The sequence below is a fragment of the Hirundo rustica genome, chromosome 14 (genome assembly GCF_015227805.2).
Source record: "Hirundo rustica isolate bHirRus1 chromosome 14, bHirRus1.pri.v3, whole genome shotgun sequence".
NCBI lineage: Eukaryota > Metazoa > Chordata > Aves > Passeriformes > Hirundinidae > Hirundo > Hirundo rustica.
The window spans coordinates 7,604,975-7,749,153 of record NC_053463.1 but is presented as its reverse complement, the minus strand read 5'-3'; the positions used below and the strand labels follow the sequence as shown (position 1 = coordinate 7,749,153).

The following is a 144,179-nucleotide window of genomic DNA, read 5'->3' as shown; positions in this document are numbered from 1 at the left end:
TCTGAGCAAGAATGTGAAGCCTGGGTGCTGCTCCAAACCCAAATCTGAAGTCCCTGCTGCCTGCCCATCGCTGCTTGACTATTTCAGTCTGTGATGGATGACTTGCCACTGCTTGGAGTCTTACAGAGGAGATTAGATACCTCTCCAAAATGAGAGGTTTTAATCTGGTTTCTGGAAGAAATCCTGCACTGGGAGGTATCAAACACAGATTTAACAACCCTAATAATTCTTTCTGGCCTTAAAAAAAATAAATCTAATCTGTAATCTGGGAGTGTTCAGCATATGTTATCCAGAACTGAGATTACAACCATGCTGCTCCTTCACAATCACATAAACCTACATAAAAATCTCACAAAGGAAAAGAGATGATAAATATGAAATGCTTAATAACTACTGGCTAGCTGGTCAACAGATGGCCACTCCAAACTACAGTGCATCTGGAGCTCACGTTTTCCAGAAATCCAGACAAACCTTGACTAAGCAGCCAGCAGACATCTGCATGGCGTGCCCAGTGCCTCGGGCGGCCCCACAGCTCCACCCCTGAGCACCCACTGGTGCTCACTTACAACTCTTTCTCTCCACGATTTGGGGCAATGCACACTCCTACCCAACATCCCAAGGACACAATGACCTTGGTTTGAAGATGACATCACTTTTTCAGAGATCAGATATTCCCTACTGCCTTCTCACAAAAGAGGAGCTGTGCAAGCCTGTGGCTCACGGGAGCTTTATCTACTGAAAAGTTACTAGCTCCAGCTAAAGACAAATTAAAAAAAAAAAAAAAAAAAAAAAAAAAAAAAAAAGAGTACATTTGATTGCCTGGACTTGTATTTCCCTGAAGTCAGCTTTGGACAGACATAGTGGTACAATAAGAAGGACTTCTGACAAGAACGTGGAATGACAGGACTAAGGGGGAATGGCTTCACACTGAGAGAGGGCAGGGTTAGATTAGACATGAGAAAGAAATTCTTTACTCTGAGGGTGGTGAGTCCCTGGCACCTCAACCAGCCTGGTGGTTGCCCAGAGAAGCTGTGGCTGACCCATTCCTGGAAGAGTTCAAGACCAGATTGGATGGGGCTTGGAGCAACCTGGGATAGTGGAAGGTGTCCCTGGCCATGGAGGGGGTGGAACGAGATGATTTTTAAGGTCCCTTACAAACCAAACTATTCTGTGATTCTACAAACTGGATCAAAAAGTTCCTCTTGGAGCCAGCCAAACTCAGTAAAGTCTTCCTTATCTGGGAATAAGGAGGTCTTCAAATTTTTGAGCTGAATCTGATCATCCGATGTGGGGTGACATTAGGTGCCTCAATATCTACACCAACACAAAATCCCATTTCTTTCCTCCAACCGTTTCGTTCACGCAATTGCACCCATTGCCAGCCCAGGTCCAACAGCTTTAACCCACTACCAGAAATCTAATTTTGCATTGCAGGGAGGCTCTGGGCAGCAGATGAGTCGCATTGTGCCTTCCCTGACCCCTACTGAACAGGGAGAAGGCTCAGAGATGCTGATTGCTTGTTGTTTCCCAGCTCTGATTTTGAACTAGCAAAGTGTAGCCCTGTTACTGAATGTTTAATTACGTTAGTGCTTTTACAGCCATAGATACTGCATTTATCTATCTAGATTTAAAAGGCTTAACATTACATGGAGGAGGAAGAAAGGCAGAAGACCACATCAAAGGGACTGCAAGGGCTTTGTTTCACATTAATTAGCAGGAGACTAATGCCAAACGTGCAAACAACACTGGAGAAATTCACTGTGGAGATACAGGGCCTCACAAGGTGTTACAGCACAAACACTGAACGCTTCCCTCCTTTGGGGTGACATCTCTCTTTCACAGCAGGCAATGGCAGCTTTGGGGCTCAGCAGTGTAACCAGAGGACACAAATCTGCTGGGAGCACCCAGCAGGGCAGGAGACCAGCAACCGCATCCCTCTATTCTCCAAGGGTTGAAGCAGCTTCAAAACACTCCTCAGGGCTTCCTACTCAGCTCAATAATCAAGGATGAGTGTGGCTTCCAAATGTGCTAAAAGCCTGAAAACCCCATTGAGTTCAGCCAAGCTCTGAGGTTCAGCACCTTTGGGATGAGAGAAAAAGCCACCAAAACATGATGTATTTTAAAGCAGGCCTTACACGTATCATTTTGCTCAGAACAAACCCTGTCCTCTAATGTGCACAATCATCTCTTCTAGAGAACACGAGCATTTATAAACAGTCTTAAAAATGGGCCTTTGATCTGGTTCCCAGTTATTTGAGATTCACCCCAGAGAGCAGTAAAATGCAAGAACTAGTGGGAGAAGGCAGATTTTACATTTTACCAAGTTTAACAGAGCAGAGAGAGCCATATGCATTTTAAACATCCTTTACACCTGTTCTGTTAAAATACAATCATATGTTTTAGATTAGAAAAGGTCCAAAGTACTTCTAGACAGTTGGGTTGTCTCTGCATATTTCAGAGCCCCTCTGTTCTCCATCATTCACCTCCAACCCTCAGCAATACAAAACACCAAGGGAAAGGAGAAAGATGTATTATGTATAAGTCCAGGCTGCTTAACAAAATCTGCTTCACTAACAAAATTGCACACACAACTGCTTTTGCAAGACCAGAGACCCAGGGAGGGTATTAGCTCTTCATTTACATTCAGCCCTAATCTAACATGTCATGCAAATGGCACAGGAGGGAAAATGAAACCAAAAAACCTCCCAGCCCCTCTCTTACCCCTGAACTACCAGACCATCTGTAGTTTCAAAGAAATTCTAGCAAGCACAGCTCAACATCTGCACCTCATTAAGACCTAATTTGAAACAATTGCTCTTCCCTATCTCTCTTGTTTTTTCTGGGTAGAACAGCTTTGATGTCACTCAGTTGACAATAACACATAAGAAATAGGCATTAAAAAATATCAACTAGAAGGTAGGAATTGGTTCACATGAACAACAGGTATCAGTGTTCAGCAAAAAGAAACCAGAGCCCTGCGCTCTCACGCCTCCCCCAGCCACTACTACTGTACAGGGCAGGCAGATGCTGCCTCACTTCTTCATTACTCTCCTGTTACTAGCAATCAGCACTCACTCAAAGGGCACAGCCTCTTCCAGCCTGGGACTGGGAACCGCGGATTCCCTCTTATCCCTGGGTCAGCGTTATCATAACTTGTTTTGCAAATATTTGTGACAATTGCAAATTTGATTTGATATAAGCAAGAAATGGCAAAACAAAGTGTGAGCCCAGGTGATTCATCTCTTGCAGATATAAACTTCATATTTTCTCATATCTCAGGTATGATTTTGGATGCCTTTGGAAGACCCGTGTTTTTCTCATGACATGTTAAAGGAAAGGCAATTTAATCAAAATGGATTAGTTTCAAGTTCAATACAGTAGATGCCTGCAGTTTTAATCAAAGGGGCAATGGCTTTCCACTTTTTTCACCTACAGAAGAATATGAACACGTTATGAAAAATCATCCATCAGCTTCCAAATAAACCACGTAGTTGAAAAGCTGACATTCTCCCCATGTGTTTAATCCTATGTGACTCATACCCTTATTCTTACAATGAAATTATTATTACTGGAAAACTTCTCTTTGCTAAGTCAGTCTCTGTAGGTGCCACACATGAGTTGAAAGCTGATGAAGTCAAAGGAGGCCTTTGGTGTTCAAGCTAAGTCAGCTGGTGACCAAATGGCACATGTAGCCTTTAAATGCAGATTTTATAAAACAAAGCAGTTGCTGGCCTCTGCAAAACTTTGCCCAAGCACAGGCTTCCTTAGCTAAGCCAGAGGTGGCTGAAAGTGTATTTAGCATATGGGAATTTTCTGGTTTGTTTTCATCAGAACATGAATAAGAAGGACCAATCCTTTTATAAGTGTGGAAGGAAAAAATAGAACTAAACAGAACTAAACAGAAAAGCCTCAAGGCTCAGATGATCTAGAACAGATCTGCAAGGAAGGACGTGCCCCCCTCCAGCCAGAAACATGGGGTGGCAGCACAGCAGCAGCACAAGATACAACCCAGTTTGTGTTCAGCTCTAATGTTATCCGCACCAAAGTCCTGGCTTCCCACCAGCAAGCAACCACTCTGCATTTCATATTGGAAAACCACTGCAATGAGGGGCTGGATGGGGAGGCACCAATACACACCTGGGCATGCCAGTGCCCAGAAGTGCTGCTGCTCTCCATGGTCTGTGGGGGAGGGCATAAAATCCACCTGGTCACAGCCAAGGGCTCAGATTTGTCAGAAATTGGGGAACACCCATTTCATCCCTGCTGCTCCCCGCTGCAAGAGCCCCTGTTCCACCCTGACTCTCACAGCATCAAACAAGGAATTGACCCTCTTGCTCTGCGGGCAAATCCATAAGGAAAAGCGAGGACACTTCCCTCACAAAAGAGAAGGGAGGAAAGGGGGCACCCAGCACAGGGTCCCCCCACAAAGGGCTGAGGTCTTTGACTCTGCAGCTTCTGTAACCTCAACCTGTACAACATCCTTCAGTGGCAAAGGAGTGGGATGTGTCCTGCGCTTGCCCTAGCTGGATTTGGCATACACCCAAAAATTTTAAGACCAGAAGAAAAGCAATTTATGGAGATAAGATTTACAAGTAATTGGAAGATCTTCCACCAGTTTGACAGGCAGGAGACCAGGTCAAAACCAGATGTGAGTTGCCAGTAAAGTTCTAGCAGCCTCTCATCCTTGTGCAGAGAGGTTTTTCCCAGAATTTTACTCTAATGTACACAAACTTGAAGAGAAAAAAACCCCAGTAACAGTGCTTTGGATTAAACCCATCCCAATCAGTTTAAGGCAGTTTTAAGTTGCACATTGTGCCGGAAAACATGATTTCCCAAGTTGTAGGTTATAAATATTTACAATTTCTGCAGTAATAAAATGTGAACAAAAAAAAAGAAAATGCGTACAGGAACATCAGGAACAATGTTTAACGCCAGGCACAAGTCCTTGGACTTGCAGTAGTTTCAGTTTCTTCCCTGTGGATGTTTCAACACATTATTTAATCTGCTGCTACCATTGTGAGAGGGGTTTTAACCAGCACTGTCCTTAGAAGAGGCTCTGCTGCTCACTCCTAGCTCCAGCCTCATCCAACCCTGTGCTGGCCCATTGCCAACGTGACTGCAGGGTGAGCCAGAACAGAGCCACAAGAGAGATGACTGTGGTCACATTGAGAGAACAAACTGGGGTTGAATCCCCTCATAGTTCATGCCAACAAAAGGGAAGAGATGGTAGAGGGACAAGAGCCAGCACAGGGTCAAAAACACTATCCGCAGTGTGAGTAGATCTGGTTCATGTTGCCTGGGGAAACGTGTTACAGAGAGGTTTCGTGATGCATCTAAATAGATGTAGGAGCAGATTTCTCCAAGAACAGCCCTTTTCCAGGTCATGGGACCTGGGCAGAGGTCAATGCAGAGACCCCCAACACCAAGCTCACTGCCATGGGCAGCAGCTTATTGTTCATCAATTTGCTGCAATGTGAACCCAGACTGGAGGCTCTCCCTTGCACTCAGGGCTGAGGTGCCTTCATGCATGACCTCATACATCTGTACACATGCATTTGCATGTGTAAACACATCTACAGAAAAATAAACAGATAAAACTTGAATCTGGCGGAAGCCTCTGAGATGGTTTCCTTGGAAGGATTCTTACACACCAAATCTGAACAGGATGCTCCTCCTTGTCTTTCCTCTTCATAAAGACCTGGAACACACAAGGCTCTAAGAGACCACGTGTGGTTTAAAATAGAGCATTGTTCAACTGTAGCCAAGATCAGAACTGAGACCCAGCAATCCAACCACCACCACATGCCTGGAAGCAGCCAGGGCTGCGCCTGCCCAAAGCTGGGGAGCAGCATTTGCTGAGCCATCTGGTTTGTCCCCACCTTGAACAAGCACAGAGTAAAAACTGACACCAGAGGCTCCTACTACCTCAATGTCCCATACAAAATTTATCAATGAGAACTGCCAGCTTCCAGGAAAGCTGCAGCGTTTCATGAGAGCAAGGACATTTTTGGTTTACATAACTGGATGGACTTCTGAAACCCCTGTAAACTAAAAGAGGCAACTCAGCCTAGAAGTATCTCCTAATTAAAAGCACTAGTAAACCAAGTCTCACAGATGGAAATAAAATAGCCTGAAGAACCAGCAGCTGCTGAAGGAAAGACAATAAACACCAAACACCCACACACACCTTCATCCTCCTTGCTTGCTGCTCAGCATCTGCTTTTATCTTTTTTCCAACCCTTTTAGGAAAGGGCAAGGATGGATCATTTTAGGACTCCTGTTACTAGGAGGTATTTTTCCAATCACTCTAAGTGCACAAGGGAAGCTTTTTCTGACCACATTTTGTCCTCCCATGACATGGGAACAGCAAACATTCCCCCCCATGTCTCTGTACTGCTCAGGGCACCAAGCTCTCCAAAGGCCACGGGCACCTGAAAAAGGGTCTGAAAATGTCTTGGGCTGACCCAGCTACACACCACAGCCAGGCATAAAGAAAAAGGTGAGTCCATGTCCTCCTTATGAGCTGCACCCAGCCATCATATTACAAATTGTGGTAGTTACTCTTTTTATTAAAATACTTCTTCAGTCGTTTAATAACACTTCTCATTCTCCTGTAGAAAGTGGAGGAGGGACACTGGGAATCACATCTCCATAAGACTGGTAGCCTCACACTTGTCCCAGTGAATTTGGAAATGAGACACTGCATTCTATCTTCAATGGTTCTAATTCTCATCTTTTAAAAAACAGCAAAGCCACCATGAAGGATGCTATAATTAGGAATATATCAAATACTAGAGGAGCTTCCACACAGATACCAGGCAGCAAAAAAACAGGCTTTTATCAGGAACACATTTCCATGGTCCTGGAAATCCAGAGGTTTTCCTGATTTTTATGAGCCCTCCATATTCCAAGACAACTCTTGTAGTCCAAGAGTAAGAGCTACTCTTTTCGGAAACTGTAAGTTACACCCTTTGAGAACACTGTGTGCTACTGGATTTACCCTTTAGATTTTTGGACAATTTACTCTCAAACACAAAGCCTGCTGGAAGCCATGCTGAGCCATGCAGCTGGTCTCCCAAGAAGCAGAGTGCCATGAGGGGCAGAGATACCAGGGACATCAATTGCCTCCTGTCACCCACCTACACTGAGTTAAAAATAATAACAATAAAAGTCCAAATATCTCATCAGCCCTCTGACTTGTCCTCAGGCTTGAAAAGATATGCCAGCAGCAGGCATCATCCTCCAAGGAAAGCCAGTCTCTCAGCTTAAGAGCTCAGATGTGAGCTGTAAACCACTGCCATTAATTCTCCCCCGAAGCCATTTGCTCTCCTGTCTCCATCTCACTCTGCAGAGCTCAGCCACTCTCCAGGTCAATGTGTCCTAAAGGCCACCTCCTGTGTGCAAGAGGAATCCCTCTGCTTGAAATTACATCTGCTATTTCAGCACAAATCTTTATCATAGCTCAAAACGTCATATTGCGCAGAGATTGTAACATTTATGAAACCCACACGCTTTTTTGTTTTCTTTGCTTTATGTTCTTTGAACACGCAAACCCACAACATTTTGTGGAATCACCCCTTCCCAACAACTTCCTTCTGTTCAAGAATTTCCTTGCTATTCCCCCACATCACCTGGGAAATTTGCTCATCCCTGATATTTTTTTCAGCAATTTCATGATGTTCCAGGGGAATTTCTGGCAGCAAAAAAGCATCAGCTCTAATGGCTTGCCAGTTATTCACTATCCTGAATCCAAAACTACTCCAGCCTTTCGTTCAGCATTACAGCTGGCAGGGCTGCATTTCTCACACCTTCTTCCCATACTTCACAGGATGTGTTATTGCACTGCTCTGACAGAACAGAAACGGCACTTTATGGCCACCCACAGCACCGATCATTCAACATCGCATCGACTGTTCTACACCAAAAACACTGAGGTTGCGATGATGTCTTAAGGTTTTAGCTTTCATATTTTTCAAATCCCATGCTGTATTGGTGCATGGCTCTGAACTCCATATGGGGTGCTGGCTACTCTTCACATTTTGGTCAGACAGGGCAGTTCCTCTGGGCCTGAGGATCGGGGACACTCTGCTGCCTCAGGTCCCAAAAAGTATAAACAAAAGTGAATTGGAGGGGAGTGAATTGGGGGAATATGACTTCAATACCTGGAGCTGTGGCTGGAGGATTAACGCCTGATATGTAAATGGGTCAAAATTATGAAACACTGAAAACTCATGATCATCGTCCAGCTTGGGTGTAGCCTCTGGGAAGTTCCTGACTGCCCAAGGTGTATCTATTGAAGGCCTTTAATAAATACCCACTTTATTCTCTTAACCTTGCCTAGCCTCTGTTCTAGGTAGCCACTCCAAGGTATCAGCAAAGAAAAATCACTACAGACTCAGGATATTCAGCCACTTGAGTGAAGAACTGGTGGTACAAGCAGCAGCATAAATGCAGCAGTGATTGTGGAGGGGAGGTCTCTGCAGAATGGAAACTGCCTGTTCAAAGGTCTGTTTTTCATAAGCACCTCTGCTGAAGCAATGGAAAGATAATAGCCTGTGCCCTGCAAACACAAACATTGTGAACATCACCTGCGTCTCATGACTCATAAGAAATTGTTCATTCAACAAAGCCAAGAAAACAAAGCGTTAATTACATCTGTGGAAGTCTCGTTATTAAAATCCCTCATCAATGTTGCCAAGGCACGAGATGGAGATGGAATCACAGAATGGTTTGGGTTGGAAAGGACCCTTAAAGGTCATCCAGTCCAACCCCCTGCCATGGACAGGGACATCTTCCACTAGATCAAGTTGTTCAGAGCCCAGTCCGAGCAGGCCTTGAATATTTCCAGGGTTGGGCCACTCACTGCCTCAAATGTGGTCTCTAAACACAGACCTGTAGGGTTTTTAGCTACATGGGTTTATCCTTTCTGGCCAAGCCACTTTGGTGAGGGAGCCACGCTCAGCTCAGCAGCTCAGGCTGGGTTTGGCATCTGCTGTTTCTTTCAGCAGACTTTGGCTGCCACCAATGCAGTAATTAGTCTGTCCTGGTAATGACAAGTACAAAATGCAGTATATTTAAGCTGACTGAGCTGGCCAAAAAGAGCCCCGCAGGGACCCTCTTGGGAACCTGAGCTCTTCTGGTCGCCCAAAATGATTTTACAACACCCAATCTGATTAAAGAGATGTAAATGCAGCCTGACTCCACTGCTTGTGGCTCCCAAGCAACCCAGAGTCTCTGTGACTGATGGCACCAGCGCCACTGCCCACATGTCAGAATTCAGCACATATTACACCAAAATGTTTTTAATGGCAAGTATCCAGTTAAGTAAGGGAAGTGTTTCGTGGTCCTTAATACAGCCCAAGACTTTGCCACCAGCAATGAGTGGGACATTTGCCCCCTTTTAAGTTCTGCCAAATGCCAGGGTTTCAGCCTGCCATGACAATCTAATTCAGTCCCAATCACCACCAGGCAGAGAGACTGGGGTGTAATTCCATTTTTGGTTGGTTTGGAAAGAGTTCACAATCAAATAAAAATCCCTCTTTCTTAACATTAGAAGAACTACTGCAGGGACAAGCAGCAACAACAGCTGAGTACCCACGTCAAACCATACACCACAATTGTGATCAGCAGAATGAATGGTAAAAATCTCAGCTTCTCTTTAATTTTCTTTTTTTTTTTTTTTTTTTTTTACCAATTAGGTTGATTAAAAACAGAAGGACACAATGACTAATTCCCAAAAAAAAAGGTTGGGCCAAAGTGACTTTGGCAGGAAAAAAAAACTGTTGGGGACGCAAAGACTTCAGCTCTGCAGCACTTGCACTTATCAAGTTGTAAACTGCCATTTCAGATCTGGACAAAACCACAACTGTCTAATTCAAAAAATTTTGCGTGCTCAAATATTCAAAGGATTTTAGAAACAGTTTGATCTCTAATGATCAAACTATTAAATTTTAAGTGCCTCAACAAAAGAAATTTCTTTAGGAAAGCACAGCAGCAATAACACCATCTGAACCCACACACTTTAAAATTGCTTTTTAAATCAACAAGGCAAAAGACGTGAATCCAAACAGATCTTAAAGTATTAAACTCAGTCCTGTACTTATCCATGAACTAGAACACAAAAAGCTTTTCTGTATTTCTTTTTTCCAAGTTGTAGATGTGGTTCCTCTCTTTCTCTGTATGTAAAATGAGAGCCCAGCCACAGGTTTTTATTGCAGCCCTCCCTCTGAAGACATCATGGAATCCTCAGTGACAGTGTGAGTTCAGAGAACAGTATCCACTTGTGGTTTTTTTACTGATTAAAAAAAAAAAAAGAGAGAGCTACAGCACTGAGAGAACTTTCTTTTTACATGGCTTTGTCTTCAATCTTCAACTACTCTTGTGCATGAAGAAATTTTTTTTCTATTTCCCTGTTTGTTTAAAGACAACTCTCAACTCTGGATTAAGAAGAAAAAAGTCCAGTGTGGACAGTCCATTCAGAGTCCAAGTGCCTTAAATTTAATTTTTTACCCTTACTAATCATGTTAATTTGGCAGGACTTTTCACTATTTTCATGAAAAGAGCTTTCTTGTACAATTCTTCAGATTTAGTTACATGAGTCACTCCCAGCTTCAGTGTCAATAAATGAACGTATACTGATCAAACACACGTCTCGAGGCCAGGCATGAGGGACTTTGCTCTTAATCAAGTATTAATACATTTTCTGTGTTAACACAAAGTACTGGTGCAACCAGTTCCTCCTTTCTGATGTCTCCATTTCCAACAGGGTACAGAAATAGCAACTTTTTTAAGTATGTGAGTCCAAGCAATGCATGTGAATGTAATTGCTGGGGCATTTTATGTGTTGCAAGGCTGCATTGCAAGATGATTGATTTCTTATGGCTGAAACTGTCATGTTCAGGCAACATTAAACTCTGAGTTATGGTATTTAATCTGCAATGTGTCACAAGATATAGATTAAAGAGGACAACTGCATGTTCATTTCCAATGCTCCAAGAACTCAACAGAAATACACCAAAGGCAACAAATTAGGGAATCCGTGTGTCTCCTTCCCTTTCCTGGCTACAAAATACCACTAAACATGTAACTCATTCTGTTTGAGGAGTCAGAGGAGATGAAATACATAAGTCACTATGGGAATTTATTACTCAAAAGCAAAAAGGGGAGGGATAACATTTTCCTCTCAGACCCCCACAGAAGCCTGGGGCTGTGATACAGCTCTGGCTCCATGTGCTGAACTCCCAGGGAGCATGAAATATCAACCAAAGTCAGATGAACAGGTTTGAAATACCAAATTATCTTCTTAGCCATCAAATAAGCTCCCCAGTGAAAGCACTGTCCAGTACACCACAGGAAACCAGTTTCTACCCCAGCCTAAACCAGGGATTAGAGCCACCAGAGCTGTGTTTTATGGTCTGTTTCCAAGACCAGCTTTGGTTCACAGCATTTGGTAACATAATATGAGGAGTTTTTTGAGGGAACCACTACTTTCCTCAGACTTCTAGGCTGCATATGAACCTGAAAGACCAGATTAACACGTCAAGTAGTTTGTACAAACCAAAAACACTGAGAAGTTTTCTGAAACTAAAACCAGAAACAAGCCAGGATTTGGGGATACACTACCAAGCCCCAGCGCTGGGTTGATGTACGGTGCAGGAAGAGACTGGTAAAACAAAGATCTGCATAATTGGCTTTACCAATGGCTGGCTGTGCTCTGCATCTCTGTCAGTCCCCATCACAGCCGAAGAAATGGCTTAATTAAAATGCTCTGATTTCACTTAAATGAAGTATACACCTCTCTTCTCAGGTTACCAATTTAAAGCATGAGGCTAAAATGCCTCATAAAAACACTGCAAAGTCTAGAAGTGCCAAAATCTGTCAGGAATGAGGGAAAGCAATTATCCATCAGTTTATTTAAACTTGTTCACTGAAAATATTTAAGCAGGAATTTCACACAGAGATAAGCCACTAAGTAAGGCAGGAGGTTATGGTAAAGGCACGAGGTATTACATGTGTGCAGGCACAGGTTACAGCAGAGAGCATTAGGACTAGATGGCATTTCTGATTTAATCATTCCAATTGAAAATAGCTTTATTAAACAAATTTTGCAAAGGACTAAAGTTTTCCAAGCACTGTCAAAACCCAAAGGCAGTTCTCCTTGAAAAATTTTAAGTGACGTTAAGTCAGAGTTATGAGCACCAGAAAATAAGAGAACACAAAACAGGTTTTAGAAAATCCATTGGTTGAAGGAGGGGAAACAGTCATGGCAAAACTTATTCACAATTATTTTTATTTAAAAAGCAGAATACTTCTGAACATATGGGCATCTGTAATTCCAACTGGGAGAAGGGAAAACCTCTGGGCTAGATGGTCCACACATAATGAAATACGATCCCTTCCTTAAAGGCCTGACAATCAGGGCTAAATCCAGAGAGACAAGCAGGCCAGAAAAACTCAAAATAACTCACTCCCAGCCAAGATTTTGAAATATGGAGAAGAACAGAGAATATTAGGATAATTAACACATATTACATTAAGTAAAGACGAAGTTAAAGATTCTTATTAAAGAAAGACAGTATCACAACAAAGTCATCAAAGCATTTAGGAAAGAAACTAGTGTCTTAAAATAACAATCCTTAATTCCTCCTCAAATTTTATCTTTGTAATTAATATTTTGCAATTTCCTTCTGAAACAGCAGGCAGGAACCAGTCATTCCCCACAGCTCCCCTTCCCTCCCTCATTTTTCTTCTTTTTTGAGAAAAATGTGGTGGGAAAAAACTGCTTCTAAGGAAAGCAGACCAATGCTTTCACATGCACTTCTCTCCAGTTATTCCCCTTCTCCCAACATTACAATGTAATTTCCTCTCCAAGGTATTCTTTATCACTGCAGATTAAAGGCACATTTTGTGGCTGTTTGATTTGGCCTCTGCTCAGATAAACAAGTAAACTTCAGGAACGCAGAAGTCGACAATCAAGATCAGTTGAGTTGACAGCAGCCAGATAAAAAGATGCAGGTCAGGGTCTGGTTTGTCTCATTTTCTTACACATCCTCTTATCCTGCTACAGACAGGTCTCTGTGAGGAATTATTGCTCACTTACACAAAACTACCATGAAGGAACTTAGGAAGGAAGGAACTTCTACCAAGAAGTTCACACCACAGGTAGTGATGATCTTACTGTCTCCTTCTGCCTTCCTCACACGCTCTAAAGAAAAGGCAAAGCAGTGCATGTGCTGCCTTCCCTGCTCTGAAATGACAGAAGGTGTAGAGGGAAAGATTTTAGAGAGCCAACACTGCCTTACAAATGAAAAATAGACATGTTGAATTACTCAGGCATTTTTATTTAGACGAAAGACACCACTCATGCACACAGAAGCAAATCCAGAGTGCAGCCCCACCACGCTGCACTGAGCTAAACCTGGATGCTTTATGCCAGCCCTCACCTCCCAAACTACCCAGCTCGGTATGAGCTCAGCCTGCACAGGGCAGGGTTTGGGAAGAAGAAACAAACTCATCCCCCATGCCCTTCCCAGGCCTCGAGCCCCTCACACAAGGGCTGATCCTGATGCAGGGTGCACCTGTGTCCTGTGCCTTGACTCTCCCATCACTTCCACAGTCACCCAGATCAACCTCCACTACCTGCTGTATCACATTAAACCAGACACCCGGACACGTCACAAGTCAAAATTTCAAAAAACAGCTGTAAAACCACCCCAGAGCAACCCTACAACACAGAGCTGGGGCAGCCAAGATCAGCAGCATTCATTTTGTCTTGGATAAATTTGCTTCTTTTTAGTCCAAAATAGGGCCAAGGAGACACACAGTTTGTTTCAACCCAGCTATTTACCATAAATAACAAGCTGCTAAAAGCTCAAAGTTCTGCAAATTTGATCAGCTCTTGAGGATTAAACTTCCTGCATCTCCAAAGACAAGTATGGCAAAATGCCCATTCAGGAAGTTTGCCAAAAGGTATTTTAGGGCCATTTCCTAAATTTGTTCATTCATAGCTTTGTTATTTCTTTTGGCTTTTGAGTTTGGGGTTGTTTGGTTTTTTTTAAATTAACCATTCAAGAAAGAGGGCTAGCAAACTCCCTTAATTTTAGGCTAAAAACTCCCAAAAAAATAACTGAAGTTCCTATAGCAAGAAGTTCAAAAGAGGCATTTATTGTGTTCTGCAATGGGAGATTCATTGATGGTTAAAGATGATGTTCAGTTCAGCAGAGCTAAGGAAACACAATATTCATAAAAGAAAACAGAGCCAAGCTAAGAAAACAAAGCCTATGAATTTACACCTGTTGTCATAAATAGTTTAACTGAGGTAGTTTAAGCATAGAAAGTGGAAAAGAGTTTTTTAAGAGGAAACAAGAAATCTTGATTCTTAGTGGATTTACAGAGTCTCTTGCCTGGTTGGGCTGTATCAGAAGGAGAAGATGAAAAATTCAGGAAAGCAGAAAGAAACAGAGCTCTAAGAAATAAAGATCTTGTTTTTACTATGGGATTATTTCACTGAAAGAGTGGGCCAAAGGTAATAGAAGAGCAGTTTAGAAGCAAGACTTTTCAGACCAAAAGGAGTTTATAGTTTTCCCTGCTGGACCATGAAATATTTATGTGAAGTGTAGGGTTGAGCTCTCAGCTCGTGGCAGATCTTTACAACTCCAAAAGGGAGGTTTTGCAGGAAGCTGCCCACCAGCCTTTTGGAAACCCCAGCACACAGGGCAGCTCCTGGCTCTCTGCAGATGTGCTGCTGGTAGATTCAGCAAACTGGGGGACTTGGTGTTAAAGTACACTCAAGGACAATGCGACTCCTTCAGCCTGACCACGAACATTAATGTTTAGTAATTGTACTTTCAAGGCACTTCAAACACACCAGTGTTGCCCATATCGGTGCAGGATGCCATAATAAACTCAAATCCCACAGCTCTTCCCACCATCCACCCACAAGTGTGCATTAGGGAGGAAACACAAGGGAGCAAAATAAACCCCCGTGGTCCCAGTCCCCAGAGCATCTGCCCTGCTGCAGCTCACCTTGGGGAAAGAGAGAAAGCTGGATGAGCCACAACAAATCCCGGGACAACCAAAGTGCTTCACTCATTCATGCAGCTGTTGCCAGAGAAAAGACCAGAAGAGAGCTGGGGTTACAGGGTTCTTGAGAAAGAAACTGTCTGCTTGAAGGAACAGAATCCAGCCAGGAAGAAAAGACAATTATAGGAGCATTTGGATCTTTTAAATAACTTCCATGGATGGTACCTTGAACTGAAGTCAGGGAAGGATGAGTCATTGTGTTTTAATACCTCCATTAGCCCGTCCAAATGGATGTACTGGAAACCTAGAGCTGAGTTTCACCGTCCAGTAAATCTGAACATGCATTTGTTTGGTAAAAGAGCACATTTCATTTCACTTCACAAGTTAAAAAAAAAAAAAAAAAAAATCACTTCTTTTGAAACCAGAAAATAATAAAGTGAACAAGAAATACACAAGCAGCATGACGCTCATTTATTCTTTTATATAGCCCAGAAGGAATGTAATTTGAAATGTGAACTTTGGCAACTCATCACACAGTCTTTCAGACTGAAGAATTTTCAAAGAAGAAACTAAAATGAGCAAGACATTTAACATTGAGAAGTGCCTATCACAAACAACAGAACTATCAAACATGAGGAAATTTCCCTTAAATGCACCAAGCTCAACTAATCTCTGGCACAACTCTCCCAAATTTGAGACAGGCAAATCTGGCCTGCTGTTCTGAATATATCCTTGGAATAGTATTTATCACATCTTAAAATCAGCAGATTTATACAGAGGAGGATTTTTAATGAAAATACTTGAAGACTGTAAGTGAGGGAGCAATTTAAACTTGTTGGATAGGTCAGTTAGACAAAACTTGCACAGGAGTTAATGTGACTGCTGTGGTCAGCACTCCTCTGTTGGATAACACAGAGGATTTGTAGTAAATATCTACAAGTGGGACCTACTTCTGAGCCCACTTTTGCTGACACAACAACTTGTTGTACACAAATAGAGGTCTCAGATCAATGATTTTCACCTGGGATAACTGGGGTCATCCTAAGCAAATGCTCCCTGAACCAGGAGAACACCACGAGCATCCCAAGCCAGAGCTCCTCCAAACAGGATAAAATGTGGCAAACCATGGCATAAATCTGTTTTATGCTACCACTGATGGAGGAACAGAGGGTTTTCCATCGGGTACTTTGAAGGAACCAGCAAACCCATTCACTGCTCCCACTTAAAATTAATAGGCAACCTTGTCCTCCCTTATCTAGGCAGCAATTATTTCCTAATACAGGCAGGGAAGTCATGCCAATTTTGCCCTCTGGGCCTCACAAAGCACACAGCCTAATTCACATTATCCGGGAGCAGCCAGGCCAAAAATATTTTAGAGGCAGAGATATTCTTATATCTGCTCTCATTAAGCAATTTCCTGTGGTATTTACTGCATGGCTACAGTCTGCCAGCATGCCTGGCAGCCAGACCCCTCCCAACCCCACAAGTTTTTAAAGGTGTATTATTATTATTGGGGTTTTAGTGACTAACAGTGATGCCCAAACAGCTGAGAAGTCTGGACAAGAAAGCACAACCTGACTATTGCCTGAATTATTCCTGCTGCTAACTCTGCAGAAGTCTAATGGAAAGTTACACTCATCTGCCCCACTGGGAGGAAAAAAAAAAAAATTACTTAAAATCCCCAATAAAAGTAATCTGCTAGAAAACAATAAGTATGAGTGTCAGACTTATGTCAAGCAAAAAAGCTCCTATTTCTGCTCGCCAAATGTACTAATCCCAACTAAGCTTTCTGGACTCCTGCAATCACCAACTCAATTTATTTCACACCTTATCCATCATTTCTCTGCAAATTTTGGATACAACCATACCCTTGCTTGTTGGCTGGGGTGGTAATATTTGACTTCAACACCACCCTCTGAAAAAATAAGAAAAAAGAGGCAGGAATGAGCTGAAACCTTCATATTTTACAAGTTTCTGACATTTTAGGTTCTTATTTCTGTTAAAAATTAGGGGTTTTTTGCTTTGCTATGGTAAGCTGTAGACATGGACATCTAGTGAGGACTAAATTTCTCCTGCAATTAAACAAAGCAACTGAGAGGGTTAATTAAATATTGCAGTGCTCAAATTGCCAAGCATGCATTGATTGTCAGGGAAGAAACAAAGAGATTTCCCAAGATATGCAGAAGTCGGGTTGAATTAAATTTAAGTCAGGCTGGACTTGGTGACAAGCTCTGCAAGGGGATTGAATTCATAAATGCCTCATGAAAATGGGAAAATTTGAGCTGAGCTTGCAAGATAGCTCCAGTGGACTGGTTTTTACCACTACAAATTATCATAATTTTCTCCAATTTCTCCACAAAATATCTATTTTCTTTCTCTCTTACAGACCAACATCATCACTGTAGCCAGTGTGGTTATACACTCCAGTTTGCTGCCAGAAGTGGTACAGAGGATACCTTTCAGATAAGGGCTTATTTTTTTATATCCTAAGAGAAAAAAAACAAAAGCATTTTCTTCACATTAAGTGGTCTTAAAGATGGGATTTGAACTGCTCTGGAAGCATTTATATAATTGAATGATAATTTGCTTAATTTAGGCTTGTGGTCTCTTGTGTGCCGTGTCCAGTGCACAAATCAGGCATTTTGTACAATTCAATTAGAGATATAGTCAGGAACCTTTTAATCTCATATTAAGTTTCATAATTGATTCCTGCTGTCAGCATTCAGTTTCTGGATTTGGTGAGTCCCCTCAAATCATATGCAAAGTCTAATGGTGACTTATTTCAGATGTTTATGAGTTTTAAAAAAAAAGATATAATTAAGTGTAATATATAGGTTAAGGCAGATTCTAAGGACCAGATCATAATTACAAAAGTGGACCTAAGTCTCTCCATGTGGGCAGAGTGGGAATACTCAACAGAGCAGCAGCAATTTGTACTTGTGACAATTTGAACTTCTGCTTCTTTCCTTGAAATTTTGGCTCTGAGTTTTCCTTGGAAAAAGAATGTATACACACTATTGAGCTACAAGGCAAAATAGTACAGTATAATTGCTCCTCTCCTACTAGAAAACAGAATATTTGTATTTTTAGAAACTGTAAAAAACACATGGTAGTACATCTGCTAAACAAACATGTTAAAACTCTTGCCTAAATTAATGGAAAATGTCATGCTCTGCTGATAGAGCATCACAGGCAACAAGCTCCTTTAGAAACTAAAACCAGGTGTTACCATGCCAAATTTCAGGAAGACTAAGCCTTTCCCATATTCATTTACAGAATGTGAGTGAATCACAAGAGTATTTTTCCAGAGAATCCCCATTTCCCCTGTTCTTTGGTGTGCTCAGCTAGCACGGAAGAGTTCACTTCCCACAGAAGCTTGTTCCTTTCCAAAACCATCTGAACATCAGAGACTGTGTTAATCAAAATGTTTTTATACAATTAGAATAGCTTCAACAACCAAAGGCAAGGCCAGGGTTTTGAATTACCTACCAATACTTCCATAGACTTTGCTGATGTGTAGGTTTTTACAGAAATCTTACCTTCCTATAAAAAAAAAACTTTTTAGAAAAAAATACTATTTTTAAGTGATTAAAATGTCTTAAATGTATACCAAAACATGTGACTAGCTTTGTACTACCAAAGCTCCCCAGGACTATTCTCCTAGTCTTCATGTTACAGATTGAGCAGAGCAGATCCAACTTTGCTCAGAATTATACCTAGAATCAATATTATTGAGATTGGAAAAGTCCTCTAAGATCATAGAGTCCAGCCATTAACCCAGCGCCGCCAGATCCACCACTAAACCGTGTCCCCATGTGCCACATCTATGTCCTTTGAACACCTCCAGAGATGGGGACTCCACCTGGGCATGACAGTGAAGAAATATTTCCTGGTATCCAACCTGAACCTCTCCTGGACAACTCGAGGCCCTTTCCTCTCATCTGGCTCCAGCACCTCGATGTGTCTTTTGCAGTGAGGAGCCCAAAAATGAACACAGGATTTAAGGTACGGCCTAATCTGCAAAAAATTCACAGGTCTTGAGGGAGTCCTGTTGGGTTAATGCTTCTTTAAATCAGCAATATTGCATTAAATCAAACCCCAGCAGCCTCCAGGATCAATATCCTGTCCCACCTTGGCCAAGGCACTCCAGCCCACCTGTATCAGTTGCCATCTTTCCACAAGCTGAACACCTGGAGACATTCCTCTCTTGCTTATTCCCTCATCCTGATCTCTTCCAAGAATGCAAACTTCTGATGAATAACGTTCATCATTTGTAAAAAGTGGTGACCATTACACCCTGCCCTACCCCAGTGACACAAGGCACTGACCTCCTCTCTGCAAACAGACCAGGAAACCCAGATAGAGCTGTGGGGAAAACGGGCAGAGACACAGAACGTGGGGTTTGACAAAAGCAGAGACTTCCATACAGCAAGTGTCCACTTCAAAGCCCAAATTTAGCGTAATGGCTGGTACTCCCTTCTCCCATTTGTTTTGTTTTAATGATTCATGCATGCAGTTTCATGAAGTAGCATCCAGTTTTTCCCTGAAGGCTCTTTTAAAAATAAGCCAGCAAGAAGGAAACCTCTGAACAGCTACCTAAAGTGAACCCCAGAGTCAGCACAAGCGCCAGACTAAGTTTTTCCCTTATATACTGGGGTGGGACCATAAAAGACAAAAGCTTTCCACCTTCCACACCATGTGTTGTGTGTTTAAAAGAAAAAAATGTAGTCTATGTTTTCCACACATTAAATTCATAATCAGACCACATGAAACAATTCTAAATGTTCCTTCAGCCTAAACACACTTAAACAATGCTTTTCACAAGAGAATTAAATGGCTGTGGCTTATCACAATATAAAACCCAGTAGCTGTTGGTGGGGGTCCACAGACCTGCAACAGTTTGTGATATGTAAAAAAGAAAGGAAAAAAAGCCCCTCCAGCATGGGGGGCTGAACAGCAAGCACAACTGCAAACCTAATGGGCGACCTTGTGTTCTCCCACAGGCATTTGAGGATGTCCAAACACAAATGATGGATTTTACAAGGCAGACTGCTAAATGTCACATCCTTCGACAGCAAGGCTTAGCCTGACAAACCAATATCCCGACCCAGGGAGGCACGGGGTGGGGCTGGCTGGAGGAGCCCCATCCACTGTGGATTTATTGGTTTGCGTTGCTCAATAGCACTGAGAGAGTAGTGGATTGAAAGCAGCACTATCACCCCTCTGCCAAGGCTGCCACAGCTGCAGATGGGAGCTGGACCCAGGTTTGGGCTCCCAAATCAAGGGGGATGTTGATCAAACCCTTCTGTGCTGGAGCCTGGACATGAGCCCTTCATCAACCCCTTCCTGCCAACTCTCCTACAAGTCAAAGTTCTCTTAGGAAGAAACAACTGCAGTGCAAAAAGTAAACCAAGATTTTCCCAGTGCTGACAAACTATTCTGCAGTTTTGTTGGCAGACTCATTCCGGGCTCCTCAAAGGCGCCTGCCCTGTAGCCAGCCTGCGGCCGGTGCCCTTGCGGAGGGGCGGGCCTGCTCCGAGATTTTATTGCCATAAAGTGATTGTTCATTTTTGAAGAGTTTTTTTGTCACTCTAATTACAACTACCAGGGCTTTAACCAAACCAATCAAAGAATATTTAACAGCACTTTGGGGATGCTCTTCGCTCTGCCCAAGCGTGACAATCTGGATGGTGTAGCTGCTAGCACAACAGCTCACACTGCTGCAATCTCACTCAGGATGGCCTCCTGTGCCTCATCTGGGAGAACTTCTTCTAAATATTGACTTTGTCAAGCCAGAACAGGATTATTTCTATGCCTGTATGTCTTGATATGAACAACCTACCCAGTCGTTCATAGCAGCAAGACTTTAGAAGCTTCTCCTCTTCCACAGAGTTTCACTGACATGCATGAAGAAGAGATACTTAGAGCCTATTTAGGGGGTTTGATTCCATTTCACAGTTATAGATCTCAAAAATAAAAAGTGGTTCAAGTCCCAATCCCCCAAGACCACCCCAAGAATGAGAAACCAAGTTAGGTCCTTTCTGCAGGGTGGGAAAATCCTGCTAATGGTACATGAGCCCAGAAAAAGAAAAATAAATTTTTAAAAAATATATCTTCCACTTAATATATTTCACCTATTCTTAAGAATACGATTCTTTAAAAATTTTAAAAAAGTACTCAAATATACCTGCTTTCATTTTAAATTATGTGAAATAGGTCTTGCATCACAGGGCCGAATTCAGCAAGTCACCCGAAGATGTGAAAGTCACATTGCTATGTTTCCTCAAAAAAAAGTGACACAAAGAATACTTTTTCCAAAATACATATAGAATAGAATATAGAATTGTAAGAGGCAGAACCAAAAGCATGTATTTTGTGCAACTCATTGATTTCTAAGTCTTGCAATCACAACAGCACAACTTTCTCCACGGTTCACCAACTTCTCACAACTAGAACACAGAGGGACCGAGACTGAGCACCAGAATTCACTACGCTTTAAAATCCATTTTTCACTTAGTCCCATTTGTAGCACCATTATTTCTTTCTAGATGCTAAGCTAAAACTGAGCTTTTGGAAACAGATTTTAACATTTCAAATTTGATATACATAGTGAGAAACACAGGAGAAGCCAGCCAGGAGAAAGGCCAGGGCAGCAGGAGGTGCCCAGCAGCCGGTGCTGGAGGGAGGCAGCCCAACACTGCAGCACGCACCTTCCAAATGAGACCCAGATGGATTTCCTTCCCTGATCTCCACCCAGGCCGAGAGGATGGGCCAAACTGTCAGAGAACAAGTACACTTAAACATCTTGTTCTTACACACAATTACACTGCGAACTAAAATGTGCATGCCTAGGACAGACAGGAGTGAAACACCCACACGTGCGTCTGGCAGATCTCATTATCCTCTTCTGCCGTTTATGGCAGAAAGGAATTTGTCAAGTGCTTTCTATATTGCCATGTCACACAATCAAAAATGTCAGGAACTATAACTCACACTTTTGTTTTTTAATCTGCTTCAGTAACAGTCAGGTGAGTTACAAGCCCTCAGGGCACTACATTTCCAGGCTGTGGATAATAATGGTCCTTAATTGAGGTTTCTGGGTGTTACATACATATCACCAAATGTGCAAGAACTGCTAAAAAAAACAAAATAACAATGCATACCTTGCCTCTCCCAAAACACACACCTACACTCTACAGAAAAATGCCAGAGCTTTGAGATGATTCACTTCAATTACCGATCTAACCGAAAGCTTCAACAACAGTTAAAATTATTCTATTGTCTTTTTATTCAGGTTCAGAAACACCCCAGTGAGCTCTGAGTGGTTCTGCATTTGCACATTCAGACACAGCAGCCCAGCCCATCAAACCAAAGACAAAGAAGTTTGCAGAGAAATCATCCTATGGGACTTACTTGTATTTTCCCTTTATTCCTTCCCACTGCCCCTCTACAGCTGAGATTTAAGTACCCCATGAGTGATCTTGGGATATCCCCCGAGCTCTCTAACCTCAAATACCATGAACAGGTTTTGCTGAGCACTCCCATGATAATGTATCACACAGTCAAGGAAAAAATGTGTCTGGAAAATTTCTCACTGGAAGTGAACCATGCACAGGCGTGGATGTGCTCTGCAAATGGGAGCCAGTTGGTACCATACTGCAAATATGTTCAGTGCTCGTCATAAAAGAGGGTCATTCCAGAGGAGACAGACCTGTGATTGCATCCATGTTTTACAGCTGATCTGGATATTCTCCTACCAAGAAAAAGATACTGGTCGGGAAACATCTTCCTCTGCTAAAGTTTATGAATGTTGTGACAAGAGAAAAAAAGCCAAAAACAATGATACAACCAAAATTTTTATATTATTCAAAAGAAGATACTAATAATTACCTGAAACTGGAAGTAAATCTTGCAATCAAGTCAAAACAAAGCCTAACAACTGATTCAGAAGAATCACTGTCGATTTGAAAATGTAATTTCTTCTCTGGCTTGAGACAGAACTCCAGGGGGGGATGGAGGTGGGACGGACATACAGATAAAAGTCACTGCAGCCTGACAGAAACTCAGGTAACTGCTGATTGAGCGCAGCATACCAAGAGGTCTCACCCTAAATGAAGACCTCAGTGTGGTGTCTGCTGCTTGCAAAGAAAGCAAAGACTCCCAAAGTGCTTGGTCTTGCCCCAGACCCCAAGCACAAGGTATTCACACACCAAGTGGGAGAATTTTGAGATGCATATTCACTGATTATCCACTTCAAACATGTTTTTGCAAGACAGGCTAACCCAACTTAAGCATCACATTTCTGGTGTAGATGATGATGATACTGAGGTTCAGAACAGCCTAATCGGCATCACTTCTCAAGGCCATCAAATAAAACCTGAAGAACAGCCACACAAATCACAATCAAACACTTTTGACAAGGAACAGATTTTTAGATGTTGATCTAAATAAAGACCTGATCTTTCCATTCACATGGATGCCTGCTAATTGCACTGCCAAAAAAGCTATAAACCCATTAATGAGCAGCCAACGACACAGACTAGAAATAAAATCTTCCTATTTTTAAAATTATTGTCTTCTAAAACAAATCACAGAGATAACTGCATTAAAAAAAAAACAAAAAAACACCCAAGCCTGACCAGAGATTATATATATATATTAAAAAAAGCTGATTTTTAAAATCCTGTTGGCTTTTCCATGTATAACTCAATTATCATGGAGACCTGTATGAAAACCACATCCTGATGTTTGTTGACTGCAAGAGCATAAAAACACTCATGCAGATCCCAAGGTGCTCTGCCCTGCAGAGCTGTCTGTCATTTATTTCCTAAGTGCATGGCACAGCACAGGTTAGAGGGTTTTAAGACATCTGATTTACTTCAAGGGTACCTTGAGGAGTCAACTTAGCATGAAAACACATCCACATTCTGAAGTAACATCTGCTATTGATTCAGTCTGAAAATTCACAACTAATCACCATAAACAGTTACTTAAACAATCTGCTCTTCAGTAAAAATTACTCAAAAGGAGTGATGCCTTTTCATGCATAAAATAATCTTGTTACTCAGCTCTTAATTACAGAAATATAGGGAGAAAAAGGACTTTGGTTGGAGAATTATGCTGACGCCAACAATACCATCAGGGTAAAGTTCCTCAAGTAGAGTCGTCACTTAACACTGGGAAAATTTCAGTTCTGGTGGGCATGTTCAAGGCATCCCAGGGTGCCATGGTGAGACTTCCCCAGCTCCTTTTCCAATTCACCCGGGGAGGAGAAGGAGGCATTTGAAGGCTACATAAGTCACTTGCTTTTCAAATTTGCAACTGACCACTGCAGGACAGGGAGGAACATTTACGGCAGTGAAACCCTCCTGGTGATCAAAGGCACTTTCGTGCATTTAAAACATCTCCACCTGCTTTGCAGCTGAACGTGTGAAGCTTTCTAAAGGGACTCGGGAGTGAGGACAGGAGTTCTGCCGTGTTGAGCCAGTTTTCAGTCCCACACTCGTGTCTCCAGCAGCACCGTGCTCTGCCACTGCTCACACGTGTGCAAGGGACAGAGAAGCACGTCTGACCTTCAGGGAAAAACCCCACACTATCATCCCGTTCGTCAGGAAATTCTGCGTTTTGTCCCAACATTCCAAGGCATTTCCACCCATTTAATTTCCAAAGTTTCCTTCTAGCTCTGCACTTCCTAAGAAAAAAATGAGCAGGGGGCTGGGGAAATAAGAGCTGTGATAATGTGAACAGGGATGTTTTCAGGCTGGAACTATTCAGGCCATTTAGAGCTTTCCAAACAACCCCAAAACTTTTCCAGCCTGATTTTCCTCATGGTTAAGCAACAGACACACACATTAATTAAAGCACTCATTTAACTCAGGACAGAATTAGTTGAAGGCCTTCTGGTGTTCAGAGGAGAAAGAAAACTGGAAACCATCCTAAGCAGAGGAATTAGTCAGTCACTGGATTTCTCACTACCTGTTGCTCCCTGGCAATAACTGCTCATAAACAGTCTGAGACTTTCACATCTCGGCTCAATCCTGCAGTCCCCATAACAAGGCTGGGTGATTGCTTTTCCCTTCAGCCTCAGCGCTTCAGGAGATTGCCATGTGCACAGAGATCAGCAAACTCCTCCTGGCCACAGAGCTTGTGGTGCCCTCCTAGAGCCCAGCATGAGCACAGCTCAGCCAGAGCTGGGGACTTGGTTATGCAGAGATTTAAGACCATTTGGTCTCTTCCCCCCTCCCCAGTTACAAATACCAATATATATCAGTTCCTATAACAGTCCAGTCTGAAATATTTGGGACTAATTCATAGTGAGACACAGTACACCTGGATGCCTACCCCTTGCATTTACAGGGTATTACATAAAAAAGAAAAGAGGGCGGTTCAGAAGCAAGACCTACTTGCTGAGCTTATCTCACTATTGAGATAAACTTCTTATGCACCTACCCAGGTGTGGATTCTCTCCCATTTTTGAAATAGCCTGACCCAAGCAGCACCCTCTTGAGAGGAAAAAAAACATTTTTTTTTTTAAATATGACTACACACCTATATATGGCCACACATGTGCATTATACATTATACACACCCCATTCAAAGGCAGTTCTGTGCAAGGAGTCATAAGTGAGGAAGTAACTGTGCTTTAAAAGCAGAGAAATCAGTGCAGGATAAGAAGTGTTGTAACAGAGAAGGTATTTACAGCAGAAGTGCTCAGGATGTCTACAAACATCAGTGTGAAATCTCAGTCTGGCACAATTGTTTATGTTCAAGTGCACAATAAACAACTGGTTTTACAATTTTTAGGTATGTGAAAACACATTAATACGTCTGCCAGAAAGATCCCAGGGACAGCCATAAACACTGCAGACACGATAAACTCAATTAGTTCAGTAAACAAGTCACTGATATATTCACTTAGAAAGCCTTCAGTGGCGCGTTATCAGGTTTTGAGTCACGTATCCCACATTAACAAACAAAGATGTTCTTGCACGTAAAGATTCACACCCTCCTCTTTAATCCCACAGCTACCCAGCGCTCCTCTGCAGCAAATCCCATACTCTTGGGACAACTTAATAACTGAGCCTGTGGAGCAGAGACAGCTCAGTGAGCTGAACTTCATAGAAACATTCATTTAAATCGTTATTTCCGATCCGTGCCCCCAGCAGGAGTCCTGCCTTTGGCTCTCCGTGGCAGGCTGCCCCTCAGGCTGCCGGCTGTGGGTGAGCAGCCACGGCTGCTGTGCCCACAGCCCCACGGGCCAGGGCATTGTTCAGCTCCACCGAACCTGCTGAAGGGTGGGAAAGACCCCATCGTGCCCAGCTCCACTGTCTGCTCCGGCTGCTTCCAAGAGTTACACTCCAGGCACTGCTGCCACATTGAAGATGCACCACAGTTTGTTATTGCTGCTTTCAGTGATCACAATAAAACTGTGGGAGCTTTGATAAATACGCTCTAATTCTGTCAAGTTTTCATTCACCTCAATGATTTTAATCTTTAAAAAAAAAAAAAAATAATTAAAAAATACCAACACTGCTGCTGAATTTCTCAGCAGAGCATCCTCTCTGGAGACCAGAGCAGGGGCTGCATGAGAGTCTTTGAGAGGTTGCTGGTGCTGGTGGTGGAGGAGGTTGGGCATCCCTGCTCCAGTGAAACAGAACCCACATGAGCAGAGCCAAAGCACACGCTGTCCAAGCCACAACTCAGCGCCAGTGCAAAAATCTCTCCTCTTTTGTAAAAATCAGAAGGGAATTTTTATTAGGCCTAAACTACCTGTGTGAAATCCAGTCATCAGGAAGCAGAATTTTAATCCTCTCCTCCCAGCAAGTGTAATAGCTGATGTTTTCCTTGGCAGTCAGGTCTATTTCAGAAGTACATTAGGAAAACCACAGCTGGATAGAGGTGAAAAAGTGCATTTTCAGCGCAGATCCTCTGCTGTAAGGAGGAAGTTTGTTTTATCAAAACAGAAAAAACTTAGTCCATCTTTCACTTTTCAAGAAATTAACAGCTTGATACAACAACAATTTTAGATTTAGTCATCCAGTAATAATTGATTCACAAGTAGCCTTGGAAATTCAGACCTGGGAAGGCAAATGTTCTCCTGCCCCCAAAACACAGGTCCCATCACACAGGAACCACCACACACTGACACTCGGTGCATCTCAGATTCCCAGATCCTGATTGACTCACCCAGTTAATTAATTCTAGCTAAAGCAAGCATGAGTCTTCACAGCTGAAGTCAACATTAAATTCAGGTCCAAGTATCCCAGCAGACCCCCACTCAAGGTGGTGCTTTCTGAGGACATTTGTGCCCCTTCCCACAGACACTCACTTCAGCCCAGGGAAAAAGGGAAAATGTATCCAAACTGGTAAAGAAATCACCCCCTCCCTGAGAAAATAAATCCACAGAACCCAGCACAGGCAGACAAGAAGCTCTAAGTGTTTCACAGCAAGGGAGATGAGTTCGTGCACACACAGCCAGGGCCTGATGTCACCCAGGGCAGCTTCAGAGCTGCTTTATTTTTTGGCCTTGCCCAAGGCATACAATGAATATAACAATTTAAAAAAAAAAAAAAGCAGAAATATTTTTACTCCCTGGGTTAGACACTGGCTGCTAAAATGCATGCTTGTCTCGGTTCAGGGCATGGAAAGTTTGATTTTAACAGGAATTAATCTGTTTACCACAGACTGTATTAATTAGAGTTTATTGCAGAACTGTATTCTGTGCTAGAAAAACACCACCACACATTTATCAAATTTTAACCATGATTATTGTGTTTTATTGTTTCATAAACTTTCAAAATGTCATGTCATGATCTATTTCATCTCAGACTTTCCTTTCCATCTAGAAACTATTACATATGCTCCAAGGAGAAGCCAACCCAGCTGCACATGTATGTTCTGCAGGATCTTGTTTGCAATGAAAATTATCTGCAATTGATTCTCATGGAGACCAATCTTCACAGGCATTCTGTGAAGCCAGAGCTAAATAACAAACAGTGTTTGTAAAAACCATACATTTTCCTGCAGGCAAAAAGAAAAAAAAAAAAAAAAATGGTGGGGGAAAATACAATTAGTACACTAACAGCAATTCCAAGCTAATGAAATTCTGAGACATCAGCAAACCTCCAGAGATGCCTTGCTGTAATTTCAGATGTTGGACTTTTGTGGAAGAGCCCAGCAGCCACAAAAAACCCCACGAGATTTTAGAAAAATACTTTACTGGCATCAAAGGCAAACCACATGGTATAGAGCAGAGACAGACAAGCCAAAGGGCACTGCTGGTGCTTCTGCCTCCATAAATAGTGCTGCTGGCCCAAGTGCCCTCAAAGGGATATGATGAGCTCCAGTGGGCCACAAGGACAGTGGAGAAGCATCATGAGTGGACTGGCTGTGCCACTGGAGATCTGAGAACTCAAACTTACCCCTGTTCTCCCTTCCCTGCTACAGCAGCACTCAACTCCCAGCAATGCTTCTTTGCTTCAGTAAACGAGCCCTCACAAGCTCCAGACCCCCTCACCGACAGCAGTGGCCATGTGTGCACCAATCCTCCCTGCCCGTTTATTCCTGCGCTCACATTCCCACACGGGAATTTCATTTACAGCCCCTCTGTGCTCACCCAGCCCTCCTCTGCAGACCCAATTCATTCATCAGTTCAAACTCTGTGTGATAAGGGGAAGACGTCTGGGTGAGGTCTGGATCTTCTTTGAGCCTAGTTTGCAAGGGTTCCCTGTTCTGTGCTTCTGTAATGGTTTCTCACTGGGACAAGGGAGATGCTTGGACAACAAAGGCTCAGTCTGTGGACGCCTATAGTTCCCCCAGGAGCTGCTGAACTGATTTGACCCAGCACTCAAAAGGCATCACACTCCAGGCAAAGTCTTGCTTGGCTCAGCCCAACGCAAGCTACCCCTCAAGAGCCGGGGAAGGCCATCCCCAGCCTCCTGCAATCGCAGCTGAGCTGAGGTGAAAGAGCACTCTGGGGATGGAGGCAGGCTCTGGAGCAGGTTACCCAGCAGCCAGGAGTGGCTGCAAAGGGACAGGGCTGTGCCTGACCCCACACGAGCAGAGGGCTGGGAGATGCAGGTTGTGGGTGCCGGGAGGTGCAGGTTGTGGGTGCCGGGAGGTGCAGGTTGTGGGTGCCGGGAGGTGCAGGCTGTGGGTGCCGGGAGGTGCAGGCGGCGGGTGCCGGCAGGTGCAGGCGGCGGGTGCCGGCAGGTGCAGGCGGCGGGTGCCGGCAGGTGCAGGCGGCGGGTGCCGGCAGGTGCAGGCGGCGGGTGCCGGGAGGTGCAGGCGGCGGGTGCCGGGAGGTGCAGGCGGCGGGTGCCGGGAGGTGCAGGCGGCGGGTGCCGGGAGGTGCAGGCGGCGGGTGCCGGGAGGTGCAGGCGGCGGGTGCCGGGCTAACAGAGCCACCTCCTCCAGAAGCACAGCCCTGCACACCCAGGGATTGAGTCTGACCCCAAAGGTGTCACAGATCAGCCACCACTCGGCTGTCAGATGAGAACCTCGGCTCCTCCATCCCACCAGGGCCAGGAGCCAACGTGCCAAAGTCTTCAAAGCCAAAAGGATCCAGCAAAGAAACTGGCAAAGCCAACCCATGAATTGCATTTTCATCTCCCAAAGCAGAGGCCCCTGGCAAGGGAAGGCCTCACCAAGCACATACAGGGTCAGGACACTGCTTCAAGTAGCTGCAGGAGCTCCCCACACCTCCCCAGACATGCTCCTGACACAAGGAGGAGCGCTCTGGAGCTGCACTGGCCCCTCTCAAGGAGCCTGTCCATTACAGCAGACAGACTCAAAAGAATCCCCAAACCCTACATAATTGATTTTATGCATATTCTGTAGATTTTATGCATATTTCCTATCTTTCCTGGCAGCAGAGTGGATACAAAAGGAATCAGGTCCAAGATTACTTGCTGAACAGATGGGAAAAGTCTGTCCCCTGCAAGAAAGCACCACTGAATAAAATTCAAAGCAGCAGTGCTAAACCTGTAACATCTAGGCCAGTACTGAGCACCAACAACTAGATCTCTGCCTCCCTCTGATCTGACAAAAACCAAACAAATGTCAAAAGCTTCCTATTTTCTCAGCACCAAATACACTGCTTGATGCTCGCAAAGTACCTCCATCACATCTCCTTCACGCCATCACTTGCAATATTTTTATCCTGCTTTTTATAAAGCCTGGAGAGGTCAATATTACCTCATAAATTCTGAAACAATAGGGTTTACAAGTGCAAGAAACAATTTTTCCCCCTCTTAAACTTTTCTAGTTGAAGAAGTTTGCTGGGATTTCTGCCAGGACCTGGTGGAAAGTTTTCACATCTGCATTGTACAATTAAAATGTCAAAGCTGGAGATTATTTAGGGTATTAAGAGTGAATCTAAAGAAAAATCACACATTTTTAAGAGTATTTTTTTTTCTGAATTATGCCAAGACTATCTCCTTGTTGAGTGTGAGCCAGTATTTCATGTACTGTTACAACTACTACCAGGATCTAGCCAGTTTTTAAACCCTTTTAGTCCTTTGCCCCCCTCCCACCTCAGATTTCTTCTGCCCCATCTGCAGCAATGCCTCGAGCACCTCTCAGCATGACACACAACCTGCCTGCAGCACACAGCTTTGGCTTTGCTGGGTGAGAAATCTGCATTCAGGAGGTGAATACCTGCAGAAGGTCTGACATCAGCTGGAGAAGTGCATCTGTACTACTCACACTTGGATCACAGGGACCGTGCTTCTTGAACTCTCAGTAACAATTTTAGATCCCAGCTATTGCCACACAAAAGAAACAAGCTCAGCTGTTCAGTGGGGCAGGTTCCCACCCACATTTTGCAGCTCTGCACTGCAGCCTGCAGACCTGCAGCAGGATGCTGACAGCATCAGAATAATGCACTCAGAGCCAAAGAGAGTGAACACTCAAGTGTGGGACTGGGGGAGAGGGCTGTTTTGTGGGTAGCATATTTGGGTTTCTTTAACAGATCAATCACAGGGACACCTTAGATCCCAGCAGGATCTTCTATGGGCTCCAGAGGAGGTGCAATGCTCGGTCCCAGCAGCTGCACCTCTCCTCCAGTGATGTGACTCTGTGACCTGCAAAGCCAGAGGAGTCCAGAGCACAAGGACAGGCTGGGCTCCTGCAGGACCACTTGTTCATTTTGGCCGTGTTTTTCTGACGCAAAAGTAAGGGAGTGATAGACTCAAGCTCAAAAATTTTGCTTATATTGATGTTTGAAATAAAACTTGTGCATTTTCAAGTAGAAGTTTTATCCAGTAACTCTAGACGGGGGACCCCAAACAAACATCTATTTCACACACACCTCAAGTTCTACCAAATGATATCAATTTATTTCCTCCTGGAAAGCAAATCATTGCTCTCCCCACACTGGACAGGGACACATAGATGCTCTCCAACCCCCCAAAAGGACAAGCAGCAACAGCCAGCACCACTACAACTCCTTAAAGAGGATTCACATTGTCTTTGTCCCTGTGGGCACTGTACCCCAAGCTCTCCAGCACATGTTGCTGTAGTTCAAATGAAATTGAAATAATTTAAAAAATACACTAATTTATTACTGATGGGACTTGTTCAATCCAATGCTGTATCTCATTTTCCCGGTACTTTGCCTCAGGCTGAGTAAATAATCATGAGTTTTGCTCAGCCTAAGTGAAGGCCAGATTTGGACAGCAGAATCCTTAGCAAGAACTAGAACTAATGGCTTTGCAATTTGATAATGTGAACCAGAGTAAGGAGGAAATCATTTTGGCAGAACTGAGAGAACTGAAACTGAAAGGTCAATCTATTTCAGGAGTGGCACCACAACACCACAGAACCTACAGTTAAACCACCTGCAGGAAACATGATCATCTTCTGGATGATCTGTTTGGAACATTGGGCAAATCAATGCATACATGAGCCTAATAAAAATCTCTATGTCCTAATAAAAACCTTTCAATCATAATAAAGAAAAAAAACCTGTTAACAATAACCAAAATAATACTGAACCAACGAAAACTAAAACGGGGACTGACTGCAGCCCAAGGATGTAAAGTTACATTCCCTTTGAGAGCTACCTTAAAATGACAGCTGCCTTGTTGCACACAGCAGAGAGAGCAGGGATTCACTCAGCTCTAGGGTAAGGGCTCAGCAAGCAGGGGCTGCACTGAAGGCTGTGGGAGGAGGATGGGCTTGATGACTAAATGTCCTCAAGTAACCTGCTGCAAAAATATGTATTCCTGTCTAGTTTAATCATTATGGTTCCTTCCTGCTCTTTTGAGAGAAGATTCAAAAAAGGGCAGCAGAGCATTGAGCAAGAGAGGACGAGATGGAAGCAAGGCAGGAGCTGAGAGGAGCAGGTTCCCTTTCATGCACAGGTATGTTGTTTGTGATGTTTGAATTACAGGCTACATCAGTCACCTTTCCCCAAAAATCGTGTCTAACGCAATGTGAAAGACATTTATGATGGGGATTTGCCTCCTTTTGTTTTTAATTATTCATATGCAAATCATTTTGGGAGGGGGGGAAGACCATGAAGGAAATGACATGTCAAGATACATAAGCTGGTAAGGAAGACAAGAAAACCAAGGAGGGCTCCTCCAAGAATATCTGCAAACAAAGAAAATCAGTTTGCAATTCTGAATTTCAGATGAATTATTCACAGATGAGAGCTGAAGAGTTGCATGTGAACAGAAATTAGAGACTTAAATGATAACACATTAGTGATACTGATATTCTAGGCTGGTCCCTAAGACAATGCAAATAGGGGATCACATTAATCACTGATGTACTTTTACCTGGCTGAGCTGAAAGGAACAAGCTGTGGCTGCAACTCTCCAGCTGATCAGAGCTGTATGAGATGCTTGGCACAGGAAAGCTTCAGTTCAGTCCCATTTTATACCACTTAGACTCTAAACAGCCATTTAACGTTGCTTTAAAAAAAAAACTGAGAAGGAAAACAACAAACCAAACCACAACAGCAACCTCCTCAAAAATCAAATAAAGTTTAGCTCTTAAAACTGCCAGGAAAGACCCTTCCCCTACTACAGTCCCACAGAGGTGTTCCAAACACAGACCTCCCATTTCCCCTCTCTGGAAATGACAGCTTGATTAGGACTTGGCTGCACAAACCCAATGAAGAGAAACAAAAACATTTCACAGCCCACAGCATTCCTGGCTCCCCATCAAGATGCTGGCAGCTGGGAGAGGGAAATCAAACCCTCCAGTCCTGGGCTGAGCCTCTGTCCCTTCATCTTCCTTCTTCCAGCTTTTGCACTTCAGGCTATCAGATAAGGACAAATTGCCGGTAACAGGCGTTATTATTCAGCATCCCAGGCTCTTGGGGATGTCCGAAGAGTGAAAACAGCCTCAGCCAGTTGCTCTGATGAGAGGGATCCCTCTCCACCTCCCAGCTGAGGGCTGTATCTCAGCTGCCCCCACTCCTCAGGCCGTTGGTGGCTCCTTGGCGAGGGCACAGCCCCAAGCAGGAGAGATGAATGGCTCAGACCCAGGGCCCCATTTCACATCAAGCCAGGCTATTGCTAAATTCTACCAAGCACTGAGATCTAAAGGCAGAACTTGGCACCAACCCTGCAAAAGCTGGGGCCCATCAGCAGCAACCTCAGCATCCCCCAGCTCCAGCAACAGCCACCAGCTCGTGCTTCTCAGCGTGGCTGAGCAGCAGAACCATCAGCAGTCACAGCCCAGAGCAGAGTGAGAGGCCTCTTCAAATCAGGGCTTGCTTAGAGGAATTTTGGGGTTTCTTTCCTTTTGCATTCTGCAACACCTACCCAAGAAAATGCTTCCTTCATCCATAAAGGTCTGCCTCCACTCTGCCCCCATGGAGGTATCCCACAAAAATAAAAATAAACCCAAAACCAAACATCACAGGGGGGGAAAAAAAAACCACTAAAGACAATAGTGCAGTCACAGAATTGAGCTCCTACAGACAGAAGCCAATTAGTGTCATTACTAACCTTGCCCCCACTGCCTGATGAATCTTTTCATCTCTAGGAATCACCTTTTTGGGATTACACGCCAGTATCTCCCCTGGCTCAGCCCCTGCTCCCCACCATGCCTCGATTGTACTGGAGTAGCTGCACAGCCTGTGTATAAAAGCAGTACTTCATGCAAGGAAAGCACTAAAAGTAACAGCCAGAAAGGTGAGGACGCCTCAGAAGCATCCTGTGATCTAACATTCTGAATCTAGGCCACTTCACCCTTCTACACAGGATTCCTCCTTAAGGTGCACAGTTTTCATACATTTCCCACATTCAACAGTTACAGCACCGTCAAGCAGACATTCAGTTCCAGAGCAGATGAGTTAAAACCAACTTCAAAATGACACACTTGTGCCCCTGGTCAGATCAAAAACCCCCTGGAGGATTATACCACCTCCCGCAACAAAGACTGCCCAGAGAGTTCTGCTACAGCCCACCCCCCCTGCATCTCCAACAACAAAATCATAAAGGACTTCTCGAGAGGGCACCAGGCTCGCAGACACACCTGACACAAGCTCTCCCACACACACACACACGTGTGCATGAACATACACACACCTCTGCCTGGCTGCTCCACTCCAGTGCATCTTCATCCCTGCCCTGCAGTTCAAAAGCAAAGGGGATTCAGGTATTTTCAGGTCACCTGTGCACAGCTCTCATGGCCAGGCTGAGCAGCAATCCCAGCTCACACCAGAACAAACACACTTCCAACCCGTGTCTTTGCTGCACCTTGCAGAGAATGGAGAAAGAATGAAGGCACAATGCTCACCTCAGCCACAGAGATGCATCCCCCAGCCTGGAGCCCTGTGCTTGCTGCAAGACAGCCCAGAAGGCTCAGTGAACAGCCTCAGCCCAGCCCTGCCCAGGCTTTATTTATGGGAGGGGAGGAGCCCCCACAGACACACCTGTGGGGCACCGGGAGCCAGGAGAGGTGTTTGCAGCAGAGAGGCACAGCCCAGTTTTGGGGTCATTCCTGGGGGCAGGGGGGATGTGGCTGAGGGAACAATCTGCCAGTACAGGTTCATTGTTATGGTTGCAGCCTCTCACAGCTGCAGTGCCGTGAACCTCCCTCAGGGAACTCAGCAGAGTTTTTGTAGAAGCACAGAATGGTTTGGGTCGGAAGGGGGCTTAAAACTCATCTCACTCCAACCCCGTGCCATGGCCAGGGACACTTTCCACTATCCCAGGCTGCCCCAAGCCCTGCCCAACCTGGCCTTGAGCACTTCCAGGGATGGAGCAGCCACAGCTTCTCTGGGCACCCTGCCAGGGCAGTGCCAGGGCCTGCCCACCCTCTCAGATGAGCTGTCACATCTCAAGTGACACAACGCCAATGTGTGCGTTCCCTCTGCCCTCAATGCACAGTTTTATACCTAGGACAAAGGAAACATTTTCAGTTTTTGGTGGCAAAGTCCAATCTCCTCAGGGCATCAGTGTAAGGTTTGACATCACCAGTTCATTAGGGTGGCTGCACAGGGGAATTCCTGCCAGCAGTGAATTCACTCTGTAGAGGGGCTGGAATTCAGGGTATTAATGGAATATACACACACAGCAGTGGAACAGCTGTAAGTAACCCCCAACTACAGCAAAAAACTTTCAAAATCAGGTATAAAATAAATTTTAAAGCAAAACAGTTCAACAAAATATTGGGCTCAAATACATAATTACCATCTTTAATCAAGCCAGGATGAAGCCACCCAATTTCACCCGTTCCCACCAGTGGAATCCCCTGGGGATGAGCTCTCAGCACTGAACTGGCAGTCAGGGCCAGTCTGGAGCAAAGAGGAGCTAAAACCTGCAATCAGCAAAGCCTAGAATAAACCCCAGTAATAGAGGATGGACATTTAGTTACCAAGGAGAAGGAATGTGTTTGTCACTTGCTGGTTTTCACTGCATTTTGCTTTGCCACTTAACAAGCATTAAATATAAATATTTATGGGATTACATATGGGAAGGGATATATATATACACACACATATATGGAGAGAGAGAGGTGTGTGTATTTTTATGTAACTCCTTCTTCATTATAAACACCACCATGGGGCTGAAGAGGAAGATGTTCCCAGGGAGGGGTCTGGAAATGTCCACTGACCTGACAGGGTGGAAGAGACAGAGAAGGGAACTTCTAACTTCAGACTCCCCTGTTAATTCAGAAAGAAGCGGAGGTTTGGGCTTTCTTTTCTTGCTAAATCCCAAGACCCGTCTTTAACAAAACCCAGCCTCCTCTCCTCTGCTGTTTCTCTGTTTTGTTTTGTTTTTGTTTGTAAAAAAAGCCAAGCCTGGCTTTTATCAAAGGGCCTGAATGTGTCTTTGTGTCACTACAACCAAAGGGAACCAAACCAGGGGGTGGCTGTGCTGCTGCTGCTGCTGCACTCAGAGCAGAGCTGGTGTGTCTGATCATCTCCAGCACAGCTGCCCGTCCCCGGCACCGGGGATGCTGCGAGGCACCGATGCACTCTGACCCCACATCTGTGTGAAGAAATAGTTTAAAGACTGGGAACCTTGTCACTCTGAAAATGAAGCAGAGCTCCTTGAAGTCTGGCTTAATTGACATTAAAGCAACCCTCGAGGAGCTCAAATACGGTGCTTTCATCCCTAAAGTCAACTGGTCTGCCTAAGCTCCCAAGTGGGGTTGAAGAGCACTTCTTGGGGAATTGAACCATATCTTTGGAATTAAAAAAATCCCACTTTTATACAGTCCTGATCCACAAAATGGATAGATTAAAAAAAAAAAAAAAAAAAAAAAGAGAGAGAGAGAGAGAGAGAGAGAGAGGAAATGCAGCAGAAAAGAAAAGCATGTGCAACTTCTGGCAGGTCAGGGCATCACTGCCTTTCCCCTTTCCCCAACACACCTTGCCCAGGAAGAGGGATGGGGCAGACCCACATGCAGTGATCACCCCAGTAATGAGGTGGACAAGCTGTAGTTTAGGATGCAAAGTTTAGGAGAAAAATAGAAAGAAGCAAATGAGCACAAAGAGTCCCTGCACCTGTGGCACAAATGAGCAGCATTGTCCACACCAACAGCACCCAATCCCCCACCAACAGCGTGCTTTCTATCTAATCCACCTACGGTAAATAACCAGCAGCCTGCAGGCAAGCTACCAGCAGCTGTCAGTAACCAAAAAGCCAGGATTTCTTTTAAGAAATGGAAACATACATTCCAAATTCCCTATCAAGGCCCATTTTTGCCATCAGCCATGCCCTCAAGTCCCTCTGGGATGGCGTGTTATTCTCCTGACAGGGCTTCTGCGCAACACGGTTGAACATATTTAAATGTTTGCACAATAGGGCCCCAGAAGCATCATTATTTGGTAGTAGTTACTGCCAAGATTTCCCAAAATATGAAGCAGATCATATCAATACCAACTGTTCTCATCCTCCAGACAGATCTGCTGGGGGAAAAGAAAAAAAAAAAAGAAAAAGAAAAATCTGTTTGGCATCTCCTCCAAGTTCTTCAACGTCTCCGAGCAGTGAGGCAGCACAAACCTGCTCGATCCTCCTGCACCGAGTGCGCTGGAATAGCATGAACAGGGACAGCTCAGAGACAGCACAAAAAGGGGAGAAAACCCAGACAAACTCGAGCCAGAAAGAAACATTTCCAGATGTACTGCACTGACAGATCTCATCTCTACCAGTATTTTTTTAGAAGTCTGACCACAAACACACAGATGGTCAGGAACATCATCAAACCTATTTAATTTTTCTTTGTGAATACTTCTCTCTGCACCATGTCACCCTTGCTGAGAAGCCACCCAAGTGGCTGGGACATGAGGGTGAAAAGTTTTATGTGGAGCACAGAATTTAATAGGTCCACCCAGGGGCACATGTCCTCTCTGTTGCTTGTACATCCAACATCCACAGTTGTGCCACTGAGAGCCAGAAACAAAGGGAGCAATGTGGGATTTCTTGCAATGTACAGGAAACATCACACATGGGCTACAGCCAAGTCCACCACCGGAGCTGTCTTGGCATAAATGGTCCCAGTAAACTTGCACTGAAGGAAACTTCCAGATGAGCAAAGTCCCAAAGTCAGTGGCTCTTGCCGTGGAGTTGCTCAAGTGGGTAAAAAAGTAATTTGTGTCACACAGCCAGCCTCAGGTAAAGACTGGCTTTTCTTGGCCTTCGTGTCTTGTCATGATTGCAATCACAGTGAAAAATAAATCATCAAGGGCAGCCCCCATTCAGTAGAAGCCAAGTTCTTTTAATGCCTTCAATATGTAATTACATAAATAGACCCAATTTAAAAGTGAGCCGGAAACATGAGCAACAGCTTCAACTGCAACCAACAGAGCCCCACATCCCTACCCCAACCAAGATTCTGTATGGAGTACAAGATGAAGGTGAGGTCTTTCACAAACACATCCCCAGCTCAAATTTGTAGGAAAAAAAGTGAGTTCCTGCCATCAAATCAGCATTCAAAGCAGTGATGGACCCTCCAGAGCACTCTTCTGTCAGTCCTCTGGCTACACTCAATTCCTCCAGCACGTGCTGTTTTTCTCCTTGCCCCCCATGGTCACATTTACAAAGCCAACCAGCACATGCTGAGGGCAGGGGGACATTGGGGATCTGTCATTCCTGCATTTCCAGCAGCCCTGTGCCTCGCTCCTACACGAGGCCGTGAGCTTGCTCCATCTGCCACAGGGATGAAACCCAAGAAGCGCATTGTGCTGCACAGCCTGCCAAAGACGGGTGTCCAGGGGCATCCTGGCACCAGTGCCTCTTCTGCCACATGATAAAACAGACTGATGGTGACAACAAAGAACAGGTGGAGGCTTGATTAGGTCATTAACCACGTGAGTGCACCCTGTAAATCCGCATTAACCCAAGTGCTCGTACTCACCAGTCCGTGCTGGGGCGGGAAGGCACAGCCTCCAGGGACCAGTGCTTCCCCCCAGGCTGGATGCTGAGTGGGGTTACCCTGGGCTCATGCTGGGAAGTGATGAGAATTGTTGTCTCCTGGGTCTGATTTAGGAAAGAAATCCAGCCTTTTTACAGTCTAGTTAATCATGGTGGGACAGGTGCAATGCAAAAAACATCAGCAACTGAATGTCTCCTCGTGCTGCTTCTCCTTGCAGTGCATCACCACGAGGGCCTGTCACTCACACTGGTGTACCTTGAGTTCATTCGATGGTTCCTGCACATCCAGCACCAACTCCAGCCAGATACAGCCACCAGTGCATCCCTGCCACCCCACCCAGCACCCCTGGGCCAAGGGACCCAGGGACACCACTGCAGCAATGCTGTTTCCAGACTCCTCACAACCATGGATGGACAAACTTGTGGCCAAATTCTTCACTCTGGCTGCTTTTAAAATAGCTATTCAGTGATTTTCTACAGCCAGCTTGGCTTCATGGAAAAAGAGGTGCAGGAGTATCCCACCACACAATGTTAGAACCGCCTCTCCTTTAGCACATGTGAGGACACTGCTGGTGTCACAGCACCTTCCTGTGGAGCAAGGTCAGGGTGCTGTGTGTATCAGACTTGATAAGTAATTTTACTGCTGATCTAGACAGACAGCTACTGCAATAAAGGTAGCAGACAATGACAGACAAAAGTTTCCTGGTTTTTTTCTCAGTTTTCTCTCTGAAATAACACCTGGAGTCTTAAGTATGATCACAGCTGGTATGATCAGTGCTTGGCTTGCGCTGGTTTGGGTGGTAGTGGAGGGATGAGCAATCCACACTTGTGGCTGGTATTTGGATTCACACCCTGGTCTCTGTAATTCAGGCAAGCCACACTTCTCAGTGAGCAACTGTTGCAAATTAATTACTTGCTTAAAATCCTGTTAGGACTCTCAGCTACAGCCCACTATGGGTATCAGTCTCCAGTTCACCTTCCTCCCTCCCATGAAAATGTGGTGGTCAAAGCATGAGCAAATTTGCAGTGCAAAGACACCACTGTTCAGGGGCTGGAACTCAGAACACTTTCCTTCAAGAAAACTCTATTTAACAAGTGCTGAAAGTGACTGTCTAACCCAGAAGTCTGTAAAATAACCAAAAAAAGCTACTGATAGATTTGCTCATGTTTTGACCCCAGCTGCCAACTAAGTACCACTCAGCCCTTCACTGCTCCAACCTTTATTGGAGTGTCAGGGGTGATGGAGTTATATTTGGATCCGTTAAAGGGCACTACACCTACCGTCCCTGCAGCCTACAAAGTCAAACAACTGACTATGTCTTGGAGCAACCAAACAGTAGCAAACAAATAGTACTGGGGAAGAGAAGTGTTTCTGGTCATGGAAATCAGGAGCTGCCAGTTTTATAGATAGTCTAGGATTTCCAAAGTAGGAAGCCATGAGAAGAAGCTGGTGAGGCAGATGGGGCTATTTGTCCAGCCTTTGTCTGGGCTGGCACTCCCTGAAAGAGGCCAGAGGGAAGATTAATTAATGGTACCTGTTGGTGAATGATATTGCACCCACTCAGTGCAGTGAGAGCAGATTAAGAACTTTTATACAGCCCCTCTGCTCGAGTCTGGTTTTGGTTGCTGTCCCCTGCACCACCCCACCCACAGGCACAGGTGATGGTGCCTTCTGTGCAGAGAGTGTTTGTGCAACGTGAGTCATGAAACGTCAGTCTGGAGTTTCTTGTACCGGAGAAAAAAGTGGCTCTTGCTTCAGGAGTACATCAGTGGTAGCTCACTGTCCCCAAATCATTTCTGTGCTAAAACCTGCTTCTGTCAACACTGCATGACTGAAAAATTCAACCTAAGGCCTGCTGGGGTGAGACACACTCCCACTCTGTTACACCCAGGCTGGACAGGAGATGACAGCACTACTGGCTCCATGAGGAGGGATGGAGGTACAGTAGGAGCCATGCCAGCACTGCCTGTTTTCAATATCAGCTCTGCACAGCCAAGTCGCTGCTCACTTGGGGGTCATTGATCCATCATTTGAACAAGAAAGAGGAGGAAAACAACTGGAAACTAACAGGAACTTCCCAGGTGAGTCAGTCCATGAACACTGAACCAACCTGCTCCAAAGACTCCACTCTGGAAAGGCAGCACTGAAGGGGTTGGCAGCAAAAAATATCTGTGCCTGGATAAATGACTTCATATGTCGAGACAAAGATAAAGTTACACAGAGCCTCTTGTGGAGGGCATGGTCATCAGGTTTATTTTTGTAGTTTTCATTACACTCAAAATAACTTTGGCAGACTTAGAAAAAATAAATTTTCAAAGCCTTCTCCTATTGATGTCACCAGTTTTAATTATTTTTTGCTGAAGTGGTCTAAAGGCAAATGCTGCTGGGATGGGCTGGCTCCTGGTGTACTGCTCCAGGCCTTCGTGTTCAAGTGCTGGGGCTGCACCAAACACCACCAGGATAAATCCTGCCTCAGCCTCACTGGAAGATGCCTCCAGCCCATTTCCCTGCGACAGTGGTTTTGAGGCCAGACTGCCTTTTAGCTCGTGCTCTGCCTCTGTGTTAGAGGCGCCGGCAGCTCTGGGAATAACACTGATACTGTGCTATTTCCTGCCCCAGAAAGTCCTGACCACATCCAGCACTTAAAGGCACCTCGGTAGGATGTTAAATGTCACTGCTGGCTGACACAGCTGATCTGGCAGGGTGCTCTTTGGATGGGTGTGGAACAGAGGATGTGCCCTCCCTCACGCCAGCACAGTTTGAGAGCAGCCCCCAAATTCCCAGACTCAAACCTCCCCTTTGCTGCACACCTGGCCTCCAGCTCCCAGCACCACCATGAGCTTCAGCAGGGGAGTGGGGCAGTGCCAAAGCTGTGAGCAGAGCCCCCTGACACTCCCATGACACACCTGGCTGCTGCCACCATCCAGCAACAGGACACACAGCTACCCACAGGACCACCAGAAAGTCATTCCTCTTTCCAGGGGGACTTTGGGCTCCTTTCCTCGTTGCTGGCTGGCACTCACATCTGGGAGGAGATGCCAAACCAAGCAAGACTCCCTCTCCTCCATTTATCTCCATCTATTGCAACCACTCAAGAAAACAACCCCTGACCTAAAGGTTTCCATTAATAAAGAACGCTGACGCCAAAGCTTTGAGGTCCCAAGGATGAGGTGGGGGCCCAACACTCCATGGCAGCTCTTTCCAGCACCTTCCAGAGAGAAGATGAAGAGTGCCAGTGCCCATCCCAGGTAGCTCCTGGGAGAAGGAACTGGCAGCTCCTGCACATGTGGCGTGCAGACACAGCTCCAGATGTCCTTGGGGTTTTCCACAAATATCCAAAAGGGACTGGGGAATGGTCGCCAGGAAGGAGCCGATGGAAGGTAGCCAGCAGTCATTTCTATGCTCAAAGAGCATTTTTCCAAAAGTTGCTAAGGTCTGCAGATTGGATTTTTGAAGGAGTAAGACTTGAAAACAAGTGAAACAGAAATAAAGTGCCTGCATTTAAATGGCACCATTTGTCAAAAGTCCTTCTCAGCCAGTTGTTCTTTGTTATTTAGATGCTTTAACACTTGGCTTCTGGATCATTTTTTAAAATCCGGGCCCAGTCTTTTCTGTGCAGGAGAGAATTCTGATTACATTTGTAAGTTTAGTAAAAAAAAAAAAAAAAAAATCTGTTTATACTAATCCATAATCCAAATGTCCCAGCCTCCCACGGGCAAAGGCAGATGGAGAAAGCAAACCCTGGTGAAGAGAAGTGACTGGCAGGGTACAGAAAACTGAGGCAAAGGGAGATCCAGAAGACATTTTAAAACTTGAAGATTTAACTTTATCTCACTCTGTATCGCAACAATTACAGAAAAAAAATCTGAGTTTTCTTGACTTCAGTAGGCAGAAAAGGGTGTCTTGAAGTGAGTGTAAGGAATACCTCCTAGGTTTAAAGCCAGTAGACACAAAGAAACCCAGAAAAGCAGAAATCCCTGCTAATTTAAGAAAAAAAAATTAATACTTGCTAATATTTTATATATTTTCTTTTGAACTACCCTGAAGGACTCAGAAAAGTGGCACTACAGGCCCAGACCCTGAAGATGCAATAACAGAGCTGCTATCACGGCAGAGCACAAAACAAAGAGCCAGAATTAGCAGAGCTGGGTGCATCTCATTTGGCCTCCTGGAAAACATCTGCCATTTGTCAGGACTACAAAGCCAGAAGAGCCCTCTCTCCCTTGATCTCCAGCAATTAGGGAAATTCTGTTGTGCTAATTACCTGCGGAGACAACACGGGGAGAAGGCAGATAGCCTGAGTGACAATTGAAGGCAACATTTACACCAGTAAAAAGGCAACATTTACACCAATAAAGTATCAAGTAGATATTTCAAGTTACTGGAAGTCACAAAAAGTGCCACACCAGCATCTCAGGACAAGCTGGAGAACGCTGATCCCTAGGTATAAAGTTAAGGTAAGTATTAAAAAAAGCAATAATAATAATTTAAAAATATATAAATAATCGAAGCAAGAGAGCCTCTGGAGCTGCTGAGTCTGCAGAGGTAGAGAGGGTTTGCAATGCTCGGCTTCCCCAGCACACATGGTTTGAATTGCCGAGAAATGGAGCAATCCTCTGTCCTGCCGGCTGCAGCACCACGGCACTCCTGCTGCTGCCAAGCCATTATTGGGAAATATTTGTCACATATTAGCTGGAACATCAGATTACTACACTGAGCATTTAACGCTGTTTTGTAATATATCCATACGTTCAAAAGCGTGTGACACCGTCTCAGCGTGAATTCAAGATGAAAACAGGGATATGCATCATGCAGAGGCCAGGGAATTTGGAGTTAAGGCTCCAGAGGTACTGTTAAATAAAAAGGTGCATGGAAACACAATGCATACGTAGAAATACGTAGTGCAAGAGCAGCCAACAGAGCTGGAGCTTTTCACACCCTCAGTCAACAATTTAGCAAGGACCAGCTGCTGGGCAAGGCATGCTCTGCGGACTGGGGATGGTTCAAGCCTTTTTTTACTGGATTTAAGGAAATATTTGCTCTCAGGCTGTAGCATGGTGCACCTCAAGGGATCTGCTCTCACAGAGATTGAAGACTTTTGGCATGCCAAATTCCACCTTGAACAAGAGCCTTTTGCACCTGAGGTTTTAAACGACTGTTAAAATTACAAGGCGAGGAAAAAAAAAAAAATCCCTAAAAAATATGAGAAGGCAGCCAGAGCCCACACAAGTGATAAACAAATTGTTTACCAGTGTGAAGTTTTAGTCTTGCCTTCCACCCACCTCCCAGCGCTCATCAGCAGGCTGTCCCAAATGCCATATCCGCCAGCGTCCCTGCACCTGCTGCGTGCCAGCCCGCAGCAAAGGCTTTGGGAGGGTCCCACCAGAGGAGGAGGCTGGGCACAAGGGGACGAGGGGCCTCTCTGCAAAGTATTACAGGCCTGGCTTAGGGAATGACAATGACACGAGCTGCTGTTTCCCTGCGAGACAGCACATATGGGGACAGCCTGTCCTGGCCCTGCCCGGCGCCCGCAGCATCCAACCGCTGCCGCCCCGTCCCAAATAGCTGAGGGGACTCAAAGGCCACGTTCGTCCCCAGAGCGGGGTCACCAGCCTGTCACACAGCATTCCCGAGCCTGACCCACACTCAGCCCAGCTGCCTCAACCCCCCCAGGGATGCTCTGCTCTCCCTCGGCCACAAAAATGCCCAGACCACAAAGGACTCAAAGTGACACAAAGTTGTTGTCATCCTCCCCCGCATCGCCTTGCTTGAATGAATAAAGCAAAACAAGTCAAAGCAGCACACAGATGCTCAGAGCAACTGCAGAGGCAACTTTTTTGCAGCATGCTCAACATCAGAGACAGAAAAGTTATTTTTTAAGTTTTTCAAAATATATTGTTTTAATTATCTATTTTTTTTTTTTCCCTCCCCAAATTGTTTTTACTTCCAAGGTCAGGTTGGATAGGGCTCCGAGAAACCTGATCTAGCTGGAGATGTCCCTGATTGCTGCAGGGCAGTTGGACTAGATGGTGTTTAAAAACGTTCTCCCATGATTTCTCTGGACGATGGCGATCTCTGCATCTCTCCTGGCCCTGGTGAAACGGCCGGGCCCCCTCTGCCGGCCACCGCAGCCGCAAAAAGCCCCGAGGGTCGCACTCTAGAAGCCGACCCAGCTGTGCCCTGAAGCCAAATAGGTGACTTCCTGCGGGGCACGGAGCACAAAATGGGTCACTTTGGGGTGGGGGTTTTCCTGGGAAGGAAGGGTGTTTGTCTTTCGCGTGCGTTTTACAAGCAGTGATTTAGGATTTCTCAGCAGTCAGAATAACTTGACCCCCACGTAACTTTTAAGTGGATCGTTGTCATCTTGTTCCAAACTGCCTTGAATGTGTAGCAAGTCAATTGTGTCAAAACAGTGCCCTAAAAACAACCCCCACCCCCCTCAAATCCAAACAACCTCCAAACTGGCTCACTTCTAGGAAAAATCAAATTGTTTAAAACAAGCCCAGCTGGCATGGCCAGCCCTGAGCATGTGCTTGCTCCTGCCACTGCCCACGGCTGGGTCTGTGGGGCAGCCGGTCCTGTGTGTCCCAAGGGGCACCGAGGGAGGGACCACGCAATGCAGACAGCATCCTCATCCACGGCTCTCTCTCCACAGCTTGCTTTAAAGCCAGTGGTAATGAGGAATTCTTAAGCTTAGCAGGGTTATTGGCAGAGGAGAGCCCCCCAGGCCAGGTGTGCAGGATACCCACCAGCTGCCCATGGGAAGCAGGAGTGGGGCTGGCAGCATCTCCCCAGCCCCTCCACAAGGAAATTGTCCTTTCACCGGGAGCTGCTTTTTCAGAGCAGTGGCAAACTGAAGCTTAGCTGCTGGTTTGTAACCTGGCATAGCTCAGCAGCAAATGCCAGTGAGGGCCACAAGCTCTCAGACGTTTCCAGACCAAGCTCTTTAACTACAGAGCAGAGGGCAATTTAGCCTTTTTCAGGAGAAAGAAGGAAAAAATGAAAGGCAGCTAAAGCTGTCTTTGATTTGCTCAAAAACAGCCAAAAGGCTTCAGGACAATCCAGCAGCACATCCTTACCTCAGCTCCCCACAGCGGTGGCCAGGAGCAGCCACCGATGGGACATTTCCTACCCACCAGGAAATCACTTCTCCTTCCCTCGGCTCACAAATTACTTTGACGTTCGTTACTAATGACTGTAACCAGCATTTCATCAGCACGTGGGAAAACCTTTGTTTCCTCTCTTCCCCCCAGTAACCAGCAACCCAGTGACCCGGAACAGAATTGGGACTTTCCTGGACAAAAGAAGCCTCTTCAATCCCAATTGCTTTCCGAAGAGCAAAGGAAAAGCCTCTTGACCGCTTAAGCACACCAGTAGAGCCCTGTTTGCCCAGACCAGGGGAAGACACAGCCCCAGAGTCCCGTGAGATGAGTGGACTTGTTGGGTCTGTGCATCCTAAGAGAGAAATCTGATTTGACCACCTCGTAAAGAATGGAAAATAAGCAGGATTTGTTTCTCAGCTGGATTTTGTTACCAGGCAGTGAGGCACACAGGGAGCCTTCCACCAGAAACACAGCAAATGCATTTAAGAGCATCATTAGTGAAATGTTTCTGAGATTAAACATAATCTTGTTGGGGGGGAGGGGAGAGAAGCCTTTTTTTTTTTTAATTCTTTTTTTTTTTCTTCTTTTTTTTCTCTTGTGAGTATGAACTAAAAACCGTGTGTTTTGGTAGGATTTGTAGCCAAGGTGGCAGGAAAAATTGACCCTGCCCCTTTGCTTATTTCTGCCAACCCCAGGTAGCATTTATTGTTTGTTTATTTTCTTTAAAACTAGAATGGGACTCTCAGCTGTAACACGTCTCTTAATTCTCCCGCATCAAAACACTGCACATCTTTCACTCATCTTTCGCTACTTTTGTGAAAAGGAAGAAAGAAAATAAAAGCTCGAAGTGCCCGAGCTCTAAGCCACTGTACCCTTCAGTGTGACAGCAGAGCACTTCACAGAACATTGCTATAAATGACGTTTCTTTACAAACTAATCTAAGCTGTTTATTGTTTCCAAGGAGCGCGCACTTCTATAGCAGAAAAGGAAGTTTTAACACTTTTAGGAGTTCATTAAACTCTGGGAGGAAATTTAAACAATCGGTGACAGCTTTCCTACAGCAAAAGAAGTCGCTGCCCTCCGAAAAGGCAGAGCGGCTGCAGCTTTTAATTATCACACTTGCATTAAGCCCGGGTGATTCTGTTACTACTTCTAAAATGTTTTGGCCCAACACCCAGGGCTCACAACCCAGTCAAGTTCTTCACTCTTTCATTCTTATACCCAAATGTTGCTTTTGTCCAAACCTCAAACTCCTTGATCTGTAAACGGGCCAAAGCAAGGCACTGGGAGACGTTCACAGTCTCCAGCACAAGAGTGCTTCAGCTCGGGAAAAAACACTTCTTAACACATTTTCCTCCATAAAAAGGACCACCTAGAACAGGAGAGGAGGAGCTCAGTGGTGTGGGCAGCGGGCAGGTGGCCCCGGGGTGGTGTGGCAGTGCGGGTACCTTGGCACCTACCTGGGGGACACACGCAGTCCGACGGAGCCTCTCGCGCCGTCCGCAGCTTCGCAAATCCTTCGCCGAGTTTCTGTTTGGAGGGGGAATGAAAACAGCCCTTTAGAGAGTACCTTGCACCTAAACACGGACTGTGCACGTGTGCCAACATCCAGACTTCTGCTTCCTTCCAGGGAGGGGCAATGGTGTCACGCTGTGCTGTTCAGCCTCCTTAGATGATGCCCCATGCTACGGTAGCACATAAATATTAAACGTTTCTGAGCAAGTGGCAGCCTACAGCCCTCACATGGAGCAGGCAAACACTCCTCCTGCACATCCCAAAGTCCCTGAAGCCAAGCTCCATTGGCAGGATTCATCCTCAGCTCCTTTTACAAGTCCCATGTTCAGACGTGACCTGATTTGGTTGATTTTGTACTTAAAATTCACGCTTTGTGTAGTATTAGAGGTTTCTTTAGCAGAGGGATAAGGTGGAAGACAGTCAAGACCGCAGTGCTCACCCACCCTCAGGCCTACCCAAAGCCTGGTGTTTCCATCCCCAGAGTGAAAAACTCATCAATGGGACAGCTAGAACACATAAAAATTCACAAAACTAGAGCAGCGTCTACGTGGCATATTGCAGGCAGATGTGCACACACTCTGCCTGCTCCCTAAGCCAAGGAGGCTGTTTGTGCCTGCATTCAGCCCACTGCCAAGCCCGAGCTAATGAGCCTGATGACAGGTACATTACATTAGATCAGGCATACTCCCTGCCTGGGACAGCCCAGCAAGGGTGGGAACAGCTCATCTTCACCCACAATCTTCACTCTCTCAGTCCTCCAGGAATGCCCTGTCCTACCTAAAGCACTTGCCAAAAGACAAACCGAAAATCTGATAACTGGAGTGCCTACATTTCAAAGAGAGAAAAATTAAAGTACTTATTCAATTTAAGGTGTTAAGACTTGACATTGTACAACTGATGACCCACAGTCCCTTTTCAAATATTTGAATACCGTGGACTATTCAGGAATTAGGCTACCTGTGAATTAGGTTATTTTCTTTTTATTCTGAGGATTAAATAGTTTTATCTGTTGTTGAAATCCTATGCTTCCTCTTTCTATAAGAGGCCCTGAAAGTATCAGCACTGTTTCATAGCACCTGACAGAAAAGCTGTCCTAAGGGAAGTATAAATACCAGAACAATCCAGCTGCCTTCTGCAAAACATACACTTTCCTTGAGAAATGTGGCAAAAAAAACCAACAAAACCCTAAGGAGATTTTTCAGACAGCCACCTGAAGTCTACAAGTTACAGAGTTGCTCAAGCCTTATCTGTTTACTTGCAAAGTAATTTGGATGATGAAGATGCTCGAGGAAATGAAAATAAGCTCTCCCACATTTTTAGTTCAGCAGGCATCACTGGGAACAGCAGAGATCTGAATCCTGGAGCGAGTCCTCTGTTCTCCCATTGAATTGTTCTCGACATGAAAGTGATTAATCTGGACACTGCGGACAATAAATCCTTTGTGAACAAAACGGTCCAGCTTTGTTTACAACAACTGGGTGTTTCTATAATCCTCCCGTTAATATTTTCCCTCCAGTGCAAAAACTACACACTTGGAGTTGGGGCTTTTGACACAGAGCAAGTGGCGATGCTGCCACATCTGGACCGTGCCGTTGGCAATGTTTCAGAGGGCATCAAAGCAGGAGCCTGCAGCACGTCCCACTAATGGGACAAACCAAGGGAAGGGCAAGGTCCTGCCGCAGTCAAATCAGCAATTTCTCCAGAGTTACACGGATGCCTGTCACAGAGCCAGAGACTAAATCCTAGATGTCCAAATTGGCTTTCATTACCTTAACTACACACTTACCCTTCCTTTATTATTTCCTATCCCCTTTTACTTGCCAAACATTTAAACAGCACTAAAAGAAACAGAGCCAATGTGCTGGTGTTGTATTTGCTGCTCTCTATACACAGCTCTGCCATAAATTATGCCAGCAAACCCCTTGATTGGTACATGGAGTAAAGCTTTTTGGGTCATGGCAGGGAACAAAGGATGCTGGGTCATGCACAGAGAGCGTATGGAGCTTTGGTTTCACTTCTGAAATACTGTGGTAAACTTCAAAGGAGGACCAATGCAGAATTTAACAAAAAAACTGACCCCAGGCATCAGTTGATGTTCATGACTATGGAAATACTCTCTGGCTCTCCAGAAACTCTCAAGCACAGAAAGGGCAGGAGTTGCTTGACAAGCGAGCGGTCTTATGTAACAGAGTTTGGGCAAGAAACACTTTCTGAAACCTTACCATGAATTAAGGGGTTCATTTAAAATGACCATTAATAGATAACGCAATTACTGCTATGGATTCCTAGAATTTCTTGCTTGATTCAAAATTTGCTTTAGTATTGACTAAAGTTCGGTCGTACTAAAGGTTTCATCAAGCTCACTCTTCCATTAGAAACCCAATTATGTGGTTTTGCTTTATTTTCCCCTGTACAAACTCCATCTGAGCATTCCCAGTACAAAACAAGCTTTCCACACTTAACTAAATCTCAGCAAGAGGTTGCACATGATCTTAGGAAGTGCCACAGAAACCATTCCCATTGCGAAGCACATTTATTGGAGTAATTGGAACAGAACCACTGCCACAACTGGCAGGCTAATTCCCGACTGGAGAAAAGACGTTAACTAGGGGCTGTGATTACTCCTCACAGGCACCCCCCCGGTCTGGTATTCAGGGTTTTCACAGAAATATTTTAGCATTTCACTTTTATCGAGGCACATCAGCGCAACCAAGTTTCCAGGCAAAAGGACAAGCTGTGGTGGTGCCAGAAATACCCTCACCCTAGCTTCAGCAGCAACACACAGCATGAGGAATTGTCTCCCCGTGCCCCAGCACTGCCTCCATTCCTGCTCACAGCCCCAGAGTTTTTGCAGAGCTCCACATACAAATACGCTTTTGCACTATTTAGGCTTCGTGGCTGTCATAATTTTAATGCATGTTTTGCATCCCAGGCAGGTCATTTATAAAATCCCAGTGTAAAACCTTCCCCAGATGCCAGAACAGATCACTCAGGGGTGCCCTTCAGCAGCCCCACAAGCCGTGTTGAATCTTGCTGAACTTTATGAACTACTGTTTATACAAATCCAGCAAACCAACTGTGGGATCTTCAAGCATTTCCTATGAGTGATGGAGCCCTTCACGTCCCCCCTTGCCTGTAAAAAGCCCCAAACCTAAACACCAGAATCAGGAAAAAGATAACCCTGGGATAAAGTGTAACTTCTCCCAGAGATTTGGTTTAGTTAGGGACCAAGAAGGGCATCTGTGTGGATAATAGTCCTCCAAGTAGAGGAAATTGTTCAGCACAGAAATATTTATTGAATAATTTCAGAAAACCCCAGGACTGAAAGTGAAGTAACTAGTGGTGGGTCTCCTCTGCCTGCCATAAATCAGTTCTGCACTGCCAGACCACAATACCCTGTGACAGACTGTCCAGATAGCGGAGATCATGTTAATAATTTCTAACAAGGAAATTATGGTCCATTAAATCCCCAGATAAATAGTTAAAGTACTCGGGTTACCTGTGTCAGTGAATAGAATAAGGGGGAAAGTCGCATGTCCTCTAACCTTCGACTGCCGGCCCTTCACCTGGGGCGTTTTCTCTTCTAAACAAGGTGGGCTCCGCCACGCCTCGCCCTACGCCCGATTCATGGAAACGGCAGCAAGAAAAGGGGAAAGTTCGGTAAAAGGGAGGAAGTTTTTTCAGAGAGGAGGAGAAGCCGGTGACACACGGAGCGAACCCCGCGGCTGAGCGGGGCCGGAGCGCCTTCCCCGATCCTGCGCGCCCGCCTCTCACTCACCTCGCGGAAAAGCTGCTCCACGCGGGGCTGCAGCGCGTCCAGCAGCGGCCCGTGGCCGGCGGCGCCCCGCTCCTCCAGCGCGGCCAGCCGGCCCTGCAGCTCCGCCGTCTTGGCGCCCAGCAGCAGGCACACGGCCACGGCGGTGAGCGAGAGCAGCAGGCACAGCGCGGAGGTGGCGGTGCCCGCCGCGCCGGCGGAGCCGCTGCCGCTGCCCGCGCTCATCGCGCCGCGCTCCGCGCCGCTGCGCGGGGTCCCGCTCGGCTGCCGCCCGCCTCCCGCCGCCGGCGCATCCAGCGCCGCCCCGTGCGCGCCGCGGGCGTGGGGCCGGAGCTGCGGAGCGGCCGCTCTCCTGCGCTCGCCCCGCCAGCCCGGGTCTTAAACGGAGGAAGCGGGGGGTGGCGGCTCCCCCGCCGCCTCCCCCCGCGCTGGGGAAGGGGGGATGCTCCGAGCGCGGCCCGCCGCCCCCCATGGGGGATTACGCGGAGCAGATCCCACCCCCGCTGCCCGGCCCCCCGCGGGGACCGCTCCCCCACGGCCCCATCCCCGCCCGCCCGCGGACCCCGCGCCCCTCGGGGTCCCGGCCGTGCTGCGCGGGCGGGGCGCCGCGAGAGCCACTCCGGAGGGCAGGGTGCTGGCGGGGCGGCCCCGCTCCGGTCCCCGCTCCGGTCCCCGCAGCAGCGCTGCCCGCGGCGGGGGCGGCGGCGGGCGCGGGCCGGGCGCCCTCCAGCGGGCTCCCCCCGCCGGGATTGCGGGCGGGGGTGCTGCGCCCGGCCCCGGCTCCCCTGGAGCGTGCGACCTGCGAGAGGCGTCACCCGAGCGGGAGCTTTGTACCTTCTGCCCTATAGCCCGTCCGCACCGAGACCTGTTTCAGAGAAGAGACCGTACTCGGTACCTCAGCACGCGCTGTAACTCACTGTTACCTCAGTGGAGTGCTCCATCTCACTTTCTTGAGCCTTTGAACGAGAGAAAACTGCTCACAGATAAGCACCGAGCATCCACATATGGTTACACAGAGCATCACAACTCTTCATTTACCTATAAAACATCCTCCTGCAACTTAACGCTTGTCTAGATTCTAAGCACATGGTATACAAATTCCAGTGTACCTTTTCCCCTCTAGACAGATGCTTGCCCTTCCAGGAATAATTCTTACTTCTAGAATAGATGATTGAAGCCTAGGACAGAGTTAGGAAATGCTGCAATGTCAGTAACATCAACAATGTCAGCTTCTAATTAAGTTTGTTAATAAAACACACACAGGGATAGACAGAAGCTTCTTGTAGCTATTTCCAAAGCAGTTAAACCCAGCAAGTCTATACCGTTGGCTGACAACTAGTTCCTGCTCTCTTACACATCCTGAAAAAGAAAACTCCAGGTTTCTGTGAGACCCTTTCTTACCTCCTTTTCCCTGCTCCATTTTATGAGCTTGCCAAGACTTCCTTTACAAGCTCCAGAAGAGCGGTAGAACATGCCCACTGCCATCATTTTGTGGGAGATGCTTGGGTGCAAAGCAACTTGTCCTATGTGACCTAAGCCCTGCAGGCAGCTCTGATATCCAGACACTGAAGGAAGAGGCAGCATTGATCACTCTTGCAGGACATGGGTTCCTGCCCCAGAAATCCCAACCCCCTCTCCCCTGCAGTTTAGCCACAAGGTCAACTATTCCCTCACTTGGATCAGCTTCTGGAGCCCTAGATCTCACACTCTGCACTTCAGTGATGAACCCTGGCTGCTCACTTAAGACAGCTTTATTCTGTCTTGTCCTCCACATTTAATAAAAAGTGTGACTGGTTCACTATGGAAATGCACACAGTTAGTCTGGTCTGCCTGGCTGATCCAGTCACAGACACTATTTTGAAGGCACAATAGCTGGAAATCTGAAGTGCAAAAACACATGTGAATGCTCTTCTAAATGTTTAACAGCTACAGCTCTATCCAAACATGCGAAGATTACAAACTTCAAGTACGAAGATGACAGTGGGGGGTGGTGGTGTATGCACCTAAAAACCCATCACCTACTATAGACAGAAGCAGTGAGGCAGTGCCGCAGCACCAGACCATGCCCCGGGGTGCTGCTCAGAGCCCCACACCTTCCCTGGGGAGCCCAGGGGCCTTGGGCTCGTGTGCCTGCAAACCAACACTGCTGTAGATGCTGCAAGGCCTGCAAAACACTTGGCACCTGCAGGTGCCACACTAATCCCAACAGTGCTTTTAAATTTACTGGAAGAAATAGTCAATTTAAACATAGCTTTATAATAGAGCTAAGCTGTATCTCCCTTACCAAGCACAAATTTCAGTACCTACATCCCCAGCTAGAAGCACTTTGTAAGCAAGAGCACACCATCTTTCCCTAATTTTGATAGAACTGTTTTATGGTTACAGTTTTATTGTTATAGCAGCATATAAACTTCTCCCCATCTGCCTTTCATTTGCATTGCTAAGCTGATACACCCAGCCAAGTCCTTGCTTTGCCTCTGAAGCTGTGGGATGGAAAGCACTGTGGGAAGAAGGAATTTACTCTTGTCCTGATCAGCCCTACCGAGCTGACCTGCATGGCACAGACTTACATTTTCTGTCTTGCCAAGCAGAAACAATGTCATCAACACCCACATCCAAGGAAAGGAGGTGGCTATGACGAGCTGTAATCAAGCCCAGGAGGTGGCACTGCTAACAGAAGATAAGCCTTCAAAGCCTAGCCCAGCTCTATTCTACCCCCAGCTCAGAGATATGCACGTCTGGAGCCTCCTGCAAATGAAGCTTCCTCGACATCAGCTCAAAACCTTACTGTGCATTAGGGCTAACTCAGCAAGCAGAAAACCTGAAGTGAGGCTCCTGTGGAGCCAAACAATCTAGTCTCCTTCCTTTGAAGAAAGGCTTGTGCAGTAAAGTCAGGACTGAAATAAATAGCTAAAAACTCGCTTATTATAGTCAGAATGAACTTTTCCGTGGAAGGCTCCCTTCCTACTGCTCAGCAAGCCACCCATAACAGTGTCAAATGGATTAAGAGAGTTGGAGTAAAAACCATCAACTTATAGACATGGAAACCCTAAAATTCCCAAAGTACATTAAAGGGTCTGAGAAAGCTGCACACCATTTTCTTCTCAACCCAGTACCAGAGTTCAGGAGTCACAACTGAGAACCCAGCCACCTCCACCATCCTGTACAGTCTCAATGCCAGCATTTCTCAAGGTCACTTCTTTACCATTTACTACAAATGAAGCTCCACAGAAGTACACATCGAAGACTTCAGAATGACCTCATTACTGCAAGAGCTAAAATATGCCACAATTCTGCAGCAGGCTGTATTTTTCTGCAGCAGTACTGTCTTTCTAAAAACTTACTACAAAAATGTTAATATTTTCTGACTGTTCATCTGTTCACAATACTGAAAGTAGGAAATGTTACTTTTCAGACCACAGCTAATCTTTTTAGTTAAGAGCACTTAACACTGAAAGCATCAGACAAGTTTGCAACAGCTAATTAGCTGGCTGGGGAGCAATGCACACTATGTAACAGAAAATGTGGGAAAAAGGTGACCCACAAAGTTACCTACTTAGGATACACAGTTTCCAACCATGTTCCAAAATGCCATCGAGCTGTTATATACAGTATAACTAGGTGGATCTTTTCTTCATAAGCAATAAAAGGAAGTTTTGCAGAATGTTTCCAGAACACCTTCCGCCAGCCCAGACTCCTCACCTACAGAGGGTCCACTAACATTTTTTGTAAAAGGAGAGTGAAGCAGGTTTTCAAAAATGAAAATTACTTTTATTTTTCACTTTGATACCCATAAGACTACAACTGCTCAACAGGGTAAACGTTAACAGTTATACAAAACATATGTAATTATTTACACACTTAACTGTACAAAATAATTTAAAGCTTACAAAAGTTTCATGCAACCTCTGCTGACTGACTGACACAGTCTAGGAAATCTCCTTGAAGAAGCATAGAAGATCTTTGAATTTACTTATTTAATGGATCAAAAAAAGGATGCTGCAAGGCTTCATCAAGAGTAATTCTTTTGGCTGGGTCATATTCCAGCATTCTGCGAACAAGGTCAAACAGACTTTGATGATCTGTGTCTTGGCAATGCATGAATTCCTGAAAGAAAAAAGCAGGCATTTTAGAGAGAGCTTTCACAACTGCATGACAGAGCAGTAAAAATGCTGTCTCCTACCTTCAGAGGCTTACAGCGTCTCCTGACATACCGGCCTGCAGAGCTGTGCTCATCCCAGTCCAACTGGTCATGGTGAAAATAATGTTTTCTGCAGGACAAGGAAAGTAACAGCAAGTTGGTGTCAGTGCACACAACAAGCAGATAGTTTAACAGTAAGTTTTAAAACACTATGAAGCGTTTCTGCATGTATTTCTGCATTTGGGAGCTAACACTTCTTTTAGTACGTATTTGTTCACAGAGATTTGCTGCTTTTTTATTACTGTTGCTACAATAACTAGAAAACTTTTTTTAGTACTCCTTGAATCTACTGCAATTGCTGCTTTTTCCTGGTTTTCAAGATGCAGTATAATCAACTTGACAACTGTACCAACAATAGATTACCCAGAATTATTGGAATTCTTCTCTAACATGAGTTACAGAATTATCTACATGAGCTGGCAAGAGGACTGCTTACGTAAGAAAGAAAACAAACGACCAAATCCCATGACCTCTAAATTTTGGACATAGAGGGGTCAGGGGAGAACCCTGTGCTGGCTGCTTCTCCTTGCCATGTTAGTGAGAAACTCCTGCTGCATGGAGTTGCCTTTGAGGAAGAGAGACAGATCACTGCAGCACATGTCTGAGGGATATGGAAGGGCAGTAGAAGTGGATGACAGCTGGATCAGCAGCAAGGACCCTCTTCTTCCTCACAATAATTATTGTGATGACAACATGTTCTTTATTATCAGAGTTTAAATAAAAAACTGATGTCTAATACTATTCTGGTGACCTTACAAAACTTAGCTTTAAAGACCCAGGAACATTCATACTCAAGTTACAGTTCAAGAGGCTGAAAATTCGTATTAAAATCAGAAAAGAGGACTACTGCCAACTACTTAAGGCAATAAAAAGCCCATGAATCTGTTGATCCGCAGCAACTCATAGCTTACAATGGCAACTTTGGAATTTCTCTTGTAAGAGGAAACACTAGGCAACTTACCACTTCTATAACGAGCATACCTGGATTTCTTGATCATGTGAGTGGGCAGAGGCCCCAGTATTCTTTCCATCATTGCCAGGTGTTCTTTACTATCATGAGTCTGTGTGGAAAAAGCAATGAAAGCACTTAGCACATTTTTCTCCTCTGAGCCACTTGGTAACAACACTCAAACTGCAAATAAGATCTTGCCAGAGCACTGTCACAATATCTTTAAACATTGCCACCTCCAATTATTAAACACAGATTATGCAATGCAGATTATACAACACTTTCCACAGCTAGGATGACCCTTGAACAACAGTTCACAAACCAAGTATCATACAAATGTTTTCTTTACTCTTAATTCCAGCAGCATCACGAGAGTTTTCTTCACTCAAAATGCCAGAAAATATCATCTTAGATACACTTTTGGTACCTCCTCTAGAGTAACATCTTCCTATATGGATGCTGGTTTTCCAATCTCATCTATATAATACTTAAAAGCCCATGGGGTTATGCCTTTTACATAGTTAAATGCATGTCATTAAAAATCAGTGGTCTGTAAGAAACACATTCTATTTAAGCTTATGTACACACCTGAAACACTGTAAATCCCAGGTAATACTCGATCAGAATACAACCAATACTCCACACATCACATGGCTGAGACCATCCCAAAGCTGCAAAATAGGCAAAGTTTGTTTTACTTTTTAGTATGTTCCCAAAATCTGTAACCCACAAAACACATGCCCAGCTTCCACACATTTACCGATGCCCAACTTAGCCTCCCACCTGCTCCTCAAACTCTGGTGTTTGTTTCTAGTTTTAGATTATTTCTTTTACTGTTTATTCTCAGTAACTTTACTGCCACCATCTGAGAGATGACTGATTACCAGAACCATGAACAACTACTCTGGTTTATAAAGTAAAGACATCTGAATGAACTACAATGAACTTTCAGAGGATTTAAGTGTCCTTACTGACCTAAAATAACCTCAGGAGCTCTATAATGTCTTGTAGACACTAATGTACTATGATGCTCATCATCAAAAGTTGCACTTCCAAAATCAACAACTTTGATGTCTGTGTTTTTTAAGGTGCGTTCATCTCGTTTCTGCAAGAAATCAAAACACTGTTAATACTTTTTTGCTTAGGCAAAAGACATTATGACATTATCTTCAAAGTAGCAGCTAGCATAAAATGTAACAAAACACTTCCTCCAAATACTTTAATTCCTGGGCTGCTCAATGCTCCAAGAAAGAAGAAAGAGCAGGTAACAAAGTGATTTAATCTCACTACCCACAACAGCCGAGTAAATACCATTCACAGAAACAACAGTTCTTTTCCTCTTTTGTTAACCTTAAACTAACTTCAGTTACTTGTTATCTCTGCCTCTTTTCTTAAAGGGAAGTTTCAATGAAGACAAAAGTACTACAATTCAAGTTGGGAGAAACAAAGAACAAACTTACCATTTTGGCATTGTACTTCACTATGTAATCAGACTCCACAAACAAGATATTTTCAGGCTTTAAATCTGTGTGAGTTAGTTTATTATGGTGTAGAACTACAAGGAAAAAGAGAACAGTATTCCATAATTTACACATTAAATTCCTAAAGGAGAAACCAAAACACATCCACATATTTGAAAGGAATATTGGTATTTACTTACAGTTTATAGACTGACAAATTTGATAGGCCATGTTCCTAATGTCATTAATATGAAAAGGCAGAAAGCTGTTTTCCTTAATAAAGTCGTAAGTACTGAGCCCCAGTAATTCAAAAACAATACAGACATGGCCATGGTGATCAAACCACTCCAGCATCTGCACGCAGCGGCTGAAAAGAGAAAACAAAAAGAAGAAATGAAAATCTATTCAATAATTACTTTCCCCAAATCCTTGGTATGCTGACTACTCAAATTTCATACTTACAAATTGCTGCTTGGATCCATGTTGTTCAAGTGCTCCAACACCTGTATTTCTGAACGGGCTGCCTCCCGGTATCGACCAACATTTTTCACTATTTTAACTGCTACGTGCATTCCTCTCCTTGAAAAGAAAGGAAAGCATGGCAAACTGGATCAATTATTGTTAAATACCCACAACCCCAAAGCAGCTTGATTTTAATAAAAGAAACACAGGAAGATTAAAGGTCATGGAGAATTATGAGTTGGATTAGGGGAATTTGATTTAAACCTGCTGCACTCAACCAGAACAGTTTTTATAAAAGAGAAGTAATCCTGGTCTTTCCTTTCTCAAATACCTATAGAATATGCTTTATTAATGACCTCTCAGTGTTACTGTCTCACCTGAAACAGAATAAACATATGGAATCTGCCAGCAGAATGATTAAAAAATTAACAAAGTTCTCATTTGAACAAAAATACTACAAAAACTTGATGGGTTATTTTCCTGCAACTTGCACAACTTTGTCCTGGCTGTTTTCCAGTGCTCTTACGGAATCAGGGGAATTGAGTAATTTCTGAAGTTTGGATTATGAGCATTTCAAACCAGTGAAAACTGCCCTGCACTGAATGTCTGCATGCATTCAGACTGTAAGGCTGTTACTTAAATGGAACACAGACACAGTCCCTTCTGTCCCATTCACTCTTAGACAATTTCTGTCTCGGTACAGCTCTTTCAATTCTAACAACTTCAGAACACTCTCTGCACTCACAACACGATCTCAAACCCCAGAACAGACCTAACTTATGAAATGACAAAACAACGGTAGAGGAAAAGGTACTAAAACCATGCCCTACAACTGCTGATATAAAACATACAGTTAAAGTAGTCTAACAACTGTTAGAACATACACAATTAATGGAAACACAGTTAAGTTTCTTCTCCTTCACCAGGCATGCCACCACATGGAAGCAATCATTCCAATCATTAAAAAAGTACTGGATACTAGGTTACTGTTGATTCAAAAAAACTTTAAAGGATAACTTTAATTACAAAAACTGAGGAAAGCAATTGACAGCTCAACCAATTACAAGCAACTGCTTTCCAGAAACTACTTTCACTAAGAACCAAAACTACTTTCTCAGTATCTCACTGCACCGTGTATAAAAGTCCCCAAAACGAGATCTGCACTATGTAGCTGCTCTCATCTTCTCCAGTCACAGCAGCAGCACTTAAGAGAAACAGAAAAATTAAACAGAGTTCTCAATCATTAAAGGGGGTATTTGGACTGCAACCTTCTCTTAGATAAAATATCCTCGAGCTTTAATTTCTGATCTCAGTACCATTTATCGTAAGAGCCACTGATAAAGATAACCCGACACTTACATATCATGATCTATGCACTCCACTACTTTTCCAAAAGCTCCTTCTCCTAAAGTCGCAACAATTTCATCTAAAAAGAACAAAGATAAGTTAGAATTATACAACTACTTAAAGGAGAATGAACATATTAATGTAGATTTTAAATGTGCCATTACAAAAGCATAATTACTTTAAATTTCAGCATCAGAATGCATTATTTTATTGGACAGGAGTCATGAAAACAGTTAGCCAAAAAACTATCTCTTGTTCTAATCTCAAGTTCATTTACTAATTGGAACTTTTTGAACACAGTATTTAAATTCTACAGAAAAGAAGATATGCAAAAAAACAAAAAAGCACAAAAAAAACAGAACAAAAAGAGCAATGAGATTTCTTTAGCCCCCCTCCTCTGACATACTATTCTAAACAGATTTTTTTCTGAAAAGTTTTTTAAAAGTGTTGAAAAATGTTCTATACATCTTGCTCTTAGAACGTCTCCACTTTCACAGATCAGGTGACCCTCCTCATCATCCTCTACACTCCTGGATCTTTTCCTTCGGTGACTCTTCTGGAAACGGCACCAAGATCGTCCAGCCAATCAATATATCAGAGTGAATTCAGGGCAGAATACGCAATTCATTCAGCGGGGAGATATTCAGGCATTCAGTTACACACCAGGCCACGAACAGTTGGCAGGAGCAATTTCAAATTCAGTCCCCAGAAATTCACAGGGCACAGTTTATGTTACAGAAGAAAAACATGGCAAGGAACAGATTTTCAGATAAATACTTAAAGTGATACAAGCAACAGAAAAAAAACAACACAATTTTGTCTCTCAAACAGTGGCTTAATTGAAGACAGATTAAGACTGCAACACTGCTATTTCTAATATTTTGCTAGCAAACAGCAAAAACCAGTATTTATTTACATACCTAAGCTCTCAGTCAGGTGAAATGTTCTTGAAACATCTACTCATGTAAACAATTTTACTTCCCCCATGTTTAGAGAGGGGAGAAAAATTACTCTGAAGTCCTTAATTTACATTATATAATCTAATACACCTTGCTTTCTACTGCAGAAAAGTGATATAAAACACCTGGAGCTGTAGATGCATCAGTGGGCATCATGACAATCATGAGACATTCAGACAGCACACCTTCAAAGAAGGCAAGCAGCAAACTTATCCCATCTCACTAAGATATTAGGTGCCCTTAGCTGGGCATAGGACTTATCAAAGCTTTCTGGAGTTAGGTGTAGAATTGTTCACATCAATTTACCAGACATGCACATTCATACTTTCAATTCATGTTAAAAAGGCATGTCATCCCAACTACCTTTAGCAATTGGGGGGATAGCATCTCACAATCTGCCTGAAAAAGCTTTGCAGCATAGTGAACTCTGTTAAGTGACAACTGTACTTTAAACAGAACAGCTACCTGTCTTCAATTTCAAGACAACATTTTTCAGATCAATCCCAGTGATTTTGACTACCAACCACCTGCATTCCCAGTGCACAACTAGTATTGATGATCCCACCCCCCACCCAACACTGATCCAAGAATCTCAACTAACAACATATTCACATGCTCCACAAACAAGACTCAAATAAATACAAATCCTTTTTTAATAATGTATTTCTTAAAGTACCGTGGATCAGGAATTGCAGCTCTAGCACTCACTTAAGAAGTCTAATACCACTAATTCATTAATAATAAAGTTAAAAATTACTCATACCGAATGCGATTGGTGACTGGAGCAATGATGTCTCTTATGCTTCCTTTTATGACTACTTTTCCTGCTCCGACCAGAGGATTTGCTATAGTGATGATGGTGACTCTTTTCATAGTCTCTGTGATAATGCCTGTGGTCATACACTTCACAGAAGTCATTTCTGTATTCCTCAACATATCTCCGGTCATGATGGTCTCTTTCATTTATGGCTCTATCGTCCAAATAATGACTGAAAATATATTTTAAGTGAATGTTCTCCACTTCAAAAACTTGAGGTTCCAACAAGATAAGTGACCTGAGCTGAGTTACACAGTATCTGTCTTTACAGCAGAAATGGTTTTTAATTGAATCCCTCCCCAAAAATAGTGGAGCTTTTGATGTTACTTTATTAGGAATTTAGCAACACTGTCAGTCTCAAATACATGGCAGCCATCCACATGAACAGTGTACCATCTGTCCACAGTTTGCATAGTAAGAAACTCAGACTTAAAAAGGAGAAACACTGCCTAAAATATACTGAGCAACTTCATTACACATGATAAACCACTTTCAATACAGAAATCATCCCTTCTATGCTTTCAAAGCTCCAGGTGTTAAATAAAACCTAGAGGCTGAGAAAAGCAGCATCATTCTAAGTGCTCTGCAACCAACATTAAAACCTCAGAGATTGTCTGGAACAAGGATCTTTTGCACAGAAAACAGACCATTAAGAAAGCTGCTGAGACACAGAGCTCCCTTACTGCTGTACGCCTACTCCTTCCAGCATTTTAATAAGCATGAGCATAAGCCTTTAAAAGAATTCCATTGGATCTTGTCAAGGAAAAAAAAATCAAGACAAAACAGAAAAACACATCTTTCCAGTGAAAGCAGTGTGGGAGAAAACACAAATCACTTCCAAATTAGTAAGAGAAATTCATACTTACCACTGTATCAAATGATTAAACAAACCTTCTCCTCCTTTTGTTGACGTTAAATTAAAAGGCATCCTTTTTCACTTGAAATTTAATACTGATTGTATTCAAAACCAATATTTAACTGACACCACTTAGACAAACTAGCAACATTTACTTGCTTTTATTCAAGAATTTCTATTTACTGGTTCAGGTGCTGTGTTAACAACTACCTATCAGGCTTGTCTTAAGTGAACCAAACCATAAGGAACTGACAACTCTGGGCAATCAGAAACTCCTACCCTGAAAACACATTTACTTTAGACATAGAAACATTTGCACTACTCAGTTCAGAGTCTTATACCTTTCTGAAATGCGACTGGGCTTATAGTGCTTGCTCTCTTGGCCACTGCTGTGGGACCTCTTTCTGCGTTTACGGCTGCTACTGTGCTTCCTCTGATCCCAGCTCCTTCTGTCGTCCCACTCAGGACAATGAGACTGCTTGGAGTGCCTCATCTCCCACTGAAAAATACAATAATAATAGCAATTTAAAAAGAAAATCAACAAACACATATGTAGGTGCAAGTCAATAATGGTAGTTTGAACAAGTATGACGGAACTAAAAAGACCCATTTTTCCTTAGCTCCCTCCCCCCATTATTTCGGTTCGGCGAGCAGACACAGCTCCCTCATCCCAAAACTAACGCTGTTATGAAACACAAATCAAGATTAAATAGGCCAACTCATCTTCATTTAATAGCTTCAAACACGTAATTATAGCCTGTTTTAAATAAACTCTCAAGTGACTAAACACAATAGCATGCTTAAAGAGCCTTCTATTGGAAGAAACCTTCCTCTCCAAACATCCTCTAACAAGAAAACCTGGATTTAGGTCTTCCTGCTGTACTGTGAAGTTACTACATGAAAATCAAGTATTGCACAATCAGTCTGAAAATTTCTCTCACTAAGCTATTTACAGAACAGCAGGAAGCAGTCACTTTTAACAACACCCACTGTGAACTCTGATGCATTAACACAACTTTGGAGCACCTGGAGCCAAGTCACAACTTTTGCACCCTATGAGCAGCATGCAGGACTGTGAGTGTTCTACAGTTCAGCAGATTTGCCAAAGACAAAACCCACCAGCTTCTGTTGCTGGATGTTAGGTGCAGGAATTCTTTGTTCAAACAGGTACATGCACAACTGAAAAAAAAAAAAAAAAAAAAAAAAGGCAAAGTAAAACATGGCTGTAGAATTAGAGTGTAACAAAACCAACTGTTATTTGTTTACTCGTGGGCTGCAGATGTTTTTGGAAGAATAACCTCCTATATCTATTCCAGTATATTCCAAAGAATGAATTTATAAAAGATAATAAAAAGTTTCTGCAGTAAGCAGTGGTAGTGAGAACAGCAGTTTAGAGACAATGGCAGCAACAGAGTAGAAAAATCACGACTGTAAATCATGTGTAAATTGTGCAAATCCGTGTAAATTTACAGAGAACAATGCCTCTACACAAAGAGAAGGTATTAAGATGGAAACTCCTAGAACATGCAAATGACAGGACTATTCTGAAAAAAAAGGTTTTCTGGATACTTTCAAAAAATCTGAGAGAGGCTAGTAATTAAAAAAAAACACCTAAAAAAATCTACAGACATGTACAACAATGTTTCTAGAATCAAAAATATATTACCATACTATGCAAAATAAGTGTAAACATTTTGGGTGAGTCATGATTCACAAAATCTTACTCACTTGTGAGATTCTACTAAAAATAAAAAAAAGTAATGTAGCAAATGAAAACCAAAAACACCTGAAAAATTAAAACCGACTTGGTGTTTCATTTACATGTTTCAACTTCCTCTCTTCTTACACAGCTCCAAAGCCATTCTCCTCTATTTTCACCTTACATAATTCAGGTTCCAGTTACTCTTGAGGTGCAGACCTTGACACACACACACTCAGTTAGAGGTGAACTGAAAATTCTACTTATGGTTGCCTGGGATTTTTTCTTTCCCTACTTGGCAGAAGGCAGGCTGCATTAAGGCTCTGTAATGAACAACTATATAAATAAAATCACCATTAAACTGCAGAGCAGGGACTGGGGGCAAGAAGGATGGATATTTGACACAGGAAACTGGAGAAAATGCTTTGTTGAAGACTAACTGCTGCTTAACTACAATCAAATGCACACAGCAGTATTGCATTTTTTTAAAGATAAAAAATACAAATTCTGTCCCTAAAGGAGCCAAGTAAATTGAAATGAGGAGGTAATGGACAGAATCGGTCTGAGTCCATTTTAAGGTGGAAATCACCTTAAAATTTTTAACTACTGCGTTTTATCTGATTTTATGAACCCAAGAACTTATGTAATACTGACAGCTGCCACGAACATATGCATTCCTGTAGCATGTGGAATTAATCCATATCACAGGCAGTTTTCACTCCCACATTTCGCCATAAGGTTCCTCAAGCAGGAGCCATTCCCCCTTTGAACAGACCCGTACACATAAGGGCCACAAAAGCCCTACCGTAAGCTGCCTACACAGCAATTTCTAAATGCCTCTCCTCAAAATCTTGGCAGGCGGAGGAGGTCAAAGGCTTATTCCTTTGGGATGGCCAAAGTCCGGCACCGCAGATCCTGGAGAGGACAGCCGCCACCCCAAGCCAGGGGCACCGAGCTCACTTCCACGCCACGTTCCCCCGGGAGGCCTCCGGGGCCGCCGGGGAAGGGCGGGCCGGGCCTCGCTGCCACCTGGGCGGGCGCCAGGCACGGCCGGGCCGGGGGAACCCAGCTCCGCTCGTCCCTGCCATCCGCAGAGACCCCGACAGAGCTCCTATGCCGAGAATCCTCCTCCCCCCGTAACACCTCCTAAAGCAGCGCTTGATGCCCCCCGCGCCGCGGAGACAACGGAAGCAGCTATCCCACCCCACCCCCACCCCCCGCCCTGCGTCTCCTCCGTTTCCCCGCTGCTTCGTCCCCCCTGGAAACAGAAAGGAGTGAGGAGAAAAGCGAAGGTGAAAAGAGAACGAAGAGGAGCCGCCCTCACCACTTACAACTGGAACAGAAAGCGAGCGAGCTCCGAGTCCGCCCTGCGCGTCCAGACAAAATGGCGGCTGCGAGCGCGGAGAAGCGGCTTCCTCCTTCTCCCTCGTTCTCGCGGCGTCTGTGCGCCGTGACGTCAGACGCACAGCGCTAAGGCCGGCGGTCGGGAGGCCCGAGGGGCGGCCGCGCCCCCACGCCCCGCCCCTGAGGCGGTGCCGCCGCCATGGCGGCAGCTCTGAGGGGGGCGGAGTGGTCTTCGTCCTGTCCCACCCCACATGCTGGGCATCGCCTTTGCCAAAATCTTCATGGCTTTGTAAGCCAACCTCATAGAGGAGTTCAAGCATCGAGGGCCAGTTCAGAGGCCACTCCAGAGCTGCAGACTTGCCCTCCTCTGGTGCCTCATCAAACGCGTGTAGCAGTGCAGAAATCACCAAATAGTCCCAATTGCCAATCAATTCCTTCTAATGAGCTCGCCAAACGCAGCGTTTAAGCAGTTCGGTGTGGGGGTTGATTCCACACTTAGGCCTGACTTCAGGCTCACAGTTCTCTGTGCGAGCCGTTCCTGTGTGATGCTCACAGGTAAAAACCCAATAATACATTTTATCTGCTGGAGCCTGCAGCTTGGAACTGCCCCCTCGGCCTTGTGCAATCTCAGGGATTGCTCCGTGCGATCATTCTGGAGCACGTGTGGGCTGGCGGATCCAGCAGAGCCGGGTCCTGGCGGAGATGAAACCCAGTGTCCAGGCCTGAGCTACTGCGGGGTTAACGCTGGACTGCACAGGGGAAGCTTGGTGTCACCAACTCCTCCTGCCCTCATTCACACAGAAATTAGTAAGCCCAAAGAGATTGTTACGAAGTAAAGAAAAGCATACCCCAAAATAGGGAGAAGATGAACTGAAATGCAAGCTCCAGATTTAGGAGCTCACGATGTTTTATCTGGGGAAAATCACAGTCTCTGAAGGTTAATGGGTAGATTAAAAAATTCCTGAACTCAGTGACTCTTTCCCAGAGTAATTCTAGCATTACCTCAAACACAGCAAGGGTTTGCAACTGAAGAAAAATCCAGAATAGCTAAGGTGTAATGTACTTTTAATTTAATGAGTGCTGTTGTCTTTTTAATGTCAGTCCCCAATAACATCAGTAAACAGTTCTAAAATGAGAGCATACTCTTTCATTTGTGGTTTTAAAATTTTCATTAAAATTCACTTGCCAACAAGCGTAAGATAACCATTTAAACCTGTTCTCCACTAGAGTGGAAATCCTGTTCCTCTTCTTGGTTTTTTTTTCTTGTTCCTTTTTTTTTTTTTTTTTTTTTTTTTATTTAATTTAATTTATTTTAAGAAGAGAAACTAAGATACAGAGCATTGACACCTGTTTGTTGCCCCCGTATTTTTTTTAAAAAATTAACCTCATAATTCATGTTGTATGCCAAATCTGTTAATGCCTTATATGGCTTTGGTGCCATTGCTTAATTGTTTCTCATTTAGCACCTAAATGATTGGTTTTTATTTATAAAAAATTAGTAATATCTGCCAAGCATTAAGAGTTTTCCTAACATCCACTGATACTGTCTGAGGAATTCTCTCAGACTGCAAGCAGCAGAAAAAAGACAGAAGCATAAAACTAAATTTACAGAGAGTGAATGTGCACCTGTGAAGAGGCAGAAAATGTCCATGTACCTGATATAAGCCAAATGTACCACATAATTACAATTTTTCTCTAATTTCTTAATCCAAAAGATCATCTAGAAGATCATCTAGATTTTATGGAAAGTTTCTTGCTGGAAGGCTGATTACAAACCAGTGGCCAGTATTCCTGGCAGGGCAGAGAAGAGGGGATGTGGCAGGATCACTCTGTCTGCCTTTCTTGCCTTGCTGCCTCTTCTAAGTTCTTACTGGGTTTTACCTTTGCCCATTTCCTCTCCCCTTGTAAATGGATGACAGGGCCTCTAAGAGGGTAGAGCAGTTCAGGGACAATTTTGGGAAATCACATTACATGGGAAAAAGGAAATTAATGCAGAAGAGCCTCTCAGAAGTGACTATGGAAGCAAGAAAACTTTAGGTTCTGGGATATTTTGGTTCTCTCCTGTTAGGAGTAAGGGTTTTCAGCCTGTAACAAAAAAGGTAGAAATAACTATTGTACATTGTGAAAACAGAATGAATGGGAGCTGTAAAAATTCACTGGTTTCAGTCAGAAGATTTCTGCTGACAGCTGAAAGAGGAATAAATCCATCAGGAGTTAAATATTGAACATTTTTGAGGGAGAAAAGCAGTGTATAAAAGCTTAACCACCTTAATATCAAACATCCATAAATTTCCCTCTGAAGCAAAAGCCTTACAGTGGATTTTATAGAAAGTACCCTCTCTAGACAGAAGGCAAAGCAGTTCAAGCTCCTGCTGTGTGCTCAACAAAAAACTTTCAAAACCACCTCTGCAGATATTCAAAAGAAAAGCAGGATTGGAAATTAATTCTCCTTCCTGTTCAGGAGGTGGCAGTGGAGACACAGCAGTGGAGGAACGTCAGAGGGCGTGTAGGTGCTGTCTCAGAGAATAGTCAGGAGAAATTTACGGCCCATGACCAGGCTATGTATCACAAAGTTACACAGAAAAATCCCTCTAGAAATGGCCATTTTTAAGTTAGGAATGAGGTGAAGAACACTGAAGAATCAAACCAGAGTAATGTAGTCTTCACAAAACTCAGGAAATTCATTTGAGTGTAGTTACGGCCACTTCTGCTGTCAGCCCTTACGGTATTTACTTTCATTTATGTGAGAGAGATCCTTTCATTAGACTTGCAATGCCAAATGTATGCACAGCTTGTGGAGTGAGCAACACACAATGCAACTATGTTTTAGATTGCTTTGTACAGCAGAGTACATTACAATTCAGTGTTACTGTGCTGCTGGGACACATTTGTGAGTGTATGAAAAGACACATTCAAACCATTTGCTTCAAAATGCTATTTTGTAAGGGTCCTCTTTCAAATGCCTTACCACACCAGGTGATCCATCCTCACAGCAGCTCTTCAGGAGATTTGGATCTTATCTAGTTTTCTCATTGTTTGGATACAAAATTTAAACCAAGGGTCGTCTTCCTTGCCCAAAGCCTCAGAAAAACTCAGAGGCAGAGCAAAAAATTCCTGGCTTTCAGTACTTCCAGTGCTGTGCTTGCTTTCTTTTAATTACAGATGTATTGGTTTTGGTTTTCCTCCCTCTGGTTAGTATCAGAGGGTGGCCGATTAACAGTTGTGCTTTGCCTTTAGTTGTGTATGGATTTCTGCAGTTCCATGGTTTGATTTTTATGCTGACAGAGATTTTCTTAGGTTCCCTTGACTGTGTGGGAGCAGCTGTATCTTTGCTTGGGAGCTCAGGGACAGAGTAATGACGATACTGTCTCTTTATAAGGGAATGAACTGAATGGGGATGGAAAAGCCACCAGGAGAATTTCTAAAATATATCAGGCAAAATATATTATTCATTTCACAAATCACTGTAACTACTGATCAAGGAAGCCAGTGTCCCAGATTGTTGTGGCATATGTAAATTCAAAGAGATAATAGGAGCTTGGATGTGTGGATCAGCAGAAAGGCAAAGTGAGAACCCACTGACAGTTGTATTTTCGTTCCACGAGAGTTTATTTTGATAGAGGAAAATTTTAAAATAGATTTTATTATTCTCTTTAGATTATGCAATAGAATAGAAAAAAATGCAAATATATTCAGCCAGGTGAAAAAGAAAAAGCTATGGTTATGGCTTAGGGACACATTTTCTTTCTTCAAGAATTATTGGGATTTTTCTTAGAAAAGCAGTGACCCAGAAACTTTGTGCAACCATGGATGCTTGTGTTCATTCCCATGTGCATTTGAGAAAAGTTGTGGCCAGGTAATACAATGGTTCTCCCTGAGCTGTGGCCAGTGGCAGGCTGGAATGGCCTCAGCTGTCCTCGGTGTGTTCCCGTTGTGCTGAGGGCGATGGGGACACCGTGCCCTGAACAGCTGCAGCTCACCTGGAACAAGGAGCGTTCCCTCCAGTGGGCAGGCTGGGTTTCACTTTGGGGATACCCAGCTGAGATCACCTTGGGCTGAGCTGATCCACTCCCTTTAACTAAAAGCTCACAGGGATGGTTGAAACTTGGACTTTCCTCACTCTCTGTGATGCAGCTGGGCCTCCTGAGGATTGAAATGTTTTAGCCTTATAGAGAATTAGGGGCTTCACATGGGGAAGCCCAAATAAACCAGAGTTTACAGGAAATTCAGCCAGATGACTCAGCAGTTCCTTCTGGCAAGAGCTCTGGCACTGTAAGAACAATTCTGAGAAAGGAGGTTGCACATCCCACTTCCACAGGCTTTGGAGTCAGTGACACCACTCACATCGAGCTGTTCTCCCTTGGTGACAACAGGCAGGACCAGCTGTGCTGAACAGCAGTTACTCACAGATGCATCGTGGTGCAGGTGCCAAATGTTACATTAAGGGAACTCCACCACTTCTATCTACACAAGTTTCACCTCAGAGCCTTTCTTCTTTATTTAAAAGAATTGTAAGCTGCTTGAACCAATGATGTCTCTTAGTGAACATTTGTTACTGAAACAGGGCCCTCATCTCAGTAGCACCTCTCAGTTTATTATTTGTATTGCTGTCAGCAATACAAATATTAAAAGAACACATTTAAACATCAGTTTTACCACAGAGTTTTATAGAAACAACCTAAAAATATTCAGATCCAGTCTCAGCTTTTTCCTCCCATTATTATGAAATTTCCATTCTACAACTCCTATTTGTGAAAATATGTGAATCTGTCTCCTTTCCTGGCAGGGCACATGCAATGTTCTGTATCTGTGAGGATGAAGAGAGAAGCAGTAAAGTGGAAATGAGAAAGAGCAGAAACCACAGGTATCTATCTTCCTATGCACATATTGATGAATTGTGCAGAGTCAGGGACATCTCTTTGTATTTCTGGAGTTTCAAAGCAATGTGAGTTTCTTCACAGCCCCTCCTGTAGATTTGCAGTTGTTGAAATCTTTACTATAAATAAAACCAAAGAAAAAAATCCACACAGCCGAGCCTTTTTTTTTTTTTTTAATTATTATTCTTATTCGACACTCACATTACAAAATTTAGAAACCATAGACAGTCCAGGCAAACTGTTAAAACACAGTATAAATTAGGGGGGTTTAATATATAAATTCTATACATAAGTAAGTTAGCTGGAACATGACTGACAAAAGGATTTCATAACAATCTTACCACAACTGTATAAAAAGGCATGGGAGTAGGATGGGCACTATCATCATGAATGCAGGTTAAGACATTTTTCACAACAGCTATAAAGCGTAACAATGACCATGCTATTCTCGCAGTGTTTATGTGGGCTACAGGATGCATATTACCAATAATATTTTGTAAGATCTATGTACAGTCACAAAATCATAACAGCCACTTCCAAGTAACTTTACTGTTTCCTGCCTGTGCAATTAATAAAGTGTTGGTATTTGTTCTGGGTATTTCTAACAAAGCTACATGGTTTGAGTATTATGGATGGGACAAAAGTTGGACTCAATGATCTTAAAGGTCCTTTCCAACCTAAATGATTCTACATTTTTATGATTCTGTGGTAGAGAGATTTCAATTTGACCTGAAAATGCTAATCACAACATGATTTCTTTTAATTTAATGAAAAAGATACAGGAAAAGCACAGTTGCTCATTGCTATCACTCACATGATTAATATATACCACTCTTTTAATCCATATTTATTTCTTAGCTTGATTCTTTTTAAAACTTGAAGTGATAATTTAGTTTCCATTTATCTAAGCACAGCAGTAAAAAGGAGTAAGACCAGAAGAAATATAAAACCAAAATTTGGATTTCTTTTGGGGTAGTTTTTTGAAAGGACCTGCTTCCCAGGTAACCCTGGGCCTGTCATGCAACTTTTTAATTTCTCAGTCTGAAATTAAAGACAGTTCTGCTTACCTATTTTTACTCTGTGCTTTTAGGTCTGTGACTAAATAGTATAATTCTAAATAGTTTTAGAATACTATGTTCTTGGAGTTTAGGTTTAAGACAGTTGATAGTCACAGTTGCTAAAAGTGAAAAAAAAATCTTAAATCCAATTTTTCACCTTTATAAGCTGATCAATGCTTGCTTAGCGTTCTGAAACTCAGAGGATAATTTATTTTCCATCTCTGTTGTGCACTAGTAATGGTGTTTTTACAGACAGACCCCTAAGGGAAGTACTTGTACATTTATAAGAATCAGACTTTGAAACACTTGAATTGAATAGCTCTGTGTGTGCATCTTTCACTAAGTTTTAATAATCTGGACAATTGTATTGGAACAATTCCTTCTGGTTCAAGGCAAGGACAGACAGTAAGTGATAACCCAGCTTGGGCTGCTAAAGAAATACAGATGATGTCAACAGTCTAAACTACAGCCCCCTTTTTCTCTATTCTGTTTGCCCACAGACCAATCATCAAAAAAACCATCATAATTCATTTCAAAAAGACTGGAATTTTAGAAGCATAATTCAATAACCAAAGCAGTGATATAGTACTGACCAGTAATAGTTCACTGAGGAAGTTATGTTTCTCTGAAAGGTAGCTGGAATATGGAATTTTCTGTTCAGAATTCCATCAGATGGGGCTTTGCACCTTTTAGAAGGAAGGTTCCTTTACAAACATTTAACTTGTAGGACTCCTGAGCTCTGAACTCTTAAGTCTTCTGCATTCTAGGAGGCTTGGGAACATTGCTACTCTGCAATATTAATCTGGGTTGGCAGTTTTAAGGCCATGGGGATGAAATGAGAGAAGGATTCCTATTCTGTTATGACAGATCTGGAGTGTGAATACACAGCCTTTGTATGGCAGAGAGCTAGAAAAATGCTCCACTGGAATTTTGCAAGAGCTGTTTATGGAGCAAAATACTGCTTCTATGGAGGGAAAGGCATCAAGGGAGGAATTTACAGCACTAGAGCCTGTGCTGGCCATGAAGCAGGGCAGGGGGGCTAGGCAGGAGTTACTCATACTTAGATTTTTTTCTGCAGCTGAGGCTGCAGTTTCAGTGTCTTGCACCCATGCAGAGTGTATGAAACATCAGCCATACAAGCTATTTGCTCCCTAGCTACACTTGCATAATGTAACAATGCAGGATGTGATGCCTTGTATGAGCATTAGCTTTAATGTACTTAGTATTTTTTGCATATCTGAAAATATGCAGAAATAATTGTAAAAGAAATTAATACAAACCAGATTAAACTTTAGATCTGTTCCATCTAAAAAGGGTAACTGGTTCAGCTACTCCACAGAGCAGGGAGCAGTGGTTTCAGGGGAAGGGACAGGCTCTAGCCAATATTCAAACAAAATTATTGATAACATTTTCTGCACCAGTACTTCATTGTATACTCTCCTGCCTTCACCTGCCCAGCTGCCATTGGTATTAAGAGTAGATATTTTGTTCCACTCTGCTGCCATGCAGTGAAATATGAAAGTTAACAACCATCAAAGTATTTATCATAATTTTAAAAATACTTATTTTTCTTAAATCTTCAAATCTCTGTCAACCAAGTATCAAATTCTACACTGTTTTAAATCCACTAGAGAAAAAACCTCTTTTCATTCAAAGAATTTTCTCATCATCATTCTGTTGGGTGGATAAGGAAGTATAGTAGGCTTTGCCTCAGGTAAACTTCCAAGAAAGCAGAATGCAGGCTCAGATGTGAATGTGCACGCAGCTTTGTCCAGGATCACCCCATCACCCCAGTGTGTCCCTGATGGTGCCTGTGCTGCCATCCCGAGCTGGGCACGTGTGTGCTGCTCCCCAGCCACACTTCAGGAATGCCCTGCCCCACCTACAGAGGAATTCCACTCCACAGGTAACGTTAGAAAGGACAAAAGAAAAGACAGCTATGGCCCACACTCAAGTCTCTGAGCAGTAACAAAGGGGCTTTTCCTTTTTCCCTTGTCACTCCCTAACCCCAGCTACAACAATGGAAATAATCAGTTCACAATCAAAGGGAATTTAATTTCCAATGAGAGAGTAATTTGAGACAGTATGGCTAATTTCTACCAGTATAAAAAGAGAAAAAGGTTCTTAAAGCCAGAAAGCCAAATTTTGTTCTCAGACATGAATTAATTCATTGGATCAGATTTAGTCCTTGAATTTGCTGCTGAAACTTCAACGTCAAAGGAAACTTTTGCTACGGCTGGACTTCCACCCTATTAACTGCACCTCCTGTCTGAGAGTTGCACTTGGCACAGAGGCTACACCAACTGGCAATACAGTTTAATACCTGTGAATAACTAAAAACAGTACTACAGTTAATAATTGCAGGATTGCTCCAAAGCTCATCAAAATTAATTGGAGTTTTCCCTCTGGCACATTGCTGTGCTTGAAATCAGTCTCATTCCATGGAACACAGGACTAGAACTCATTGCTAGGCCAGAGACTGTTAACTTTGTAACATTTTTACATTGATATGCATAACTATCTTTTCTACTAATGTGTCTTTTCGGTTGATAATTCCAATTACATATTCAGTGATCTGAGCTCTGTTCTAAACTGGATTTACAGTCATGTGCAAACCAGTGCTCATGTGCTTCAATAAAAGGTGGATATACTATTGCAAAAAAACCCCATGATGATATAACCAAGATATCAGGAAGGGACAAGATTAATTTTAGTGATTATCTTATCACCACTGATCACATCATAAAATATTCTCGAGCTGAGAAAAATATCTCTACATTTAAATTGTTTCTTATTTGAAGTGCTTTAGCAGCTGTTCGCACTTTTTTAAAGTGACACCTCAGCAGAAGCTGAGATCACAGTTTGCTCTATCCACATGGGGAGCTTCCAGAGATGTACAACAGGACCGTGTTCATTGCCTAGGAGAGGGAATAATGACAGTCTAATCAGGGTACTCTGGTGCACAGGGTACTTGAGTGCTTGACTCATTTTGGGTTTCTGCCCTGAAAATTTAGTCATGCCCAGCTGCCCGACATTCATGCACCTTTAATTCAGTAATGTGACCAATGCTGATGTGAAATTGAGGGAAACATTGTATGATTAAAGGTTTTTTGAAAGGCATTGAGCAAGTTCATCTACTGACTTCACACAAGCTGAAGGCACAAAATTTCCTCCTTGCTTTCCACTGAGCTTTATAATAGCCCTGCAGTGCAGGATGGCACACTCAAGAAATGGAAAAATGTGACTTCTGCTACCATTCTGATTACACTGGAGGAGGTGCAGAAGTGATTTCATGTATTTGGGTCTTTTAAAACACTGCGATATACCAGAAGCTGAGTTAATGCTTCTGCAAGACTGTGCCACATTCACATCTTACCAGCTTAGGGGTTTGTTACCAACACAGCAGACCTACCGGTCTAGTTTTGCTCTGGTCTCTCTGTAGCATTAATTCAAGCAGCTGTCAGGGAGTGAATCCACTCAAAGAAGCAGAACAACACGTACAAAAATTAAACAGCAAATTCACAGTATCAGCAGAACAGTCATCATTCCGTTGCTGCAATGATGCTGCACCATCCTTCCACTTAGTTCTTCCATACAAAGCTCGACTAAACACATTTTTATGTCCTCTCATCTGAATCCATGTGCTGATACATCTGCAGGAAAAGGAGACCTGAAGTTCTGCCTCAAGCCCTGTTTGCAAAACCAGAAGAATCCATCCTCAGCTCAGCAAGGACAAGTGGATTCAGTGAGCCAGACTGGGCTCCCACAGGCCATAACCCAACACAGAACTGCTCTGCAGACACATCACACCTGGAGTGCACCAAACACCAGCTGCCAAGGCCTCCAGGTCAACAGCTCACTCAGGCACAGACAACTTCGAGGCCATGCAGAGGGAAGGAACAGTTCCACTTTTCTGGCTGAATAGGCCAACACAGCCAAGTTTTGTGATTACCCTAATTTTTCAAAACACTACAGCCACTTGGAATCACTATGTGCTGAAATAAAATTATTACTGATATCAAAGAAAGGGTTACATCCTTCTGTTGTAGGGAGAGAAGGACTAGAACCTTTGAAAAGGTAGCACCAAGTCAGTAATAAAAATGCAAAGTTCAGTATTATGTGGAATTTAGGTTTCATTTAAGCTTTTTGAGATATTTTCTGGGGCAGTTAGGAACATTCCTTCCACACACAAACAATTAGTCTATTGTTAGGGCTTAGTTTTGAATCTAATATAGTTCATTACCATTTAATGTATCTATTACAGTAGCACCTTGATTATTGTACAACTTTAAACACAAGACATAGTCCCTATTTCATGTTACCTGTAAGGAAACGTGAACTTTTACACACTAAAAGTAAAAAAGACAAAAATGGTTATCTGCTCATGAATGACAAACTCTTTAGTGCATTCATTCCAGTCTGAAACCCTTTGTCCTTTTAAAGCATACCATGTAGTTCCCAAGTTCAGAGCAATTACCCCCCATCCTCCTAAGTATTATGTTACAAAACAAACAGTACTGTGTTAATTGGAACCTGATAGAAATGGCAATGCAGTACCTTTTTTCTTTGAGTGCGTAAGACCCCTTAAAAGATGCAACTCAGCATCAATAAATTTAGGGAATACACTACATACATTAAATAGAGGTAAGCTGAGTCCAGAGTCATTTGCTTCTTCATTCAACCTCAGAAGTGGTGGGGATGTCTTCAAGCAGCACCATCAACTCTCTGTGCCCTCCTCACTCAGACCAGCCCAGATTCACAATAAGAAAGCAACAACAGTGGTGGGGAGATTAACTAAGCAAGAGTCGCACTCCTGGCTGCTCTCTGTAAAAACCCACGGGGTCAGGACGGGGTCCCATGCTGTCGTTGCCTGTGTGTGACAGACGTGTATGTGAGCGGCGTCAGTCCTCATCCCTGCAAGCTCACACCTGCAGCAGTCAGTGCTTTGTTCAACAAGGCTGGGGGACTGCTAATGCAAGATTAAGTTCTTTTTTCTTCATTCAGCAATTAACCAGATTGCTGTTGTCTGTCTTTGATTTAATTTTACAATCCTCAGAGGTTTAAAGAACTTCTGTCTGAAGCACCTGCTTCTGAAATACTCTTGTGTATTTTTGCTTTCCTTTTTTATACTTTTCCATTCTCTGTTGCAGTACCATGATTCTCCCTGCTCCTGGTCTTCCTGCATTTTCCTTCAGAGGCAAAATTACAGTGATCCTGACGCAGTTTGGGCACAGCCACAAATAGTCTGTTTGTCCTTCCTCTCTCTGTCTCACAGTTAGAAAAGCATCATTGTGCACACAGTTCTGATGATTTCAGTGGATGAATCCAGTTCATCCATCATGTTAGGCAGTCAAAAAAACCCAACAAAAAAACTCAAACAAAAGAAATTGTCTAAATCCCAAACAGGCATCTTTGGAATCAGTAGTGCAAAATGTTTGCGGATTTCTTTTCCTTGACCTACTGCAATATTCTCTCAATCTTCAAGTCTTTCCTAAAATAGTGGATCTGTAAATGTAAAACATAAGGACAATTCTTTTAAAAGCAAATCTAAAGGTTTGGGTTGTTTTAATCATTCTCTTTATATTCTCACTTATATCAAACCATTACACATCTCTCACAAGAGCTGTAAATTGTTGGAAGATCCAGCTGACCTGGGGCATTCTTCATCTGCATCAGGCTTTTGCATGGGTACAGCAAGCTGAGGGTATTCTTTAAAGGGAGGATAATTTGAGATTAAAATGAGCTTCTATCAGTGCAACCTCAGCTCTACAAATTAGTTTTACATGGAAGAGGCCTTCCTCAGAGGTCACAGATTAAATACCTGCACTTCACAAGCTTTGGCATCAGAGCAGTGGTTTGGAGGTACTTTAGGATTGAACCGATAAAATGAGAGGTTACCTTAAGGATTTCCACCTGTCTTTTTCTGTCTGGTTTTCTGGACTTTCACTTTCATAGGAAGCCAGATACAAGCCTGGAAACAGTAAATATGTGTTATTTCCAACAGCATCAGTAACCCCCATCCCTCTGCGTTCTTGTATGTCCTTTTGTACAACACAAAAGGAGGAATTTTAAAACTTCATGGTCCCTCAGGTAGCTGGTAATCAGTGGGACACGGATGTTTAGCTCGCATGCCTACCTTGGAAAGCTGTCATGTTAATTTTGACAGAAGAGTAAAGAAGCCCAGAATTAAAATATGTTAGTGTGACCTTCCCATTACAATATTAAGGAATTGAATGGTGTCTGGTTTTGCATACAGAGATCTGGGCCCATTTCCTCCATCAAAGCACTGCTACTCAAGAGTTATATGAACTTTAAAAAAAAAAGACACTGAGAGCTGACACTTAAACATATAAGCTTTTAAAAATTAAGGATTTTCTCATCACAAAACACGACTTTATGTTCCTCAATCATTTTAAAGCTTATGGCGACATGATATCTTAAATGGATACACAATACCCTCAAGGTAAGAGTGAATTAGAGAAACCAGAGAAGGAATGCAGTGGAAGAAAATAATTCTGTCCCTTTTTTCCCCTGCAGATCTTTACACTGTAGGATGCATTTTCTGACACCAAAATTAGCCTAGATTGTAGAGTCTCCTCTGCAAAAGCTGGCAATGCAATAATATCTCACTGTCTTCACAGGCTGTAATTTGTGTTCACACACATCTCCTCATTTGACTGCTCCATGATGCTTTTATTCTTTAATGCTGGAACCATCTCAGCATTCAAGTCTGTGCTACAAATGCATTGTCTTCTAATATTGGAGTGTTGGCCACCATTCCTCCACGTGGTGACAAGCACAGTACAGCTGCATTTCACATGCTACTGCTGAATCTCTCTCAGATATCCTCCCACCTTTCATTCAGGGCAGTCCTTTCTACTCTGCACTGCCCCTGGGTAATGGGGGAGGCTTCCTGTGGCTTCTGCAAAGGGCATTTCACAAAAGCAGTATGAATATAGGGGAGGACATGAGGGAAAAAATCTGCAAACAGTTAGTGCGTTGAGGTCACTCTTTTTTGTCCAGTAGCCTGAAAACTGTACTTTTAAGCTTTCATTTTCTGTCCCTTTAGAGCCTAAAACAAGAAGAAATGGCTTCATCCTAGTTCCTTTTGATACATATTACTTTAATCACATTAATTATTCTATTTTGGAAGTCATTCTTAAGATTTAGGCAGGATTTTAGAAGCGGTATTTTGCTTTCTGAGTAGTCTGTGAAATAAAAACTGTCTGGTCTGATTATCTTGGATTAGTACAGAAAACTGCCTATAGAATGAAGAAAAAATAAACCCACCAGCAGAACAGCTTATGGGAAGGCTGCTATAGACAATTATGTGCGTGACAATGTATAGAGAGGCAGTTGACACACAACCAGTATGAAGTGACACAGTGTGACATGCTGGATACCAAACTGACGAGGACAGAAGAGTATAAAGAGACAACCAGAGAAATAATTTCAGAACAGGGCTTTCATGGCTACAGCTGAAATAAATAGAAAAGGTTTTCTTAAATATTCTTTTCTGTACATAACATGTGTCATTGCTGCAGAGGAGGAGGAGGTCAGCTGGACTCCATCGCCCTGGGCTGTGTTTACTGCAGAGATGACAGCATTGGTTTGTGAAAGAGATTAGCTCTGGTTCCATCAATCACAGAACGAGGGGCTAAGGGACAGCTGACATTCACAGCAGCCCATGACATGCTTGTGTGGCCTCTTTTTGTGATTACAAAAATAGAGCCACGATGACAGCTTCCTAGACAGTGCCTTATAGAGAAGCTACAGACAAGAGAAAAGCCATCAGGCAGCAGCTTCATGTGCTAGAAGGCTGTATTTGCAAAAACACAGTGATAGAACTGGGGATAAACAAGCTGTTTGGCAGGAAAGCTAGGAAACAGCTGGGACTGGTCAGTGAGGGAGATCACCAAAGCATGGATCAGGATGTTCATTAGTAGTGATGAAGAGAGATATTCTCACTGATGAGTGATTGTACAGTCTTACCATCTTCAGTAAAAATGGGAGCGCTGTGCAAGTAGTGGATGATGTTAGGGTCTTGCTCAAATGGACACTCCACTTGTTTCCATGTTATAAATTCTCCTACTTGCTTAGCCAGTTCCAGGAATTTCTGTAAACATAAAATCACTCCACTCAGATATAGTAAGGTTATCTCATATTCAGTGTTTGATGGTCTGCACTGAAAATTGCAGGCCAATAGTCTCAGATAGTCCCTTGGCTATCAGAATGTGATAGGTAAAAACATTTTTCAGATCTTACTTCAAAGTTGACGTGTCCATTTGGAAGGCGATTAGCACATCCCTCATTCAAAAAATAAATGTCTTTGATCAGTAGGCTGAAGAAGGGGATCACAATCTGTGGAGAGAGATGACATAACCATTATCTTTTCAGTTCAGTATTTTCTTCATGAAAGAACAACTCAATTGGGAGAGATGAGAATAAAGAAGTATTAACTTTTCAGTGTGCTGTGCACTTAAAAAGCAGTACAGTGACAGGCAGGCAAAAGGGCAGTAGTGTCCAGAGACCTTCAGCCACTAAGAGAATGTGTGCTGAGATGAAAGTGAACTGAACACAATGTTCACTGAGCACAATAACATGACTAAGAAAATGCTAAGAGCCCAGTTTATTATCAACAACATCACTGTCTGATGACAACATCAGACAGCAAAGAACAAAATAACATTGCAGAACTTTTTCCTGTCCTGTTGTGTCCTTATAAGCAGAACACACAAACAGAGCAAACAAAGAACCAATATTGTCCCTGGACAAGGAAAGACAGCATAAAATTTGATGACCAAGGACTTGTCTACAAACAGTTAATCAGGAACTGTTTCATTTTCAACAGCTCCATGCATGGCTACCTCTTGAGGCATGTAATTTCCTTCCTGGTGCCTGATTAGAACAACCTGCTTCTCCAAATTAACCTGCAAACAACAGGATTGAAAATATTAAGCTGGTAGACAGGAAACTGCTAACAGTAGCCAGAGAGACCATTGTAGTCCTCAAAATTAGCCCTGGCCATCATCCAGGGCAGAATGGCATATAGCAGTGATCCAAGTCTTCCTCTAACCCATCACAGATTTGCTATTAAAAAAGTCTGGGTAGGACTCTTGAAACTGATGGAATTACAAGCAGGGGTAAATAAATTTTATGCCAGATGTTCTCCAGCAGAAAGCAGTAACAGCACTCCTTAAGTGCATCCTCAACCTCAGCAGAGATCCTGAGTGAAGCAGACTCCCTCAGGGTCCTTTGTCTCACAACTCAAAGGAAAAGAAAGATAACACAAAGGACCAGTTCATGACAGTCAAACCTCAGCCTGCCCATCTCTCCAGCAGTGACACTGACAGCAAAAAGCCTCGGGGGGGGAGATTTGAGCTGAAGGTCAGCAGCTGCCCCTGCGAGATTTTTCCTGTGGCAGCAATGTCTGTCTTTCAAACCACCAAGTACAAACTTAACCACCATGGACATAAAAGAAAACACACTGCATGGCAGTGTCCTAATGTTTCCACTGGTCTGTTTGTGTATTAACTGAACTGGAGCTTATTAATCAGCACCAAAGCTAAAGAGCCCTCATGGCAAGCAGGAACAGCCAAGAGAGCAAGTCTTTAGTTAGGTATTTTATGTTATTCCATCTCATGCTGTACATCAGCTGTAACAGGATATGAAATGAACATCCAGAACAGGATTGGCAGCTGTTATTTTTCAGTCTACATGGATGCTACAATGCTGTGATGATCCAGTGAGTGTGAACAAGCCATAGAAGTGAGAACACTGAAGCAAGGAGTCCACAAGCTACTGCCAATGTGTGTTGTGAAAATGGAAGCCAATTTCTGTTCCATCTAAATTACCACATCCAGTAAACTTTTAAAGATCTGCATCTCTGCTGGCTTTCTTATGGGACAGCCACAGATAAACTCTGTAATGTCACTGCAAAGAGCCATAAAAAAGCCTGGACTGACAGTCCAAGAGCCACTGGATACTCATCCTGATACATTCCACTGATAAAAATCAGGAATGAAAACAAAGCACAGCCTTATCCTCCCAAAATGCTGAGCCTCCTATTAGGGTCAGGTTGAGTAATTTCCAGTCAAACTGAGCTTCAGGACTTATTTTCATATTACCTAAACTAGATCAATCAACCTGCAGCAAAGAATACAACTCACTCTATGTAGCTTGTGTTCTACAAAAAAATGATGATGACTCTGTAACCAGTGTGGTCTCAAAAGGTGGAAGGACACAGAGAGCTGGAGCCAGACACTGATGCCCAGCTAGAAATCGCTGCCAGGTTCTGTCTACATATTTGTTTGCAGGCAGATGTGAGCTTGTTCTGTCCTGCTCCACTGCCTGGGAGCAAGGTCAGCACCATTAGTGGTACTAAACATGAAGGAAAAGCCTTGCTGAGAGGAAAGGTACACAAATGTGGGCTGGATGCCAGGCTAATACAGCTACAAAACTCCCAGTCAGCTCAGAACATGGCAGAGCTATTTCTCATCTCATCCAAAAGGCACTAAAAGATGTACCTGAGGATACCCATTCTCTACACATTGCCATGGAATTGCTGTATTTTGGTCACCATTTATTTCCCCTATAAAATATATTACCCTGTATATTTTGCTTTCCAAATTTGTGTAGGAAAAACAACAGAAGTGGTGACAATTATACTCTAATACTGGCTTCACTCCATGCACTTTGCTAGCATAAAACCTGAGTTAGTGCCAGAAACCCATATTTCTCTCAATTTTTATTCCCCTTCCATGCCATCCAACCCACCCACATGCTGAAGGACAATTGCTTCCCGCAGAAAGAAGAAAGTTAATGAGATCTGACGTGTTCTTGCTCCACAGACTCAGACAGCAACACAGCGCTGTGCTGTACATACTCCCAACATTCCAAAGCCAGAGCCATGCCATGACTACAATGCAGAGTTTCCCAGTGGAATGATTTCATTCTGGAACAGGTCATCTGACTGCACAGACAAAACCAGATTTACTTGCTAACCAGTACACTTCTCTGCAAGCACAATTCAGTTTGAAGATAAAACTGTTCTTCAGAGTTAGCTTTGCTGTGAGTTTGCCAAGAAACAGTGCAACATCTTCTATGAAAAAAAACTGATCATGTTCTTTTGGATGTGTTCAAGTTCATTAAAACAAATAAATTATAATCTTGATTATAAAAGGAAACAAAATTCCTTAATCCTACAGAAAGCATTACATGATCCGCTGTATCTGACGCTGTAAAATACCCAGTACGAGTAGCTGCCAAATCACATCCTGGAACATTTTCCTGAACTAATGTTGTCTACACAAGAAAAACAGAATATGGGCTTTTTCTGATGTAAAATAGATTCCTTTCAGTCTAATAGCCTCTCTGCCATCAGTATTAACCAGCTGGGGGTAGAGATATGACAGAGATTGCTAACTTCACAGGAAATTAAATCAAACAATAAAGCAACTCGTTTGAGTATCTATGATGGTTGCAGAAGGACTAAACTGCAAAAGCATCTCAGACTGACAGGTCCTCGCTGCAGTGTGAGAGAGTTGAAAGAATTGCTTCTCCAGTCACAAACATCCAAATCATCTCTCCTTTGCATAGAGAAGTGCTTTTCAGAACAACTCAGTGTACTCCCATTGCAGCTGAGTCAGCCTGCCACCAGATGCTGATCTCATTTCACTGTAAATGCTGTGAGATTCCATTAGCTTCAGCAGATTTACATCAAATTTACAGGGGTGTGAGATTAGCATCTGGCCTGGCTCCTCTAGTGAATGAATACTAAATTCCATATTGTGCTTGCTCATGCAACATCTACTTTAGCTTTGCCATGCTTAGTGCAGAGATTACACATTTATGACTATGGGCAATTGCAGTGTAAAACACAAACCCTCTTTCATATACCAAAAAAAGTAAAGAATTGAATGGAGGAATAAGAAAATTACCAAGAAACATATTGGGGCACAAACAGGAGGATCCTACACTCTAACATCTTGTCAATCTGATTTTTGCAGCATCAGTGACATCAGTCAGAAAGCTCCACATCTGCCATGAACACTGATAAAACACTTTAATTCTTGCTCACTGAGATGGCAGCAACAACCAAATGAAATGAAAATTCACAAGGACAGAATATCACCCCAAATTTGCTCCAATGGATTCAGACTAGACTCTTGCAGGACTTGTGGTAAATCATCTTTCCCTAATGTAAATCCAGGTAGTCTCCACTGCTGTGCCCTTTGCTCTCCATCTCACCTCACACATCACACAATAGAGGATTCTGTGCCAGAGCCTCGGGGCACAGTTGTAACAGGGCACAGCTCCACCTGCATCTACCAGGCTCATGCTCTGTCACCAAAATAAGTCATTTCAGTCTGGAATACCTGTTCTATCAGGTTTATCAATCTATATGTGAATTTTCTAGGGGTGTAGAGATGCTTTGCAACAAAGTCTTCCATGATATGTGTTCTGCCCTCTCTAACACTCCCAATGTCAAACAGCAAGTCCACAAAGATTTGCTCTGACCCTATCCAGACTCTTTCAATCACATTTTTTTTTTACATTTTACATTTCTGGTTGCATCTTAAAGCACACAGGCCTTGCACTGGTGACCCATGGAAGGGAGGAGAGCATCTGCATCAAGTGTTTGAGCCGGTGGCTCCCAGCAGAAGGGCACCCCACGCATGTGGTGATGCACGGGATGTGGTCACACTCACCTTCTCCCTGTTGCTGTGCGCGGTGAGGGACCTGTGGGCAGCTCCCCGCAGCGCTGTCCGGTAGTTGTAGAAGTTGCCAGTAGGGTCCATCTGGTGCTACAGGCACAAAACAACCCATGCTGGTTAGAAAGTAGCCTGGGCCCTCTAAAGACAATTTCACACTCAATTGTAGCAAACCATGAGAAGAGCAGAGCCTCCATCTTCAAGATGTACATCTTCAAAACCCGCATGCCTGCAGAACCTCATGCATCAAGGATGCAATTAGAGGTCTACAGCCCATGGCTGTTTATACCTTTGGTTTTTCTACTGACAGCTTACTGAGCTTTTACATAAAGAATTGCACATTCTATGTGTGCTAAATCGTGGAATCCTCAGTACAAAATACAGCCTTGGGTTTTCACTCAATCTCCAAGGTATAGGCTGGGAGCTTTACATTCAGCATTGTGTCTGTGGCTAAACAAAACACGCATCAGTGGAAGCACTGTGGCGTGCATATAGGTTCATACTTCGGGGTTTTTTAAATTCCTCTTGTTTATTTGAGTATTCTAAATTCCCTCTACATATAATCAGCTTTACACCCTCCTCACTTCACCTGGGATATTTCAGCTTAGAATCAGGCCCTCTGCCTATGAAATGTGTGTCCAGACATCTCACACCTGGTTAACAATGTAAAATTCCCAGACAAAAATATCTTGGACATAATTAAAGCAGTGCATCATGATTTATTTATTTATTTATTTATTACCTCGAGAATGAAAAATTTGGCTGTTTTCACTTTTGACCAAGTCTTCTTTAGCCTGGAAACTGGACTCATATTCATTCCAGCTATGAGTGAGAGAGAAAAAAACAGAGCCATTGATAAGAGCTGGGTTTCCTTTTTCATCTGTGACAGCTGATGGAAGACCCAGTTAGAAGCTGTACTTACAAATGATTGCCATCAGTGAATTAAAATTTCCTATGTTAAAGCACTCTCGGGCAACGTCAATGAAGAATTCGATGACTTGTGCTCGCTGTTTCTTTTTTGCAGGCTGTAAATTAAAATAAATGAGTATCTGTAATGAGCATATGCAGAATTGGAGGTCATCCTAAGCATTTGTTCCATGCATAGCTTGGCTTCATGCACAACTCGGGCCATCTGCTTTCAGTCACTGGCCCTAATTGTGCTCCAGCAATCCAGTGGGTGCTGGTGACTGGCAGCCTCTGAAATCAAAGCTTTCACTGCAGTGATACAGAAGAAATTCACAGCATTCCCAGCCCCAGTGACTGTCTCAGTGCTGGAACAAGCAGCCCAAGCAGCCCTGAAGCAGAGCCTCAGCTCCCTGCCGGCCTCCCTCGAGTCCGTGGGTTCCTCAGCACAGACTTTCCCAAGGGCAGGATTTCACACCCCTATAACAGCAGCATCTTTGTCCCAGAAAGAGCTTGTTTCATTGCACTAATCCCTTTCCTCTCCTCTGTCCCTTTAGCAATATGGCCAGGCCAAATGATAGCATTTTAAATATACATTTTAATTGGACCAGAATCACCCCATCTTTGCAAAAGATGACCTTCAGGTGGTAATTCTTATGTGTCACAGCCTATCCAGGCTCTTTAAACTATTATTATTCTTCCCTTCCATACCCATTTTCAAAGAGGAAAACATTAATTTCATTTTGATGGGACCAAGTTAAACTAAGTAAAACCACTACCAAGTTAAGAAACAACAGCCACAGCTACACTAATGGGCAGCAGGACAGAGAGCCACGCAGTGGGAATTCACACACACAGCAGATCTTTAGGATGACAGATAACAAATATGGCTCCACTAGAATCTTTGCTGGCAGAAATCTCACAGGATAACTCAAGGCATTTTTTCCTCTATTTTTCCCTGCAGGGTTCATTATTCCACACTGTGCTCCTGCCACATCATGAGAACAGAGCATTCCCCCGTGTGCCGCCGCCTCTGTTTTGCAATATGTTTGTCATTTATCAGGTCGCTTCTGCAAGTGCAACACTACTAAAACTTACCATCAGATGCTTAGCTGAGTCATAAGAAATAAATCCCCAGGACTTTTTTTATTAATATAAAATCTTGGAGTGGTATTTCAGGTATGTGGTAAAACACAGCACATACTTGTAACTTACCATGCAAATTTCTGTTGCTACGAGATAGCAGAGTCTATTGAACCATTTCACATAGGCCTCAAGGTTACTTGTCTTCTTCTGCTCATTGAAACAAGTCTGGGGGGAAAAAAAAGCACAGAAAGATATAACTGTTCCAGTCAGTGACCTGATCACTAAGATAAATACTGCACAAAGGTAATTACTTGCCGCATCTCTCTCATGCTCTTAGAAGACTGTGCATTTAAAGGCCCCTTTTAAAAATTCAGTGAGTGGCAGGTGGGGGTCTGGCTGGGTGTGTCACACTGCACAATTCACACTGGTGTCCAGAAAACAGCCCCATTTTGCCTGCAGCAAGTGTTCACTGAGAATCTGTACTGACCCTTGTTCACTGGGATATGAACAGCTGAGGCATTGCAGGATTCTGACATCAACAAGGACATGCAGACAAAGTAAGACAGGCACAGTCTTCTACAGCAGGCTCAGTTTGTGACTTTGATTCCAGGATTTCCTCCACCCCAGTAAATAAAACCACCCACAGCCCTTTTCTGGAGGGGAGAGACCAGAATTTAGTGAAGTGTACAAGAGAAAACATAGTTCTGATTGATTTTTTTAATGAAAAAAAACCCCACCACTATTTTCCTTAGTGAGTTTTCAGAAAAACAGGTTCTTAGCAACCAGCTCTGCCTGGATGGCTGTGCTTGAACAGGTCACTTACATGCCAGAGGCACTTCACTGATAAGAGCTGTTACAAGAAGCATATTTTTTACTTATTTATATAAAACTTAACAGAAGTTCCCATAACTGATACAGGTGAGCAGATACTTGGCTGAACCATTCCAGTTCCTTTGTCACCAACAGAAAATTTGACTTCAGAGGAGTGATAGGGCAGTTCACACAGCCTGAATATGTTGCTTGGGATTGTAAGAATTCAAGGGCTTTTCCCAGCTTTAAATTCTTAGACAGTCGATCTAGGACACTCAGCTCTCTAAATTTCAAGAGATTTGTCTGAACATTCAGTAACTTCCACTAGAGGGTACCAGAGAATACTGATTTTTGTTTTATTAGGATGATCGTTTCCCAGAGGTACCATAAACACATGCCACTAAGAGGAAAATCATAATGCATAAGCAAAGATCCATTAATGTCAAGGGGATCAGCCATATTATGCAAGGTAAACCAGTGCCTGAGAACCCCTTCAGAAATGTGGCTTAATATGATTCCCAAGGTAATTCAAAGTAAGAAAATATTCATCTGTGATTCTGGATACAGACATGTTTAGAAACAGAAATCACCATACCATGCTATGGAGGAGCAAAACCTAAAAGGACTGAAATTCTGAGCCACTTTATGAATAGACTACAAACACAATAAAAGCGTATTTTTAAAGCAGCTCAAAAGTAAATGTTAGCAAGAAGCATGTAAATATCAAAAATCCAAAGGAAACCCAAATCAGCCCCATTCTAACCATAGTGGCTGCTCTTCATGTGCTCTGTTTCTTGTTTCCTATTACAGTAAAAAGTACACAAAACTCAGGTTTTGTTCTGAAAACAGTATTTCCATCTCAGAACTGTTGTCCTGTGCCAGGGTGTAAGAGCCACAGTTAATAACGCAAAACTTGTGAAAAATGTGCAACAGTAAAGTTGAGACAGACTGCTTTTTAAAGGTTAAGCTTTATAAATGGCAGCAATATTTAGCACCTCCCAAGCATCTTCCATCTGCAGCTCTGAATGCTTGATAAACATTCATAAGTGAAGCCTTTTGAAGCCCTCACGCAAGAAAGATGTTTAATATTATCTCCAGCTGGAGAGAATTCAGACCTGAGCCAACTCCCTATGTTTGACAGAGATGTTCTTCGTGGGTCAGGGATATGACTCCACATAAGGTTTGTGCTACTTTGTCCAAAGATGTGACCAGAGAAGGGCAAAGGAGCTGGGGAAGGGTCTGGAGCACGAATCTGATGAGCAGCACCCCGGGGAGCTCAGCTTGGAGACGAAGAGTGGGGAACCTTCTTGCTCTCCACAGTTCCATGGAAGGAGGCTGTAGGGCAGGGGGTAGTTGGTCTCTTCTCCCAAGTAACAAGCAGCAGGACAAAAGGAAATGCCCTCAAGTTGTGCCAGAGGAGGTTTAGATTGGATATTAGGGAAAATTTCTTCACTGAAAGGGTAGTCAGGCATTGGAACAGGCTGCCCAGGAAAGTGGTGGAATCACCATCCCTGGAAGTGTTTAAAAAATATATGGATGAGACACCTGGAGACGTGGTTTAATAGTGGCCTTGGCAGTGTTGGGTTAAGGATTGGAGTCGATGATCTTGGAGGTCTTTTCCAACCTAAACTATTTTGTGATTCTGTGTGCAGTGCTCTCCCCCTGGGCTATATCTTGGCACAGAAGCTTTTCTAAATCAACCATGTAGAGCACGAAGAAAAACTCCAGAACACCCTCACTGTGATCAGCCTTGCTGACTTGAAGCCCAGGTGGCCAAAATCTCACTGTGGCTGGTTTGGTATCTTGTGTTTCTGACACACATTTGCTGCCTTGGGGTTCCTTTCGAAAGAATGTGATCAATGCCCAGAACACTTGGAACTCCATCTCTGTATATTTCCCTCATCCTGAAACAAACTGTAGAATCTCCACAAGTCCAAGAAGAGAAGGAAAGGGCCCAATGTTGCATGTTTCATCCATCCATCTATCTATGCATCCATCTTTTCACCATTACAAGCTATTTTGCTCTTTGTGCAGCGCTACAAACACAGGTCATCCTGATACCTTTGGCATCCAATGAGGAAATTCAGCCACTGATGTATGATCTCAGTGAGAACGCATACGCAAGTTCAGGGGAAGAATTTTCCACCCTTTCTTTCAGACATGTGAAATCTCTGACTTTCCAGCTAGGAAGCCTCTTTCCTTATTGAGGCACTCTCTGAAATGTTACTTCAAACCTCAGTGGAATCAGTGGAAAGACTCCAAGTGGCTTTCACAGCCTTTGGATGAAGCCCTGATCAGGCTCTGTTCCCTGTGGTGCTTTGGGTTAAAAGCCATTGTGTAGCGAGAGGAGTTGATTCATGACGCACTGACTCATTGCTGTGGTGTCTGGGCACACGCTGAGGCCATTACATCACATCCCGAGCCTTTAGTCCTTCAACAGAGCAGCAGACATTCCCTGGCTGTGCACAGCCACAAACATCTGTCCCAGTCAAAGCAGGTTGGGAGGAAGAAGCCTGAAAGCACATCAGGGTGGTGGCCAGTTTGTCACCAGGGAGGAATGGCAGTGACCTGCCGGCGTGAGCTCTGCCAACAGGTTCCCATCCCTGCCATGACAACACAGGTCACCAGCTGGCCTGGCCCAGGTCAGCTTGTGACTCAGGCCCTGCTCTTGGGGACATCATCACAACTGGACAAACTGTGGTCACAGGAGACACTTTGTATGTGGAGAAACCGTACCTTGGTGCCATCCAGAGGGTCCTTATGTACAAACGCCTGCACAAACTCCTCAGGTCCAATGTGACTTAGTCTTTCCTGTTGAGGGTAGGGGAGTGGGAAGAGAGAGGGAAAAATAAGAAAGCACCTCAGAATATCTTCTGTTCCTCTTGATAAAACATCATCATTTTCTGTCAGCTCTGAGTGGTGTCACTGAACTGGTAGACAGCCAACTAACCAGACATTAAAATTCATAATAACAATTAGAACTATGCCAGGAGAAAGATGAAAAAATTCGAATAAATACGTCTCATTACTGATAAGACACAGTGAGAGTCCCCTCCACTGCACTGGATGCACAGGGCTTCATCTGGGTGCCAGCAGACATCAATTCTGTTTGGTGCTCCCTCAGACCTGCTGTGGTCCAGCATCCCTCAAAATCCTTGTTTCCCAGCTGTAACAATGGCAGTAATGCTGCTCTCTGGTGTCCACAGCAATCCACTGCTCAGCTGCCCACACAGGGCTCTGCCCTGGCTCCCTGCCCACCGCCCCTCAGGTGCTGCCCCGGGCTCTGGGTCACTGGGTAAGGGAGGCACTGAGGATGCAACTGTCACATTAAAGGCTTTGCTTACACTGGAGAGTGTTCCAGGCACTAAACAAAACAAGAATAAATAAAGTATCATATCTCTCTCAGTAAAAGAGAGGCCACCTCCAGCAGCTCCTGAAAAAATGTGGCAGCTCCAACCACACCCTGACCTTCCTGCTAGGATTTTCATTCCCTTTAACATGTTTATTAGAAAAATACACATTTTCAGTAGGTTGTAGGTCACAAAGGTATTTCAGAGGAGGTATTTTGGAATTCCTATAGCCCAAACTTAGAATATTCAAGAAACAATAAAATAAATGGCAATTCTGCTCAAGGGAAAATTTTGTTTAGTCCTATGCTTTTTCTCTGGGCCTCTCACCTTAACAATGATAATTATATAGGGCTCTTATGGATCAATAACTGTTTTAAATAAGTATCTCATTAACAAATAAGCATCAGACAGTTTCAGTGCAGAGCACTTGATGTATTGGACATAGCAATGAAAGAGAAGGTAGAAAGACTTGATTACAGTACAGTGGAATTAAAATCTCTAGCTAGATCTGTTTTAAAATGGCAGTGATACCTCAGTTACAGGGAATTTTCCCTTGGAAGACAGCTGTAATGTGGAAGAGACAAAAAAACAAAAGCAAGAAAAAACTCCATGCAAAAGGACTTCTACTCTCTGGCTTAAGTTATATAAAGCAAAGAATGCCGAAGCTGCATGTTCTGAAAACTAATCATTCCACTTCTTGACAAATAGAATATAAATTATCTTCAGAAATCCAAAGGCTGATTTCCTAATACTCACTCCTATCCACAGTGCATTTCATGTTTTGTTTTTCCATCCTTCCCTGAAGGATGAGCAGAGTCCACAGGAGGACAGGCAGCAGGGCACCAGAGCAACAAGAGATCTGCAGATGGCAGCAATGTTTTACGTTCTTCTGTGCACATCCAGGAGGTCCATGGGGAGAACCTGACCCTGGGAGAAGGGTGTGCAGCACAACAGCACATCCAAGGTTTCAGCACTGCAATTCTTCACACAAGAGCCTGTTTGGGAGCAGACTGCAGCCCAGCACAGGGGGAACAGCAGGAATTTGTGGGGGTGGTATCCGCACGCTCTTATATGTCCATGCACAAAATCCCAAAGGGAAGAATGAAAGCCACATCAGACAACTCACATGCTTTGTGTATCTGGAGAAATGGATTTGAACTGTTAAAATTTCTTCCAAATTTAGAAAAGGGTTAATGATCAGGCATTTCAATGGCACCTGCAGAGCTTGTGGGGCTTTGAGCACCTTATAGAAGTGATATTCCTGGGACTTGACTTTGCTGGGATAGGATTCTCATTTCACAAATAAGCAAGCTGAAGTACAGTGACCTGCTCCAAGCTGCACAGGGACACTCTGATATATAATTTGTTTCCCAAGCATCTCTTAACCTGTCAAACCCTGCCTCCTGCTGCAGTGCTGATACAGCATGGGATGTGCTGCAGCAGTGCAGACATTTTTTGGTTATGTCTGGAATACTTAGCAGCTGATGGCTTAAAATAACATCTCTGGCTGCAAAAGCTGGGAACCATTCCCACTTACCAGCTCCACATGTGTCAGCTGCTGAGCCAGGGTGTAAGGGTCACTGCAGACACTCAGGATTTCTCTCTGAATTGATGGAGGTTTAGTTTTAAAGGCAACCAGCTTATCAGAGACAGCAGTACTGATCTTGACAATCCCTTCTTGCCCATGGCTGAGGGTTGCAAGCTTTTGATTCAGGGCTTGCAAAAGCTGATTCATCTTTTTCCAGTAAGCCTGGAGAGACAGAGAGAGAAACATAAGCCACTCAAAAAACTTGACATAGGAGTGGTTTTTTATGCTGAATTTTCCTTTCTGCAAAATACTCCTAAGCCAGCAACAGGTTACCATTTTATTTCCAACAAGCCTATTTCAGAATAACGAGTTGGCTTAATTACAGTTCTGTGCTCTGGACACAGACTGCAGTCAAGAGAAGAGGCAGGCAGGACTGGTGGGTTGGGCTGGCACTGATACTCCAGATTCCTGCCAACATCAGGTTCAAAGGAGAGGCAATGCTACAGCATGAGTTACTGCAGCTTCCTAGAGCACGGCAGCTTTTGGTACCTATCCTTCGTGTCAGCTACATTTTGGCTGAGAACTCGACCTGTTAATGCTGCCTTGTCAACTCTTCTTAGGAATAAGAAATGTTCCTAATGCTATTTTCTCCATCCTTTTGACCTGAATAAAGAAGCTCGAAGCTGCTTGCCACCCAGCTGGAGTGGCTGGAGCATTGTGTAGCTTTGAGTATTTACTATCCAAATGTTAATTTCTACTGAAGGAAGCTCATATTGTATTCCAAGCCCAGCCATGTGCTCAGCAGGATCATCATTACCAACTTCTCCAGGTGGTTCTCAGAGCTGGAGCAACTCTTTACAGAAAATGAGTGGAGTCTCTGGCCATGGAGGATGGGCAGAAAAAATTACTTTAACTCTTCATGACTGAGTGATGCAGACATCACAAAAATGAGAGAACAGAACCGGTGGATGGGTTCTAAGGACAAGGTGAATTGGAAATGTCCTTGGCTAGACTTTGGCTAGTCCTTTGTAGGCTGTGGATAGTTTTCAGTGTTAGGCATTGACAACATTCATGTTTTAAGTGTTAAGGAACCAGAAACCAGAGTCAGTGCTCTTCTCACCTGCACGGAATCCAGTCTGCACACTGGAGATAGGACCTCCTCCTATTTCACAATAAAGAATAACTTCTCACATCCACTCTGTCTTCATTACAGAGTAGGAAAGTCTGGAGACATTTAGAACGTCCCAGGTGCTTCAACTTTTGCCACAACACTTCATAATTTTGATGCAGCTTTTCTAACAAAAGATTTCACATTGCTCTCTTGGACTCACATTGCTTTCCTTTCACTTAAGGAAGATGCTCTCTCAAGCTGGGCTAGAACGTGTACCAGGTAAGCAGGATGTAGTCAGGCTTTTTTTTGTAAAATAGAGCTGTTAAGTCTGAATGAAGCAAGTACCCAGAAGGCAAGAGGGACATGTCTTGGAGAATAACAACACACAATGTATTTGGGATCAAATCCCAAAGGTGGAGTGAAAATTGACCGAGGAAAATAAAACCCCACTCTTTCAGTTTTTATCTGTTACTGATGTATATTAGCTCCAAGAAAGGCCTTCTTCATGTAAATCCTCATCTCAACAGATGGTCACACTTTTGATTTACAGACACTGTTCTGGACCCAAACTACTGACCACCATCTAAATATTTCTGTGGTTTACATCCAGGTGTGTTTGCAAATCTCAGCACAGCTCTGTGAACACAGTGTGATTTTTTTAGTGAAAACTCAAATAGTGACATACTTGGGATTTTGTGAACTTATTTTGTAAACGGGAAACTCAGGTTTTTGGGGGTGGGGGGACAGCACTGAAAGCCAAGCCTTCTAATGAATATAAAACATCTGGCTAAAAGACTTGGCTGGAAACCCAGCTCCTCTTTCTAAAAGGAGTTTGGATAAAAAATCTTGGACCAGCCACATCTATGCAGTATGAAATTCTTCATAGTTTGGATGAAAAGCCAAAAAGTCGCATAAAATTGCTTGAAAGACATGCATATTAGCCAGTCTTTCAATAAACCTTTATGGAGAGATCTAGTTTCACCTGGTTTTGCAGGGAATATGGCACAAAAAATAGATACAGACAACAGTAAACAAAGACTCAGGTAAGCCAACCACCTAATAAAGAATGAAAAAAGAAGAGACACTTAAAGGACACAAATTACACAGAAATCAGAGCTCTTAAAGAGACACACTGGAAATCAGTTGGGCGCACCCTTGCCTAGAAAGCTTTTCTGTGCACATAGGGAGAAAAATTAAAAAAAAAAAAAATTAAAAAAAATCCTGCTTTTGCCCTTCTAAAAGCTTTTCCTGCCTTCATTAAACTATATCCTCTAACTGAAAACAACATTGTTCATTACCTTCAACATGCTGGTAATTATCTTGCCACAAAGTGACCCCCCACCGTACAGGGGCTGCATGCTGGACTTTATCAACCAATTTCACTTCACTGCCACATTAACAGTCAAAAGAAGCACACTACTGTTTAATATTTAAAGAAAATGTTTCTTTCTTAACTAGGAAAGTTCCTCTGAAGACAGCAGGCCTCAGCAGGTGGCTTAGGAGCTCAAATTTTAATTAAAATTTCTAACTCTAAATGCAAATCACAGCACTTACTAAGAAATGCTTCTCAGCATGGACACCTCTATAAGCACATCACAGCCTTTAGAAAGTGGACTCTACAAAGGACAGGAGCAGACACTGCAGGGGAAAATCCTGCACTGACCTACATGGACTGCATGACATCACAAATCCTTCAGTCTTTAATTTCTGTGGTTCACAATGGGAACAAGTTTCTCCCAAAAAACTAACGGCCACCATCACACTTCTGTGCTGTCCCTTAAAAAAAGGAGATTTGCATTTGGAGGATATGAGGTGTTTCTTAAATTAATTATTGATTTTGCTCAGGCATAATCACTTGCAATTACAGTGCCTAGTAATATCTGAAAAACAGTGATTTGAAACTAATGTAGTCGGACGCCCCCCAGGGCACCCACAAGCATTTGTACACAGCTACGCACGCTCCAGAGCAAAGGTGTGCGGTGCTTGCTCAGGTTAGGAAAATAAACCACTGCTTTGCATGCAGAAAATTGATTTATAGCATTTATGATTCTTCACCAGGGCAACTACTGCTGTTAAAAAGCACACACTAAGTCCCTGCTCTCCACTCTTAGGTTCCTTCTTTCCAGTGGACACAATTCTGGTGGGTTTGTAAGAGTTTCCCTCATTTCTGATACTGAAGGGCTCCAAGGCATTTTTTGCCCTGGCTGGCCAGGAGCAAGTCCATTGCCTCTTTCCCTTGAGGGAATTCTACTACTCTGCTAAATGGAACTAAAGCCACTTGGCACTTTCTGAGTTTTTTTTGTTGCCTTCCCCTCCAGCACAGCTTCCCTGCCCTGCCCCTTCTCTCCCATGGGCTGCCCAGCCCAGCCAGTCAATGCATGCCAGCCTACAGCTCCCTGAAAGCGCCAGACACGCCAGCCCAGTCCAAGAGCAGCTGCTCCCATCTATGACATATTTCTTGTGCGTAGGAGAGCCCAATTTCATTTTTGTTGTGCTGCAGCCCTGCTAATTCCTTCTGTCCTCTTCTCTCTCTCATCCTCGTGGGTATGTTCTTGTTGTTCTACTGGAATGCACCTCTCTGTGGCTTGAGGCCAGGCCTTCATGTAGCCAGTGGAACTGAATTTTTCCACAACCCATGGCTAACCTAAAAGTAATTAGAGACTCTCTGTGTACTATTTGCTTATTATTTTCATGAACTTTGTGGTCTTTTTAATGTCTCCAAATTAATTCATGGGGTTCACCCAACTGAATCTGCAAGCAGGTCTCCCAGAGGCTCCATTCTCTGTGACCCACTGTGCCACACACAGAGCTCACGTATTGGAACACCAGGACATCCAGCCTGAGTCTGTGCTCAGCAGGCCACACACTGTCTTCTGCCACTTCCATGCTCCCAGACAAGCTACATGTCTACTAATATTAGTATTTTCTTTAAATATCAGAACTTGGGTCCAGAGAAGCTGCGAAAGCCCCCCCCTTGGAAGTGTTCAAGGCCAGGTTGGACAGGGCTTGGAGCAACCTGGGATAGAGGAAGGTGGCACTGCCCACGGCAGGGATGTGGAATGAGATGGTCTTTAAGGCCTCTTCCAGCCCAAAGCAGTCTGTGATTCTATGATTCTAACTTGGGAGATCACAGCTCTGCTGCTATTTGAATTGTCACCAGCACTTTCAGTCTGTGCTATTCCTTCTATAAAATGGCAATGTTGTTACCCTACAATTTGATGTGCAGGAGATAAATTCCAGTGCTCACTGCTCCAGGAGCACCCAAAGAGAGACGTGGCTTTCAGTGAAAATACTACAGGTTTTTACATTATTGGAGAACAAAACTCTGAGAGCATCCAGGAAGAGGCATGGAACAGAATGCAGAAAAGAGAAAAGGAGGAACCAAGCGGGAAAATGAATTTAACATATCAGCAGAACATCCCAAGCCAGGCATCCTCACCTCATCACATGGGGCTATCCTGTGAATCATGTCTTTCAGATGGCCAATCATCCGCTCTTCCTGAAAGTCATACGGGAATGTCTCTGTCCACTCTGTCAGCAACTGTAAGATTTTGGGTCCAAATTTTCTGATTCGAGCCTGAAATGCAAACCACTGAATGATGGACAGGGATTGAAACACGTTTACTCATTAAAGTCTCTCACTGTGTGTGTGTCAGTGAACGTGGGCCAGGTTTTCAAAGAAGGCATTTGTGTTGCACCTGCAAAACCTGCACACATGCATACAAAGACTGTAGTGCACAAATCATACATTTTGGCATGCGAAATGTACCAGAACTCAGGTGCACGCACAACTGCCTGTTTTACATGCAGATTTAAGTATTCTGCACATGCAATTGGCCTGTTTACGGTTGGATGGACATTTTGTTGGTGCAACCTTTGTACCTTTTTTAAAAACATATGGCCTTTCTGCTGATTTGAACCATTTGTTCTTCCCTTTTAGTACTTACAACCCTTCTATATTTTCATCCTTCTCTGAAAAACTGCAATGAATTTCTTGATCAGCAAAGAGGATTTTTGCTCCTTTGCTTTCTGGCTATATGAAAAAAATCGCTTAGTAACCAGTGGCAGATGTACAATGAAGAAAAGATGAACAAAGCAGCAGCACTTTTGTAACTTTACCTGGGCTGCTGGTAATGTTGTTCTCTTCCCACGTGAGCTCAAGGTCATGATGGGACGAGGACACTCAAATAGCACACAGCTGATGCCCACATCTGGTGGAGATTTATCTGAAGATGTGGCAGTGAAAATAGTTGGGATGGGGCAAGGAGGGAAATAGCACCACTGGTGCATTAGTGTTATCTCAAAAGACAGCCAGTGTGGCTGCTCCCAAAGCTTTCATCTTCCATTATGTGAAAAGGAAACAGTGTTAAACAACAAACTGCATTTTTATTTACAGAACACACAGACCGAAACAAACAGCCTTCTTCTGCATCCCCACGTACTGCAGCTAAAGTATACCCTGTAATCAGGAAAAATTATACTCTTAAGCTCCCCAGCTCTTTGTTTTTCAACCAAGGTGGTTAAAATGCATATTTCAGCTGTCCACCAACAACAGGTTTCAATGAACCACATCTCTAAAAATAACTGCTGTCAGCTAGCATTAAGCTCAGGCTCAAAGACCAGCAGGTGGCTGCTAAAGGGAAAGCTTTATTGGAAACTACAAAGGTCTGGGGAGACATTTGCTCCAGCTGTGTAAACTGCATTACGAATTGATGAAGAGGACTTTGTGCAAGTCACAGTACATGGGATGGGAGGTTGCTTGCGTACAAAGTTTCAAAATCAGCCTCACTCTCGGGAACACAAAATCAGCTGTGTCCCACCAACCCTGTGTTGCTATAAAACCCAGATGCACTTCAAGAAGATAAGAGGTCTTCATAGTAAGACAGTGTTTCTCATTTCTTGAAAGTTTAAAGAGTAGCAAAACTTTGCAATGCTCACGTTTAATCTTCCTGAACTTGTATCTGTCATAGAATTGGAGAACAGAACCTCACTCCTTAGAAAACTTGTTTTGCATGGTTCACCCCCCACAGATATTTCTATTAACACTGACTGGGTAACCCAAGTCTGGAATTGCTGAACATTCTGGAGAATGGCTCTCCACAGTGAAGGCAGAGCTCCTGTTACTCATGGAACCTGTTGCCTGTGCAAAAACAAGCACATGGTCAGATTTTGGTGATCCGGTATGTGATGCCAGACTCACAGTTTCAAAGCTGGAAAGTCTGATCCTGAAAACCATTTCAGAATTTTAGAGTTTCTGGAAATTTGCAATAAATGCACATTCCTACCCCCTCCACTGCTCTGAAGGTGCATCTCCTGCTCCAGATAATGTACTGACCAAGTGTTCATCAATGCAGCAAGGAGAGCTTGGGCAGAGTCCAGCACTGAACAGCATCCAGTGGGATCCAGCACCACTGCACTGTGTGTGGCACTGCCAGACATGTATTGCTATACACTACCGGTCTGCACAGTCCCTGGGGCAAAACGGGAGGAGTGCTGAGGCAGGAACAGCTTGGATTTTCTCATTCTGTTCACCTGCCAGGGCCCCACTGCTGCTCCTGCTCATTCCCGGTGCTCCACTGGTGCTGCTCTGCAGCAGAGAGGGCAGGGGAGTGGTGAGCACCTGCCCCCTGTTACAGGGTGCTCAAAGGGACGGGGAAGGCCAAGAGGAAATATTACTGGACCAGGAGCAAGAAAGGAAAGGGACAGAGACATTAAGTAAAAATGGGAGAGAGTGGTGTGTGGACATCTGCACTTGACAGTGTGTGAGGGTTACGTCCTACCTCCCCCCATCCTGCAGGCTTCACCAGAACCTTAAAGAAGTTAAGAGGGAAAGTCACCTGGGAAGACTGAGACAGGGGGAAAGGGAAAATTAGGAGATTTGAAGTGACTACTGCTTGAAGCATTGCTCTCAGACCAGGATGACGGATACCAGGATCTCAGTGGCAAATCCTTTATGAGGAAGCTTCATTCAGTCTAAAGAGAGGCAAGAGACACACAACAGAATGCCCCAGAATCCTCTATCCATTGAAAATATCTCACATTTTTCCGCTGTAAACATAAACGAACCTTGTCCAGCACGGGGTCATCCAGCCGCTGCTGCTCAATGCACTTGTGACAAACTCGGGACAAAAGCTCATGGGGTTCGATGAAGAGTCTGGAACTCAGCAGGAATGTAAAGATATAGGCTTTCTGCAGGAGAAAGACAAGTAGACCCACTGTAAGTAGCCACACAGTGGGTAATATTGGCTGTACAAACCCTGAATTTCACAGCTCTTTCATTTCTACTTGGCAAGACCTTTTTATCTAGAAGATGTAAAAATTCCTGACCCTGAATATGGAACTGGTTACACTGCAGGAGGCAGCAGCATCTCCTTCCTCCACAGAACCCACTCCCAGTCCTTGTTGCCTAAAACCTGGGCAAACATGCAGTGAATACAGAGTGCAGGAGCAAGCCCAGGTACAGGAGACAGCACAACCAGGTTGCTGGAGACAGTGAAGTTAAATGGGCAGGAATCTCTGTGTTGTACTGGGTTGGGAGTTGCAGATACCCCCAGGTCAGCCACATCTTGCTATCGCCCTGCAGATCTCACCCAGCCTGTTTTAAGCAATATTTCATTTATTCTATTAACTCCCCAAATTTAATTTCTATCAGCCAAGTCATATTATATGCAGTTCCACATCTGTGAAACAGGGGGAAGCAGGTCTGCTGGATAAATCCTTGGATTATTCAAATTATTCCAGCAGTGAATTTAAAATACATGCATGAAGTCTCAGTTGTTTGCATGCTGACCTCTCCTTGCATCCTTGCACCTGAATTATCTCCTTTCCCCCAGCCCTAGCCATGCTCCCAAGCAGCAGGTATAATATTACATATCACACATTGCCTAATGAAAATCTCACAGCCGGGTCTGCCCATTACCTATTTTTTATTGCCTTTCCATTCCCTTTTTTTTTTTTTTTTTTTTTTTTTTTTTAAAATTGAGATGCTTCTTTTTTACTTATTTTTACCCGATCAGAAACTGAGCTCTGGGTAATTTAAAACATGCTGCCTGCTCTGCATTGATAGCTTTCCCAGTCTCCTCAAGTACCCAGAAGTCAATGCTCCTCTGTGCTTTGAAATACAAGCCATGGAGATATATTAGCACTTAAAAGTCTTCCAGTCAAACTCTGTCTGAATTCCACTGAGGATGTGCAAAATTGGGTGAAGTCAATAGCTTGCAGGACCATAAACCTGCTGCCAGTTTAGATACTCACACTCTTGGTGAGGAAACACTTAATTTCCACTGATGGAGCAAGGTTTAGGATCGGGACTATGCTGTCTAGTGACTGCTAAGTTGTGAATACAACGCCAGGTAAATTATAAACCCACAAGAAGAAGCATCTCTGTTGTCACCAAGGGAATGCTCCGTACATACAGGCAAACCTGGATGACTTCAGCAGCCACTGAAATTCAGCTAATTCAATGCTGGTTCAGACTTGGGAGTTTTTTGCTTCAGTTTTCCTCTAAACCTCTCTGGGAAACGCTGCTATTTTTGAAATGTTCCAACTGTTACATCACTAATTCATCACTGCGACAGCTCCCCCTCTACCCTGTTCTCTTATTTAAAGGCAGTATCATCTTTGGGATCTGCTTTTTCATGGCAACACTTATAGAGCAGTGAAACAGCATTTAAAGCAATGCATCAATTTACCAAGCTTTAATTGTATGCAGCTTTTAAATGAGCCCTCTTAATACAAAATTTAACACATTTGCACTTTTGCATAAAGCACTGCCCCAATTCATCAAAATTAAACCATTTATTATACTGTGAATTGCTTACTTCAGGGTAGTAATCAGTGGTAGGTATCAGATGCTGGATTAGAGCATCCAGAGATGCTGAGGTAAGGTTTCCATCCTGGAAGATCAGCCCTCCTTGTTCGCCTTCTTTCGAAGTATGTAGATGAGGGCTGAAGCCACATGGGGTAAACATACTGGTAGAAGTCAGCGTTTGGGGCATGCCTTCCTGCAACACAGACAAGGACAACATCCATCAGATCCACAGCCACATCTGTCTTCTGGCTGATTTGAACAACACAGCCACTAAGGAGAACTTCCTGTTCACAAAATTAGCGTGATCCCTTCTTGATAACCTTCTCGTCTCTTTCATTGCTGGCACTGGCAGATCACGCCTGCAATGGGCAGAACACACAAAATGGGACATTTTGATTTATGCTTTTGGGCCAGAAAGTGATGGCAGCTACTTTGGGCTCTCCCCCAGTCAAGAGTGTCTGTGATGATTCCCTTTTCGCTGCCATCTCTGGTCAGGCCCACACAGGAGAGGAGAGATACTTGGGACTTGAACCTCAGCAGGACGAAGCAACAGGATGAAGCAGGATGAAGAAGTTTGTTTGAACCTCTGCCCTCCTGAGAATGAGGCAGGGAGAGTCTAGGGTGTGAGGGAGAGAAAAGGGGTGCCACCTAGAGCTTGCTTGGGAAGGACCTTGGAGAATGTCCTGTGGCTCCCATGGGATGACAGAAGTGTCAGAGTGGTTGAGGAGGTAGAAGCAGGAGCAGAAGTCAGCTGGGGGAGGATGGAAAAGTTAAGGGAGTTGGAGGAAGCAGAGAATGTGGGAGCTGATGAAGAGATTAAATAGCAAGGAAAAGAGAAATGAGGAAGAGTGAGAAGGCAGACACCTGAACTATATTTGGAGCCTGAAGTTAGTCAGTCCTAGATCTATACTTAGGTACTAAATAAATGTTTCAAAGAAATCCTGAGCACTCATCACCTTCACTAGAGCTGCTTAGTACTCAGCAGTTCCAAAAAGGAGGCCAGGCAGACTCTGAGCATAGCCCAGATTCAAATCCCTATTTCAGTTATCTGGGTTTTTCAGGTTGCATTCTAGGGTTTCAGCTTGATTTTGTGGTTTGCAATCAGCATTTAATATTCCTCCTGTTGAGCAAAGTTGTTTTGTTTTTGAATTGCTGCAGAGTAATGAGAGATTTTGCCCTGAGAGCTTTAAAGCATCTCCAGCTGCCTCTGAAATCCCCCCTGGAAGCTGCTCCTCTCTCAGCCAGAGGCAGCATTATAGGACATGGATGGGAAAGGAGCAGTGTGTGCTCCCTTGCAGGTCTGCAAACGCATCATCCAGAGCAAGGGACCCCTCTGTGACCTGACTGTTTGATTTTACCTCATAAAAGAGAGTATAGGAAAGAGATAAGAGAAGAGCACCAGAGCCAAGCAAGATGTGCACCCTGTGCCCTGCTGAGCCAGCACTGACCTCCCACGGCAGAAGGCCCAGGGCCATGGTGACAGCGTTGCCAGGGCTCAGGCATACACAGCCAGCAGACACACCTTGGGGTTTAACACATTCCTCTGCCCTTTTTGGTATTCTGTTCCCTCTGCTCTTCTGCCTCTTCACTATCCCACACAATTTCAAAAGCTGACCTATGGATTTGGCTTAGAATTTCAAGCCTGCCTTTCTCCTTCATGTATATCAGCAGCTGTACTGTGACCCCGACAATCAGCTCAGCTTCAGCTCCAGGTACAGCTTGTGCACACTCCTGCAAAAAAAACCCTCCCCTGCCCGGTACAACCCATCTACTCCCCCAGCTCAGAGCCACCCTGGGCCACCGAGGAGAAGGGAATCATTCCTGTGAGCCAGGCAGGGTGTGAAGCCCTGGGAGAGGCTGGGAGCTGAGTGCCAGCTCCGTGGGAGATCAGGCTTTACGAGCAAAACTTGGGTGACTTCATCCTTCAAAGGAGGGACCGTTCCCTGGAGCCAGCAGTTTGATCACTTATCTCCTGGGAGGCTCACACGGGCTGCCTCTGGGATTTGCAACCAACAAAAGGGAACCAAAACGTCAAACCTGACCAATTCCTACCTTGACTGGAAAATAAACTACGTGTTGGATTTTAGTTTAAAGACCAGAATCTGTAAATGCCATCCCAGCCAGGATGGAAGTTGAAGCATCTAGTTCTAATGAATGTGCAGATGTGCCTGTTAATAAAGCTCTGAGAGCAAGTAATTGCTGCTTTTTGTACTACATAGCTCAGAGTCTGTGTAGTAAATGGGAAGGACTGCCAAATCCCATTTGTTACTTCTAACACGCTCTGTGTTATGGCTTGTTTCTATGGCAATAATCCCAAGAAGGATTTCATGTCCACATAGATCAAGAAATAAATCTCACAGACATACAGCTGTCTAGATGAGGAGAAGAAAAAGTTAAAATAGCTGTGAACTTACAGGACACATCCTGGCTGCAGCATAGAACAGAACTCACTAGTAATGAATTATTCGGTGCAATCTCTCACTGTCAACGCCATTTTTATTATCAAATAGAAGCCATATAAACAGGATATTGCCTGAACTTTTGCATCTTATTAAATGAGAAATCTTGCTGAAATACATGGTAATGCTTTTTAAGAAAAAGTTACATTTTTTTAAAAAAGGAAATAAAACAGCTGTACAACTGTCACTGAGACATCTGTCTTGGGTATTGTCAAGAAAATAAATCTGACTTTTTTATTATGGAGTTCCTGGTGTAACCTCAAGCTTTCAGGCAAGGCCCTGAGGTGGTGCATGATTGCCACCTTACTTGCCACCAAAGAAGACCTGAAGGTTTTAACAGATGCCTTTTGCTCCCTTTTACGTTCCATTCACAGCAGGATGAGGCCAGCTGTACAAAGGATAAAAGCCTCTTGCACTACTAAGCTCACAAATAACATCAGTATTTGGCAGACATGAATTCGGGACAGGGACTTCTCTGTTCACACCACCTAATTTCTTTTTTTTGTTCATACATTTCTAGAGTTCTCTTTTCAAGAATACTAAATAAAACCAAGATCTTTCTTTGAAAGAGCCCAAATACACAGACAAGGTTCTGCTGTCAATCACTCACAGAGTACAGAAACAAGGGAAGCACTGAGGGTAAAGCAAACAAGCAAACAACCAAGGAGATTTGTCTTATTGAACTCTTTGGATGATGGAAAAGGCAGCATAGACAGGCAGAGCCTTCCCTGAAGAGCACAATGACAGGATGAGAGGCAGCGCTCCCAGGCTGCAGCAGAGAAATTCCAGCTGAAGAGAAAATCATCCCCTGAGCACTGTGTGAAATTGGAAGAGGGACCTGGAAAGGATGTTCAATTTCCATCCTGGGAGGTTTTCAAAACTCAACTAGACAAGACTCTCAGCAAACTGCAAGCCTTGCTTCATGTGGGAGCTTGGACTAATGAGTGCAAGCAGTCGCACCTGATCAGCTTCTCTGTGACTCTGACACACACATTTCCATTCAAAGTACTGCCCCATTTCTGAGATTTTCTTTTATAAACCCTGGCAGCTAAAACTTGAGTCCAGATTATTAGATACTTGTAAAGAAGCCCATCTTGGCATACAAAGTTTTTTACACTTTTCCTGGAAACAACAGCTCGAATGTAGTAAAAATTACTCAAAACCTCACTTGAAAACCTCTTGGACTTAACCTGAAGTCAATGAGATTTAAGCATGTGAACATTCAGCAGGTGCTTCCATGAACTTTCATCCAATTCAACACACAATGTTTTGCTGTTCCTCTCATTTTAGAAGCAAATCTGATGCCAATTTCAGTTGATAAATGGTGCTCTGGAGGAAGTGAGATCGTGAAATATTAGTGAAGGGCAAACTTCCACCCCCAGCATGCAAAATGACTGATGATACACTGTGTGTGGCTGCACACACACAGCATTTAAACTACCTCTGTGCTCTGAAGGGCTGAAACCAGGCGGTAGGAAAATGTTTCTGCACCAGCTAAAAAAAAAACAAAAAGAAAATCCAGGAGCAGACTCTTTCTTGGACTGCTCTCTGTTACACAGAACCTCCCATGTGGCAGAAGGCAGTGCAAGTGCCTCCTTCCTTGCCTACAGAAAAACAAGGTGATAAGTTGGAAACAAAGGCAGATTGGACCCAGCACTACCTGGAAAAAGGAACACCAAATGCTGCTGGGCTACGCTGGTAACAATTTGCATTAATTTTACCAAAATGTTATATCCACCAGCAGTGGCCAGAGCAATCAGCACCACCATTTTAAAAATGATGGCAACATGCACCCTTTTATCTTTCTCCACTGGCCAGCACCGCCCAGTATTTCAACACAATGATGGAAAGAGACACAGACGCTTCTCACTACAAATGATGCTGCAAACACAAAATACTCCAGGACTTGATTCATTGAGCTAAAGCATGGAGCCAAAGGATCACCAGTGCTTGGGAGAAAAGTTACCCACAAACTCTGTACCTATCTTCACCTGCAAGTGCCTTGAAAGCTCTGGAAAACCAGTGTCCAGACCTGGGAGACTGAGGAGGCTTAAAGGAGTCCTAAGCACGCACATGGGCCCGCTGATCTGCAGCAAGAGAGGTTCAAGGTGCCAAAGGACAGCTGCAGGCTGCCAGCTCTGCCTTCCTGGGCCAGGCAGGTGACCTGCAGCACAGCCACGAGGGGCAATACCCACCAGCATCCCCCAGCTCCACCACTCGCTGTTACAAGCGTCCCCATGGCAAGTACAGTTAATGCTTACGTGGACACGAAATGTTCAGGAAACATTTAATGTGGTTTTCAGCGCCTTTGATGTGGTAAGTGTTTTATCCTTTATCAAAAATCTAATCACACTGTTTATTTTTGATCTTCATTTCATCTCGGCCTTCCATCTGCTCTGTTTCTCTCAAGGGGAAACAAGAGTTGGTACCATGTGAGGAAAGGAACGGGGCTGCCGACTTATCTTCCCACCCACTTAACTTTCGGATTAACCAAATAAATAAAAGCCTTCCCACTTCAGGGATGAAAGGCACAAGTTTCTGACAATCTCCCAGCAGAATTACAGGAGCTAGAAAGGGTGGTAAGGGATGGTGTGGAGGCTGGAGTATCCATCTGAGCCGTGAGGGAGGCTCCAATGTCACTCAAGCAAGTCAGCATTCAGGGAGCATGGGCATGGGACAAACCAAGGCTATGGGAGACCCAAGTCAAGCATTAATTTGGCAAAGCACAGACTTTAACAGGCATATCTAATCCAGAGTGAGTTGGGAATCAAGACAGGAGACATCTCCCATCCCATCTCAATCTTGCAAAGGTCTTTTCTGATCAATAGGCAAAACCAAGCTAAAGGAGGATGGCTCACGATAAAACATTTTGGAAAAACATCTTGACAAGTTTTAGTCACCAGGTCTACCACCCAGCCATCACTGCAGGGGGAACAAGCCCTGTCCACAACCCCTGTCAGAATAGCACATGACACACTGAGGTCTCAGCAGCCTCAGAACCTGCCCACCACAGTCACACAAGCCCTGAATACCACTGAGCTCATCAGAAACTTCAGTAGCAGATGCTCATTTTTCTTTACATTACTTTCAGTAATTTTCCAGCTATTCATCTTTGCTAACAAAAAAAAAAATAAATCAGAAGATAATCATAACAAGTTAACATTCAGATTTTCCTCTGCTTTTTTTGTAGGCAGGAAAGCAGAGGAAAGACAAGAAAAGAATTCTGGTGTTTCAGAATACAAAAGGAAAACCACTGCAAAGTAATTGCTTCTAGTTGCCAAGGCCATGGTTATAAATGTATTTTCAGCAAGAGTGCCTGGCATTAACAAACTCAAGGTGTTTGATGATGATGTAATTAGGAAACTGGTAGCAGATGCAACTTTCTTATCACCTTTTCACCAGGTCCAAAAACATTCAATTTACAGCCCATGAAGTTGTGAGATTGCTGAAAACTCAACCTGTCAATCCCAGTACTGCTGGAAATGGTTAAATGAGCAATATAATGAAGTTTCTACACGAGTTAGAAACACAAAGGAAGCACAAGGGATAAGAACAGTGGGGAAAAACATTTAACTGCAATATTCTCTGATCCCAATAACAATGATTACATCTTAATGCAAGTTCCCTCCCCTTTCATACCCGCTCCTTGCAGCAGCTGAGGGCTACACTGAGATTCCCATGAATGAGGCTGCAAGAGCAGCAAGTGAATTTATGGCTTTGGATATCTAATCAGAATTAGATGACAATTCTGTTTCCTTTGATCCCACCTGGTTCTCACCTCTTACTCATCCGCCCACACATATCACTTCCCTGAAGACTTCACCTGGTGAAGCCTTCTTAGAGAGGAGGGGAAGGGAAACTCACAAATCTAAAGCAGCAGTCACAGAAAGCAACCTCAGGTAAAGGAAGGGAAGGAGAGCCGAGTAACAGAGAGGACAGGACAGGTCTATGATGTGATATGGTACAAAACACTCCAGAGAAGGGGATGTGGGCCAGGAGCCTCAGGGAGCCTTGGAAAACTTCTCTCCTTTTTCTTCTGCAAAATTGAACTCCACAGAAATTACTGGGCTCTACAACTCCACAGATTTACTCCAGGCTAGAACAAGATCTTTTGTAAATCTCCAAGAAATGCAATAGCTGCATTCAAAGCTGCAGCAGAGCCAGTGTATGCCTGCCCGCTGAATTCATTCCATGTCAGTAAAATGATCTTTGAGGTAAAATGATCTTGTACTAGAGGTTTATGAGAAATATCTTGCAGTCAGAAAAACAACCATGCTAACCAATTACCTCGAAATCTGACAGACATGCCTCAGAAAGAGGCCCAATTTATAGGTAAGGAGGCATTAAATCAATTACCAGCACGGTGCAAGCAAGAACAAGGTCACCTTGCTGAAGGAATATTTCTGTTTATGCTCATGTCAGAGCATTTTGCTCAATAGAGAAAAATGAAAACCTGATTATCATGAATTTGGGTAGACTGGTCTGAGGTAGAATGTAAATCAGAAAAGAGAAGATTTATGGCCAATTAAATTGAACTCCAATCAAAATCCCATTCAGGCAACAGTTCCCTGGGGGCTTCAATTTGTTAGTGCCATATTTTTTTAATAACTTTCTTTTTCATGTAACATCAGCAATAATAAAAGCCCTTCAATAACAAGCAGAGCCATGAACACTTTATTTATCTTAAAATGCCATCATTGCCTGGAATCAGAAGGCATTGAAGGGATGAGCTGTAATCGCTCAAGAACAACCCCCCACAGCACTGCAATGGGTGTAAAGCTTTTTTCTCAGTCTCAGAGCAATTTCTCTTTTCATTAATCTGGTTCAAGTCTGAAGTATTTCTCCTGAGTAACAGGGAGTTGGTGCTGACCCTGCTGGGAGAGCAACTCAGCCTCTGATGTCTCAGACCCCTTCCCAATGCTGGGTGTGCACGTGGCAGACACGGCCGGTGGCAAATCTGTGCCTTATCATTAGCAGATTTTTATAATTATTAGAAGGAGAACAGCTATCAACATATTCCAGATGCCCTTGACAATATTCAAATGCATGCCAAAGGCAGCAGTCTGGATTTCTCTCTTTAGGCTAGGAAATCTATTTTCTGCTCTAATGTGCCTCTCTCTCCCCTTAGACCTCCCCTTCCTCCTGAATTTCTGGTATCCTGCTAAAACCCTTAGACAATGTCAAAACTACTCTAGTGCATAGAATTTTTTTTTTTTTTTTTTGTAAGTAAATGTTATCCTTTCTTTATCTGCTTATAAATTATCCATTATAGTTTTCCTCCCTTTTTTAAGGAAAGAAGGAGGCTAAATAGAACGTAAATGGGAAAAGGAAAATGAGAGTGGTTAGGGTGGGAATGAATTACTGTACCTTTTGTTAAACACAAAATTGAAAACTTTGCCCTGAGTGAAGTCAGAGCTCAACCAGGCATGGACAGAGAGGGAAATCCCAGAACAAAACCACGCAGGCAGCATTCCCAGAAACCACTGACATCAACAGGAGCCTTTTGGCTCAGTTCAGTCAACACTGATGGGCCACCACTGTGACTGCCTGGAAATCAGTCAATGCTCGGATTTTCTTGCTTCAGCACTGGAAGTGGTGAGGAGAGGAAGTTATTTAAGGATAACTAACACTTGTCAACCTGCAGGGCTGTGTGGTTTTGCTGGGCAGCCTGGGCTGTGGCGTCATCAAACTCACACCTAAAATCAAGAGAGCCGCTGCGGAAATTGCATTTAATATCCAAATACCCAAGCGCGACATCGCGGCTGCCTTCAGACCTCAGCAGCCGCCTCCTCCCGGGGACTGCTTCTTCCAGGCCAAACCTGGAGGAATCAGAGAGGCTTAAAAGCAGCATGGCAGAGTCTGTCTCCACCGCACGCTGTCAGAATTACAATGGAAAGCCCGTAAATAAAACAAAAATGCAGATCTCAGTCCTCCTCCCGTGACATCTTGGTGAGAACAAGCCCTGACAGGAATAAAAAAAACCTCCCACACTAAGCAAAGCAATTCTGCTATTTATGCAGAAGGAAGAAGGAAAGCTGTATATCAAACAAATAATTATAAGAGCAGCTTTATCAGTCCCTGCTGATTACTCTCAGCTCGGTTTGATGATTCTGCCAGCGCTCCGCAGGTTGTTCAGAGAGGTGGATGTCACAACATTTTACTTGCAGTTCTTTCGTTTATTAGCACCTACTGCTACCTGTCTCTTAGTCAAAAATCCTGGCATACATTTAGAAATTGGTCTCCTGGAATCTGTCAGGGAGGTTTAAAAGCCTATAAATCATATTTTTATACTTACACATATATCCTCAGACAGACTCCACATGTAAGTAGGAATGCATAATGATGTATTTTGGGTGTTACATACATAAATGAAGTTATATAGAGACACACACATTCATGTAAGTGCACCCCTCCTCCTCAATATGTAAATACAGAAATTCAAGGAACTTCCTTACCACTGCTCCAGTTTGAGTGGGACAACGTTTCTGCTGACCTATTTTCTTCCCTAAATTTGCTAAAATATTAAATGGAAGAGGGTCTCATTTTTATCTCAGAAAATGTCAACACATTCTGAAGAGCAGCATAAGCTCTGACAATCACCAATGCCAATTTATCACCACTGTTCATTACACTGTATTCAAGCAACGCTTAGTTACCAGATTAGGAGCAAAAATTTAAGACACATTTGTGCCAGTTGCCAGAGCCTGGAGGCATCCCTGGAGATTTATGTCCAGCTGCAAGGCATCCTTAGTGTGGAGCATCTCTGTGCTCCAGTGTGCAGTGCCTGAGTGAGGGCACAGACAACCAAGCACCTGATTTATGGTACTCACATCCCCGAGCCTCAGCTCACCTCCAGCTGTGTACAGGAAAACAGAGGTCAGAGCTGAGCCTGCCAGTGATGGATCCAGCCAGGCAGCCTCCCTAGCAAAGTCCCCCCTCTCAGCCCTGGGCAGGAGAGGCACTGAACACTCAGACACTCAGGACTCCCTGGCAGGGAGGGTGGACAGAGCACAGGAGCTCCACCAGCACAGCCAGCACCAGGCTCCAGCTTAGACATAGACCCAGGTTATTTCTTATTTCATCCCAGCAACCTCAGAGTGCTCCAGACTGATGAGCAGGCTCTCATCCTCTATGGGTGACACATGGACATGTCTCCCTGAAAGAAATGAGCCTGTGAGCTTCTGGATTTCCCCTTCTGGAGCACCATCTGTGCCCGCTTCCCAGTCCCACCACCCGCTGCCGCAGCGTGACCCGAGGCAGCCCCACGCCTCCTGCACGAGCCCAGGAAGCAGCAGCAGCATCTCTGGCTGTCCACAAATTTAAACACATTAATGCTGGAATATGCTCAGGCCCATACCAGTTCAACCTTCATTTGGGCAGGCAAGGAGTCTTTGGCTGACAGATTTTCTCTGGCTGCATTAAGTATTTAAAAGAAAAAAAAAAAAAGAGACTGCTGACATTTAGGATAACACTGCAAGACTGTAGCTGGAAAAGAAATCCCTGTGCTTCAGAAGGAGGAAATCTGAGCTGAGCCCATGCAGCAGCACAGGTGAGGGTGCTGGACCCAATGCTGGGGTTCCCAACACCCCAGGGAAGCACCATGCTCAGCCCTGACCACCCCTTCCCCAGGGAACACAGGCAAGGGAGAGTCACTGCTGAGCTGACTAATTGCTCATTAGCCAAAATTAACTCTGCGAGACAATTCTGTGATCACTGCTAGGAGTCTGTCATTAAAAAGGACTGCAGACATTAGTTCTTAGCTTCCAATCAAAGCACCAGCAATGTGATTCCCTGGCTTTGGGATCAACAATCTTCTCTCAGAGAAACACGGGAAGTGCCCGTGGTCCATCCAGCTTGCCCACCTGCCTCTCACATTGGCCACCACTGGGTGCATCTTAGACAGGCAAGAGCACTGCAAGGGGCAGAAATTCAACACTTTGCCCACTACAGCAGCCTCTTTCTGCTCCTGAGTTAGGAGAATAGTTTGTATCCTGAAGCGTGAGATTTAATACCCATCCAAAACCTGCTCTTGTTAGTGATTGTCATTCCCCTGCAGAAATTATAACTCTCAGGAAACAGGACCAGAATCCTTCCTAGAGCTATGGCAGGGAGCTCAGTGAAAAACTCCCATCAGAGGAACTGATTCTAAATATTAGGAGATAATTTTTTTCTCAGCATCATTCCACTGATTTTTGTGGTAAAAAACCCAGGGGTGAGCACGGTCCAAGATATACACAAAATGAGCTAAATTCTGAACTGCACTTGCTGACCTCATAACTCTTCAGCAGTTGAAATGTGGGCTACAAAGCCAATTTTCATAAAGGACATGTCCAGTTAACAGTGGGAGACTGTGCTGACTCGAGCTGTGTGAGCACACCACTGAGATATTTCCCACATAATCTACATTCATTCCATACTTTTTGGAAGTGCTCCTCAAAAGATGGTATCAAGGGTGCAAATCTTATAGATCAAAAAGATATGTGACCTGTCAGAAAGCACAGAGCTTTAATTACTCATTATTTTGGTGTTCTGAGAAGCCCCAAACAACACACATGAGTTTTCTTCCCCCCAGCCTCCAAGACCGCAGGGCAGCAGCTTGTCTAAGGTTTAGGCAGCCCAGATGGGGACACAGACACACCTCTGGAGTGCCTGGAAAAGGATATGCTGTACAGGGACAGTGAAAATCCCAATTTGTGCCTATAGATAGCATCCAACATATAAAAACTACATCCATTTCTTCATTTTGCATACTGTTTGAGCAACAGTGAGGTTTTAAAAGCAGCAGCTCTCACTGTTATAAAATTGTACTATTTTAATAATATAAGAAACTGGCTGATACCAAATTTGAATGTACACCAGAGTTGTTGCCCTGTGGCTAAATGTCTCACCCTTACTTAATCTTCTCAGGCTGCAGACCTGCACAGACAGACACAGGACTTTAAATTCCAGGGGAATTTCTGGTAAACTATGCATCTACAGATATGCAAACATGGAGTATTTGCAAAAGGAAGAGTCTAATGCCACCTGTAATCTCTCAGGCCTGTAAATGTAGATTTATACATGCAATTGAAGAAAACCCTTGACTTTCCACTCCGCATGGGAAATCGAATGAATCACATGCTCAAATCTGGTCTGGCATCACCTCAGAGCTGGGGCCATATTCTTGCCCTCTTAATTCTGTTCTATGGCCTCAAAAAGCTATTGAAATCAGTGTGAATATTCCACAGGTATGCTTCTGCTCATGTGGGTAAGGGGAGTCACCTTTGCTCCCCAAATACAACTGAAGGCTCAAGTCAATATTTACAGCAACAAGGTTAGAGACCACATTTAAAAACCCAGTCTCTGGTATTTGCAAATTTTCTAAGAGTGCTGATGCCAAAACCAAGAAATGTGCAACTTGTCTTGAAATGTTTATTCAACTAAATAATTATTTCAGTCTGAATAATTCTAAAGAAGCTGATCCAGCATCCTGCTGCAAACAAAGAATATGGACAAGAATCCTGCTCCATGCTCAATTTAAGGCACAAACTAGAAGATACACACAGCCCTTCATCAACGGGATATAATCCAAGTAGGAATATGTGATAGCACAGAGTGGTCTCAAGGACTGTTTCAGAAACACTTAGAATTTAAATAATCATAGAGATTAGGGGTCAAGCCAGCAGCATGTGCATGGGAGGGTTCCCAGTCTTGAGAACAGGACTCAGGTTGTACCCACACAAACATTCACTGCTCCATGAGTTTGCAGGAGGATGGACAAACACAAGTGAAGATTTCATTGCTGAATGCTTTGCAGGGATGTCCTCAGCTGCAGCTATGATGGACAGGGGGTATGGGAATCTGATTAAAAAACAATCTGAACTCCATAATGAGAAAACCGTGGAAGTGAGGAATGTTGTGATGTGTGCACTGTTGAGTGAAACCAAGAAGTGGGGCTGAATGTTGGTTTGTAAACAACACTAATTAGACCAGAAAATGTAAGAATGGCAGAACCTCACACAAGCCTCCATTAAAGTTTCCAGCAGTACAGCTGAGGAGCTGAAACACCACATACAAACAGCAAAGCCCCTGCTCCTGGCTGCACTACAACTCTGCATTTAGACGTGTACGGTTGTTCTGTTCTTTGGGAGGTCACTTTCAGATCCAGGATGCCCTCCTTGAATTTCAAATTTTCAAATTCCCATTTCGGCAGTCCCTGTTGTACTTTTAGATGGCACTGAAATTTCACACACTGTACTGCCCTACTGAGAGAATCTATTTAGGAGGGAAGCGGGGAGGTAACCAGCTGGAAACCCACGATGGAGGAAAGACTACTCGTTACCTCCCCAAGGGAGACAGAGGAGAGTAAAAGTTAATGGAAGGATAATCAGGAACTCTTCAGGGATATCAGTTTATACACCAGGAGCATATATAACTGAGAGTTGTTTGCATATCAAGAAACTACAGGAGAAGGTGTGACAGCCAAATGCAGCTTATGAAAATATGGCTATCTGTAAAGCTGATAGCTGCCTCGCATGTGAAAACCCAGTCCTAACACTCAGCTTGGCAAGTGAAGGCTAAATAACATCAATATGTCTGCTCTGGGCAGCCGTACAGTGAAATCGCTTCTTATGACAGTTCCAGTGTTTTCAGAGGACATGCCTGGGACTCGGAGAAGCAGGATGGTTTCTTAGGGATTTCAAGGACGCCGGCTTAAAATATCCACAAAATTGAAATACTCAAGCTTTAAAACAACATGGTAGAATCGAGTGCCTCTTAATAGTCAGTGAAAAAAAACCCCAACCCAGCAACTCAGAGATTGCTTGAGAACACCGCACTGTGCTACATGAACAGGACAAGACATAATTCAGTTTTAGACAGAGCTCTGTATATTTAAGTTCTTCAAAGAGTTTTAGCAGATTAAACTCCAGAGAAGCCGCAGAGTCCAAAAGCAGAGATGTATTGCTATTTATCTGCTCAGCAGTGCACACCTGCAGTCACATCACCTCACCTGGAGAGCTCCATGTATCTCAGTGGGGCCAAGAGTCCCCATCAGTCCTGGCATGGGAGCCCTTTTGGGAAATAGAAGGAACTCACCCACATCTGAATGCCCTCCATGCTGCAACAAGCATTTTGTTCAAGAACCATCTCTTAAATAGAGGTATCTGTGAAGATCCCCCCGTGACACCAATACTTCCATTCACTTCCATCTCACACATTTAATAAACCCCCCAGCTGGTCCCTGCAAATGCCACTGCACTCTGGCCAGGTCTGTGCCCTGACCTGCCTGCCAAGGCCAGCACAAAGCTCTCCTTCCCTTCCTGCTCCGGGCTGGTTGGCAGTGGTGCCACAGCCTATTAAACACTATGAAAAGGAAGGACCACGAAAAGCCTTTCACTGGGATAAGTGATCAAACACAGGATTTTATTATTAGAATCTGTTTTGTCAAAAAGGAGGATATTGGCCAAGATTATCTCAGTCTGTTTTGTGATCGTCTCAGCGAAATCTTTCCCACTGGCCAAATCCAGAAATGTGTGGGAAATTAAGTGATTTAGCTATTATACATCTTTTATCACACTAATGACCAACATTCTTCTTGATTGTCCAGGGCATTTTTTAGTGTGTGCCTGCCATTCATAAATCTTTAATGGCTTTCTTGTTTAAAATTTGCATTAACTTAGTGAGCAGTTAGATGGCTACCACAATTACCTGGGGGCAAAAAAAGCTCCATCTCACGTATGGTACAATTCACCACCATTTTTCAGGACTGTAGTCCATTTTGCCAGCTGAGTGACTTCTCTGTGAGAACTCAATTTCAAAATTCTCAAATCCTCCACTTTTAAAGTTTTTCATGTCACACCAGCTCTTCATTCTGCTTCACTGCCACACCACACACCAGGAGAAGCCAGAGTCAAGAGGTTATCCTGGAGCTCAGTCCATCATTATTCAACACTCATTTCTACAAAAGCCTCCAGGAGCTTCCAAGTTCCAAACGACCCTCCCACAAAGAAAGAGTTTGGTCCAGCACCATGTCTCCATCCTCTGTAGAATCGTCAGATTTTTTTTCTTCTCTCTCACATCTGCAAACCTTTGATAATTTTCACCTGCTCTAGGCAGTTCAATGACACTTTTGACTTGCAAGTGAGTTCAGGAAGGAATTTTACTGGATGAGTAGTTTCACTACCTGCATTTCAGCATCACATCAGTACTGGCTTTCCTCCAACCAGGAGACCTAGAAGAACCCTGAAGAGGTGTTTCTATTCAGACCAAGCCCTCTGCTGAGCTGTGGGCACCATCTGTAAAGTGACTCTATGAAAATGACATCATCGCGTGGCCGACGTGTTCTTCCGACAGTAAATTTGTTTGGCACACGAAGTCAAAACCAAGTTTTTTCAAATTGTCAGCATCTTGAGCTCAGTCTTGCAGCTAAATACCACATTGTGTTCCTTCTACTCCACGTCTCACACTTCAGCAGCTATACAATCTCAGCAATCAAACCTGAGCTGGCACTTGTTGTGATGACTCAAAGAGATGATGAAAATACGATTGCTCTCCCAGACTTGGGCTGGCTCAAAATGGCACCAAAGGTATCACAGAGGTGTCTCTTAATTCCCCACCCTTTGTTCAAAGAATTAAACATGCACACAGAGAAGAGACAGATGGGGCAATGAAATGGCCATTCTACCCTCATTTGTAACCAGTCTGACTCTTAACTAATGGGGCTTAATGCAGTTGTACTTTATGGTTTCAGATGGGTGTCTTTACTCACGCTGAGTTATGCACTTCATGAGGAAGAGCAACAAAACCACACACTCACCAACCAAAGCACTGAGAAATAAGGCTGGAGTGAGGCTCTGTAAGTTAAAGTGACATTTAGTAGCATAACAGCCACATAACCTCCAGATAGAGGCTCTTAACTCACAGCAGACTTATTTCTAACGCTGCGTTTGTCACAGGTGACACGCAGTTACATGCTCCCCAGACACAGCGACACACAATAGAGAAACCTTCAGTCTCTCTGAAAGCAGAAATGTTTGTCCTTGTCACCCAGTGAAAGATGGCAACTCCAGCCTGGTGTGTGCTGCAATCACACCAGCACAGTGAACCTGGCAGGAAGAAAATTAAAGCAGCCAAGAGGCAGTGCCTACCTTTTGAATCAATTTATCTCAGGGCATGCCTGCAGCCCTCCTCTGCGAGACACCACTGCTGTGCACTGGCAACATCACTGAAACAGTCAACAAATATTGACCTCTAAAACACCAGCCGGGCTGTTCTGCAGGAACACTGCATGTGACTCAGCATGGAAATACATCTTCAAAAGCAAGAGTTTCAGGCACCATTCTCTTAGAAAAAGGTAAAACAAAAACCCAGCTCCCAAACAAACAGTTCATTTCAAACTGCTCTTCCTCCTTCTTTTCATTTTTAATTGCACCAGGAATGAGCTTTTCTGGAGTACTATTTTAAAAGTCTTGGAGAAGTTCCGCCAAGTCCTAGAAAATCACAATGTAATTTTAAAATTACAGTCTGACAAACTGCTGCTTTGGGAGAGCAACCATCTTCTAAATGACTGAGCAGGAGGCTCAATCACTGCTTTACACAAGCTAGAGAAAGGACCGCAGGAGCACGTAGCGGTCACTGCTCCAACTCCAGGGAGGCCACAGACTTCAGCAATATCTGAACATCACCACGTTGGTAATGAAAATCTCAAGGAATTGCTCTGCACCATCTTTGCTTGGCCTGAATTTGGTCACTGTCCTGAAAACATCAGGATGGCACCACAGCACGACTGTTTGTGTCTTATTACAGCATCAGATTGACACCACACAGCTCCTTCCAAAAACAAATCCATTTGTGTTATTTCAGTCTGAGCTGGACTGTGCACTAGAGAATACTAGACAGAGACAGGGAGCACTGGGTGCAGCAACCATCACCCGGATGAGCTCATGGGCCAGACAACAGCCTGGATTGAAGCTGGAGGTGGGACACCAAAAGCGGTGACAGATGATCTCTGGCTCTCACCAGAGATGGGAGAGTAATTTATTTTCATTTCTGCAAATCCTCTGCAGCTTTCAGACCTGTCAGTAATAAAGCACTTCGCAGCAGGAGCAAAGTAGTCCAGGATACTCCTGCAACATGACTCTTCCTAATAAACTGCAGTGATGAACAATGGCACATTTGCTTACTGGCCCTGCTCTGGAATCCCACTCAGCACCTGTGGAACCACATCAGGCAGGGGGGATTTGGGGAGCTGTCAAAGGGCAGAGGAGACCCAGTGTCACCAACCCTTTTCCCTGCACAGCCACACTACAGGTGCCACAAGGACACCCTGCACAGGACAGGGTGAGAGAGAGCAGAAGCAGCTGGCTGAAACCCAGACCCAAGCTGCAGAGATGTGATGCTACTCTGCAAAGAAAAGTGGTTTGGAGAAAGTTCCAGCCACAATTCTGTCTTTTATCCCCAAATGAGCCTATGCCCTGCAGTCATCCACCCTGGGCCCAAGCAGGGCCAGCGTGTGACACGTGTGACATTCAGCCCCACTGCTGACAGCCTTGCTGGCAGGAGATGAGCAGCTCTGTGGTGCTGGCTGTGAACCCATGTCCTTCAGCCAACCCAGAGGCCATCAGATTTTGAACCCATGTATCACCGTGTCCCTATGGCCAAGGCCAGCACCAGCCACCCACAGAGCCAACACCAGCAGCACAGCCTGGGGCCACCTGCACCACAGCTGCTGCCTCCAGGGAAGCTGCGGGAGAGGGTGAAAGCAAAGGAAAATGCCACCTGTCTGGTGAAGAGTCGTTTGTGGCACAAGTTAGTTTATCCAGGGTGGAATTCACCCCTGAATTTGCCCCATGGGGGAAAGGCAAATACACTTTTAAGCATACTTGAAAAAAATTCCACCAGCTGCACACACTGCATCCCACAGCAGGAGTGCGTCCCTGTCTTCCAGCTTTAGTGATCCATGGAGCTCTACTTGCTGCTGGCTGTAACCTAGAGCATTAATGGTACAAGATTTATGTTTAAAGCATATTAGTAACACTTTTAAATGGTGAAGGAGGCATTTTAGCATACACTAAATTCTGCAGAAGCTCTATTTGGCAGAGTTATCAATAATCCTATTAATGACAAGGTGCAATTTACAGCAAACTGGCAGTGGAAAGGAGATACAGGACTTACGTGAAACAAAAAGATAATGCAATATTATTCCATTGACTGTGCTTTCTCTTAATTGCCTTGTTATGTACGCTCAGGGCTCACAATCTATCACGGATGAAGTTGTTTGTTCATAAAGCAGCACACAAGAGGTTTTTAATCCAAGATCCCTCTAGCTGCATTTCAGGATTCATTTCAAAGTTGCCTTTAATTTTTCTATTTTGTCTAAGTTTATCCTAATATTAGCAAGCACCCCTCTGAAAAGAAATTGCTGTGCTCAGTTGTGCTGCCTGTACTGGATTATTTGACTGCTTACTAAGGCTTTACTCAGTAAGACTGCACAAAGAGACAGAACTTGCAAAGCAGACTGCAGGGCTCACGTCACTCTTCCCAGGCCCCAGGTTTGCAGAAGGGCTGCTGGCCCTCAGGACTGAATCCAACTCATTTGTGCATTTGCACAATTACGAAACAACTCTATCAAACTGTGTGCATAATTCTAATGGAACAAGCAAACTTAATCTCTAAGAGCATAACTCTCCTATTAACACCTTAAAAAAAAAAATACATTGGAAATTTTAAAGATTCCAGAAAGATGCATTTGAGGCTTAAAAATTATTCAAGTTATTTGTTTTCTTTTCAACATTAGCTCATCTTCAGGTGTCTGTGTGGGAGGGCAGACAGATGGTTACTCAGCTGAGGAACTTGAGGCTGGTCTGTCTTTGTACAATGGTAACAACCAGCAGTCTGGAAAGAAGATGGGCTTCAGCCTGGGCCAAAGTCCAAATTCAGGAGAAGAGACTGTGGAAACATCCTTTATGGGAACTGCTCAGATCTAGCTTTTGTGTGGCTTTGCTTCAGCTTCAATTCCCAAGACTCTCACAGATGGATTTGGTCATTACACCATGAACAGCTAAAAAGCCCAAGGTGCACATTTTTATACCATATATAGCGATAAGCATGTTAGCTATGCCGGGAATGAAGATGATGAATGAATTTATTTTATTTCTAGTTTTAATTATTGGGTAAATTCCATTTACCACCTAGAATGTGAATGTGTTTTATTACAATAATATGCTTCCGGCATGAAGCCAAGACAGAGCTTCCAAGCAAGGGGGAGGGAGCATTAAACTGTGCTGGCTGGTGTTGAAAGCACTTGACATTTCTCCATTTCATTTCCTAGGTGCCACATCATAAATAAGCTCAATAAACTGTTACTTACAGCCCTGGCCAATCTGAAATCCTACCTGGTAGATTTATTTCAAGTATACCCTGTCCTCCAAAGCTTCTGGGAAACAACAGCTCGACACTGCCAACCTGTTATTCCTAGATCTGACATTGTCTGTACATCAGCAAAGACATTTCCAGTGTTGTTTGCAGAGATGCTGGAAGTCACTGGAAGCTGATGGCTGCCTGTATTCATTGCTGAAGACAACAGGTAAGCCAGGTGACATTTAGCTCTCCTACATCACACGCACTGCCCAGAAATGGAGACCACAAAAATGAAGAAATACATTTGGCTTTTTTTTTTTCAGTTTATATTCTACAGTTTAGGAGAACTAGAAAACTATCCCTTGTTTAGGATTAACAATATTGGCCAATCTTTACCTATAGCTGTATTCACATTACAACCAAGTTGATTTGCACCAGAATAACACGAGTTTCTCAGAACTTTCCCTTATAAAAGCGATTGGCTGGCATTATCTGCTTCTGGCAAATGCAGAGCAAAACCCACCAGGTGTTTCTCTAGGTGTGTTCTTGCTAAAATACACACTTGGCTGGTGTCCTCCATGCAGATGATTGATATGAAGAGGACTGGGACTGGACTTTCCAATTTGTCACAGCCTTACTTCAAAACAAACTGCAAAAGAGAGTGTCACAGTCTGCTATATTAATTCAGGTACATGGTGAAATTAGTGAAACCAACCAGTCCTGGGTCTGACACGTCACTGTTTCACACAGCTGATGTAGCTGGGAGCTCACAGCACAAGGACCATCTGCAACCACACCTTTGGGCTCTCCAAGTTATTCACACTTGAGCCATTAACGCTGCCCTGGCTGAAATTTCAGCCTTAGGTCAAACCCGACCCTGTTCATCCCTCGACAAGGCTGTTCACCACCACCACCCTCTGCATGCCCAGAGTCCTCCAGCAGCATTTGCTTCTCACACACTGAACGCAGCAGCCTGGCATGCGAGCCCAGCTGGAGCCGCTGGCAGGAGACAGTCCACGAGATTTCCACATTATCCTGGCTCTCCATGAATGACTTCAAAGGGATATATAGATCCTATCTTCAGGAGATTAGCTGGAAGGGCACCGCCTGTGCAGGCAAGCTTGTTCCAGTCTTTTTCCAGTAATTTGCAGGATCTCCACACAGCAGAGACAATCCAGAACCACATTTGCAAAGCCTCCTACACAAGGCCTGCAGCATGGTCATTTCCAGCTGTCAGGGCTATACAGGAGGATGGGACAACACAGCCTATCCTATTGGATAAAGATGTTTATTCCAACCCACAGAGCAACTGCCTTTGTTTTGGTTAATAAGTATTCAAATCTTGTCCTGTTATGAGTTCCAGAATTACTTTTACTAGTTAGTTTACACAACATACATAATTACATTTCCATGAATACAAGCCCCATTTCCTGCCGTGCCTTTACATCCAAAGAAACAGCTCAGCAATAAATACATTAATGCATGGCTGAAGGCTGGCAAGTCCCTGGGAGCTTTGGGTGCCTCCTGACGGGATGGAGCTTTGCCTGCACACTGGGGAACAGGAGCTGCGCCTGCCATGAACAGTAAACAGCAAAACCGTTCTGAAAGGGTACTGTGGGCTCCTGTGCACAGCTGTGCAGCCCAGGGGAAGCTCCATATGCTCTGAGATACCTGGTTAGTGCAGACAGAGGCTGCTTGGCTCTGCACAAGCTGCTGGGGATGGGGCTGGGACAGTCCCTGCTCCCAGCTCTGTAGGAACACACGTGCTCTCCCACAAGGCAGGTTTCCAGCAGCTGCCAGGTACTCAGTGAAGCCACTCACACCAGTGCTTCTGGGTGCACTTGTAAATTATCACAAGTGTCTCAATGTCTGACAGACTCCCTGGATTCCCTGCCATGACAGCACTGGGGAGCCAGGGACAGAAGAAAGACCACTCTCTGTACATTTCAGCCACTGAGGATGTTATCAGAGAGACTTCAGAGAAGGAGACATAAGCTGAGCTTCACCTCCACATTCTGCTCATGCCAGCTGGAAAAGGGAGGATTGGGCAGAGAGAGAACAAAATCACATGGTTGTGGTTTCCTTCCAACAAATGGAGTTCAGTGCAGTGGCTGCTGCCATCCCAGCTCTGGAGCCAGACCTCCTTCACTCCTCCCAGCCCCTGCACTCTCAAGGGTCCTGGCAGAGCCTCTCTGCAGGATGTTTCTGTTTCCTCACCTACACTGAAACGTGAATGATCCTTCAAGTGTGGCAAAGATCAACATGGTGCAAGTTTCCCTCTCCTGGATGAGACATCAGCTCGTGCCAACCGGTGCTGCATTATGCACATCTCAAACTGCTCCGGCTCTGCATTAGCATTCTGAAGCACAGCTTTATCCTCCTGCTTCAGAGACCAGCCCCTGCTTTACATAAATCTTTAATGAAACGCTCTGCCTCAAGCACCGTGCCTATGAACAAAAGGCAGAGTAGAAGGAAAACAGTTTTACCTCCAAAAAACCAAAGCAGCTCTACAAACAGCACACAGAAATTACACTTGCTGCACCAATCTGGAACCCCTGGAGCAGCACTATAAAGAAGGCAGAGCATCGAGGAACATGAGTAGCTGGGACAACTGTAAGTGCTTTCCAGAAACACAGGTAGGAGAGTCCTCCAGCTGAGGTTCATGCTAAAAACAGAGCAGGACAGACCCAAACTCCCCGTGCACGTGTCTGGTTGATGCCCATGTGGGAGGTTGTGAGACTCCATGTGCCAGGTTGGCACCAAATGCTCCCCCAGCAGCACAGCAGGTCAGGAGACTGATGTTAGAGCCTCGAGATTTAAAAACACATGCACAAGTCTATAAAATTCCTATTCCCTAACCGTAAGAGTGCTTATGGTTAATGCTGTCAAGTGTTTCAAGTGCTTCCCTCAAGAATTTAAAGGCTGTAAATATTCATCTCCCCCTGCAACACGTGCTAAGTAGAAATAAGACTAAAAACTGAAACTGTACCGATCAGGATGAGGAATTGTTACTTTAAGATAAAACTAAGTACCATTAAGCTAAAGATAAAATTGAAGGGGCTGGCAACACAGTGTGACAAGGACAGAGAGAATCCTGATGCAAATAGTAACCAGGAGATGTTACAAGGTCCTCAGAGCTGAGAAGGTAACAGCAATGCAAAGACATCCAGCATTTAGGGCTTCACACTGGAACACTTGATGCTTTCCAAAGCAGTCTACAGGAGTTAAGGCATGTATCTTCCATTAAACTTAATGGAAAATGTTTGGTTAAATCCTCAAGACTGCCTTGAAAAGACGTATTTCAGATTCGCAATCTGGACTGGAAGCTTTAATTTTCGTTTTTAATATTCACATCTGCATGCAGGCCCCAGGTCAGTAAATCATTTAAATGTGTGCTTCAAAATGCAACAGCCAACAAAGCTACTCATGTGCTCAAAATTTAGTAAACACATAAATGTCCCATCCAGCAGAGATGGAGTTGCTCAGATGGTTTTGTGTTTTGCTGAACGGATGCCCAAAGGCCCAGAGGCTGCCACAGGAAGTTACCATTTTGCCAACACGTATCACAAAGCTACCACGCTCACTCCTACAATCAAGGGAAACTGCAATGCCACAGACGTGCTCAGAGACAGTCTGGTGGCTTGGAGACATTGGTTACTTGTCCCCTTTGGCTTTCTCATCCACATCTTGGGTTCCCTAATCAGGGATCTGAACTAAGTTGAAAAGCTGGATCCAGCTGGATGTTTTCCAATTATGCCTTGATTTCTACTGAGCAGCAGGAATCCTAGACTAGATTTTCTGTATCACATAAACATCCATTGAGAAGATTACAAATAAAGCATGAAAACTGTCCAAACAAAATAACAGTAATGTAGTGTAGAACAAACCCTCCTCCCCAGCTAGATTTCAAATACACGAGATACAAAGGGCTCTGGCAATTCAAAGTGCCTTCAGATTTGTCTCCCCCTTACCTCTGCAGGACAGCACGGGACGACCAGGGACAGCAACTGAACTCAACAACTTGAGCTGAAGGCCCAAAGATAGGCAGGGAGTGCTACACCCTTTGGGATGAGGCATTTTGGGAAGGATCATCATGCACATTTGGGCATGATCTCCAACTTGGGAACTGAGGTCTCTGAAAGCGTGGAAATATTTGGATCCCACCACCAGCTTCTCACTTACCCCAGCCAGACTGAGTCTGACAATAAATAATCACTACATGCACACAACATTTTAGCTTTATAGAGCCAAACAGCTATTTGTGGCAGCATTTTGATACTCAGAACTCAAAAATAATCATATAAAAGCTCAGCAGTTTCCACTTGCAATCGCATCCAAGGTAAGAAGTAGGCAAGACAGCATTTGGATGTTAAACGTAACGTGGTGCGACCATGCAGAGAGGGAAGGAGAGATCCTGCTCTCCCACTGCTGCCTGTTGCCTTCCTTGCAACAGACAGCAACTGGCAGAAAGTGGGATGAGGCTGTTCAATCTGCTGATCTAGCAAAAAATGAAAACACTGAGAGGTAAAAAGCCCTCCAAGGACTGCCCTGCCCCTTATCAAAAGTGAACACTGCCTACAGAATGAGCCCAGGGAGCCTGCTCCTGTCAGACCCACAACCTGCAAACCTGAGGCAAGGGCAGGGGAGGAGATTCACATCTCCAAAAGAGGAAAGAGATTCCCTTTTGGCATCAGTTCACGGGCAGGGCAAAACCTTCAAGCCACGCTCTCAGTGAGCAAGTGGCATCCAGCACACATGGGGGAGGAGACAGCGCCGTGGGATGTCGGGTCTAGTCAGCAGACACAGGCAGGTTTGCAGAGTAACACACAACCACTGCAGGCAGAGATGTGCACATAAAAATCACAGCACGGGGCTGACAATCAGCAGGATTCCTCCCCACAGCTGTGCCGAGGCACGCTCAGACAGGGGTGCACATTTGGCCGCCCCTCGTACAGCTGTGAGCCTGGACAAAGTCCTGCCAAGCACAGAGGAGTGCCAGCTTTCACACCAAATCCCTCCCCACCCCCCGAAATCCCCCACGTACTCCTGCCATTTGGAAGGACGAGCACACGTGTGAGGCAGGAGGAGCTGCCCACGTGCTGTGTGTTCAGTGGCTGGTGCTGAGGGTGTAAGGAACATTTGCATGGGGACAGCAAGCTCATGCCAGCAGGTACCAGACAGAGCAGCTCGCAGCTGGGCACAAACTTCCACCTCAGGCAGTGATCACAGTCTGGGTTGTGCCACGCTGCCCTCAAGACACTCAGCTGGGCCCTACTGGAACAATCTTTTGTCCACTGCACTGGTGCTGCTGGCAGGGAGCAAACTGCAGGGTTCTCTGCAGCCCTTTATTCATATTCTCTCAGTAAGGTAATCACCCTGGCTCTTCTGCCTTGGGGAGGATTATTTTCATCCTCCCAAACATGCCCAGACCCCTACTCCTACCTTACAGCAAGACAAGGACTTCCATGAAGAGGTACTCTGAGTCACAGCATGCCTTGCATAAAGAACGAGCTTCCCTCGAACCCGTTTCTGTGTGAACGACAGCTTCATTTTCAGAAAGAGCAGCTCATTTTGATCCTTCTAATTCCACTGACTGGAGCCACCAGTAGATTGCTCTGTGGCTCATTGATTAAGCTCAATGTGAATAATTGCATTACTGAAATAGATTGGCTCAGGCACCACTGAAGATAAGTCAGAGCAGCCAGGGCTGGCAGAAGCAGTGCACCCACCTGCACAGGGGCCACCCTGGCACTGGGAGGACAGCAGAAGGTGCCTGTGTGGCTGCACTGAGCTGGCCTCCAGAAGGTCAGCAGCTTGCCTGGTCTTCCCTGTGGCTGTATCTCACATCCCGAGTGGATGGGCCACTCCTCGCCGTGGCCCCAGACGTGGATTTAGTATGCATGACAGTGCTCCTGAGGGCAGTGCCTGCACGGAGCACTGCTAAACATGCTGACAAAGGCAAGGGAAGTGACCTGGAAATGACAAAGTGAAGCAAGGGAAGGAGCAAAGACACGAGGTGGCTGAGGAGGAATGTCTGCACGGTTATTTCTACAGAGCCCGCAGAGGAGAGGCGACGAGGTTTGTCTGACACAGCTGGTGCAGTGCAGGCGCTGCTGGATGTGTCTGCTGTGGGCAAAGCTCTGTAATTGGCAGCAAGAAGATTAATATTGTACCTTTCAGAAGTGGTGGAGGCTGCACACAGAAATAAAAAATAGCTACTTTAGTTTTTCATCACATAGAATATTATGTTGAATGGCAGAGACGCAGCGTCCTGAGCACAGTCCCAGCTTCTGGCAGCAAGCACAGAGCTGCCACACAACTCTGAGAAGCTTAAACTGTAATTCTCAAAGCTGAGGTCCCTTTGTCATAACAAGAAGCAGTAGAAAAAAATTTAATATGCAGAAGGAATCATTTGTAAAATCAGAGATGAATTCTAAAAAACTAAAGAGCTACTTTTTATGATAGATGAGGTTTTAAACACCACATGAGAGAAGATACTTCCCTTAAATAGGTGCCAGTTAATTAATGAGATTTGGTAAATGAGTGCACTTCCTGCGCAACAAACTACAGGCTCCCACTTCCAAAGTACATTATGTTAAATTGGACAAAGGCCCATTATTCTGGAATAAAAGATTGCCCACTGGAGGGTTCGCACTAAAGTATTCCAAGAATATCTTCATCCAGGAATACAAGCAGTGTATTTGCAAGTGGAAACCAAGCAATCCTTAAAAATACCAATACCTCCTACAGGAACTGGTACATTCAAAGATTTAGCACTTAGTAGTAAAAAAAAACCCAAAAAACACAGTAGCTGAGCCTATTGGTTATACAAAAGCTCAGGAGACAGGGATGAGCTGCCTACTGTGACCAGAGGGCTCTTGGGGCAGGTTTATGCTCTGCAGTATAAAGCAATGAATTGGTTCCATACCCTGCACTCCACAGATGTCTCATCTCTCACTCTGCCAGTACCTGCAGGCCACTGTGCACTTTCATGTGAGCAGCGAGCCGCAGTGTGAGCTGGTTTGGATGGAGTCAACAGTGTTTGTGCAGTGTGCCCACTGCAGAGCATGGACAGGACAGGCTCAGCATCCCTAGCACTGTGCAGAAATCCACACTGGCCTTGGGCACCAACAAGTGGGTGAGCGCATGGCTCGAGCAAACAGAAGTGGTCATGGATACCTGCTCCCCCTTCACTCTGGAGCACACAGACCTGGCAGCTCTCCATCACTGTCCCCCAGACACCCTAAACCCACAGAGAGAGGGCAGGGACATCGCTGGCAAGGTCAACAACAGACACACCAGTCACAAGAGCAGCGTGGATTATCAGGTCTCTGGCCAGTTCAACCTGTAACACTCACAAAGCCACTTGCTCCAAATTCCTCCCGAAAGTTTGCCTACAAAAAGCTTTACAGCCACAGAGTGCTCAGCCCAAACGAGGGGATGCTCACCAGTGCTGCACACAGAGGGCTCCAAGGCAGGTAATGCATTTGGGATAGACAACATCTTGACCACACAACTCCAGGTGTTCACTCCCCATGCCAGCTGATCATAACCCTTAGCAGGCTATGTGCTACTGACAGAGAAAGATTATTTGAGTTGTTCTGTGCAATAATAAGCACCAACCTGGCCTCCTCAGGAACATCTCTGAGCATTCGCACTACAAACAAAGTCAACTCACCAGGATGCCCAACCCTTGACTTTCATTATGGAAAATTATTCACAGCACAAGTGTCACTTCAGCAGTGTACAAATTCTTGTCATTATAAATATTTTCATGTCATTACTTTCTTTCTCTTATACCTGTGGAGTCTTAGACCACACCGATTTCTTCACCTGTGCAAAGCTTTTCCCAGACAGTTTTCAACTTCCTGGAACACAGAGCAAAACTCACAAGGACCCTCTCCAGACTTTTAGAAAGAAGTCTTGAGAATTTCTTACAGCACTTCCAGTGATTTTTCCCATTTCCCAAAATACATTTTCCTTTCCTACCAGAAGGCCCATGTCTGCACACACTTCACCTTCAACATAATCAATACATTGATAAAGAAGTGAATGCCTTGACATACATCTTTTTACTGCTGACTTCTCCCTATGGCTGTTTGAACTAAGTCCATTCTAGCTATATTTCTGTTCCAACGATTTCCAATTCAAAGGCTTTGCTTTGTCAATTACACACATGCATGCACATGTGCATCTTCTGTTAATACTTTAAGCAATACTTGAACCCTTTAGTATTCTCTTCAAGGCTTTTTACAATTTTCCCCACAATGCTATTTAGACTAGCAATTAACCCCCCTGAAACACCACTGCTACCTAATGCTCTTACAGCAGCACTCTCACACAGCACTACCTAATGTCTCACAGGACAATGTGACAGAAGCACACATTTACGTCCTCACACGCAGGTGTGAAGTCCTGGCTTGCCCATAACCATCTTTTTGTTAACTTATCTAGGGATGAAAACCCTGATTTATTCACAATTCTGCTTACCCTCCTCTGTTTTGGGAGTTCAGAGCAGGAGTGCTGAGTCGTGCTGGCAGAATCATCACTCTTGCTCCAGGGATGTTTGGCGCGGCCAGGGCCACCATCAGTTCACACTCACAGGATGACCTGGGCTGTACAGCAGCAGCACAGCACGCAGGGGTGCTAGAGCAGCTGGGGCACATCGTGCCCCTCACCTCTCAGAAGGTGTCAGCCCTGAAATGGCAGCAGCAAGGAGCGCTGCTTTCCATTCCCAGGGCTGGTGTCCTGCTGCCAACCATCCCGAGGCATGGACGTGGGCAGCAGATTGACCTGTCACAGACAGGACACAGCTGAAGCCTACAAAGGGTTTATCCTCCCTGCAGCTTGTGCCAGGACAGCTGGGGAAACTCCAGAAGAGGAGACTCAAGTACACAGACATTGCTCAGAACCTCAATTTACAGTCAGCTTTCCAGGGAGCTGCTTGTGTATCTGCAAAGTCTCCAGGAACAAATTGGTTCTCACCTGTAGGAAACCAAGAGTAGGAACTGTCCCTTCCACAAGCCGTGGCTGCTCAGGCATTCCTGCTGATAGCAACTGTTTGACTCCAGGTGGATTTTAAATTGAAGTTCACCTGCAGTGACCTGTCTGGATAAGTATTCCCTAATGTGTTCTTGTCTATGAGGCTAAATGCATATTTTTGCTTAAAAACAGAGAGTTTTCTGATAAAGGAACTGGAACGTCTATACTACATAAAACACAACAAATCAAAATACACTTTTCCTATTATGAGCATGAAAAAAAAAAGAGAAACCTTCCTACATAAACATGATAGAACAGACACTCAAGTTACATACTAAGCATTTTTCAGCAGATTGGAAAAGAAAAGAAATACAAAATGTGAAGTTAATATTCCTCCTGGAATGAGATTAAAGATATTATTTTACGCCCTACTTGAAACATCATAGTAATTTTCATCCGCACTAATAAAAATAAATCAGCAGCTGATCTTCCATGCATTACAATTACCATTTCATGCAACAGTCACGTTGCTTCTGAGATGCATTTGCCCTTTGGAACTCCTGCCACAAATAGAGCTGAATTTAGGGACTGCTGAGCACACAAATTTATTACATCAATTCTTTGAGGACATAGTCATGTCGAAAATGCAATGTGGGCAGCTAGAGAAAAGCATCCACAAAAAAGCATCCAATCCTGTGTAAAGATGTTTGAGAGGAAAATAATTAGAACTGAACAACTTAAAAAAGAAAAAAGGTCATCTTGCATGGCACCAACTGTTGGGTGACTGGCAGAGCCCTGTTTGGAGCACCCTCATCACCCAGAGAGGAGATAATGAATTCCCAAGCAGTCTCCCCTGCCTGCAGCTCAGCCTCTTGCAAAGATGCTCATTTACAGAGCAGGACACAACTTGCTGTTAGACAGGACAAGTTCAATATTCATTAAGCAAAAGAGCCCCCACTTTGTGCCGCTGCTGCCCGCAGTACAAATCACCCACCCACAGGTTTTATCAGTCCTGTCACTCACTGTCCCAGGAACGCTGAGCCTCGAATGCAGCAACACTCCCAGCCCTCAGCTGGGGCATTTGCACAGCCAAGAGCCCAAAGCTGGGAACCTGCAACGGCTCTTTGAGGGATTCAAACAGAAAATGCCGGAAACACAAAAGGTTTAATCTCAAATTTGCATATAGCAACTTATCCTCGCAATAGATCACTGCTAAAAAAAGAGCTACATGAAAAGGGAGAATTGAAGCAGGCAGCTGCACGATGGGAGATTTACTCCAAACCCTCCCAGGAAGCCTATGGAAGCTTGCAAGCACACGCTTTTCTTTTACAACCCAGGACAGTAATACATTCAACTGCGCTAAAGCAAAAGTGTCAGGCACAGAGATTTAAGGAGATAATACAGTGAAGGCTCAGGGACTAGATAAAAACATAAAAAGATGCAGGCAAAAGCTGGTTCTTGCTTGCTCTTTACTATCAGTTGTCCCTGTCGTATTGGATGGGGAAGGCAGAGCGCAGCAGGAAGGGTGGCTGGGGCAACCTTTTCCTCAGCTGCCCAAATCCAAACCCAGCTTGTTCCTCAGCACCCCTGTTCTTCTGGCTCAAAAAAACAAGCTCTGGTCACCAGCAGTACAGAGCACCAGATGTACTGGGGTTCAACCTGCTCCAGCAAGCACTGTCAGGTAGAAGACTACGTTGCTTTAGAGGCTGACCACAGCCTTGGATTCTGCTGTGTCTGCCGAGCTCTGCAGCACATCTCAGCAATGCACAGATTATCCAAGAACCCAAGTAAAGACATGGCTAAGAAATGCCAAGGTCTAGTAGAGACACAACAGCTCATAAGCTGTCCAAAAAAAAAAAAAAAAAAAAAAAATCCCCAAACGACCACCCTGCTTTCAAATTTCTGGAACCTATGCAGAAAAGATCTTCATGGCCCTCTGCTTGGTGCCTGTAAGCACTTGGTCCCACAGGTCACACTGGGAAAACCCAGCAAACTGGATGGAGAGCCCCACAGCCATCCATCCCTCCAGCAGCACGTGGGCTGAAGATGCCTGGTCACACACTTCTGCCTCTGCTGGAGCCTGGAAAGCTTTCTTCAGGACACAGCTTTGCCAAATAGGTTTGTCACTGTCTTCCAAATAACTCACATGAATGTCTTGCATTTTTCAAGCGGTGCCATGAAACATGGGGCAGCACACGCCACAAACACTGACATATTTCGCTAATACAATCCAGCAGCAGCATATGGGGAGTATTTATACAGGCCTTTATTGTTATTTATGAAAGGTAAACAACCCTCTCAGAGACTCGTGACTTGTGCTGACAGCACCTTTGTTTTTAGGAGAAAAGAGAAACAAAATAATAGGGGAGGGTTGGAGGCTTTGCAAATCTAACCCATGGGTACAAATTCCTCCAGTCCTGTTACAGGAAAAACCCCAAGCATTCTCTTCTTCCCATGTTCTTACTGTCATTCATCTTACAAGCTGGTCTTATTAAACTTGTTACTCAGCACAGTAATTAGTAGAAATAAAAAGATACATATATATAAATAAAATTTGGATATTGACTCTTACGAAGCCTTCTTACGTGTTTTTTTACTAGTTGGGGTGGAGCACTTTTGTCGTGATTGAACTGTTGAGGAACAATTAAGTAGAAGGCAGCTTTAACTCCTTCCTGATCTCCTGACAAAAGCCAACACACATTCAAACTGGTGTGAGAGAAACCAAAACGAATCAGAGGAATGTGACACCAGCACACGTCGTCTCACCAGGTGAAAAGCCAAGCTGGGATGGTCTCGAAACCTCAAGCGCTTGAGCTTTAACTGGTGACAGCAGTAACACCCTGGGGCAGGGAGCAGTGCCAGCTCTGGGCAGGATTTGTTTGCCCTCCCGAGGAAGGGCAAAGGTACAATGTGGCCCAAAGGATGAGCGATGCACAACTCGTGGGACCAGTCCGACTTTTAGGGTGCCAGCACTTAACTCTTGTCACACTGCAGCCGCTGGACGAGTCCCAGAATCTCACTGTCCCTGTTTCTGCCTAACACAAGTGGAAACCAGCCTGTCTCCAAGGTGGAAGGACGCTTTGATAAACGCAGTAATTATCACCAGACACCCCACCCAGCAAGCAAGAAAATAAAGGCCATTTATTCGTCCAGCTAGTTATAAAACTACTACCAGAAAACTCTGCAAACCGAGTCCCTGGAATCTGATTTAATTAAATCAATGAGAATTATATCACTAATTCATCAGAAAGCCCAAAGCTAACAGAAAATTGTTTGTATCGACTGCAGACTCCTTCCAGGGAGCTGCCTGGCGGTGCCCCCGCTGCGGAACAGCCCAGCTGCACCTCTGCCGCTCCATTTGTCATCTCAGCGCACCGCTCGCTGCTCCCAACACAGATCATCTTACACAAAGCAGTTGTCATGCTTCTTCCAGGCCCTTCCACCTCAAACACCCTGCGCATTCCTCTCCACACGTGCTCGTAAAAATCACTTGCCATAAGAGTTTTTAAACGGGGCTTGTCAAAACATCAAGATGGAAGGCGTGCAGGACAGAACCTCCAGTTTCTTGAGGTCTTTGCTGGAACACCCAAAGACACAGCCTGGTACCAAGAGGCTTTTTCTTTCCACAACACACCCCTGAGACGTGGCTGTAAAAAAGAATCCTGAGGGAGGGAAGGGAGACACAGCAATCTCGAAAGGAAACGTCACACAGGTAGAAGCCTACAAAAAGCAACACCTGGATACCTGTAACAGCAACGATGAGGAAGTGGTTTAAGGCCGTTTGGAAATACGGTTTCAGTGGCTGCTCGAACACCTTCAAAATACAAATATTCAGCAGGCTATTTACAGTTCGAGGGGAAAAGTTTCCACCTTCCCCAACCCCCAGCAGAGCGCAGTATATTCTCAGTGAGGAACATAAATTTTGAGCAGCTCCAACAGACATGAAGTTACTGGCTTTATCTCAATGAAACTGATTTCAGGAAACTTAAGCAATACTCAAGTGGAGGGCTCTCAATCTCAAAGACACTCAAACCCTGCTAGACCTGCTATTGTGTAGACAGCAATTGCTGATTTATTGACTGCAAAGTGCTGTGGATCAAGCCTTAGTATTTGCTAATATCTCTCCTAGAATTGGCCTTTAATGGCCCAATTCCACTGCTATTAGCGAGAAAGCAACAATGCCCATTTTCTTCTATAGAGTTGGATGAAGTTGTATCAGTTAGCAGCTGAACTGGAAAAATAAAACATTAGGGCCAATTAGTCTTACTGCTAAGATATTTAGCACACATTTTGTCTGATATGAAAACTTCAAATCTAGGGCTAAACCAAAGAAATTACAGTACAGTTTCCAGATTAAAAAGAAAGGTGTTGAAAAGTGGAAATCCACTGCTCATTCCCTCGGGTTCAATTCAGAAGTAACCCTGGCGAAACCAGGGCAGCTCCAAGAACACAAATACAAAGTGACAGGGAAATCCAGCCTACTATTCACATCACATATTCCATGGCTCTTTCTATTTCACAGTAATGTACCAAGTTAAGCTGCTTATTAGATGGGCACATTCTCCTAACCGCAGCCAGGCTTGTATGTTATGTTGGGCTTGCCATCAGTACTGACCGCCCTTTAATCATAATTCTGCTGTCATTTGTGGTTCCACTTCAGAAGATCCTTGCTCTAATGGGATCGCTGTTAGCACTTGCTGAAGCCCAGAAGAGAGGCATGTGAGTAATGCCACGAGAGGGACTCCCCGTTACCATCCCTATTTATACAACCCTCCTGCGCATTTTCCTAACAATCTACGCTTTCAAATACTTCTGTTGGCCTACAGATGTTGTGGCATATGATTCCAAGCCTCCCAGCACACCCTTTAGCAAAAAATGACCTTCCTAAAATGACCTAATAACAGCTAATAACCACCATAAAGCATAAAAGGGCTGTGGTACAGGAGGTCTTTTGTGTAATGAAAAAAAAAAACCCAGCGAATTTTTAATAGCAGAATCACTAATGGACACAGAGTCCTCATGTGATCAATTTACTTCTAGGAAATGCCCGGTATCAGATAATGAAATTATCTCACAAAACAAAAACAACCCCCAAACCAGCACTTTCACAAAGCACAGTGCAGTCTGGCAGCTCATGAATGAAACACTCCGTAGATGTTTGTGTACATTTATAATTTACTACACACATTAAGAGATAAGGCAACTGCAAACGACAAGCTGATGCTCTCCCAGCTGTGTACACTATGCAATGATACCTTCCACCAGGGCTCAGCCAGCCTGGCTGTCAACCTTCCAGTTGGGAGAAAGACAGAATCTAGATCAGTTCCAGCACCTGAGTAATGAATGGCAGCAACTCTGCCATCATAAACTCTACTTTCATAAAGCAATACACACATTAAATTGCATGTGCACATGCCAGGAGCACAAGCACAAATCCCACCCCTGATACAGAGCATCACACCTGCTCCAGACCTTGCTTTCATCCTGCATCCCAAACTTGTATAAAATCACTGCTAATCTCACAGAGAGGCAGATACCCGTATCTGGCAGCTCATGCAGGACCAGCTTCAGCCCCTCTGGAACACAGCACCAAACTCAGCCAGTCACACACCTAGCTTTACACATGTGCCCAGCTCAGAGAGAAATCTCCAGGTGCAGCTTTCAGCACGTAACTGATCCTAAAAAACACAGCAAGACAAGCTTCTCTTTATGTCCTCACCCAGAGAAGACTCAATGTAACTGCGTGGAAGTGCTTCACAGGATATTTTCTACAACTCTTCCACCTGCTCGTGATCTTTCTACCTGAATTTCTCCACTGGACCCACTGTTTGCAGTTGCACCTGTAACCCTGGTGAATTATTCCATACTGGCTCATCCTAAGGGCTGAATTATAAGTGACCCACGTTACCGTAGCCCCAAACTCTTTCTGTGCACCCAGATAAAGAGGCTCTGCAGAGTTTCAGTTCCACGAACAAGTGGTCAGATTTGAATGAAGCAATGGAAAAGATTAAAGATCTCAGCAGTTGTCTTTTCTCTCTGCAGATCCACTGACTACACTCAGCATCTTGTCTGTGTTCCAGCTTCAGTACAGCTGAAGTCTCCTGGCAGCAATCCAGGGATCCCTGATGTTTTCAGAGGGCACATTCTCCAGTCCACAGGGCCCAGCAGGGGACTGTCTGAGGACATTGCTCACCCAGCTCCCATCGCCTGCATGATCCCCGTTCCTACACGCTGTCCTGAGTCCCAGCCCTGCAGATGGCATTGGGTCTTTGACAGCACCCAAGTGGAACATCCCAACTTCCTGCACTTGTGCCTTTCTCCTCTATTTGTTTTTAAGCTGTGGAAGGCTCGTGGAACATGATCCCCAGGCCAGGTGACCAGGCTGAACACGGTGTAGGATGTTTATACATTGGAACAGCCTACACAGACACGTTCAAAACTGCTGTAATCAGGAAACGAGCCATGAAATGTGTAAGTGGCGGCACATTAATAATCTGTTTTATAGCTTAAATTAGAATCTTTGGAATTTCACAGCCAGACACTTTTAAATAGGTCAAAAATGCAGTAATCACACTTAATGATCACACTGTGATGTGCACCGCATCAGAGCAGGGAGTGAGGAAACCTGAGCAGAATGGATATGAACTACTGGCACACTCAAAAAAGCATTTAACGAACATCAAGAACAAAACACAACTCAGGCAGCAAGTTTTTTTTTTAATCTTTTGATCCTGCTCTTCAGAAATGAGGTGTGAGATTTCATGTGATCACAGACAACAAATGCTGTTCTCTGTATTTTCCTTTCAGTTAGCCCTGCAGATTAGCAGAGGATTTGACCACTTACAAGTAGTGAGAATTTAGTGATGTTAACAAAGAGAGCCATCTTCCCCATGTGAGAAACATGATTTGCTATTGTACCTGGCCACATGCCCCCCCAGTGCACAGGCTTAAAACACATTCCTGGGTATCGGCATTTGGGTTTCTTTTAAAGAAAAGAACAAGAATCCACAGCAGATCAATCTCAGTAATCTTTTAGTCCCCAAACCAGGGAAACCCTTCACAATTTTGCTAAATTTAGACACATGCTTATGTTCTCTCTACACCAATTTGATTTCAGGTACAATAAATCTGATGGAAAAGTTGAATAAAGTATGAGAATTTCAGCAAAAGATGCAGTCATTGACTAATTAATCCTGTCCTGTCAAGCTACTGAGGCATAACCAAAAAGGCAAAATAGGGAAAAAAGAAAAAAAAACAAACCAAAAAAACAGTGACATTTCTGTGAAAACAAAGTCAATGTTTGTCTTCTGCAAAAGTACAAAGTCAGCAGGGGAGACTGCTTGGAAGCTTGTAAGAAAGCAGTAGAGAAATGGTTTTTTTGGTTTCTTTTCTCCTCCAGTCAAACTTGGCTTCTTCTAAAAAAAACAAAGCAAGGCAAAAGATGAAAGGCCTTCTCTTCTGAAGCCAAAGATGAAGAATACAAAGAATATTAATGACTAACGAGTCTGTCTGTAAATGCCATGAGCTTAACTGTAGAAGAGACTAAAAGGAAGAACAGTACTGCTATTAACTAATAAGTTTCTGATCTAACGAGCAGTGATGAAGGCTGATTGGGTCATTTATGGAAGGGAACATTAGTTCAGAAGAACACAGGTTCCCTAGAGAAGATAAAAGGAAAGAAGAAAAGATGTCATTATATACATGCAAAAGCTCAGGATGGTTCATTCACCCAGCACATAAAGGTAGTAAATTCCCAATTAGAGCTTGGCTGTCCCTCACATATTTTTGTGTGCAGGTACAGCTGTCTTGTGGAAAACTCGAGAATCAGTGCAAATTTGTCACCAGCCTTATATTACAGAACACTGGATTTTGATGAATCGCATTTCCCAAAGGAAAAATTCAAAAAACACAGAACCTTGCCTTTGTCACAGCAAAGCCTTGTTACTGGACCCAGCAAAAGCCTGCCTGGCCAGCACAGTTTGGTTTCTCAATGTCCTGGAATCCTGGAGTGGTCCAGGAGGGTTTATGGACCAGGGGCAAGGAAGAGAGGCAGGCAGTGTCCTCTCACCTCTGCACAAGCACAGCGAGGCCAGCGCAAAGCATATCCTTCCATGTTTGAAGTTTGCCCATTCTCTTTCAAGAAATTCTTCTAATTTAAGCAAGTGAAACACAATAAAACCAGGAAGAAGAAAAACAACCACCTCGGAGCCAAAAGTGACACCACGCCAACTTCAGATTTGGAAACTGATTCATTTGCCAGCTCATAGGCACACACACCTAGTGTGTCTATATTTATATGCAGGGACTCAGGCTCCTTGCCTGGTAGAGGCACTCTGAGAATTTTGAAATCAGCCAGAAATCAAGAATCACCTAGAGAAGATGGAAAAATTCCCTTTTCTCTAAGCTCAGATTAGAGGAATCTTGACGCATCAGCTCCGCCTGCAGCATCCAGCGAGGCTGAGAGCCAGCACGGACACGCAATTCACTCGAGATTCCTTCCCTTAACAGGCCACTGCTCACTCCTGCAGACAGGCTGCATTTTGCATTGCAGCCTGATCCAGCAGATGATATGAGAAGCCTCTGTGTCAGGATGGAAATCTGGGAAGCGTTCTGACAGCGTGAGAGACGGCAGTGCTGAACCCAGGACTGCCAGAGCGCCGTGCTGCTGCCCCTCCTGCAGCCTTACTGGGATGGGAATCCAAAGCCCCACGCTCAGTGCCCAGCTTTGTCCATAACCCACCGTGGTCTCAGGAGATCACCAAACTCTCTCAGCATCCCCTTATGGAAAAGGAGGATAACAACATGTCTCAGCAGCGTCACAAAGGTTTGTTAATGCTTGTAAGCACTTTGTAGATAAGCAACATCAAGACAGCAGTTAGCAGAGGGATTTGAGGCACAGACAGACATAAATCCAAAGCATTCGTATCATATACTTCTTTTAGACAAGAATAGCAGCAGATCAGCTCCCTGCATTTAGTGGTTGTGGGCTCCATCCTCTCAACAGACTGAGCATTCTGCCTTTGATCCAAAAAATGAGTCCGCGGAGAATATTCACATGTTTAATGTTAATCATATGCTTAAATTCTCTGAATCTATAAAGAGAGAAAAAGAGAAAAGTGTTCCCCAGCTCCAAAACAAACACAAATTCCCAGAAGTTATATTTAGGACATGAGCAAACATTTGGCCAGCAAAGGAAAAGCCTTCACTATACACCTGCTAAGCTTCTGCATCCCTCAGGAAAACCTGCAGGTGGGGAAGGTGTCCAGAGTGAGTCTGTTTATACAAAACCTTTCTAAAATAATCAGCATGGTGATATTTGAAAGAAGCACCCCAGAGCATGTGACCTACTATTCTTACACAGGCAGAGCAGTCCTTGAGCAAGGAAATCAGAAAACAGAATAAATGAAGTTTATTAAGAAATTCACCACACAGATTTGAACTTCTGACTAGGAATCTATAGTGGCAAATGAATGCATTAATTTATTAACTGTCTACTGTGAGAGAAGAGGCTTTCCTCTACTGTGAGAGAAGAGGCTTTCCTCAGAGGACAGGCACTGCCACCCAATTCTCACAAATTCCATATGCCTTCAGCAGCACCTAGAAAGCATCTTCTCATAACTCTGCATCAAAAGGAACAATACCGAGCAAAAGGAGAAACCCCCTTAAAGCCTTGTTCATTTCCAGCACACGGTGCTCTCTCATCCTCACTATCTGAAACATCTAACTCAATTGACATCCTGCTAAACTCCTGGGCTAGCTAATGGCTTGGGGCTACCAGTCTGCTAAATCAGCTGGCCAGAATGTCCAGGAGACTCTGCTCTTGCCTCAACCCCACTCCGACCCAGGTCATCCTGAGTCCTTTCCTGCAGATGGGTCAGGTCTGTGAGTGAGGACACAGCTCCCCTGATGCAGGTGAGCTCGGCAGAGCAGGAGCAGGGAGGGAGCTGCAGTGTTGGGATGCAGCGAGCTCCACAGTCAGACACTCCTGCAGAGCAGAGCTCTTCCAGCTACAACCACAGCTGCAGCACGGACACAGCCCTGGCCACACCAGCGTCTGCAGCATAAACATATAGCTGGCTTCCAGAGATGATTTTCAAAACCCTGTTAAACAAGCATGTATAGCAAGAAAAGCCTCAGGCAACCAAAGGGCCACTATGCAGAGCTTCATTGCTGCAGCAGACCCATAAATATTATCCAGCTTACTCACAGCAACATCACGTTTTGCCAGCTACGTGAAAAGGACAAATCACTTCCTCACCAGTGTAAATTGTCCAAGAAGTTAAATAAGGCTGCTAATTATTTCTAAGGATTTTTAAAGAATCCTTTAAGATCGGTGTCCTCAAATTTGATTTTAAAATGCTATAAATACTTTCAACTAAACATCATTAGATGAAATTGACTTGATGGTATAAAAGATCCATTTTCTTAAGTAATGGCTTTTTGAGAAGCGTGTCGTATTTTAACAGCACACAGCACTTTCACCTTAAAAAACCAGAGGGAGCTGTACCAGTCACATCTTACAAAGGGTTAACAAAGTGTTTATCTTCCTTGTTTGGCTGAATTAGAGCTACACGAAATGCCCTGACTCAAAGGAGGCAGAATATATCCCTACCTTCACCTGCCGTAAACCGAGAAGCACGAGGGATGGAGTTACAATGCTGGGTGAGGCTGTAAGAAGTCCAAGGGAAGTTAAGACACCACAAGGAATCCTGGTTATATTTCTCCACCTCCTTTGCAAGACACTTTGCTGTCCCAAGGTTTGCAGACACTAGAAAACAACACAAAGTTCACTGCTGTTGCAGCTTATCAGCATGACCCGGCAGACCCCAGCAGTGGGGAAACCCTCTGGAGAGGGCTGAAAGCCCCAGAGGACACCTCCGTGACTTTCTTCCGCCAACCTCCTGGAGGAAGAAGCACTGTCTCCTATGATGGGGTAGCTACAAGGCGTAACTCCAAGCCCATACAGTGTAGGGCATCTCTCACAATAAGCTCAGACCTCTTAGACATCTCTGGTGCCTCCATTAATATCACCCAGGACTTCATTACCAGGCACTTTCCCCTGGCTTGACTCCTCCTTTGCTCTACCACTTCTTCATTGAAGTACACAAAGAGCCAGAGTGTAACAAAGAAATGCACTCCCCATCCTCACTCCTTTACCCAGGCATCCTCCTGCAGCCCACTCCTTCTCCCATCCCTAACAAAACAGTGAGATTAAAAGAGTCCTGGGAAACAGAGCACCAGCAAGGGGCATCTTTCAGTGCTCAGAAGCAGATACACCTCCAGGCACAGGTGCCACTGGCTGCACCACAGAGCACAGGTGTCCCACAGCAAGAGCAGAACCTGGGCAAGGACTGCTGGAATACACCTTTTCAGCTACACTGGCTTGAGAACAATAATTAAATTCCAGTCTAATTTCCTCCCGATCTACAGCTCTAACTCCTTAGTGACTCCCATTAAGCGAATTCCCAGCTGTGGTATCACTCTGGGTGTTTATCTTAAATAAGGAGCCCAGGAAGCTACTAAAACAATAACTGTCTTTTTTATCTGGAAAACACATGCCCAGGAAATTTCTCCTGTGGAATACAAATGCCAGTATTTCAGGTTTCAGTAACATCATATGATGTGCCATCACCACCCTACTCAACACATGGGCAGAGACCATCACATCTAGAGAACACAATCAAAGCATAAATGGCTCCTCCTCTGCACTTCTCTTTTTCCTCGTCATCTCCCAGTGTTTCATGCTGTGCCAGAGGGAGCAGTGCCCAGTGTGGGTCCTCAAACAGCCACCAAAACACCGAAGGCTATGTGATGTTACCCAGGAATAAATACCCCGGGTATTAAAGCCACCACCGAGGAGGTCTGTGCAGCTGCTCCCCTGTCCTGCTAATTGGGTACTGTGGACACGCTCACGCCGTAAGCGCATCTTTGACATAACACAGCATGACAATTTTTCCAGAGTCACAGAAATGCAGAGCATACAAATAAACCTGAATGCCGAAACCATTTCATTGTTCATAAGAATATGCACGCTGCACCTGTTACGACCAAGGGCACTGTCTGTGCCTTGGAGCTGATTATTTCAGCCTCTAACAAGCCTGTCTGTCTTGGAGGACTGTTAAACTCCAGGAGTTAATAAGGCACAACAAAATTATATTACAAAAAGAAATCATTACCGAATATACAGGGAGAGATCTTTAAATGCGAGGCAGAGAAAACAATCCTCAAACTGACATTTTCCTCTCAGCTTCTCACAACCGCTGGGTCAATTTAAATCAAATTGAACTGAAACAAAACAACTCCAAATTTGATATCGGTAAAGTCCTACCCTGAAACAAATGTTCGGGAGCGCAGCTGCAGCCCCAGCCCGGGACTCCCGATAGGGAGGAAGGCGCGGCGGCAGCGGGGAGCGCTCCCCGAGCCCCGTCCCGGCGGGAGCGAGCAGGAGGCGGCGGCGGCGCTCCCGCAGCCCCGAGGGGAGCCGGAGCCGCAGGGAGCAGGTGGCAGAGCCGGTCCCCGCAGCCCAGCCCAGCCCCGGCGCCGCCAGCCGGAGCCCCGCCGGCAGCGGGCGCGGGGCGGCGGGCCGGGGCTGGTTTTTGGTGGGAGAGAAGGAGCCGGAGGAGCGCGGCAGAGGAGCGGCACCCGCGGCTGCGGCAGCGCGGTGCGGGCAGGGCGCGGGGGAGGGGACGGGACGGGACCGGCACTCACCGAGCTACGCGCGGCCGCTGCTGCTGCTGCCCCCGCTGCCGTCCATGGGGGCGGCGGGGGGACGGGAGCCCGCTGCGGGCCACGGCCGCCCCGCGATCCGCCGCATCTGCCCGGCGCCGCCGCCGCGGAGGAGGAGGAGGAAGAGCGGAGCGCGCCGCCCCGGAGCCCCGCACAGCCCGGCCGCAGAGCGCCGCCTGCCCGCCGCGCCGGGATGGGATGGGATGGCTTCGGAGGGCACGGGCTGGGATGGGTTCCGATGGGATGGGCTCCCGGAGGGAGGGGGGGCCCGGCCGCGGGGGCAGGTGCAGCCGCCCGGGGCGGGGCTGGCGGCGGCGTGCGCGGATCGGGGGGCCAGGAGCGGCTGGAAGCGCCAGTGTGTAACGTGGTCGGGCGCGAATCCGCCCCGCGAGGGCTTTTAATGAAGTACAGATGTTCCCTAATATAATTATGTCGTCCTCCCCCCGGTAATTGGCTTTGGCAGCCGCGCTGATCGAATCCCCCCGCGCCGCTGCCGTGCGCTCCCCCCGCCGGCAGCGCAGAGCCGGGGCCGCCCCCGACACCGCGCCCGGGCGCTGCCCTGGGGACCCCCGGCTCCCGAGAACCCGCGTCCACAGACCTGCGATTCCAATGGAAGCTTTTGGCTCACAGCGGGCGAAGATGAGGGGCAACGCTTGTTTACTTATTTCCGAAAGTGCGTGTCCTCAGAGAGCATGGGCTTGCTTTGTAACCGGGCTGCCCGTAGCCAGGGTGGATGGAACGACGTGGTAGCAGGACGGAAAGGTTATTGCACACATTGTTACTGAACTGGAGCTGAGCAGTGGAGGATGTCCTGGCCGGCTGAGCAGGAGCAGCTCCCCCTGTGCAGCTCCCTCGCCCTACCCGTGCTCTCAACCGGCCAGGTGAGCCTGCAGGTGGTCAAAACACCCCCGTTCTCCCCAGCTTGGTTTTGTCTTTAGGGAAATTGCCAATGAGGACACGCTAATACAAGCCAGATGTGTGGGTGTTTTATGCATCTATGTGGGGAAAATGGATCAAGCCCACAAATTCATCTTGCAGAGCACAAGCAGCCAACACAAGGTAATGATTTCTAGTCACTACAGGCCCCAGACCACACTGCTTTCACCTGATGACTCAAACCTGAAACCCAGCCATGCCATTCCTGCTGACACCTGGACACTATGAGGTGTGTAAATACTTCAGATAATCAGGATTAGGGAAATTCTTTTAGCCCAGGGTTGCAGAGGGGAGCCTCAGAGAGCTGACGCATCTGTGCTCTCCTGTCAGCTCGGGCAGTGTCTAAGAGGATGGGCAGTCCTGCTTGTTAACACCAAGTGCAGGCTGAAAGTCAGCTCCACCATCCCCAAAAGAGATTCTGTCCTGCCCACTCCTCTTGCCCAGTCCAGGGTCTTAACCACCAGCTCTTATCGATTTAAGTGAAGGCAAGCGACTACAGTTCTTACAAACAATTACAAACTTTTCAGCCCGAGCCCACAATGATAGTCACACTCCCATTTTACATTTATCAGTGATACCAAGGTTACACCTGTGAACAGAGAATCATTTTGGGCCCATGGAAAAGAGTAAAGGGGTGGCTCAACACAGAGTCTGGAGCTACATGAGCAAGAGGAGCGCTGCCTTTGCCTCAGCAGGAACAGTGAAATGCTCCTGCTTCTCACACCTGTGCTCTGCAGATTTCTGAGGGACCAAAACAGACAGAAAGTTTCACAAGCTGGGCAGGACATGGAGCATCCTTGGTTTGCCTTCAGCTGGGCCTCTTTGGGGTTTTGCTCACCCTGTAATACAACCATGGCTGCTCAGGAGACAGAGAATCCAACACAATCACAGAGATATAAGTGATGCTGGTCTTCCAGACAGGATTTTTCATGTCTGCTTTTTATTCTTGATTTGGTTCTGATCCCAGAGGTGAAGGCATGGGGAAGGTGTAGCGTCAGAGGCAGCTGTGTGCATTCCCTGAGCAGATGCCTCTGCAGTGGATGGCTTAGGAGACAGGATGGGGACAAAGAAACTAAGACTATCTTCTCCTCCAGTTTCACTTCAGCCATAGTAGAATCTTTTCTTAGAAGAGTATAAATACAGAAGAGGTGAGGGAAGCACAAAAGCAATACAATCTGGAACAACATGACTTGAAACAGAGGACAAGCAACCTGACAGACTGACTCTGCAGTATTTGCTTTCAAGCTCTTTTCTTTAAATGTTGGTGGGGGGTTTTTAATTTTAAAAACCAGCCCATCATAATGACAGACTCTCACTTAGACTTCCCAATCTTCCTCTGAAACCAACACAGAAATTACTTCAGAGAACCACCTAGTTTAGTTTTCCCTCAAGGGCAGATGCAGGAGAACATTCACCTTAAACAGAGGAGTTCTCCAGCTTGTGAGCTCTCCAACGAAGGTACAAGCAAACTCTCACACTTACCTTATCCTTGCTTTTCTTATGCTTCATGGCCAACCTCTCAGCAGGAGCTTTCTGCTCTCCCCACTTCTACAGGTAAGCACTTTTCAGCTCTCTCTCACTGACTGAGTTTCTCCGCCGTCTCTCCAGGTGTAAGGCTGATAAATGTGTGATTTCCAAGGATCAACACTGTCAAAGAGAGGAGGAACTTATTCTTCTCTGACCTATCTTATATTTCCTGTCCTCCACCCATTATTAAAGGTAGATAGTTCAGATCTGGCTCCAGCGTGTTCCTCAGATATTCCGGGGTAATCTTCTTCAGGCTTTGCCCTTGTCAGTGTACTTTTTGTTTCTGTGCCCCTCTGCAAATAGGTAGGTGTTGGTACCTGGAAGCATTGTGCTTGTATTTTCCTGGAAGCAGTAAACAGGGAAACATACTGTAAAATTCAACCAGTAACAAGTCAATCATTGATTCTGTTCTTTATTTCATCTCATTTTTAGAAGAAATGCTTTCTTAAAAGAAACAAGGTAACATAACTGTTTGATCCTGAACAAATAAGAACAATGCCTTTTCTCCCTGGTACGAGGCACCTGTCCAACATTTTATTAATTTTGCTAATTGCATTAAGCATCCTGCAGTGCTGAACAGCCATCATCTGCTAAATCCCAGATCACTATAGTTGAG

The 144,179-nt window shown here is 44.4% G+C and overlaps 2 protein-coding genes and 1 long non-coding RNA gene across 12 annotated transcripts; all 3 read right to left on the bottom strand.

Moving 5' to 3' along the window:
• Positions 1-37,685: 37,685 nt before the first annotated feature.
• On the bottom strand, positions 37,686-38,964 carry LOC120759048 (uncharacterized). The gene is made up of 2 exons (XR_005703117.1): positions 38,845-38,964; positions 37,686-38,746 (listed from the first exon to the last, which is right to left on the bottom strand). It is a non-coding gene; the product is annotated as an uncharacterized LOC120759048 (long non-coding RNA).
• A 16,042-nt stretch (positions 38,965-55,006) lies between these two features.
• CLK4 (CDC like kinase 4) lies at positions 55,007-65,457 on the bottom strand. Of its 4 annotated transcripts, none has more exons than XM_040078238.2 (14): positions 65,337-65,457; positions 63,426-63,485; positions 62,648-62,805; positions 61,397-61,622; positions 60,140-60,230; positions 59,687-59,753; positions 58,328-58,444; positions 58,066-58,232; positions 57,866-57,960; positions 57,381-57,510; positions 56,994-57,076; positions 56,438-56,517; positions 55,439-55,526; positions 55,007-55,362 (listed from the first exon to the last, which is right to left on the bottom strand). In XM_040078238.2, the coding sequence occupies exons 2-14, from the start codon at positions 63,477-63,479 to the stop codon at positions 55,225-55,227; spliced, it is 1,494 nt and encodes a 497-aa protein (XP_039934172.1). In that variant the 5' UTR covers positions 63,480-63,485; positions 65,337-65,457; the 3' UTR covers positions 55,007-55,224. The 4 variants fall into 4 exon arrangements, with proteins under 4 accessions (XP_039934172.1, XP_039934171.1, XP_039934173.1 ...); XM_040078237.2 differs by having other exon boundaries at positions 65,330-65,450; XM_040078239.2 differs by lacking the exon at positions 63,426-63,485 and having other exon boundaries at positions 55,015-55,362; positions 65,330-65,447.
• A 4,929-nt stretch (positions 65,458-70,386) lies between these two features.
• Positions 70,387-141,987, bottom strand: RASGEF1C (RasGEF domain family member 1C). Of its 7 annotated transcripts, none has more exons than XM_058422499.1 (15): positions 141,699-141,987; positions 138,987-139,142; positions 100,606-100,788; positions 98,852-98,974; positions 96,225-96,362; positions 91,684-91,896; positions 89,533-89,607; positions 86,116-86,211; positions 84,920-85,022; positions 84,740-84,819; positions 83,995-84,090; positions 79,550-79,645; positions 79,277-79,400; positions 77,183-77,255; positions 70,387-76,789 (listed from the first exon to the last, which is right to left on the bottom strand). In XM_058422499.1, the coding sequence occupies exons 3-15, from the start codon at positions 100,780-100,782 to the stop codon at positions 76,765-76,767; spliced, it is 1,419 nt and encodes a 472-aa protein (XP_058278482.1). In that variant the 5' UTR covers positions 100,783-100,788; positions 138,987-139,142; positions 141,699-141,987; the 3' UTR covers positions 70,387-76,764. The 7 variants fall into 7 exon arrangements, with proteins under 7 accessions (XP_058278482.1, XP_039934372.1, XP_058278483.1 ...); XM_040078438.1 differs by lacking the exon at positions 141,699-141,987 and adding an exon at positions 141,083-141,135; XM_058422500.1 differs by lacking the exon at positions 141,699-141,987 and adding an exon at positions 140,551-140,627.
• Positions 141,988-144,179: the final 2,192 nt, after the last annotated feature.

Coding starts and splice junctions, on each gene's coding strand:
- CLK4 (XM_040078238.2), bottom strand. CDS start 63,479: ATGTACCTGTTTGAACAAAGAATTCCTGCACCTAACATCCAGCAACAG. Junction 59,754..60,139: donor AGACGTTCTAAGAGCAAGAT/GTATAGAACATT, acceptor TGTTCTTTTTAG/ATGAAATTGTTGCGACTTTA. Junction 57,511..57,865: donor TGAAGTACAATGCCAAAATG/GTAAGTTTGTTC, acceptor GATTTCTTGCAG/AAACGAGATGAACGCACCTT.
- RASGEF1C (XM_058422499.1), bottom strand. CDS start 100,782: ATGCCCCAAACGCTGACTTCTACCAGTATGTTTACCCCATGTGGCTTC. Junction 89,608..91,683: donor AGCTGACACATGTGGAGCTG/GTAAGTGGGAAT, acceptor TACCCTCAACAG/GAAAGACTAAGTCACATTGG. Junction 86,212..89,532: donor ACCCTCTGGATGGCACCAAG/GTACGGTTTCTC, acceptor TTTTCCCCCCAG/ACTTGTTTCAATGAGCAGAA.